This window comes from Rhinopithecus roxellana, chromosome 7, assembly GCF_007565055.1.
Source record: "Rhinopithecus roxellana isolate Shanxi Qingling chromosome 7, ASM756505v1, whole genome shotgun sequence".
Taxonomy (NCBI): Eukaryota; Metazoa; Chordata; class Mammalia; order Primates; family Cercopithecidae; genus Rhinopithecus; species Rhinopithecus roxellana.
Genome location: NC_044555.1, coordinates 63,433,882 through 63,565,498, shown reverse-complemented (window position 1 = coordinate 63,565,498; position 131,617 = coordinate 63,433,882). Strand labels below are relative to the sequence as shown.

At 38.1% G+C, this 131,617-nt stretch overlaps 1 protein-coding gene and 1 pseudogene across 3 annotated transcripts; both read right to left on the bottom strand.

The window, feature by feature from the left end:
* Positions 1-5,223: 5,223 nt before the first annotated feature.
* LOC104676877 lies at positions 5,224-5,738 on the bottom strand (annotated as a pseudogene). The gene has a single exon (XR_749983.2). The product of XR_749983.2 is annotated as a 60S ribosomal protein L32 pseudogene (transcript).
* Positions 5,739-17,188: 11,450 nt separating this feature from the next.
* On the bottom strand, positions 17,189-123,298 carry SYTL5 (synaptotagmin like 5). 2 transcript variants are annotated; one of them, XM_030934092.1, is made up of 17 exons: positions 123,180-123,298; positions 96,488-96,697; positions 79,625-79,740; positions 78,090-78,198; positions 75,097-75,231; positions 62,377-62,518; positions 57,572-57,701; positions 48,319-48,419; positions 42,121-42,213; positions 41,460-41,525; positions 37,764-37,942; positions 35,849-35,948; positions 34,100-34,261; positions 23,511-23,619; positions 21,766-21,901; positions 18,415-18,623; positions 17,189-17,331 (listed from the first exon to the last, which is right to left on the bottom strand). In XM_030934092.1, the coding sequence occupies exons 1-17, from the start codon at positions 123,296-123,298 to the stop codon at positions 17,189-17,191; spliced, it is 2,259 nt and encodes a 752-aa protein (XP_030789952.1). The 2 variants fall into 2 exon arrangements, with proteins under 2 accessions (XP_030789952.1, XP_030789953.1); XM_030934093.1 differs by lacking the exon at positions 41,460-41,525.
* Positions 123,299-131,617: the final 8,319 nt, after the last annotated feature.

Below are 131,617 nucleotides of genomic sequence, written 5' to 3'. Positions count from 1 at the left end.
CTTCACCTTGGATATGCATTCAAATTACTCGGGGAGCTTTAAAAAATACTGATGATTTGGTGCCACACCCAGACATTATGATATAATTGATCTAGGTGCAGACAGGACTTGAGGGATTTTAAAGGCTTCCAAGGGGATTCTCATGTGAAGCCAAGGGTGAGAACCACTGTTTTGGGCGAGGTGAGAAAGATGCCAGGTATAACCAATGATGGGAATACACCTCCCCCTTTGGAGAAACACTTGTTATTGTTTCTCTGCCTTTAGCCAATGTTTTTAGTGTTTGCATTACAAAGTTAAACTTATGTTTAACTCATTTAAAACATGGCACTTGTTTCTCCTTAGGACAAAGCCACAAGAATGTTGCAAAGCACCTAGCTTTGTTCATCAGAATCAATTTTACTGATGAATGTGCAGTGTACGGATGCATTTCTGTTACTGTGGTGTCATTTCTGAAGATGCTCAACAGCTTAAGGATTTGTTTTTCTGTTTGCTCTATGGCTGCATTGGAGCTTGAAGAAAGTTTAATTTCTCTGCATCGTGTTTGAAATGTTGTATTGTCTCTCTCTACATCAGAAACAAGTTTCTGTGAAGGATGGTGCTGTGAGACTAACACATTGATTTCAGATGGAACTGAAATGCCATTATCTGGTCACAGATCAAATCTGAATCTTTCTCTCTTGAGTATCTTCCAGTGTGTCACTTAGTTTCATGCAATTCCATTTGACTCTTGGGCAGGCTAAGTGGGTTTCTGATGCTTTCTGAGACTAAGCATGAACTTCCAGGCTTGGAAAGAGGAGTTACTTCTCTCTCTCTTGAAAAACCAGAAATAAAAGAAATAGTTTTATTTCTCAACAAGTGGCAGCAATTTAGAAGGTGAACTTTGTGAAGGGACTGAGTTCCAAGACCCTCTAGAGCAATGCTCCTCAGAATGTGGTCCTTGTACTAGTTGCTGGTCTCTGCACCATTTATTACTTGTTCACAAGGAGATAAGGAGTTTGCCCGAGACTGGGAATCAACAATGTCAACAAATTTGTTATTTAGTTCAGTTGATGTTTTTGATTGCAAAACTTTCCATGAAGGAAGCCACACACTGATTTACATTCTGATGCAAGTTCCCTGTCTTACCATGGGCCAGCACCTTGAGTAGCATTTCCCTAGAGGAGGGCCAGAGGTGAGACACTTGTTCCTTTGTCTCTATAGAGACCAATTAGTAAATTAGAAATTAGGAAAGAAAATGCAATGGACTTTTTCAAAGCCACAGTATCTTTTATTCCAGACTGAGTAGTCTCAGTCATTACTAGTTGAGAGCCCATGCGGTTCTGATCAGCAGTTTTGCTAAAGGATTGGTGAGTTGTAGACAGTGAGCCTAGACTAAATAATATCTTAGAAATAAAAGTGATAAGGAAAACCGATGTCTATTAATATTCTATCTTGGCCAGAATATATGGTGGTTGTCCCTAGGGCAGGGAATGTGAATAAACTGCAACGCCAGAGGAATCTGATGTGTTCCCAAATTGGTGCATCATTCTCTTCTTGCAGAAAGCTCTGAAATCGGTTTGTGGAGGGTCAAAAACAACAGTAACCTGTTCTGCTTTGCAGAAAACAGGATTGTACCCATGTTGCTAGCATTTGCTTTGGAATTATCTCATTTCATAAGAATGGAATGCCTAAATAGCATTTTAATGTTTTGACCCTAGTGTAACAACTAGGAGTTCCGGGCAAGGCCATGGCTTTCTTGTTAGTCACCAGAATCAAGCCTGAGAAAGAGCATCTAGGTACTTAGGAAGAAGAAATATTGATGCTGATTTCTGAAAAATGCATAATCTATCACACCACTACACTACGTTGGTCTTTGAGATGAACTGTCCTGTGAATGCTGATCACTCGTTCATTCATTCCCCAGGAGTATATTGCCAGTTAGCATAGCTCATCGATCCTAAGGTGCACATTTTCCTGTTCACATTTTAACATCTCTGAAATGGGCAGTGTCTTACAATTAACGACATCCTTCTCAGTTAAGGTCCTGGTGGGAAACGTGACAGACTCAAATGGGAATTGAGGAGGACAGATTGAAAGGATTGTCTATAATGGTGTGGGCATGGTAAAAGGAACTCAATAAGTGGTGTTGAAGGACTTCAAAGTTACCAGCATTAGGGGACATTTTCTACCATAGGCCTGAAGGGCAAGGGGAGGGAGTGAATACTAGAACCTAGAGTGAACTGTAGGTATAATTTTAGGAGAGGCCACAGGAGAGGAGCTGTGGCAGAGGAACATAGCTATCTTATGTTAAGGTAATTGATGGTAACTAAAGCTTTATGTCTCATGTGGGAATATAATGGAACTAATATTACCTGGCAATAATACAGCAGTCACAGATCGAAAATTTTCTTAAAGGGTTAGATAATAAATAGTTCAGGCTTTATGGGCCATGTGGTCTTTGTCACAACCACTCATCTCTGCCACTGTACCACAAAAGCAGCCATAAACAATATGTAAAAGATTATGTATGGCTATATTCCAATTAAATTTTTACTTGCAAAAACAGATGACCAGCCTGTGGGCTGTAGTTTGCTGACTTCTGAAGTAGATAATAGGAAAATTCTGTGTCCCATCTCAGTTCATCCCTTTTACTCTCAGCATCTACTCTTTTCTTTTGTTTGAATAAAAATCTCATGCTCTCAGGACAAGGGACATCTGAACTATTTATTATGTAGTCCTTTAAGAAAATTTTCTGACCTGTGACTGCTGTATTAATGCCAGATAATACTAGTTCTGTCATACTCCCACATGAAACCTAAAACTTTAGCTGCCATCAGTTCCCTTCACATAAGAGAGCTGGGGAAGATAGAGGTTGGAAGAAACAGTTAATCAACATAAAGATGTTTCAGTCCCTCTTTGGTGACTGGTCATGGTATCTGAGTTGATAATCATTTTAAATTATCCTTTATTCTCTGCCAGCACTTCAACTAGTTGGATTTCTTTATCTGGGGGATTGTCCCAAATCTTCATTCCTGTAGAATATGATTCCTTAATGTTTCTGTTTTTATTGATTGCTGTAGTTTCCCATTGGCCAGGATTATTGATCAAAGGAGTAGTAGGAGATAACTCAGTAAATCCCCTGACCTCTAGACATAGTTCTTGTAACCATTGTGCATGAATAAACCAATTATTTACCCAGCAGCGAATGCAAATAACTCTTTCTCTACCTATAGATTCAGTGGCATGGAGAGCCTGAAATGGTTAAGAGGCATTCTCAGATTCCAATGAAATAGAGTCATGTCAGTTTCCTATGTAAGCATTCCTTCCTTAGACAGTAGAACACTTAGACTCGTGGAACCCAAGTTTATGAAGATAGGTAGGAAAAATGCCTTAAATAGCCTGTTAATATAATCATAATGGGGCCAATTCAAGCTCTAGATCTTAGTTTCTGAACCAATGCCTTTTGGCTACCAGAGAGACAACACCATATGTTGGCTGCTGGTTTAAAGCATATACTATACCATGTAAGTTAACACCCCAGCCTCACTAAATATTGTCTGTCAGCTAATTCGATAACTGAACTTTGATCAAGTCATTCCATTTTTCCATGAAACCAGCTAATTTGGGGTCATAAGGCATGTGGTAAGACTAATAAATTCCATAGCATGAGCCCACAGATGGGCTTTCTTTAGTGCAAAATGAATTTCTTGGTCAGAGGTAACATTGTGTAAGGATATTCTTTGAGTTTAAGTATAGTGGTGGAGTCACATAATAAGTAGAACAGTATATCTTTATTATCTAAAGGCTACATCATCTATCTTAATCTCTATTATAATGTACTCTAGAGAGACCCTGATTGCCATTATATACAAAGTAGCATTCTGATCCATTATAGTGATGACATTTTGCAGTTCCAGATGTGGTATCTTTACTAGAGCAAAACGGTAAAGTCGCTAGTACCTGGTATCCAGCTATTGACTGGGGAAATGCTTTCTTTTTAATTACCATCAACAAACATAATCAGAAGCAGGGCATCTGCTGTAGAGAGCACAGAAAATCTTTTCAAGGGAACATGTATCTTTAAATGACCGTCTTTATTTGTTTTGTTTTTCTTGTTTTTGTTTATTTATTTATTTTTGTTTTTTGTCTTGCTAAATGACCATCTTTACACATTCTAGGAAACCTACAAGAGAATCCATCTTGATTTTTGGCTACTTTATATTTCTTCCAGTGAACAGAGGCGCAACGATTGGAAGACGTTATTTTGGTTTGTTTTTTATTCAAAGACATTGACATGTACTATGCACATATTAATGTACCAAGTGCTGGGAATGCTTCTCAAATATGTGAGCAATACAATCTTGAAATTCTATTTTGAGAGCCTGCTTCCTAAAGAACAGGCCTAATGTCAATTACTGTGTCAATTAGGGTCTCAGCAGGAAACAAATGGAACACTGAAACTGTGGCTGCAACACTGAGGAAAGATTAGTAGAGGGATTATTTATAAAGGTGCAGTCAGGGTCAAGGGAAAACAACAAGGGATGGTTATACTAACAACAACTAGGAGCCTTTACCACTAGTAGGCCTAAAGGATTGGAGGGCAGGAGTGGCTCTGTAGCTCTAGCTGCAGAAGAAGGTAACCTAAAAGAACGATAGCCCTGAGTAGAGGAATGTAGTCACTATCACTTGGTGACCCAGCAGGAGGGAGCCAGGCTGTTAACTATACCAGTCTCACTTTCCTCACACCATTCAATCTCCTACTTCTGGCTTTCTTTGTCCAAACCCAACCAAAATCCAGAAGTTAAGAGAGTCACATTGAAGTAAATCATTAAGGTTCACCTCTTAGGGCATAAAACAGTGTGAAAACAGCAAAGAGAAAATATGCAGGAACAGATGTAGAATCTTAAAACATTATGATTGACAACATTTGTTTCTTCCTTTGTGGTATGTAAAGTAAGGCTGCCTCTTGCAATCAATGATGTCAAAGAGTAAATTAATTCTAGCACATGTAAGTTGTCATAGGACTTTAGAGCTTGAGCAGACTTTGAATATCACGTAGTTCAAGTCTCCCATTTTACAGATGAGAAACTGAGGTTCAGTGAGAGAACCTGTCTTGCTTAAAAGCCACAGCAAGTAGCATAGCCTGGAGAAAGAGCTAGGTTTCTTTCTTTCTTTCTTTCTTTCTTTCTTTCTTTCTTTCTTTCTTTCTTTCTTTCTTTCTTTCTTTCTTTCTTTCTTTCTTTCTTTTTTTTTTTTTTTGGCAGTTTTTACATTTATTTAAACAGAAAACGTGCACACGAGCTGTCTACTCATTTTCTTCACTGCGCAGCCTGGCATTGGGGTTGGTGACTCTGATGGCCAGCTGGGCAGCTCTTTCCACGATGGCTTTGCGGTTCTTGGAGGAAACATTGTGAGCAATCTCGGCACAGTAAGATTTGTTGCACATCAGCAGCACTTCCAGCTCCTTGACGTTGTGGACCAGGAACTTCTGGAATCCACTGGGCAGCATGTGCTTTTTTTTTTGTTGCTCCCATAACCAATGTTGGGCATCAAGGTCTGGCCCTTGAATCTTCTACGAACCCTGTTGTCAATGCCTCTGGGTTTCCGCCAGTTACGCTTAATTTTGACATATCGGTCTGACCGGTGCCGGATAAACTTCTTGGTTCTTTTTTTGACGATCTTGGGCTTCACAAGGGGTCTGAGGGCGGCCATGATGCCGAGGAGGAGATGGCTGCCACCTCCGTAGGCAGCGCCGAGGAAGAGAGAAGGAGAGCTAGGTTTCTTAACTATCAACTCAGTGTTCTTTATAACACATCATCCTCTTTCAAGTTTGGGTTAAACAAAATGTACTTTTGAGTTAAACTTCACATTTATCACTGACTTAAGCCAACTTGGTATCCAAATGCTTTTCTCTACAGTTTATCATCAGCAGCAACACAAATATTGAGTCTTGATTGAAAATAGAAGATATCAGCTAGAAGATGTTTGATTAGTACTATGGAATAAAGCTTTCAGGGACCATCTCCTCAGGTTTAGGGGAGATTGTATCCAAAGTCAGTTGGTCCTCATTCTATTTAGCAGGTTATCAGAATCATCTAGAATAAAAAATATTTAGGTCTTTCATTTCAAGGACTCTGAAATAAAGTCAGATTGCCTGGCTGAGAAATGTCTTCAGGATAGCGACAGTAGAACACACACACACACACACACACACACACACACACACACACACACACACACAGGATGTTAGTAATCAAGCATGTGTGTATGCCAAGAAATAAAAATCAAGGAATAAAAGGGGCTCAAAGAAAAGACTGGTGAATGGGAGTATCTTAGGACAATGTCGGCATCAACTACAACTAACAGGCCATAGTCTCAAGTGTCAATATCAATTCTGCCATTTTCTCTACACCAATGCATTCCACAGTTCATTGTTCTTGCAAATCAACTAAGGATCTTAATAATGAGCATTGTGATTCAGTGGGTATGGGCTGGGGCCCCACATTCTGCATTGACAACAAGCTCCCAGATTCTGGTAATGCTGTTGGTTCATGAATCCCACTTTAAGAGGCACGTCTCCAGCTCACGACAAACACAAGGTTTCTATTTGGGTTGCAGTTTAGTGTAGTGCAAAGAAATTGGGCTTTGGGATCTGAACTGGGAAGTTCCATGTTGGGTGAGGCTGTATTACATACTATCTTTCAACTTGGGCAAGTTACTTAACCTCTATGAGCCTCTTAGTTCTTTTTTAAAAACAGCCTTAAATTAGATAACAATTTGTAAAGTACTTGACACATAGTAGATGCTCGATGAATGTCATTTCTGATCCCTTCCCTTGATTTATTGAGGGGAGGGCAAAGGGAGTAATTGTGTCAGAGTTTAGACGTACAGGAAGATAAATGAGCCAAAACCGAAATGGGAAGGCAGATTCAATAGCTGAGCACCAAGAAGGGTTGTTCAACATCATTCTATTTTAAAAACAGCAACCAGACACCAATCCAATCTGTGTGTCAATTCAGCAAATGTGCTTTCCTCCAAAGACAAATAAGTATAAAGACACGAGGAACAGGTGACGTATAACCCATCTTCAAGAACTCAGGAATAAGAAAACCAAATACTGTATGTTCTCACTTATAAATGAGAGCTAAACATTGAGTGCACATGGACACAAAGAAAGGAACAACAGACACCAGGCCCTACTCGAGGGTGGAGGGTGGGAGAAGAGAGAGGATCGAAAACTGCCTATCAAATGCTATGCTTATTACTGGGATGACAAAATAATCTGTACACCAACCCTGTGGCATGCAATTTACGTATATAACAAACCTTCACACGTACCCCTGAATGTAAAATAAAAGTTAAAAAAAGAACTCAGAAATAACTCAGAACATGTTAGAGATATTAGGAAAGTGAATTTAATGAAAAAAATCACAATTTGCAGCAAGTTCAGGGTGGCACAAAGCTTTTGTCTGGGATGCATGTTATACACAGAAGCTTAGAAGTAGGCATGTTAGGTATTTAAGTATTGCTACTAATTTTGCAATTAGTAGCATGGTAAGACGAGCAATTAGTAAACGTGGCAAGACAAGCACACAGGAACAGTTATTTGTGGCCAATAATAACAAAAAAATCTAGTAGGATAAATAAATAAATAAATAAATAAAAACAGAAAAATTAACAATTAAAAAATTGTTACTGTTTCCTCAGAGTTCTTCTGTCCTTTTCTCTATTTAAAAACAAATAAAAATACTATATTTTACACGTAAAATTTAAGAGGGTAGATTTCACGTTAAGTCTTCTTACCACAATAAAAAGAAATGAACTATAAAGTCACAACAAGAGATGGAGGAACTTTAAATGCCATATTGAAAAGTAAAAGAAGCAAATCCCAAAAGGCTATACATTGCATAATTCTAACTATATGATATTCTGAAAAAAGGCAAAACTATGGAGACAGTTAAAAGACTAGTGGTTGCCATGGTTTAAATCACAGGAGATGTTTTGGGCAGTGAAACTATTCTGTGTTACACTCTAATTGTGTATACATGATATTATAAATTTGTCAAAACTAATAGAACTAAAATACAAAGAGTGAATCCTAATGTAAAGTATGGTCTTTAGTTAATAATAATGCATCAATATGGCTCATCAGTTGCAACAAATGTACCACATCAATGCAATATGTTAATAATAGGAGAAACTCAGGGGGAAGGCAGTATGTGGAAACTCTTGTACTTTCTGCTCAGCATTTCTCTAAACCTAAACTGCTCTGAGAAATAAAGTCTACTAACTAAAAGCAAACAAACAAAAGAGACCAACTTCCTATTAGAACAAGAGTGTAGGAGAGTACATTGGCAGCGGAAGCAAGTGAATGCCATGACAAAGCAGAAATGAACATACTCACGTGTAGGTGACCCACTCTATGGCAGAGTTTGGAAAAGTATCCCTTATTCCTTTCAAAGAAGAGCCCCCATTCCAATGTTTCAGCGACCCAGTGATTTTAGATGTTCTTAGATATTGAAAATGTGTCTTCCTTCTCCAGCCCACTAAACCCCTGAACTTATCTTCAGGTCCCAGAGAGAAACTCTCCTCATGACTACTATGTTCAATCCAGGAATGGAGACCTAGTGCATTCAAAGAGCTGGGCCAATACTTGGGCTGATTATGTGGTGCAGTTCTCAGATGCTCTTTAAGAATTTGTGCGACACATATTTTCAGGTGGACCTGCCTGGTGGAAGGGATTTGAAAGAAGTCCCCAGTGAAGGCAAATGTTCCTTTTCCCAATGTCCTTCGCAATTCCTGTGCCGCCCAAGGTTGCATGCCCCATTCAGCAAAACAAAAGCCCCACATCTAAACAGATCTGTCTTAGGAGGCAATTTATCAGCCATAAATTGCTCTTCATGCATGAGCTCCTCACCCCATCTATCTATTCAAGCAGACATTATTTCTTCCTGCTAATACTATATTCTTCCTGAGAGGAGCTCTCCACCTCATTACATTTTCAGGGATGTTTAGCACCCTTTATAATTTGGCACCCTGGGAAGCTCCCCAGAAGCCCCCTCCTCAGCCTGGCTCTGTGCATTCAGATGCCTTGCAAGCAAGTGACTCTAACAGAGCTGGGCTCTGAGGTGACAGGAAAGAGCTGAAAATGAAGAATAATATTTCCATAAGCCCATGTGGAAAAAAACATGAAGGGCATCTCTTAAGACTCTGGTGTGCACGCCATCAGCCAGAGGGACAATGTAAGAAAATATTTAGGTATTAGGGAAGACAAATTAATGGAGGTGGCGGGGAAGCTCAAAAGTCAAGACTAAGGAAAAGTCCAGATATTTCTTTCTTCAAATCAACTGAAAGCCAATGATCTCTCTTTAAAAATGTCCATTTATGAATAATAAATACTAAGAAAGGATGGAAACACATATACATACCCAATCCCCAATCATTTCAACTACGGGCTCAATCTTGAATGATTGCCATGACTGCTTTGTGATGGAATGGCTTCCTTCCTTGTTTCCAAAGGAGAAAGGTTTAAAAATAAGTCTACTTATTGGGACTTACCGATTCCTGTGGATTTGCACACATGAGCTTCAAGTTTCTACAGACAAAATGAACTATTGACTAAGTAGAAAAAATGTTTGGAAGGAGAAATCGGAATCCTTCCCCAAAGTAAATGTATCTCACAATAAAGAGGAAAAATAAAATATTTAGATTTAAATATCTAGTTCTCTGCCCACCTATAAGAAGACATTTTTTAGAAAATTCTAATTATTTAAACGTTTGCTTTAATTACTATAATGAAATATTTGATTTATGTGCTGTATTAATTTCTGTCTCCTTCAGAGAAAAAGGAAATCAGAGACACATCTTTATTTGTGCTGAAATACTTGAGAGAAAAGTATGATCTACTACCCCATATGAGTGTTTTGGCATTTATAGGCAATACTAACCATATACTCGACTTTAGTTTTCCAAGTATAAAAGAAACCTCCCCCAGAAAATTTTGATAAATTCTGGTGAACTAAATGAGGAACAATTGTTAATCTTTGAAACACTATGCATTACTCATAGCGACAATAGCAGTTTATGTTTCTATGGAAATTGTTTTGACAGCATGGTAAATTTCCTTCTGTAGATAAAGAACATGACTCTACACAACATTATTGTGAAGCTGGCAGGTTTTATGATATCCTGACATGGGGTATAGGGAATGAGACATAGAAAGAGATGGTCATTACACTGGAAGAGAGTGTTGAAGAAAGGGGAGGAAAGATGGTTTGCTTGCAGGTTCCATAATCTGTGGACCAAGAAACTGACCAATTTTTCTTCCCATGAAATTAAATATTTTTTGTAATATTTATTATCTAATCCAATGAAGTATGAAATTTCAGCCTAAAACAAATATATTACCCACAAAGGGTAACCTAGCACAAAATACAGATTTTTTTTTTTATGTTTGCTGCACCTAAACACTGGAGATCACTTAATTGTACATAGAATGCTTAAGACCTAACCCAGCATCTAGGAAAAGAGGGACATAAGAAATTATGAACCACAGAGTAATAGAACTACCTCACCAATAATGACCTTTTTAAAACAATGGATTAGAATCTGCAAAGTATATTTACATATATTACCTTATTTGATATCTTTAGTTACTCCAAAGTAACCTATTTATTTGAATTTTACAGGCAGATAGACATGGCCTATACTGAATAATTAACTTGATTGAAGTCGCATGATTGGTAAGCACTCAATTCAAGACTTGAACTAGTATTCTCTGAGTTGAAGATTAGACTCTTTCCATCCCTTCATGGTTGCCTTGCAATTAATGATCTCTGGGTATGCAAAAGATAGACTACTTCAAGATCAAATTCAAGCAGCCATCATGATGTGGAGTTGGTTTGAAGAATAGAGTTGATATAATTTGTCCTCAAATGCAGTGTTTCTCAAACTGTGATCCATTTGTATTAGATTCACCCAAGAAGCTTGATTTAAATGATTGGGATTGCTGGAGATTTTGTTTAGTAGGCTTGGAGCAATGCTCTGGAATAAATGTATTCAGTTCATACTCCAGATGATTCAGATAGTCCTTTGGAATCCTTGATGTAGTACAATTTTCCTGGCTATTGTTCAGACCTTTCCAGATCTAATTTTTGTTGTACTTTTGCCTGCATGAACATTCCCCTCCTATTTTTCTTCAATTTCAGAGGTCATACATGACACTATTGTAAGAGCAAAACCCTTCTGGCAACTTCTAGAGACAATGTTCACTTTAATGTGAAATGGATACATGGGAGAAAAACAAACATTGATCACAGCCCAAAATGCTACTAGTTCTCACTTTCAGATGCTTCTAGGACTTGATATTTCATTACACTTTACTTCTTTTTTTTTTTTTTTTTTTTTTTTTTGAGACGGAGTCTTGCTCTGCCGCCCAGGCTGGAGTGCAGTGGCCGGATCTCAGCTCACTGCAAGCTCCGCCTCCCGGGTTCACGCCATTCTCCTGCCTCAGCCTCCGAGTAGCTGGGACTACAGGCGCCCGCCACATCGCCCGGCTAGTTTTTTTGTATTTTTTAGTAGAGACAGGGTTTCACCGTGTTAGCCAGGATGGTCTCGATCTCCTGACCTCGTGATCCGCCCGCCTTGGCCTCCCAAAGTGCTGGGATTACAGGCTTGAGCCACCGCGCCCGGCTACACTTTACTTCTAAAGGTGGGGTTTACTCTAATTACTTCCACGGTTTTCTCCTCCTTCACCAAAGGCAAACCTTGGAGCAGTAGGTAACGATGAGACTAATATGACTGTGAATCAGGTGGGCTCAATTCATTCATTAATTACCTAAGTACTTAATGATTATTAGCTATACATTTGTGAACATTTCTTAAGGAAAAAGAGGCCAAGAGTATGAGGCTACTTCAAAATACATTTCTTTATGGTGTTTTCATGGCCTGGAAAATCTACATCCTGATGAGTCCAGCGACAATAACAACATAAATGAAAGGAGAGCTGATTAACAGAATGAATCTACCACATCCTGTACGTGTTATTTATGTGTGCATGGATAAAATCAGGGTTTTAGACTTGTCCATGTCCCTTTTCAACTTGATTTATCTGAGGGAAAAATGACAGTTGAGATCTTCAAAGAAGGAGTAGGACGCCCCATGCAAGGCTGTGGTCTCTTCTTCTGATAAGCTGACATGCGGGGCTGGAAGCATACTTTGTGCTTTGATCTATGCTGAGACAAGCTGGGCCCAACAGTCTAGGGTTGTAACTACAGTACTTGTTGGAAGGTTGCTTTTATAAAAATTAATTTTATTTTTACTTGATAAATAATAATTGTATATATTTGTGGAGTACAATGTGGTGTTTTGATACACATATACACTGTGGAATGAGTAAACCAAGCTAATTGGTATATCCATCACCTCAAATATTTATCATTTCTTTGTGGTGAGAACATTTGAAATCCTCTCTTTTAGCTGTTTTGAAATATACATTATTTTTAAGTATAGTCATTATGCTGTGTCATTGCACAGCATGGCAACTATAGTAAGGTGGCTTTTAAAAGACCAATCAGTAAACGAAATCAGAGATTTTTCTTGATCTAATTGGGCCCCAGTTTCCTTGTCTGTTAATTGGGAGTTAGAAGTGGTGGTTTCTAAAGATGCCTACGTCTAATATTCTATGGTGTTACATTAGTTTGTTTTCACTTATTCCACAAATATATTTTGATTACCTACTGTGAGCTAAGGACCAGGATATAGCTGTAAAAAATATAAATACTGTCTCCGCCCTTCCGAATCTTACATTGTAGGGATGTGGCAGGGAGGAAACAGACACAGATATTAAAGGACTCATTACATTCATAATTTATTATAATTGTGATGTGTGCACTGGAGGGGAAATAGAGGCAGGCCGCTGTGACCTGGTTCAGTAGAGAGTCATCAGGGAAGGTTTCCCTGAGGAGGTAACATTATAGACCTGGATGACTAATGGGAATCAGGCTGACGAAAAGATGGACCAAGAAGATTCCTGGCAAAGGCCATGAGGTGGGATAGAGCCTGGCACAACTGAGAAGAAGAAAAATGAATTCTGTGACTGAAGAGAAGGGGAGGGGCGGCATGGCCTGGGAGAAACTGGCAGTGACCATCTTATGCAGGGCTATGAGCAGGAATTTATATTTTATTCTCAAGACAATGGGAAGCCATGGAGGGTTTTACAGATCACTCTGGGGATGGACAGATAGATCAATAATGGTAAGCAAGTATAGTCAAATGCGAATGGCAGAGCTGAATTTGGGTGGTGGATGTAAGAGTGTTCACTATAAAGTTCTTTCAACTTTTCTGTATATTTGAACATTTTAAAATAACATGCTGAGACAAATCACTCTGGTCACAGTAAGAGGAATAGATTAAGGGAGGACAAAATTGGTGTTATAGTTGGCAGTTAGGAGACTGCTGCAATAATCTTGGAGACGGGTGATGGTGGCTTGGACTAGGGTGGTGCCATGCAGACAGTGAGAATTGGACAGGCTCTAGAGATATTTAGGAGGCAGAATCAATATGATATCCTGATTGATTTTTACCTCAGGATAAGAGAGAGGCAGAAACCAAAGATCAATACCAGGTGTTTGGTTACTGTTACTGGGTGGATGATGGTACCAGGTACTGAGACAGGGCAGGCTGGTGCAGGAATACGTGATGGGAGGCACATGGTGGAATGAAGAGTACAGTTTTTAATCTGTTGAAAACATGAAGTATCCTGGTGGAGATATCATATGGGCGGTTAGATCTGGGTCTGAGGCTGACAGGAAGGATCTGGGTTAGAGATGTGAGTTGGAAGTGAAAAGCGTATGAAACCTTGAGAGTACAGTACACAATAATGCCTGGAAGGCTCTATAAAGTGAGGAGAAAAGAACTGAGCACTGAAGAATCCAATTTTTAATAGCTTTGTAGAGAATGAGTAAAGACAAAGATGAAGCAGTGATTTGTGAAGCAGAAAATAAGGGTCATGTGATATTATACAAGGCCTCTATTGATGGGCTTTTGGGTTGTTTCCCATCTCTTTCAATAAATATCCTTGTATGTACTCTTTTCTCATATATGCATCTATCTCTGTAAGAAAAATACTCAGAAGTGGAATGGTTGGGTAAGATCTATAACTCATTTTGAATTTCAAAGTGTTTATTTTTTGAAGGAAAAGATTGCTTAGAAAAGCCATTAAATATAGATAACTTGGCTAACCATATTTAACGTGGTAGTGGGTAGGACTGGTTAAATAAATTTGATACATCCCTATAATTTAATACCTTGTAGCCATAAAGAAGAATGAGACTGTAGTATTTTCTGATATGGAAGAGGAGAGAAGAAGACTTAACTTTTCACAATTTTGAACTATTTGAATTCTGTGCCATTCACATGCATTACCTATATTTAAACATACTATTTGTAGTTCTAGACCATACTTTTGCCTTTTATTTCCAAGAGCAACACCAATAGGTTTCTGATAGATTTTTGCATACTTGAGTTTTGCATTATGGGAATACCTAGTTAGATGTTGGATTTTATGAAATCACGATACAGAGAGTTGCTTTATGTGTGGCAAAGATCTGAACACATAAAGTTCATGCTCTTCTTGAGTTCAAGTTATAAATTTTAAAATTTATTATTTTTCATATTTATTATTAATGAATAAATCCACTTTGTTGTATCTATTCCAGATATGCTTCCAGATTTCACCATCACCACCCTCTTACCTCCCCTAAAAATGTAATTGAAGACAGAATGAGTCACATCAAGTCTGAAGACATTTTATTTTTCCTATGTGGGAAGCAATGATGATCTTACACTTTTTGTTTTCTGTTTTTAAGAAGGGCAGCACAGGGATATGCGCAGTTTTTCTTTTAAGTACCTTGCTAAGCGACACTAGACTAATAACCATTTTCTAGAATTAGGTGACCTATTTCTGAATAAAATTGAAATTGGATTGCTTATTCCCTTACTAATAATAATACTAAATATATTCTTCAATCAGTTTTCAAAATTCAAGAGGAAATCTAGAAATATGGAACAACTAGCAGGAATAAGCCTGAAGATGATTCTAGCTCTGTTACTACTAAAACTCAGTTTTTAAACTTTTGAGGATTTTATATGAATTCATATGAAAAAATGAGCTCAGAGGCTAGAATATGACTCCAGAACATACCTTGGTCAGGTATGTTCATGCTCAAGTAATCAGACTCTGCTCCAAATTTCTTGACATATGCCCTCTTATCCACCTTAATAAGCATAGCATTATGCCAAGGACTGCAGTGATAAAAGACCACTGGCCTAAGATCGATAGCCTGGATTTAAGTCCAGATTTAGTCACAGCCTCTATATGGCCTTGGGCAAGATATCTCAGCCCTCTGAAATTCACGTTTGGAATCTGCAAAATGAGGAACTGGGCCTGAGGTTCCTTCTAGCTTTAACTTTCTTTGCATCTAAGTTTCGTGGCTCAAGCATCTGGAATTCCAAATGAGAGAAGATATGGTAGATTGAACTGTTGGCCCCAATTCTTCATCCCTTCCTGCATCCTCACTCTTGTCATGGCTTCATTGTGGGCAGTGCATATTTCCCTGCCTCTTCATCTTGGCCATCTGACTTCCTTTGACCAATGAGATATCAGTAGACATGACACAACCAGGGGCTGAAAATGTGCCCGAGCAGTAGGGCTCATCCTATTGCACTTCTGCCATCCAGATGCTCTGGCTATCCCTTGGGCTCAAAGAGGATGAGGCATAAGAAGCCAACCTAGAACCTCAGGCCTGTAGCAGGAAGCAGAAGTGCCATAGCCAGTCTTCAGAACTGTGAGAAAAAGGATTGTCATTTTAAGCCACTGACATTTGGTGTGTTTTTTTTCATTCAGTATTATTGTGACAATAGTTAACCACTGCAAAAGGAGATAAGAAAAACTCAGTGAAGGAGAAAACAAGGGGGCAGAGAGCAGATGGAGTCTTTGATTCTCTCCCATAACAGGGCAGAAGAGAAACAGAAGTAAAATAGCAGGTAGAGTACCTCCTTTTTCATTAAACTAGTCTCATCAATGAACACAATGTGAAAAGGTACATCAATTGACCATTATTTCTCATTTCCTTTTAGTTAATGGCTTAGAACATTTTATAAAATAAATGTTTACAACAGAGCTAACTCTTAGGTCGTCAGTAGGGTGACCCTACATCCCAATTTTCCCAGGTCAATTCTAATCGACATCAATCGTTCTGATGTAGTTATTTAGCTCTCTTTGTTCTCAAAAATAAACTGATTTAGATGATAAATTCTATAGTAATCATAGAAAGCCCTGTCAGTCCATCTTGAAATACTACTTGGTTAATCCACAAGTTTGCTGCAATAACAGGACAACCCCCTTGCTCAAGCAACCATCCCCACAATGCCTTCTTGAGAGCATGTGGATTCCTAGGGTGAGTAAAAAGTGGCCAGGGCCGGGAGCGGTGGCTCACGCCTGTAATCCCAGCACTTTGGGAGGCCGAGGCGGGCGGATCACAAGGTCAGGCGATCGAGACCACAGTGAAACCCTGTCTCTACTAAAAATACAAAAAATTAGCCGGGCGCGGTGGCGGGCGCCTGTAGTCCCAGCTACTGGGGAGGCTGAGGCAGGAGAATGGCGTGAACCCGGGAGGCGGAGCTTGCAGTGAGCCAAGATCGCGCCACTGCACTCCAGCCTGGGCAACAGAGCGAGACTCCGTCTCAAAAAAAAAAAAAAAAAAAAAGTGGCCAGTATCATTTCTTCTAACTTTTCAAGTGATCTACCTTCTCAGTGGTCCCCTTTCTCTTCAAAGGATTTGAGGAAATCTAAAGTAACTTATAATTAGCAAATGGACTACCCCAATCTCAGTTGTAGTTTCAAATGAGCTTGTGCCACTTCTTTTATGGTATAAACCCTTTAAACCTTTGCACAATTTGCTCGTTGACAGGACAGAGTAGTACACTTTCTATCATCCAATCAGGAAGGCCTTGATTGGACGAAAATATATGTTTTTTAGGCACTCAACAAGACCCTAAATGTTCATACTACTGACATCTTTCCCTTCATGTCCCAATACTGTCAGATGAGAAATGGCAGGGAAGCAGAATCCCAGGTCTCAGTTTGCTACTGGTAGGAAAAGACAGCCAGATAGGCCCTGGTGGCCTCATTCTTGGAGAACTGGTCCCTTTAGAGTCTACACTTTCCCATGCTGGAACGAAGCATGAGTACACCCTCAAAAGGAGTTCCAGGGTTGTTGGCCATCCTCTGCCAGAGGCGCTGCTCTTCCCCCTGAGAGTCCATCCAATCCACGTTCTTCCCATGGCTCACACCTGAAGAAACGGAATGGGAACATTATATGTCACACATGAAGTGTTTTTCTCTCCTGCAAGGCATCTATCAACTTCTGAGGGGGCCTTTTGACCAGAGTACCTTTTACTGGCTTGTTCTCACTTAGTATATATATATAGTGAGTGGTATTAGAATTGAATCAATCATTTGCAGCCTGCACTATTCTCTAATGCCTAGGCCATGTGAGGCAAATCAGGGTGGCCCTGGTGACTCACTTGCTCCCTACTTTAGCAGAGAGCTGGTTCATCTGGACTGTGCTAACATGACAGAAGAACGGGATGAATTTGGCTCTCTTTTTCTAACAAGGACACTTTTCTGACCTGGGGAGTTTTCCTTTTAGTGGTATAGATATTCTTGGTGCCCCTTAATCTATAAATAAGTAATTATCACAGTGATAGGACCTTCCTCAACAGAAATATTTACCATGGTGTATGCAGATGGTCTCATCTATGTCTGGCTTAGGCTATGGGATAATGAGAGTTAGGGGGACTGCATGTGCTCTACTACTGTAATCCCTCTTCCAATTCACCCTGTTACAGTTGTGTCTTGTGGCACCAGTGGTGGATTTCCTTGATCTGTTTTTAACAACATTGGTGTTATTTTTATGAAAAAATGATTTCTTTTCAATTCAACCAGTATGAATAATAGCTGCAAGTGCTGGACAGAATTGAGAAGATGATGAAGTAATGTTGGTCTTGAAAGTCGCTCTCCTCCTATCAGAAGGCTGTGCTGTCTTGGTAGTCATCTTCTGAGTAAAATCTGAAGCAAGGTCCAAGAAAGTACTTAAAATTCACTTAGACTAAAGTGTAAATGTTAGTCTACGAAAGGACTGAATATAAACATTATATCTTCCAATCATCTAGCCTAAAGATACAAAGGTACTGTAGTTATATTTGTATTTTAACAATGAATAGATCCTTAGCTAAAGGAATGAAGCATTTGTGGTAATTTCAGGATTTAGCTGAAACTACATATGTATATCCACTGCACATCACACCTGCAAGAATAGTGCCCCCAAATGGGCCCAGTCACAGACCATCCCTGTGGGTCCCCAAATCCCTCACCACTTCCAGAATTCAAACGAACTCCTCCCAGAAAAATGTTGCTGGAAAAGGCCTCCTTGTCCCAGATGGTAAGTTCTAGGCAAACATTCTTTATATCCTGGGGATGGATGCCACTGAACATGAATGTATGATTCCACTGAGGGTTAACACTCTTTTTTATTACTAGAGTTTTGTGCTTGGTGGCTTTGCTATCATCAGGGAGCAGGTAGCTGCAGGAGGAAAAACAATCAAACCATCAGTAAGACAGCAGACAGAAAATGTCAATGTGCACGCAAGTGTGAGGTGTCTATCTGATTTTCCTTTCCAGGCTTCTATATGCTTAAATCTGGATTTATATAGTGGAATGACTTATTATTTTTTGCAAGTGGGACAATAGTAAAATGCCCTCACTCTCCTTTCTAATCCTATTTTCATCCTTCCTTCCATCTTGAAAAGAAAATACCTCCTGCAATAGACACTATTGTATGCCCTGTTTCACATCTTTTTGGCCCTCCTTGGAGCTGACTTGCAGCCAGGATGGGAAGTTCCTGATATGCTTTTAGCTTCCTACCTCAAGTGCCTGTGTCTTTTGACACAAGGAATAAATTCCTCTAATTAAGGAATTTATCTGATGTTGTGTTAGCTGGCTCAGCTTATGTGCAGGAAACTCTGGGATTACTTGGAATTTAATGCCCCTGGGGCAACCTTTAACTGATGAGTTTGAGAAATTGGTGGATAATTCCCCAGCTTCCCTGTGTCTCGAAGTGACAATCCTAAGGTATATTCCACAGAGTTCCTCACTGCTTCCCCAATGGAATCAAGCTCCAGTTGCCCACAGTGGTAACCTGCCCATTAACATATGTTTTAATCAGCTTCTCTTTCTTCCTTGTCTCATTTTCTCCACTTCCTCACTGGTGTTTCCTGAAATCTCTTCAAATAAAACACCTGTATCCTAGGTTTTCTCGACTATGGTCAAAACACTGTATGAGGCTCTAGGTATGTGATAAAAATGGTTGTTTTCCCCCTTCAGGGAGCATACTTTAGAAAAGAAGACATACGTACATATGGAATTAGTACATGGAACAAACATGTAAAGTGCTACAAGCAAATGACTTTACAATAAAGAAGATGTATTAAGTCACTTAAGATTTCATTTCATGTACCAAACAGAGACTGAGTATCTCCTAATATCCATTCTCTCCTTATATTCCTCTAAAAAACTCTGTGTTTTTATTTGAGCACAGTGTTGCCCAGAATGAAGATTACATTTCCCAGCCTTCCTTGCAGCTAGAATAGCCATGTGACTGAGTTCTGGCCAATGGGATATAAGAAGTAGTGCTTATGAAACTACTTCTTACATCTGGAAAGTGTCCTGTCAGCTGGAATTTGTATGGGATAGCTGAAACATGAGCAGCTATCCTAACCCATTAGGTGGATACCATAATGAGATGGAAAAATCCTGGGTCCCTGATAATCATGATGCTTCCATACCTGCCCTGGAGACCTTACCTTCAGTCTTTGTTTACATGTAAGAGAGAAAAAAAACTTGTCTTGTTTAAGCCACTGTTCTTTTGGCTCACAGCCAGACGTATTGTTAATGGATATATTTTATATTATTAAACTTTACAGAGGGTCTATTCTTGATCCCTCACTGTCTTTAAAAAAAATCTCATGTCTTTTTAGAATCAGCCTAGTGTTTAAGTATTATCATAGACAGAATTTACCAGAAAGTTACCGGCTTTTGATTTTCTTTCTAGAACAAAAATAGTCTTTTATTATTTCTGCTTTATAAATTTTCCACAAGATAAAGTGAATACTGCTCCAGAAGATGTCAAGTAGTGCCGCAAGGTCACAATGTGGCCACGGGTTGGGAGCCATCTCCTCATTCCACCAGACAGTGAGCAGCACAGGCTTAAACTGGACGGTAGGGCTAATGACACAAATTGTAACTGCAGTATCCAAAGAAAGCATTTCTTCTATGCTCAAATCTACTGCAAGAAAGAGTGAAGGGCAGATGTGCCAGGATTCAGGCACACACACTCACCAATGGGGAGGCCCCAGAACTGCTTCTCCCCACTACTGGCTTTACCAAAGTTAGAACACGTGGCCAGGCATGGTGGCTCAGGCCTGTAATCCCAGCACTTTGGGAGGCTGAGGCAGGCAGATTACTTGAGGTCGGGAGTTTGAGACCAGCCTGGCCAATGTAGTGAAACCCCACCTCTACTAAAAATACAAAAAAAAAAAAAAATAGCTGGGCATGGTGGCACGCACCTGTAATCCCAGCTACTCAGGAGGCTGAGACATAAGAATCACTTGGACCTGGGAAGCGGAGGTTGCAGTGAGCTGAGATGGTGCCACTGCACTCCAGCCTGGGTGACAGAGCAAAACTCTGTCTCAAAACAAAAATAAAAACAAAAACAAAAACACAACATAACAAAAAACAACAAAAAGGCAAAGTTAGAACATGTGAGAGTGAACCCAAACCATTTCCTTGTAGGAAAAAATACACTTTTCTAATACAGCATGAGAAGAGGAACAATATTGCCATCTGACTCAAAGAATGAACCTCATGGTCTGGCATCATGGGAGTTTGTTTTACCTTATGTGCTTTATGGAGTTCCATGAAGGCAGGGATAATATGTTATTTATTTTTGAAAGCATAGCACCTGGTGCTTAGCACATGTGCATTTTTGTGTGTGTTCGAATGAATGAAAAATAACCTTGCAGTCTTAGTTCCTCAATTTCCAAGATAAAAATATCCAATAGTCAGAAATCAAAAGCGATTTGATGTTTGAGTTGCCTAGAGTTGGGTAAGAATATCTATTTTAAGGGCTGCATTCCCTCAAGAAGCTGCCCTTTGCTCCACAACTTGGGCACAAATGTCAAGCAGGTGGTCTTGGAGCCTCTCCAAAGCACTCGACGGTGGATAAGTCCAGCAAGGATGCTCTGACATCTCTACCTTTTACAATTTCCCCCAAGAGAGAAAAATATCAAGGATTTGGTATTTTGGTTATCGTTGCACATTGCCAGTACAAAATGATAATAATGAAAAATAAAAATACATTACACCTAAAAAATCATATTTTTTTCACTTTTTCAACAAATGAATCTTACAGAAAAAAGTTGACTGTCTTGAGAGTAAGAGTGATGGGAATTCCTGAAATATGTTGGAAACAGAGTGACCGCTAGAATCAGCAGTTCCCTCAACATTTGTGTTGTTTTAGATGTAAGAGCCAGCATTCAAGGGTAGTTCTCACCCATACACTTCTAGTAAACAGAACACGGAAGGCTCACAGCCACCACTGGCTTGTGGATCACAGATCCTTTCATCTCTTATTAAGTATCATCCAGAAAGAGCTAAAACAAAGTTACCCCTTCACAAAGCTATCAGATGTGCCTCCTGACTTCACTGCTGTCAAATTCTTTGCCTCTTTGATGAACACTTCTAGTATTCCTCCAGAGATTACAGGTGACTCCTTCTTCTTTCCCTTTTTAAAAGTCTTATTTCCTGTGTCAGCCACCAAAATGGGGGAATGGTGGGGAGAGAGAACAAAAAATAGATAAATCATGGGTTCCATTTCAAAATTTACAAAGATCATACACAAAGATATATTTCATTTGCTGACTGAATTGGGCCTTTATATTATTGTATATTTTTATTCATTTAAACATTTTTGCCCCCATTGGATTCCTTCCAGATAGGTCTTTCATTTGTGTTTGTTGAAACAAATGAACAAATAAGTTTGAAACTTTAAACACTCCCTTACAAAGTGTATCTTTTCACAGTGTATAAAGGCATGGAATGCCTAAGAGTTTTCCGGAGCACCATTCCTGCTCGTAGTGAGAAATAACTATGATGAAAGCAATATACACACACCACAACTCCGAAAGAGAAAATTCCATAACTCCCTTTGATAGTTTAGTCTTACAAATAGTCAGTTTTAGTCAGAGTCAGCTCTAGAGGCTACAGCCCAAGCAGTTACATTTTAGGGTGAGAGAAATCTCTTTTCCACCTCACTTTTCTATTCTATGAAATACATTCAACATGAATGATATACACCAGTACCACAACCAGCACGTTTATTTAGTACTGTTTTAAGCACTTTACGTATATGAACCTATTTATTCTTCACAACAACCCTTTGAAGTGAGGAAATTGAAGTCAGGAGATAGTGAGTTACTTGCACAAGCTCACACTGAAAAGAGTTATAGTGAATGGGAGGACAGAGGAGGCTGCCTGCAAGAGTTGATGGTAAAAGAAGGGCAAGATAGTTTGGATGCGTATCCTCACCCAAATCTCATGTTGAAATGTAATCTCCACTATCGGAAGTGGGGCCTCGTGGGAGGTGATTGGATCATGGAGTGGATTTCTCATGAGTTGTTTTGCACCGTCCCCTTGGTGCTGTCCTCACGATAGTGAGTGAATTCCTGTAAGATCTGGTTGTTTAAAAGTATGTGGCACCTTCTCTCTCTTGCTCCTGCTCCTGTCATGTGAGACCCCTGCTCTACCTTCACCTTCTGCCATAATTGTAAGTTTCCTGAGGCCTCCTCAGATGCATATGCCTGTTTTATGCTTCCTACATAGTCTGCAGAACCATGAGCAAATTAAACTTCTTTTATTTATACATTACCTGGTCTTGAGTATTTCTTATAGCAATGCAATAACAGCTTAATACAAAGGGGAAGAGAGATTTATAAATTGACTCCATCTGATTTTTTCCTTTAAATCCTGTGTTCTAGAACAACTTCTTCATCAAGACTCCCTGAATAGTTGTGAATGTCATAAATTCATGGAGCAGTTTCCTATGCTTGCCTCCCAGCAGCCTGCCTTCCCCCAACCCTGGGGGAAGATCCTATATCTTTGGGACTAACAGAAAACAAATCTGACCACCAAGGCTGGTTTCTAAGTATGAATTTTGTCCTTTCCTTGTAAGAATCCTGCATTCCTCCATATACGGTATACACATCTCAACTCTCCCCAAAAGACAGTGACACCTAACCCTTTATGTTTTGTTTGTGTAATATGAAAGACATAGAATGCAACCAATCCCTGATTCCCACTACCACACTTCTAGAAACAGAATGCCATTGATCAAAGTCACTGATTTTTACTCTACCTTGGAGTTGTTCTGGTGGAAGCATCAGATTCTCTTCCGGGGGAATGTAACGTAAAACAACTGTCAGCTCTCCTTTGTATTGAAGGCCAATATCAGGAGCAAACTCCACCTGGCCAAGGAGAAACAAGTAAATTGAAAGAGTATGAATGATTTGCTTAGCATTGTAGTCCACATTTGAATGTGCAATATTTACTTGGTGGCGTAAATGTGACAATCCATTCCCATTTCAACTCTGTTGGCTCTCATTGGTTTAAGAGATGCCTTAGGTAAGAGAAAAGAGAAAAGAAAGGCTGGAAAACTCTATGAAGGCATTTGCATATAACCTTTAACATTTAAGTAAAAGGAATTTTAAAGAAGACATATAACTTATATTTGGCCAGTCAATAGATATTGAGCACCTGTGATGCATTGATGACTGGACCTATCACTGAGTTTACATATATAGTTTGGGATGTGAAGAAGCAGGAATAAAAATGCCACTGAAAGTACCTCCAGAAATTACTTCTCCGTGTCATCTTTGATGTCTTTTAAGGCTTTCCCAAGTGATCAAGTGATCAAGAAGGGAAAAGTAGGCAATAATGCTTGATTCACGTGGGGCTGCCAGTCATCAACTGTTAAAAGCAATATTGGTAATTCATATAATCAAAATTCAACATGGAGAAAGTGGTTCACTCAAACATTGTTGGTGGGAATGTAAAATGGTGGAGTCACTCTGGAAAACAGTTTGGCAGCTGCTCGAAAGACTAAACATGCAACTACCATCTAACCAGAAATTGCACTCTTGGTCATTTATCCCAGAGAAATGAAAAAATTATATCCACACAAAACTTGTATACTAGTATTTGTATCTGCTTTATTTGTGATAGTAAAAAACTGGAAACCACATGGATTTCCTTCAACAGGTGAATGGTCAAACAAACTGTGGTACATCCATACCGTGGAATACTATTCATTAACAAAAATAGAATACACTATTGATAAATGCAACACGTTGAATCTCTAGAGAATTATATACTGAGTGAAAAAACGCCCGTCTTAAAATGACATATACTTTATGATTTCATTTATGTAAGTAACATTCTTGAAATGACAAAATTATAGAGATGGAGAACAGATTAGTGGTTGCTAGAAGTTAGGGATGTGAGTAGTGGGAGGGAGTTAGATGTGGTTATAAAAGGTCAACCTGAGGGACACATGTGGTATTAAAGCTGTTCTGTACCTTGACTGTGGTAGTAGATACACAAACCTATAAAGGTGATAAAATTGCATAGAACTAAATATACACACACGTGTGCGCGCGCACACACACACACAAATGAGTACAAAACTGGGAATTCTGAATAAATTTGGTGGATCATATCAATGTCAATATCTTGGTTGTGGCTGGGTGTAGTGGCTCATGCCTGTAATCCCAGCACTTTGGGAGGCCTAGATGGGAGGATCGCTTGAGCCCAGGAGTTTGAGACCAGCCTGGGCAACACAGTGAGACCCCAAGTAGCTGGGCATGGTGGCATGGACCTGTAGTCCCAGCTACTTGGGAGGCTGAGGTGGGAGGATAGCTTGAGCCCAGAAATTTGAGATTATAATGAGCTATGATTTTGACACTGTACTCCAGCCTGGATGCCAGAGTGAGGCCCTGCCTTTAAAAAATTAAGCAAAACCTGGTTTGATATTACAGTACAGCTTTGCTATAGGTTACCATTGGGGAAAATCAAGTAATGAGTACATGGGATCTCTCTGTATTATTTCTTATAACTGCATGTAGATTTACAATCATCTCAAAATATGAAGTTCAAATTAAAGAAAATCAATGTGCACATGCACCCAGAACCTCTGCTCTATAGGTCTCCCACTTGCCACTGAGTCAACTGAACTTTGAGTTCTTTCACAGGTAGAGCAGGAAAGGAAACTTTTGTCCAGGTTTTCCTTTAGAGATCTGACTTCTGAGTCAAGAGCAGAGAACTGCTCTCTCAGAGAGGGCAGAATGAGAGTTCAGAAACCTAGCCCACTCATAGCTAAGCCAGAGACTGTTCAAGACTTGGCATAAATAAACAAATAAATAGTAAGAGAAAATTAAAAATTACTGAGACTATTAAAAAGAAAAGGAATCCTTGCCTGCCTCTCCCTTTTCTTTCCTGCTGGTGATAGTAAAACTTACTAGTAAGGGTGGGAAAAATGCTTGAAATATTTTATTCAACCTTCTTACCCGGGGCAAAAATGAGAATATATGGTAAAATAGACTATCCATCTAATATTTATCTGATTATTTTAGACCAAGTTCCTTGTAAATGGACTCTTCTTTTTGTTTTGACAATCTCAGTAAATTTTAGTTTAGGTGAATATCATAAGTAGAAAATAATAATGGATGTTATGACAGATTAAAGATGGTTACCACTTTTTTGGTACTGTCATCAATGAGAGATGGGGAATTTGTGACCTCTCCTTGGGTCTGGGTCTGAGTGGGCTCTGTGATTGCTTTGACTAGTATTGACTAGTATTATAGAATATGGCAAAAGTGACAATGTGCCAGTTTTGGGGTCCAGGTCTTAAGATTGACAGCTTCTACTTTCTTTCTTGGAATGGGTATTTCTGAATGCTTCCTCTGGGAACCCATGCTAAGAGAGTCCCAAGCCACAGAGACAAGCCGCATGTAGGTGCTCCAGCTGGCAGGCCTAGCTGAGTTTCCAGCCAGCAGCCAACATCATGTGTAAGACATGGAAGTGAGCCAATTCGAACAATCAATACAGTTGAGATTTTCGATGACATCGGCCTCAGTCAACCATCTGGCTGCAGTGGCATGAAAAACCCTAAGTGAGAACTACCTAGATAGCCTAGTTAACCCACATAATCATGAGAGAGAATAAATTCTTGCTGTAAGCCATGAAGGTTTAAGGTAGTTCGGTATACAGAAATAGTCAACCAGAGCAGGCTGTGTTTGCTTTTTGAGTGAGATCTTCGGGTAGGAAAAAGTGATATGTGTAGGAATCACATACTAATATACAGTGTGCTACTAGAGATCAAAAACATGCATTATTGGGATTTACCAACGTTCCATTGGTTTTTAGCTTAAAATATACTGTTGACCCTGTATAAGTATAGACCTCAAGTCTTATGAAAGGAGAACACAATAATGATGAAGCTTGTAGCATTATAATCACATATAAAAAATTAAAGTGGAGAGTCATATTGCAGCCTGCACATGTCTAATGTCTTAGGGTATTTTTGATACTTATACTTTGCCAGGAAATTCCTAAGCAACACCCTCTCCTGGCATAACACCATTGTAATTATCCAACCAACTATTACTCAGAAAAAGTTAGCAGAATCCAATCATATTCAATTCAAGTCTACCAACACATATGGAATGCTTACATTTTTATAAGGCACTTTGCTAAGTGCTGTGGGGACACATGAGACAGACCCTGCTTTCAATGAGTTTTCAGTCTATCTAGTAGACATATTTGCAGTAGCAGGATCTATTAATTCACACTTAGTTAACTGACTCATCAGTTTAATTAGTGTTCTTCATCCCTAGTGAATAGCAGAATCTTTCCTGCAAAGAACATGCATCTGCTCCCATCAGTTGAATTGTATGCACACTGAGAGTCAGCTGCGTTAGTTAGTCCCCCAAACTCTTTAGGCCAGGCATATTTGTGATTGTAATTATATAGTTTAATGTCACATAAATTTATGAGTGCAAAAGACAGCTGCTACTATAACAATTCTGTTGAATACTTTAGAACTAAAGATTTGAAAACAAAGTTGCTATTGGATTATATGTGGGCTTGAATCTATGAAAGGTTAGAAAAAATCATAAATTTTTGAGAAGAATTTGCATTTGATTTACTTTGAAAGTATTCTTATGTTCTTGTTTCATTCGAGAAAAACTCAAATTAGAATCTGCTGATGATGATGCATTAGGAGGATAATTTATGCAAGGAATATATGGCAGAATTTTACTTACTGAACGAAATTCAAACAAAATTAATTGTCTCTGTATCAGAAGACTTGCAAATGAATGTACATTTATTTGGTTTAAGTTAAAAATAAATGTTTAAGAAATGCATTGGGAAGCTATGGTAATCAAAACAGCATGGTACTGGCAAAAGAACAGATACATAACACCAATGGAACAGAATAGAGAGTCCAGAAATAAATTTATGGCCAATTGATTATCAACAAAAGTGCCAAAAATCCACAATGGGGAAAGGACAGTCTCTTTAGTAAACAGTGTTGGGACAACTGAACATCCACATGCAGAAGATTGAAATTGGACCCTTATCTCACACCATATAAAAAATCAACTCAAAGTGGATTAAAGACTTAAGCATGAAACCTGAAACTGTAAAACCACTAGGAAAAACATAGGGGAAAAGCTCCATAACATAGGTCTGGGAAATTTTTTTTATATGACCCTTAAAGCACAAGAAACAAAAGCAAAAATAGGCAAATAGGACTGCCTCAAACTGAACTTCTGCACAGCAAAGAAAACAATCGACAGAGTGAAGAGACAATCTGCAGAATGAGAGAAAATAGTTGCAAATCATACATCTGATATAGTTTAAGTTAAATAATTTAATATCCAAAATACATAAAGAACTCAAGCAATTCAATAGTAAGAAAACAAATATTCCAATTAAATAATGGGCAAAGGATCTTAATAGATATCTCTCAAAAGAAGACATACAAATTGCCAACAGGTGTATGACAAAATGCTCAACATTGCTAATCACCAGGGAAATGCAAATTAAAATCGCAATGAGCTATTACCTTATACCTGTTAGAATGGCTGCTATCAAAAAGACTAAATACAGTGAGTGTTATAGAACCACCGTATATATGATCTAGCAATCCCACTACAGGGTATATAGCCAAATAAAATGAAATCAGTATCTTAAAGAGATCTCTGCACTTTCCTGCTCATTGCAACATGATTCACAATAGCCAACATATAGAAACAACCTAATTGTCTATCAATGGATGAAGTGATAAAGAAAATATGATATATATACACAATGAAATACTATTCAGCCTTAAAAAATAAAATCTTGTCAGTTGCATTTGCAACAACGTGGATAAATCTGGAGGACATTATGTTAATTAAAATAAGCCAGGCACAGAAAGATGAACACTGCACGATCTCACTTATATCTAAAATAGATATAAATCTAAAATAGTGGAATCTAAAATAGTTGAATTAATAGAAGCAGAGAGTAGAGTGGTGGTTATCAGGGGCTGGGGGTGGGGAGAACTGGGGGAGATGTTGGCCAAACAAAATAAAATGTCAGCTAGATAGGAGAAATAAATTTGAGGAATCTCTTTTACAACATGGTGACCATAGTTATTAATAATAACAATGCTTTGTATTCTTGAAAATTGCTAAGAGAGTAAATTTTATGTGTTCTGACCACAAAAAAGTATGCTATGTGAAGTAATGTATATGTTAACTAGATTGATGTAGCCATTCCATAATATATGCATAATTAAAAACCACATTTTACATGATAACTATATACAATTTTTATGTGTTAATTCAAAATAATTAAAAATAAAAGAAAGGCATTGAGTATGTGTGTTTGTATGTGGGTGATTTCTGTGATGTTGTCTATTAACTGACCTACTATTGGTGGTAATTTCTAGGGGAAAAGGGTTTCTACTATACAGAAAGTTCAATGTAAGATAAATGGTGACAGTTATTCCAACACAAGTAAAAATAAAGTATTATGGGAAGGGAGAGATTAATCCAGATTGGGAAAAACAGGTAGCTCTTGCCTGGTCCTTGAAGGATGGGAGACATGATGACAGATAAAGATGGATTGGGAAGGTTAGTCCACGTTGAGAAAGCAGTATGAGCAAAATATGATGGGGTTTGTGTAGAATATGTTTAGGGACTGACAGAAAGTCACATGTGATCAGGGGAGTGTGTACAGGGAGGTAGTAGCAAGGAGGATGGAAATAAGGTGTCAACTCAGGGTTTCCCAGAAGATGCTAAGGCACTAATTTAAGTTACAGTATTTTATTAGGAAGGGTACTGGGGAAGGGGGACTGAAAGTGAAGGAGGTTTAAGGATGTGATTTCAGGCAAAGTTCCATGGAGAGTAACTTTTGTTAAGTCCCATAGGGGTACTCTGGAGATGTGACAGATCACGCTTCAGAGCTGTTCTAATCAGATGCAAGAACGTGGGAGTATTGATGCTCCTTAATCCACCAGTCATTGATCAAGACTCTGCTCACCCCCAGGAGACTTAAATACCCAGGCTATGTTGGCTTTTCTGGCCTGCAAACCAAGCCCTCTCTAGCAGCCTGAGGGCTCTCCTCCTACAATGATTGGCAGCGGTTGGTTGGTGGGAGTGAAAGCAATGGGGAGCCCTGTTTGCAAGAAAATGGGTATGGGTAGAGAACTAACATCTTTTGCTGCTACAGTAGGCTGGGCCATTCAACAGAACACTGAGTGCCGGGGTGAGGGTTAGTATTTATTCAAGCCATATCCAAAAGCAGTAGGGAACCACTGAGACTATCTGAGCAGGGATGTGAAATAAGCAGATGACACCCACCACCTTCTGCTTTCTGAAAAAAAGAGAGGTCCACTTTCCGTCGGAGTAAGGAAGAGACTCCCAGTGCATTTACAGGTGTAACATGGAGTAAGGAATTACAGACAAAAGTCTGCCAAAAAAGAGAGGGTGCCTTTAATCTAGGTATAATTCCGAAGGAACATACATTTACTCTCTGCCTGAAGGCAGAATAAGAGAATGTTTCCTTGGAAAACCACTTAAGCTTGCTGTTGATTTTCAGAGGTCCTTGGTTTATAATAGCACACTCTGGGAAGGCTTGAAAGGCAATTCATACTGATAAAACCTTCTTGTCTAACTACCTGACATGCCTTTCAGAAAGATAATGATTTATAGCTAATAAATAATCCCATGCCATGAAGTAAAATGGAAGTTATACTGTGAAACTACAGTATGTTTGGCATCTTGAGTTCTTTCTCTGCACCAGCCTCCTCACTGGCTTAGCACTGTAGGACCTAGCCCATACAAAGATAGATATTGAGGAAACTTCACTAACAGGGTCAATAAGCAATAAGGCACCATGCCTTTCTGGCACTCCTAGTGCAGAAGTATGTCAGTACTTCTGAATTATTAAGGACTATTAATTCTGATCCCCTATTACTAGGGAAATCAGTCCCTGTAACTCACATTTCACCTTCTCGACTGCATAATCTACAAGAAACGTCAAGTCTCCAAGGCTGCTCATACTACATCTGCAGCTGCTGGAGTGACAATTGCATTGAAATGACCGAGGCAGGAAACTGAAACTGAAGTGCCACTTTACATAGCTGGCTGATAACCAACCACACAGAGCCCAGCTCAGCCTGAGGATGAGCCACTAATGAAGCACAAGGCAGCATATAGAGCATGCCTTTGTGCCTGTCCTCCGCGTTTTCAGAAGACATGATATCTAAGCACGTCTGAGTCTTCAGCTTTTTTTCTATACAGAACAGAGGAAGCTGGGCAGAGGAAGATGGCAGAGGTTAGAGACACTAACTTCTGTTGGATTCTTCAGAAATAGACTCGAAGGTGAAGATTTGTATGCAAGTGAATTATTAAGGAAGTTCTCTTAGAGAGACCAGTAAAGCGGTATGGGAAGCAGAACAGGGACGAGTCTAACCTTGGGCAAAATTCCATGGAAGGTAGCTTCTATGTGAGGTGGTACTATACGTAACACTTTGGAGATTTTCCCACTTTCAGTAAGGGAAGTGGGCCTTCATATTCCCCCACCTATCAGTTATTGATGAAGGGTTGTCATGTGGCAGCGGGTACAAAAATTCCCAGGACTTCTGGCTTTCTGCCTATATAGGCTAAAAGCTACAGTAGCCCGAGGGAAGTCTTCTAAAGAGAGTCTCAGGTGGAGGCTGTTGCGGCGAACCTCCTAACAGACATGGTTAGGAACCTAAGAGGATCTGGCAGAGGGCCCATGGTATTCCACAGTGAATGCAATCTGAACTTTTTTACCTTCAGTAGGCTCAGAAACACTCAGAGATGCTTCCCTCTTATGATAGGCTGTGAACCACTCATTGACAATGTGGAAGTGATTACTGTGGAAAATGCTGATTTCTAAGCACAAAGGATGCCTGGGAGAGGTCTAGGAGAGCTTACATATCCTTCCAGCAAAGTCCTTCAACTATTTCCAGGAAATTGACTGGAAGGATGCTATTGTTCCCTCCTTTAGAACCAGGGTATATTCCGATTGTCTTAAGCCACCTAATGCATCTTACCTCCCTGGCCACAGTCATTAGCTTAGAATAGACAAATGATAGAATTACAATTAGGAGAACCAGACCCAATGCATTGATTTGGCTGTTGGAGGAGGAGGAACTCTCTCCTCTTCTGAATAGTGTGGTGCAAAGATGAAAGGCTTTCAGCCACTGTAGTCATTAGAGAGGCATGCTTGGAGCTAGTCAGGGAGGACAACACTGCATGGAACCTGAAAATGAAGCCAATGAAGTTAAGAAGAGAGACCAAGAAATTCCAAGACCTTGATAAGATTTGAACATCTGGATCAAGCCATGCCTAATCACTGCTGGCCAATAATCTCCCTTTATTTTTTGAGCAGTATGAGCTGGAGTTTCTGTCAGTTGCAATACAAGGACTCCCAAGTCATATGTATACCATTTAACATTTACTGAGAGCTTACAATGTTCCAGATAAAATGCTGACAGCCATGTATACAATGTTTATTCAAGCCTCACCACAGACCTATAAGCTACATCCAATGATTATATTACAACTGAGGACACTAAGGCATAAAAAGTTAAATAATTTGCCCAAGGTCACATGGGCAGTCATGAAGCCAGGATTGAACCAAGTAAGTTTGATTTGAATCCACTGTCTTCATCATAATGTGTTTTTGCCTTTCTGTATATAAAGAATAATCTTTTTTTTTTTTTTTTTTTTTTTTTTTTTTTTTTTTTTTTTTTTTTTTTAATTATACTTTAAGTTCTAGGGTACATGTGCATAACGTGCAGGTTTGTTACATATGTATACTTATGCCATGTTGGTGTGCTGCACCCATCAACTCGTCAGCACCCATCAATTCATCATTTATATCATGTATAACTCCCCAATGCAATCCCTCCCTCCTCCCCCCTCCCCATGATAGACCCCAGTGTGTGATGTTCCCCTTCCCGAGTCCAAGTGATCTCATTGTTCAGTTCCCACCTATGAGTGAGAACATGCGGTGTTTGGTTTTCTCTTCTTGTGATAGTTTGCTAAGAATGATGGTTTCCAGCTGCATCCATGTCCCTACAAAGGACGCAAACTCATCCTTTTTTATGGCTGCATAGTATTCCATGGTGTATATGTGCCATATTTTCTTACTAAAGAGCTTTTGCACAGCAAAAGAAACTACCATCAGAGTGAACAGGCAACCTACAGAATGGGAGAAAATTTTTGCAACCTACTCATCTGACAAAGGGCTAATATCCAGAATCTACAAAGAACTCAAACAAATATACGAGAAAAAAACAAACAACCCCATCAAAAAGTGGGGAAAGGATATGAACAGACATTTCTCAAAAGAAGATATTCATACAGCCAACAGACACATGAAAAAATGCTCATCATCACTGGCCATCAGAGAAATGCAAATCAAAACCACAATGAGATACCATCTCACACCAGTTAGAATGGCAATCATTAAGAAGTCAGGAAACAACAGGTGTTGGAGAGGATGTGGAGAAATAGGAACACTTTTACACTGTTGGTGGGATTGTAAACTAGTTCAACCATTATGGAAAACAGTATGGCAATTCCTCAAGGATCTAGAACTAGATGTACCATATGACCCAGCCATCCCACTACTGGGTATATACCCAAAGGATTATAAATTAGTCTACTACAAAGAATAATCTTTGATTGCATAAATGTGACCTTTACTCACCTCCATTTTGGCTTAAAAAGTACTGTAAATGCATAGAGACTTCAGTCACTTAAAGTGAATCCAAGGCACTGTTGGTCTAGATTAGAACATGCTATACAATATTGGCATTTAATTATCAGCTCTAAGATTTTTTTTTCTGAATGTAACTCAAGGCCTGGGTTGTGAATCCCAAAAGTAGGAACATAAGAAAATCAGATACTTTAGCTACTGGTTATTCCCTCGTATAAGCAAAGGCAAGATCACTCCTGCTTATGGTCTGAATTGTGGAGAATGAGAAATAAAGGTAATGTTTTGAGATTGTTCATGCTGTATGAATTTGGTTTTGCCTATGTGAAAATGAAGACTCTCTAATAAGATCATATAATGTGTTGCTTTCGGTTATCCAATGAGACTGTCAAATAATACAAATTTTTAGCAAAAAATATATATGGTTATGTGGCTTTCATTATACAGAAGACCTATATTGACAAAGAATTTCCAAAGCAGTGGATTTACAACATTTTTATAATATTATTCCAAAATTTGCTGTACAAATTTTTTGCAGATTATCACTTGAAATTTGAAAGTCTTTGAGTTCTTTAGGCCTATGACATCAATTTCATTCATAACTTGTATCATTGCATAACTGACTAATCTAAGAGCATTTCCTACCTTGGGTTGAAGCACAAACCACTCATCAGTTGGATTTTCAAAGTTCCATGAGTCAAAAGGAATCTCTACTTCCCCAAGGAAGCTATTACGTCCAAATCGATCATAGTGCCAGACTGACAGCTGCAGAGTTCTTGTTTCCAGCTGGGTATGGCTGATGGTGTACTGCAAACATTTACAACATTACATTCCACAAGGAGAGCTCTATCCAATTCCACGACAGGTTGAAATTTACTTCCAACATCTTTCAGATCATATACATCAGTAATATGAACAAAACAAACCCAAAGAAAACTCTTTGTTTTCCTTTGTTTCTGCTACAATTGAAGTTCTATGCCATAAACTCATTTTGTACCAGACTTAACATTGAAAGATATTTGAGGTAGTATTTGAGGTAGAGGTAAACTCCAGATACTGTATACAAAGTGTTAGGTGATTGGTTTTTCATTTTCCTTAATTATTTTTCCACACCTACTTTGTAAACTCAAGGTTTAGTATATAAATTCTCCAACTTCTTTCTTATTTTATTCATATGAGAATCCCCAAATCCAGAAAAGAATTGACAATGAGAAACTCACAAACACCAAATTTTATAAAGTCCAGCCTAAGTGCAGAGGTGAAAAGGTGTACATGTGTATTAAACAGAAAGAAGATGTTGCTGGGCTAGCATTTTTTTTTTTGGTAACAACACTATCCAGGGCCACATGCTCACACACCCTCCAACCTTCTGCTTGTTCTATGCAACCACCATCTGGGACACACTTCAGACTGACTGGCTCCTGATCTTGGATTAGTATCTATTCTTGTTCTTGCTGTTATTGTCATAATTAACCTTGGCTCCCTACTTCCTAAATTTACCCTCTCCCTGTATTTGGGCTGATCTTTTCAATCCTGTTATGGCCATTGAATATACCCTCTGCCTGTACTTATTCATTTTTCAGTTTGTTTTGTCTTAATATTAGCTCCTGCTTCCACACATGCTCCCACTGACACATGCAGGCTCATGGCTTTCTGCCCTTACCAATTTCCTCCTAAAATGGACTCTGACTCCATCATTCTTGGGCACAAGCCCATAAATTTCCATAGAATTGGCAATAACTTCTTCATTCCATTCTCCCTGGATGTTTCTTACCAGGCCAGATTGGTCCATAGCAAGAGAAGGGGTTAATTATGTGAAAGCTCATTGGAAAGAGATTCCTATTTTCTGGATCATTGAGTTGGATTGGGCTATATTTTATCTAGGCCACTTTTGTTGAGATTTCTCAAATCTGGCTCTTCATTTCAACTATTCATTAACCACATACTTATATTTAGTCAAATTCTGAAATCCTATCAACAAACAGTATAGATCTATGCTATGTTAGCAGAACAATGAATGTGTGCAAAATGACTGTGAAGTAGTGTCAAAACTGTGACAAACTTCTTTCAAGGAAGTCAGAAAAAGCACTGTTTGCCCAAGGGTAAAACCGATTTTTCTGGCAAGATGCATCAGCACAGATGCAGTTTGACTGGATCATCTCTATTCAAGGTTCAAATTCAGCAGCAGCAGAGACATAAACAGAATAAGAGTGTTTTCGTTTCCTCAAAAGATGTTAGAAAAGTCAAGGGTATTATGTTAATTTATTCAAATTCTAATTTTCTAAAACATATACAAGCCTTGACATGCAAATAAAATGTTCTCTGTAGTTACTTCTAAACCATTGAAGTTGTGAACAGTATCACATGAGTTACTATGAGACCATATTTAATTACCTTTAGTGTTTCATTGAATTCTGGATTGGTGCCTGTTCTGATTTTGGTCTTACGCTTATTGTTCCGGGACTTGTCAGGAAGAAGGTATGACTTGACATAACTATAGGTAAGAAAATATAAATGTAATTATTGTGAAACATCTATTTGCAAGAAATGTTCAAAGACTTCACTGTGAATAAAAGGGGTAAAGGGCCAGTGTGCATGAGAGGAAATACCAAAGAGAATTTTGTCTATGTAAGAGGATACCTTAAAATGAGAACCCTGGGCCTTCCATAAGAGAGAAGTGGTAAAACATAATGATAAAAGAGTGTGGGTTCTGGAGTCAAGCCACCTGGTTTTGAATCACTCCATGCCTCAGAGGTTTTGGTGACCTCAAGAATTTACTAAATAACCACTCTGTGCCTCAGTTTCTTCATCTGTAAAACTGGGAAAATAACAGTGTCTAACTGATGGCCTTGTGAGGATTAAATTAGTTGACACATCCAAGGAGCTACCATATTGTACTACTCAATAAATGTAGTACATTATTAATGTTAACGGTCTCACAAACTTTTCTGGGATTAGATGCTTCTCTATTCCTAGTCTTGCCTTCTGATGTCAGAAAGTGGGGTCAATGGTAATGGGTGAGTGAAAGAAAATAGTGAAAAAGACAAAATAAACAACGACAACCTGAAGTAGTGATAGCAATTCTACCCAACACTTTAGCTTGAGCTATCTCAAGAACCTCTTGAAGCAGGGTATCACAGTAGACTCAGAAATGTACAAGATGTGTACGAGGTTGAAATGTATAAGATGCTACCAGAGTTCTACAGAATATCTGTTGAGTTTTAGAACACCCCTTTCCAAGCTAGTCAAAATAATTACATGGGTCCTGTAGCCTTCTGAAATTTAGTTGAGGAGGCAGGTGGACCAATTTGTAGTCAGAATCCACTCATTTGTCTATCTCAGGGTATTTGGAACCAGGTTCACTGAGTCATTTATTGGACCTAGGTCATCTACTGTGCAGAAAAGGGTTAACATAGTGGGCCTGAGACTATCATTCTTCTAAATGCCTGCTTGCAAATTTGGCCCTTGGGTGGCACCTGGCAACTTGGATTTCAGGAGGATTCCCACCATTCCCAGAGCGGATAAAAGTAGCTTGTTGTTCCTAAATTGTTTGTACAAAGAAAATGGCTTATGCTGAACAGGTTCTTTCCTTCTGAGAGACTGGAAATTGGTATGTGACCAGCTAAATTTCTAACAAGCTTCCTTGGTAGACAACATTTCACAAGTGTTGTCAGAACTCATCGCCAGAGGAATTAAATGCATCCTATGTGACTCCACTGGGAAAGGACCCTTGCAAAGCTTGAGCCTGATCTCCCCTGGACTTTGCCCCATGTGCCTCTTTGCTGATTATAACTGCGTGCAAAGTCCTGCGTCCTCCTAATGAATCATTGAACCTGGCAGTGGTCTTGAGGACCCCTTAGCTTCTCTCCAATGTGCTGTGGTCCATACCTGCCCTCCCGGGCTGATTTCTAGAATCCTGAGAGCCTCATAATTGCCTTTTTGAGTTGTTTAATTGGGTAACAGCTTGGTAATTTTCTCTGGAGGATTTCCCAGAACAAAAATTGACAAGATGCTTTTGTATATCCTGGGTGTGCCAACATGTCAGCATTCTACTTCAAAGAGCTGCCTCTGTGTAAATTTCAAATATGTCAATCCGGAATTATGTTTTAAAAATCAGTTAATCAAGGACACAACCAGCATACATGTGCTTCAGAGAATATTTAGAAGTGTGGTATAGGAGGAACGTGACAATCATCTCTCTGAGAAGACTGAATCAAGAAGAATGCTAAGACTCTTTTGAAAAGGAAACACACATACAGACAAAAAAGGCAGTGATTGAAATAGTCTGAGGAACAAGCTATGTGCTTACGCATCTGTCCTCTGTTTCTTTTCATCTCCTATGGCCAGATTTCTGCAATTCTTGATGAAAATGTAGAGCCCACCAGTTTTGTAGCAGTAGCTGATATGGAGAAGGATTTCACCACTGACTTTCACGTTGCCATAGTCTCCAGTTTCACTGTAAACACTCATCGTGCTGTTAAGACTGGTCTGAAATAAATAAGATGGAAGAAGGCATCTAGTGTCATTCTAATGATCTCTTCACAGAATCAACCGACTTCATTCAATTATAGTTCTTGTTCTTTATAATGATCATGGAAATCTAGGGTGAGGAAAGAAAACAAGAGTCACTTGTTTGGCTGGTATTATATAAAATCCCAGCTGGAGAAAAGACAACAGAGCTAGTACCGTCAGGAGAAAAGGCAGAAAACTTGCTTAGAGGGGAAGCATTTCCTTCTTGGGTTAGAGAATACCCTTTGCTTACTCACTTCTACTAATGAATACATTAGTAGAAGTAATGGTACTTGAGGCATTTCAAATCTCACTTCTCTTCCATCCCTGCAGCTTTCTCCATTTTCACTGGTAGACTCAAGTTCAATCTACTACAAGGTGTAGAATACATTGACTGGGACAAAGAATAGCTTATCTCATATTCTGTGCTACCAGGAGCCACATACTGCTTTCTTTGACACCTACAGGGAGCATCCCATCAGTCTCTGGGGAGCCATAACTGCAGCTTTAACAAGGACATGCCAGAAGAACATCACATACGCACAGCTTCCATGATTTCCCTCAACTGAGTAGCTAGCTGTGTGGCTACATGAGTACTATAAGACCATGGCTTTGTAAATCTGTATAAAGTAGCAACCCACAAAATATACCACTACACAATAAAATCACACACCAACCAATCAGGAAAAAAGTTTTTAAAAAAAGTCCAAATCTACCAGAATCAATGAGGCTTTCGACCAGACACTAATGACATGAGACAGCTTTTAATTTATAGTAGTCCCCCTTACCCACAGTTTCACTTTCCGTAGTTTCAGCTACCCATGGTCAACTGCGGTTCAAAAATATTAAATGGAAAACTCCAGAAACAAACAATTCATAAATTTTAAATTGTATGCTGTTTTGAATATGTGAAAGGAAAATATCCTGGGCACCCAAAATCACCAAGCTAAAGGAAAAAGTCAAGCTGGGAATTGCTGAGAGCAAACCTGCCTCCCATACTATTCAAAGTCACCCCTCTGCTCACTGAGATAAATGCATATCTAAGTGCCTCCTTTGGAAAGGCTAATAAGAAACTCAAAATAATGTAACCATTTGTCTCTTATCTACCTGTGACCTGGAAGTCCCCTCCCCACTTGGAGTTGTCACGCCTTTCCGGACCCAACCAGTATTCATCTTACATATGTTGATTGATGTCTTATGTCTCCCTAAAATGTATAAAACCAAACTGTGCTCTGAGCACCTTGGGCACATGTTGTCAGGACCTCCTGAGGCTGTGTCGGGGTGCTGGTCTTCAACCTAGGCAAAATAAACTTTCTAAATTAACTGAGACCTGCCTCAGATTTTCAGGGTTCACAAGCAGCATGATGAACTCTCACATCATACTGCTGCATCCCACCCTGGGTGTGAAGCCTCTCTCTGTCCAGTTGGAGCCACACTGTAGATGATACTTGCCCATTAGTCACTTAGCTGTCTCAGTTATCAGATTGACTGTCCCGCTATCACAGAGCTTGTGTTCAACTCATTCTTATTTTACTTAATAATGACTCCAAAGTGTAAGAGTAATGATGGTAGTAATTTATATACGTCAAAGAGAAGCCAAAAGTGCTTTCTTTAAGTGAAGATGTGACCTTGGTGCTTCTTGGCTAGGGTTTGGTACTATGCGAGGTTTCAGGCATCCACTGGGGTGGGTGGAATGTATCATCTGTGGATAAAGGTGACTACTGTAAATGTAATAAAATTATGCTTTGGCACTAGAAGTGAAAACTGTGTATCTTAGTAACTGTCACAAAAGACCACCTGGAGGTATTTCATAGCCGACCCAATAGTTTCAAAACCACTTTTCTGTGAACCACTGGGAAGTCAAGACTACAGTAAGTACACAGGGACCTTAGACTGTCCTCTTTTTCATACTTTGCTTTTGGTAAAAGCCATTATGTTCCACCAATTTCTGGGAGTAGAGACTGACCAAAGAACAGGATGTGGGTGATGTGGTCACATGTCTTCTAAGCTTCTTCCCGGGCAAGAGCAGAACAATAATTCCATAATTATTTGGAAATTACAGCTTAAAGAAAGTCAGTGAGTGACCTAATCTGTCTTTCTTATTCCTAAAACAAAGCAACAGAATTTTCATGTTTAGCAGGTGGCTTTGAGCAGTGCTTTTCAAACTTTAATTGCATAGAAATCACCCAGATACCTTTTTAAACTGAAAATGCTTATCTCTTCAGTCTGCGGTGAGGTCTGAGATTTGGCTGTTCTGACAAACTCCTAGGCCTGCAGTTCCCAAACTGTGTATCGAGGTACCACAGAGCACCACAGCAAACTCACAGGGGAATCACAGAAAGATTTTAAATTCTCAAGGGAAACACAAAAACACCTATCAGACACCATGTAAGCTACTAACTAGTAATTCACAGTGTCAACATTAAAACACACTTTATTCTTTTCAATGAACTCCTAGTTGTTTGAAGCTGAGTTTTTGGCAGTTGCTGCAACAAAAAGCAAGTATTGCATAAAAACGAATATGAAATGGGAAATGGAAGTAGTGATGTCCAATCAGATTCCAAGATTTGGTAACTGTGTAGTGCTCAATAGGCACACATATCCTATTAGTGGTAAGTAATAGGTACTATTTAAGGATGAAATAAAAATACTATTTTTCTTTCCATTTACTTGTAGCATTTTTTTCAAATGGCTAGTTAGTTGTTAGGATACAGTGCTTATTAAATGGTTTGGGTCTAACTACTTAATAAATGAACTAGTCAGGTGCTACTTTTAGTGTAGGAGTGCCAGGAAAGAATTACTGAGACACTAGGGGCTTTTTGAACTGAGAAAGTTTTGGGGTATCTGTTCCAAGTGATGCAATGTGCTGGTCCATGGAGATTTGAGTAGCAAAGGTTTCAAGAATAAGCCCCAACCTCCTCGTTACAAATGAGAAAATTGTGGCTCACAAAAATTGTTGGTAGGGCCAAGAAATAAAGCAAGATCTCCAGGTTTCTAGTCTGAGGACTACCCCACCATACCTGATTACCTCCCTATATCACTGATTTGTGTCTATACCACATCTCTGTAGCCACATTTTCAAAGAAAATCCTCTGTAAGCAGAGGGCCCCTATGGATAGAAGGAAATTTAGGAACCCACAAATACGGAGGCTTGTGAGAAATTAAGACAGCTATGGCAATTTTACTACTAACTAAACTATATGCTCTTAACCAAGCTAAGGCTCTGATTTAAAATAGATGTTTACTTCAGAGGTTTTGTTGACAATACATCATTTTAGACCATGTGTCTTTGAGTGGTGTTCGGATTCCAATGTTTAATGAATTGGAATACTTGGGTTCTGATAACCTCATCAATCTTTTAAAAGATAACCTCTGGTTAATTGTATATAAGTCCGAAAAAGATAAATATGGGACAAATTGCTTAATCATAGTTCCCAGGCCATGAAATTTGTGAAGTATGGTTGGAAAGAACAAAAAGGAAAGGTTGAAAACTCACAGTGTCTGAGTCAGCATCAGGCACATTTAGGTAGGTCCACTTCCTGTCAGAACCTGCTTGAGAATTCTTTAGAGAAGTCATCCAAAGATCAAAAGAAAAAAAAGCGTCAGAGCAACAGAAATCAGAGAAGCCAAGAAAAAGACTTACAGACACACAGTTAGATACAAGGACACAGGGCCTTCCTCTCAGAAAAGGCCTTGAACACTAACGTAAGAAAGGACTTTATTTTGTAGGCAGTGGGAAGCTATTGACGGGTTTTGAGTAGCGGACAGACCTGATTGGGCATGTGTTTTAGGAAAATGACTGGCAACAGTCTGGAGGACAGTTGGGGAGTTTAGAGAATGGTGTCAGGGAAATGTGTCAGCAGATAACTGAAAAATAATTTATAGGCTTGAGCTGACTGAGCCTGAACTAGGGAGTGAGGAGATTTTAAAACTTGGGTGAGGACTGTGGAAGAAGGAAGAAATCAGGAGCCTGAGAAAAAACTCATACCAAATTAGACTGAAAGGTACTCTGTGGGCAAAGGGCAAGCAGGATCTTACAATGACTTTTAACTCATTATCACATATTGTTCTAAGAACATTTATATCTCCTTTGGAAATGCACAGAAAATCAAAAAGAGAGAAGAGAAACTTTCCGCACGTCCTAGTGAACTGCTTACAGTTGATAGGCCACTTGCCAGACTGTGGGTGTTTGTAGATAACTGCGAGGACACAAAGGCATCAATGCTTTCTTCAGTCTCTTCCAAGGAGTCCTAAAAAAGAAGGGGAAAAAATCAGTGGGTTGGTTTATTTGTTTTTCTAGAATGTCTTTTCACTTGAAAAACCACTTTCTTTCATAAATGTTTGAGAATCAGATAAAAATATCTAGAAATCCCTCTGTTCCTAGGTTTTTCTCTTTTTCTCTCCAGTCAATCTGAATTATACCATCAGAGAAGAGGGCAGGGATAGTGGGTGGAGAGTGGGGTCTCCTTTCTAATGGTGCTTACTTTATGGAAAGAACATGAAATTTGGAATCATACAGACCTGGGTTCAATTCCTGCCTCTAAGGTGATTCATGTTGGGCAATGTACTTACGTTACTTTAAAATTAAAAAAAAAGAAATTTGTGTGCACGTGCACACACACACACACTGCCAAGGTGGTAGTAAAGTATATCTCAAAAATCTCTCCACTAGGATGAACTAGATATCGGACTCTCATCTCAAATCCCAGATTCTACTTTTCCTTTCCCGTTTCTTTTTCTCCTTCATGATAAAGTGGCTTTTTTTTTTTTTTGCCTAGTTATTTAAGTGATATATTTTCCTAGTAAAAACATTTCAAGCAATATAAATAAATGGAAATTAAAAACTTAGGTCTCTCATTAACATATTAATGATCAAATTCCAATATTTTTGATTATATGATCACATATATATACACAATACACATATACACATAGATAGATTATATCATGCATACTGCTTTTTATTATGGGCACTTTTTTTTTTTGCTTCTCCTCTCCTCCTTCCCCTCCTTTCACACCAGGCAAAATTAATATTTGGCATCCTGCTGCACATATTACATTCCACGTCTTTCTCCTTGTTTACATGAAAAATCATATTAAAACATACACACACAAATCTAAGTATACATTCATGGGAATTTTTTTAACTGTTGTTTTACAAATCAGGATTATGATGTACACTTCTGGGCTTGCTTTAAAAAAGTGTTTATGATAAGATACAGCATATTAAAAAGTACATAAAATGTAGACGTATAGTATAATAACAACATCAAATGATCAAGCAGAAGCTCCCTGTGTATCCTGTCCATATCACAAGCCCCTTCTCCCCCAGGGAATAATTAGTATTTTAACTCTTATGGTTAACCACATCCTTGCTTTTATTTATAGTTTAACTGCATAAGCATATACTCTGAAACAAAAAGATTTTGTTTTGCCTGTTTTTGAACTTCGTGTAAATGCAATTAAATGCTACATATTCCTTTGCATTTTGCTTTTTTTGCTTAATACTGCCTTAAAATTCATCAAAATTGTGGCATATTTTTGTAGCCCATTCATTTTCATTGTCATTTAATATTCCATTGTATGATATCCAAAACTTTATCCATTCTCTTGTTGCTGAATATTTGGGTTATTTTCAGATTTTTTTCTATTGTGACCAACACTGATATGTATATTCTGTGAATATGTATCCTGGTGCATATACACACACCACAGTATACACACAACACAGTATATATATTCACACACTTGAATATATACCAGTGAGAGGAATTGTCAAGTCATGGGGTGAGCATATCTCCACATGCTTATCTACATCATTTTAAAGATAATGTCAAATTTTCAGAAGTAGTTATATCAATTTACAGTCTAATCAGTAGTGTATGAGAGTTCCTGTTGCTCCACATCCTTGCCTGCAAACAGATGGTATTGTTAGATTTTTTTTTCATTTTTGCCAATGCAGTAGATGTTTACAGTCTTCATGATTTTAATTTCCATTTCTCTTTTACTAAGTTGAATACTATTTTGTGATAGTCGGCCAACTGGATTTCCTGTTTTGTGAAATACTTGTTCAAAAATTGCTTTTTTTTATATTGATTTATGGTAAGTTGTCACTTAACGTCATCCATAGGTTCTTGAAAACTGCAACTTTAAGTGAGAGGATGTGCAGCAGGTCCTCAAATAATGTCATTTCATTAAAACATTGATGAGGGAAAAAAGGTTTTGTTATACATCATTTTGCTGAAAGTGGAAGTTTCCAAGAATCTGTTGATGACGTTAAATGAGAACTTATTGTAGTTGCCTTTTTCTCACTGATGATCCCACAAGATGAGTTGGAATACCTTGTAAAATAGCATCTTGTAAGAAAGGGCTGGCTTCATGGATGAATTCTTCTGAACATTTGAGGAAGAATTAATGCCAATTCCTGTCAAATTCTTCCAAAAATTGAAGAGGAGGGAACACTTCCAAACCAATTTTATGAAACCAGCACTACCCTGATAGCAAAGTCAGACAAGGATACTACAAAAAAAAAAAAAAAAAAAAAAAAAAAAAAAAGGGACAATTGCAGGCCAATATCCCTGATAAACCATAGATGCAAAAGTCCTCATCAAAATGCTAGCAAACTGAATTCAGCAGCACATGAAGAAGCTCATTCAACCTGACTAATAAGTGGGATTTATCCTTGGAATGCAATGATGGCTTAACATAAACAAATCAATAGTTGTGATAAACTGCATTAACAGAATGAAGGATAAAACCCATATGATCATCTCAATAGATGCAGAAAAGGCACTTGACAAAATCAACATCTCTCCGTACTAAAAACTCAACAAATTAGATAAAGAAAAAATTTACCTCAACATAAAATCATACAGGGCAAGCTGTTAGCTAGCATTATACCCAACATTGAAAAGCTAAAAACATTTCCTCTGAGATCAGAAAAAATGCAGTATGCCCACTCTTACCAACTCTACTCCATATAGTGCTGGATGTCCTAGCTAGAGCAATCAAACAGGGAAAAGAAATAAAAGGCATCTAAACTGGAAAGGAAGAAGTAAAATTGTGTTTGCAGATGACATGATTTTATATATAGAACACCCTAAAAACTTCAGCAAAAAGGTGCCAAAACTAATAAGCTCTTTAATTCTGAAAAAATGCATCCCTATTCTTTTTTCAAATTGTCCCTTTTCTATATTTTTATGTTTTGCTCTTTCTCGGTATACAATTACCCAGTGATCATCACATAAAGTACCAGTCTTCGTATTTCTTTACTTTCTTTTTAAAAGTGGATATTAAAAAATTCAGACATTCACAAAATAGAATGAATAGCATAATGAACCCTTATAACTGATTACCCAGTTTTAGCAATGATCACTTTTCCAGCTATTTTCCTTGCTGCTTATTTTTTCTCCCACAACTTTATTGAGGTATGACTTACATACCATAACATTTACCTATTGTATATATGCAATTCAGTGATTTTTAGCAAATTTAGAGTTGAGCAAACATCAACATAATCCAGTTTTAGTATATCATCAATCCAGTAAGTTACCCCATGCCTGTTTGCAGTCAGTCCCTACTTCTTCAGTCCCTGGCAACCATTAAACTGCTTTAATCTCCCTATCAATTTTCCTTTCATTGACATTTCATATAAATATAATTATATGATATATAGTTTCACCTGGTTTCTTTCACTTAGCATAATATTTTCAAGGTTCATCCATGTTGTAGTATGTGTCAGTACTTCATTTCTTTTTACTTCTGAATAATATATCATTGTATTCCATCTATTCACCAGACATTATTATTTTCACTTTTTGGTTATTACGAATAATGCTGCTATAACCACTCATGTGTAAGTCTTTATGTGGACATATGTTTTCATTTCTCTTGGGTAGATACCTAGGATCAGAATTGCTATGTCATGTAGTAAATTTATGTTTAACTTTTAAAGAAATTGTGAAACTCTTTTACAGAATGGCTGTAGGTAGCATTTTACATTACCACTAGCAACGTAGGGGGGTTCCAATTTCTCTGCATCCTCATTGACACTTATTATTATGTCTTTTTAATCACACCCATTCAAGGGCGTGTGAAGTGGTATCTCATTGTGATTTTAATTTTTGTTTCTCTGATAACTAATGATGTTGAACATATTTTAATGCGGCTATTAGGCATCTGAAAATTTTCTTTGATTAAATGTCTGTACAAATCTTTTCCCCATTATCTAATATGATTATTTGTCTTTTTGATATTGAATGTAAGGGTTTTAAGAAATACATTCTAGATACAAGTCCTTTAACAAATATATAATTTGAAAATATTTTTCCAGTCTGTGGCTTGACTTTTCATGTCTGTAATGGTGTCTTTTGAAGTGTAAACATTTTTCATTTTGATGAAATTCAATTTATCGGGTTTTTTTTTCTTGAACACATGCATCATGCTTTTGGTGCCATATCTAAGAATTATTTGCCTAACTCAAAGTCATGGAGATTTTCTCCTAGGTTTTCTTTTAGAATTTTATGGTTTCACTTCTTACATATAGGTTTATAATCCATTTTGCATTACTTAGTTTCTGTATGGTATATGTTAAGAGTCAAAGTTATTTTATGTTTTGTGGTATTTGGATATCCAGTTGTCCCAGTATGATTTGTTGAAAAGGTTATTCTTTCCCCCACTGAAGTACCAAAAATCAATTGGCCATAAAGTTTTTTTTTTTTCCTGAAATCTCAATTCTATTCCATTGATTGCCAATGCTTATGTCAATACTGTGTTGTACTAATAACTATAACTGTAGGGTAAGTTTTTAAATCTAGTAGTATAAATCTTCCAACTTTGCTCTTTAAAATTGATTTAGTTATTCTGGGTCCCATATATTTTCATATAAATGGTAGAATCATATTTTCTATTTCTACAAAATTATCCTGCTTGTATTTTGATGGGTTTGCATTGTCTATAAATTTATTTGGAGAGAATTTCCATCTTAAAAATATTGAATCTTCTAATCCATTAACATAGAATATGTTTCTACTAATTTAGGTCTCCTTTAATTCAGAAATATTTTTGTTAATTTCAATGCACATGTCTTAACTTTTAAAAATGAATTTATTTCTTACTTTTGAAAATTATTTTTCATGCTATTATGAATGGACTTATATTCTTAATTTCATTTTCCAATTGATTATTGCTAGTATATATAAATACAGTTGATTTTTGTGTATTAATCTTATCTCCTGCAACCTTGCTGAACTTATCAGTTCTAGTCATATTTTTGTAGATCCTTTAATATCTTCTACATACAGAATCATGTCATTTTCTTCTTTAGTATATTGATATAAATTATGCTGATAAATATATAGATTCATTCTTCCACCCATACTTAGCATAAAACTTACTTATTGCTATTTTTATTCACTGCTAGATTTTAATTGACATTATATTTAAAGTTTTGCATATATATTCATAAACTAGTTTGACTTGTAGTTTTATTTTTTAAACTATTTTAAAAATCAAGTCTGAGTGTCAAGATTATACTGGCTGCATATAATGAATGTAAAGATTTTAAAGGTTTTCTAAGATCAGGAATAGTTTAATAGTTTAATAATGTTGGAATTAGTAATTCTTTAAAGGTTGAACATGAGTAAGCTTTGAAATAATTTGATCTCACTGCCTACCTCTCTTTTGGAGGTAGATTTTAAAGTATTTTCCCAGTTTTTTGTACTACAGAAAATGTTATTTCATTTTATAACTCTAAATTTCCTAGTTTGCTTTGGAAAAACTATCAATACCATTTTACATTTGTGTTCTATTTCTTCCAAGGAGTCCAAATTTTATTATAGTAATTACAGAAATCTAAATATCAGAATATTAGACTGGGAAATAACCTTTACAATAATCTAATTTAACCTTCTCATTCTAGAAATGAGTTCACTGAAACATTAATTTTCACATAATTTTGTCTTAGTTTAGAAGTGAATTTATTGGTGGTAACTTGAGATATAGCAATGTTCATGTAAATATGTAATCAGATATGTCTAATAATATTTGGCTTAGGAAAATGCTAGGATCCCTTATTTCCCAGGTTTAGATTAAGTGATAAGCCTTTAGCCAGAAACTGAAATCCCCAACACGTGTTTTCTTAGACATAACCTTCACTCATTAACATGATTGACCATTATGTTTCCTAAGTTATTCTTTCTGTGTTTATGTGTTGACTGTGAAGACTAACAGGAAGAGATGATTGTATATCCTCTCTTTACTCTCAACTCATCATCACCTAAAAGTGTAACCACTTGCAGCAAGATTATGCCCTTATTTCCTCCTCATCATTATATTTTCTTCCACATCCAACTTACCTTGTCTAAAGCCCCAGGGACAGACTTGCTTCTTATGCTTACAGTATCCTCTAAGTCTTCTGTAAATGACTCACTCAAATCTAACTCAGATCGACTCCGATCTGGAAGGTGGAAAGGAAAAAGAAAGACGTGAGTCATCCTATTTTGTGAGAAGATTTCATTTTTTATTGCGAGTGTTTCACCTTTATTTCAGTTCTTTTTAGGCACAGATCATAAATAGTGCCATGAAAGCAACAGTCGGAGTCAGTAACTTCATACTGTTTATGACAACATACTTCCATTTTTAATAATATTTTGGTAATTGCCTTGGACCAAATTACACTTACGTGTTCATGTTTCCTTCTATCACAGGAGGTTAAATGTTTTACTGTAAAATGCTATGTTTTAAGCTGTTTAAGGCAACTGCTTTGCTCCTAGACTTTAAAAACCTCTCTCAGAATAGGCCCTTAAATTTAGAAAAAAAGAAAACCTTAACAATTCTTGCTTGCAATATTTAGAGAATTCACTGTGTTTTCAGATTTGACACAAAATTCAATGCAACTGATTCTAAACTGCCACTTTGAAGTGATATAATAAGTTCCTTTCACACAAAAAGGAGAGGCTATAGATGCAACGAGAGGAAGTTCTATTTCTTAAGGGACCAAAACATTCTTTCATCAGAAGAACATCTTGTTTTCAGTTTTGAAAATATAAGTTACAGAGTAATACACCTCTTAGTAATGCTGTAGACAGCTTACCAAGTCAGCACAGCTTATTTCCACAAAATAGTTCTATACCAAAGCACTACTGAGATGGATATAGTTACTTATAAATGAGTAAGATTGGAGAGAGTAATCAAGTACTTAAGTTTGAATTGATGAAAAAAATAATGCAGAAGTGCTTAGCATAGGCCTGACACAGAGTATGTACTCAATTAACAGGAGTTGTTGAGTCGAAGTAGTAATGGAGGTAGACCCTATGATGTTGGTTTCTAAATTAGTTTAAAAATTTAATTAACAGGTGAACAGCTTTTTACTCCTGAGCAAAATGTAGCAATAACCACACACATTTAGAAAACCCTTTGGGAGCTGGCTGGCTAGAACAGACACCTCAATTCAGCATACCGAATCCTGCCTTAGGCTTTATGCATATATCATCATTAGGTAACAGGTAGCTTTTTAATGTTGAAGACTTCATCATGATTTTTATTCCATGCATGGGACACAAGCTTCATAATTATGACAAATTTCTCTATTTTCTTAGTCATAGGTATTAACATTTCAAAATGATTAATAGCTGCTTCAGAGGACTGTTGTGATAATGAAGTAAAATGACATATTTGAGTGTATCATGCAAATGAAAGGGGTAATTATTAATATCTTAGTGCTGCTTGCAAATAACTTCTTATTTAAACCACAGAATGATTTTCTTTTTTTTTTTTAATTTTTTTTTATTATACTTTAAATTCTAGGGTACATGTGCATAACGTGCAGGTTTGTTACATATGTATATTTGTGCCATGTTGGTGTGCTGCACCCATCAACTCGTCAGCACCCATCAATTCATCATTTATATCATGTATAACTCCCCAATGCAATCCCTCACCCCTCCCCCCTCCCCATGATAGGCCCCAGTGTGTGATGTTCCCCTTCCCGAGTCCAAGTGATCTCATTGTTCAGTTCCCACCTACGAGTGAGAACATGCTGTGTTTGGTTTTCTCTTCTTGTGATAGTTTGCTAAGAATGATGGTTTCCAGCTGCATCCATGTCCCTACAAAGGACACAAACTCATCCTTTTTTATGGCTGCATAGTATTCCATGGTGTATATGTGCCACATTTTCTTAATCCAGTCTGTCACAGATGGACATTTGGGTTGATTCCAAGTCTTTGCTATTGTGAATAGTGCTGCAATAAACATACGTGTGCATGTGTCTTTGTAGTAGAATAATTTATAATCCTTTGGGTATATACCCAGTAGTGGGATGGCTGGGTCATATGGTACATTTAGTTCTAGATCCTTGAGGAATCACCATACTGTTTTCCACAATGGTTGAACTAGTTTACAATCCCACCAACAGTGTAAAAGTGTTCCTATTTCTCCACATCCCCTCCAGCACCTGTTGTTTCCTGACTTCTTAATGATTGCCATTCTAACTGGTGTGAGATGGTATCTCATTGTGGTTTTGATTTGCATTTCTCTGATGGCGAGTGATGATGAGCATTTTTTCATGTGTCTGTTGGCTGTATGAATGTCTTCTTTTGAGAAATGTCTGTTCATATCCTTTGCCCACTTTTTGATGGGGTTGTTTGTTTTTTTCTTGTATATTTGTTTGAGTTCTTTGTAGATTCTGGATATTAGCCCTTTGTCAGATGAGTAGATTGCAAAAATTTTCTCCCATTCTGTAGGTTGCCTGTTCACTCTGATGGTAGTTTCTTTTGCTGTGCAGAAGCTCTTTAGTTTAATTAGATCCCATTTGTCAATTTTGGCTTTTGCTGCCGTTGCTTTTGGTGTTTTAGACATGAAGTCCTTGCCCATGCCTATGTCCTGAATGGTACTACCTAGATTTTCTTCTAGGGTTTTTATGGTATTAGGTCTAACATTTAAGGCTCTAATCCATCTTGAATTAATCTTCGTATAAGGAGTAAGGAAAGGATCCAGTTTCAGCTTTCTACTTATGGCTAGCCAATTTTCCCAGCACCATTTATTAAATAGGGAATCCTTTCCCCATTTCTTGTTTTTATCAGGTTTGTCAAAGATCAGATGGCTGTAGATGTGTGGTATTATTTCTGAGGACTCTGTTCTGTTCCATTGGTCTATAGCTCTGTTTTGGTACCAGTACCATGCTGTTTTGGTTACTGTAGCCTTGTAGTATAGTTTGAAGTCAGGTAGCGTGACACCTCCAGCTTTGTCCTTTTGACTTAGGATTGTCTTGGCAATGCAGGCTCTTTTTTGGTTCCATATGAACTTTAAAGCAGTTTTTTCCAATTCTGTGAAGAAACTCATTGGTAGCTTGATGGGGATGGCATTGAATCTATAAATAACCTTGGGCAGTATGGCCATTTTCACAATATTGATTCTTCCTATCCATGAGCATGGTATGTTCTTCCATTTGTTTGTGTCCTCTTTGATTTCACTGAGCAGTGGTTTGTAGCTCTCCTTGACAAGGTCCTTTACATCCCTTGTAAGTTGGATTCCTAGGTATTTTATTCTCTTTGAAGCAATTGTGAATGGAAGTCCATTCCTGATTTGGCTCTCTGCTTGTCTGTTACTGGTGTATAAGAATGTTTGTGATTTTTGCACATTAATTTTGTATCCTGAGACTTTGCTGAAGTTGCTTATCAGCTTAAGGAGATTTTGGGCTGAAACGATGGGGTTTTCTAAATATACAATCATGTCATCTGCAAACAGGGACAATTTGACTTCTTCTTTTCCTTACTGAATACCCTTGATTTCTTTCTCTTGCCTGATTGCCCTAGCCAGAACTTCCAACACTATGTTGAATAGGAGTGGTGAGAGAGGGCATCCCTGTCTTGTACCAGTTTTCAAAGGGAATTTTTCCAGTTTTTGCCCATTCAGTATGATATTAGCTGTGGGTTTGTCATAAATAGCGCTTATTATTTTGAGGTACGTTCCATCAATACCGAATTTATTGAGCGTTTTTAGCATGAAGGGCTGTTGAATTTTGTCAAAAGCCTTTTCTGCATCTATTGAGGTAATCATGTGGTTCTTGTCTTTGGTTCTGTTTATATGCTGGATTATGTTTATTGATTTGCGAATGTTGAACCAGCCTTGCATCCCAGGGATGAAGCCCACTTGATCATGGTGGATAAGCTTTTTGATGTGCTGCTGAATCCGGTTTGCCAGTATTTTATTGAGGATTTTTGCATTGATGTTCATCAGGGATATTGGTCTAAAATTCTCTTTTTTTGTTGTGTCTCTGCCAGGCTTTGGTATCAGGATGATGTTGGCCTCATAAAATGAGTTAGGGAGGATTCCCTCTTTTTCTATTGATTGGAATAGTTTCAGAAGGAATGGTACCAGCTCCTCCTTGTACCTCTGGTAGAATTCAGCTGTGAATCCATCTGGTCCTGGACTTTTTTTGGTGGGTAGGCTATTAATTGTTGCCTCAATTTCAGAGCCTGCTATTGGTCTATTCAGGGATTCAACTTCTTCCTGGTTTAGTCTTGGGAGAGTGTAAGTGTCCAGGAAATTATCCATTTCTTCTATATTTTCTAGTTGATTTGCATAGAGGTGTTTATAGTATTCTCTGATGGTAGTTTGTATTTCTGTGGGTTGGTGGTGATATCCCCTTTATCATTTTTTATTGCATCTATTTGATTCCTCTCTCTTTTCTTCTTTATTAGTCTTGCTAGTGGTCTGTCAATTTTGTTGATCTTTTCAAAAAACCAACTCCTGGATTCATTGATTTTTTGGAGGGTTTTTTGTGTCTCTATCTCCTTCAGTTCTGCTCTGATCTTAGTTATTTCCTGCCTTCTGCTAGCTTTTGAATGTGTTTGCTCTTGCCTCTCTAGTTCTTTTAATTGTGATGTTAGAGTGTCAATTTTAGATCTTTCCTACTTTCTCTTGTGGGCATTTAGTGCTATAAATTTCCTTCTACACACTGCTTTAAATGTGTCCCAGAGATTCTGGTATGTTGTATCTTTGTTCTCATTGGTTTCAAAGAACATCTTTATTTCTGCCTTCATTTCATTATGTACCCAGTAGTCATTCAGGAGCAGGTTGTTCAGTTTCCATGTAGTTGAGCGGTTTTGATTGAGTTTCTTAGTCCTGAGTTCTAGTTTCATTGCACTGTGGTCTGAGAGACAGTTTGTTATAATTTCTGTTCTTTTACATTTGCTGAGGAGTGCTTTACTTCCAATTATGTGGTCAATTTTGGAATAAGTGCGATGTGGTGCTGAGAAGAATGTATATTCTGTTGATTTGGGGTGGAGAGTTCTATAGATGTCTATTAGGTCCGCTTGGTGCAGAGATGAGTTCAATTCCTGGATATCCTTGTTAACTTTCTGTCTCGTTGATCTGTCTAATGTTGACAGTGGAGTGTTGAAGTCTCCCATTATTATTGTATGGGAGTCTAAGTCTCTTTGTAAGTCTCTAAGGACTTGCTTTATGAATCTGGGTGCTCCTGTATTGGGTGCATATATATTTAGGATAGTTAGCTCTTCCTGTTGAATTGATCCCTTTACCATTATGTAATGGCCTTCTTTGTCTCTTTTGATCTTTGATGGTTTAAAGTCTGTTTTCTCAGAGACAAGGATTGCAACCCCTGCTTTTTTTTGTTCTCCATTTGCTTGGTAGATCTTCCTCCATCCCTTTATTTTGAGCCTATGTATGTCTCTGCATGTGAGATGGGTCTCCTGAATACAGCAGACTGATGGGTCTTGACTCTTTATCCAGTTTGCCAGTCTGTGTCTTTTAATTGGAGCATTTAGTCCATTTACATTTAAGGTTAATATTGTTATGTGTGAACTTGATCCTGCCATTATGATATTAACTGGTTATTTTGCTCGTTAGTTGATGCAGTTTCTTCCTAGCCTCGATGGTCTTTACATTTTGGCATGTTTTTGCAATGGCTGATACCGGTTGTTCCTTTCCATGTTTAGGGCTTCCTTCAGGGTCTCTTGTAAGGCAGGCCTGGTGGTGACAAAATCTCTAAGCATTTGCTTATCTGTAAAGTATTTTATTTCTCCCTCACTTATGAAACTTAGTTTGGCTGGATATGAAATTCTGGGTTTAAAATTCTTTTCTTTAAGAACGTTGAATATTGGCCCCCACTCTCTTCTGGCTTGTAGAGTTTCTGCCGAGAGATCTGCTGTTAGTCTGATGGGCTTCCCTTTGTGGGTAACCCGACCTTTCTCTCTGGCTGCCCTTAAGATTTTTTCCTTCATTTCAACTTTGGTGAATCTGGCAATTATGTGTCTTGGAGTTGCTCTTCTCGAGGAGTGTCTTTGTGGTGTTCTCTGTATTTCCTGAATTTGAATGTTGGCCTGCCTTACTAGGTTGGGGAAGTTCTCCTGGATGATATCCTGAAGAGTGTTTTCCAACTTGGTTCCATTTTCCCCCTCACTTTCAGGCACCCCAATCAGACGTAGATTTGGTCTTTTTACATAATCCCATACTTCTTGTAGGCTTTGTTCATTTCTTTTTCTTCTTTTTTCTTTTGGTTTCTCTTCTCGCTTCATTTCATTCATTTGATCCTCAATCGCTGATACTCTTTCTTCCAGTTGATCGAGTCGGTTACTGAAGCTTGTGCATTTGTCACGTATTTCTCGTGTCATGGTTTTCATCTCTGTCATTTTGTTTATGACCTTCTCTGCATTAATTAGTCTATCTGTCAATTCTTCCACTCTTTTTTCAAGATTTTTAGTTTCTTTGCGCTGGGTACATAATTCCTCCTTTAGCTCTGAGAAGTTTGATGGACTGAAGCCTTCTTCTCTCATCTCATCAAAGTCATTCTCTCACCAGCTTCGATCCGTTGCTGGTGATGGGCTGCGCTCCTTTGCAGGGGGAGATGCGCTCTTATTTTTTGAATTTCCAGCTTTTCTGCCCTGCTTTTTCCCCATCTTTGTGGTTTTATCTGTCTCTGGTCTTTGATGATGGTGACGTACTGATGGGGTTTTGGTATAGGTGTCCTTCCTGTTTGATAGTTTTCCTTCTGACAGTCAGGACCCTCAGCTATAGGTCTGTTGGAGATTGCTTGAGGTCCACTCCAGACCCTGTTTGCCTGGGTACCGGCAGCAGAGGTTGCAGAAGATAGAATATTGCTGAACAGCGAGTGTACCTGTCTGATTCTTCCTTTGGAAGCTTCCTCTCAGGGGTGTACTCCACCCTGTGAGGTGTGGGGTGTCAGACTGCCCCTAGTGGGGGATGTCTCCCAGTTAGACTACTCAGGGGTCAGGGACCCACCTGAGCAGGCAGTCTGTCCGTTCTCAGATCTCAACCTCCCCGTTGGGAGATCCATTGCTCTCTTCAAAGCTGTCAGACAAAGTCGTTCGCGTCTGCTCAGGCCTCTGCTGTTTCCCCTGTTGTTTTTTTAGCTGAGCCCTGCCCCCAGAGGTGGAGTCTATAGAGACAGGCAGGTTTCCTTGAGCTGCTGTGAGCTCCACCCAGTTCGAGCTTCCCAGCGGCTTTGTTTACCTACTTAAGCCTCAGCAATGGCGGGCGCCCCTCCCCCAGCCTCGCTGCTGCCTTGGGGTTAGATCGCCGCAGACTGCTATGTTAACAATGAGGGAGGCTCCGTGGGCGTGGGACCCTCCCGGCCAGGTGAGGGATATATTCTTCTGGTGTGCCCGTTGCTTAAAGCGTGGTATTGGGGTGGGAGTTACCCGATTTTCCAGGTGTTGTGTGTCTCAGTTCCCCTGGCTAGGAAAAGGGATTCCCTTCCCCCTTGCACTTCCCAGGTGAGGCGATGCCTCGCCCTGCTTCAGCTCTCGCTGGTCAGGCTGCAGCAGCTGACCAGCACTGATTGTCCGGCACTCCCTAGTGAGATGACCCCAGTACCTCAGTTGAAAATGCAGAAATCTGTAGATGCCATCTGGAAGCATCAATAAATTGATAAGTATATGGTGAATTAAAATTACTTTTATAATGTTTTGCTTTCATTAATGTTTGTTATGGCAAAAATGTAAGATTTCCTACAATTTTGTCTTCAAATCCCAATCGAGCCCTTCAAACTTTTATTCAGGTTCTCCAGATTATTTGGAGTTTTTGTTATCAAAGCACAAGGAAAGCTGGCATTCATTATCAGACTTTGCTGCTTTACAATGATTTCAAATCATTTCATGATACAAATAAAGTGCCTCTGACTGGTAGTCAGACCTGGGTAATGGTGCCAACTCTGCCACCAGCTAGCAAATCAAATGACCCTGCTTTGTAAAACAAAAGGAGCACCCTAGGGTCAAAAAAGTAGACAACTTCGGAGCTCTTAGATTAAGATCTCAGAAATCCTACCGTGAGAATCCAGGGAGATAAAGCAATGCCAAAGTACACTGTGAGTAGCAAAACAGTATACAAAGGGGTGTTTTTATGTTTTCACCTTGTTTCATTCCACTCATTTTCATTGTGAGGAGCCCTGAATCCGAAAAGGGTAGTGACTACTAGTCCAGTGCTCCTTCCACTGTATCATGCGGTTCTAAAGGACATCTTTTTCTGTTTACATAAATTTATCCACTTAAAATGTGATAATGTGGAGACAAAGCGAGGTTTGATGACATAAACTTTTCTCTGCATTGGTCTTTTCACTATCTTATTTGCTAAATTTCTTGATTTTCTTCAACCTCCCCACCCTCCATTTTTTGGATATTAAACAGGGAAAGCTTGCTACATTATAAAGGTTGTTGGCACCATTTATTTTACACAAAGGCTAAAGGTTAACTTTTGGAAATGATGAGCTACTTTTATATATGTGTTTACTCGTGCTTTGTGATATTTCTGGATCATTCCAGTCATAAAGACTTATTACATGTACTATTTCTTGCTACCTGTGGAAAGGTATATTTTAAAGAATGTATAACCAACAGTCCATTTACTTTTTATTAGTATGTAGAGGATTTGTATCTAATTCATGAATGTAGTTTTACAATAGTTTGTCATTATAAATGGAGCAAAGTACATTATCTTTATTCCAAAATGTACATTATGTAAGAATTGTAAATATACTTGATTAAGTACTTTGTATGCCAAAAAATTACAATAAGTCAATAAAAATCTCACCTCTGGCTTAAAAAAAAAAAAAAAAAAAAAAAAAAAGAAAATGCAGAAATCACTGGTCTTCTGTGTCGCTGGTGCTGGGAGTTGGAGACTGGAGCTGTTCCTATTCGGCCATCTTGCTCCGCCCCTTCCACAGAATGATTTTCTTTTGTCTTTATGTAGGAAACTTCTGACCACTATATCAATTGAACTACCATTTCCTTGAACTCTGAGCTAGCATTCTTATCTGTCATATCAAATGTATCCTGGAACCGTTTATATTCCCTACATTCAAATATTGATATTCTGATGTAGCACTGAAACTCGGTGATGATGCCTGGCAGGAGTATATACTAAATCAATGGAATTTTCACAAATGTAAGGTGCCCAAAGCATTACCTGGGTCTATCTTCAAGCAGTTCTTATGGAGTGGCCTACCACCATAGGTCAAAGAAGGGATGCTTACTTTTTAAAGCGTGAGACATCCATTTAATGCCATACATAGCAGTCAATTCCATTTGTTTTAGTCATTTTAGACAACAGAGTAGGCATGTTGTAAATACCCACCTGAGGAGAGAGAGGTTCCAGACACTGCTATGGAAGGTGTGCCAGAAGTGTTTCTGCAGTGACTCTTTGTGAACTCCTGAGAGGTACCTTCAATAGCAGCCAAATCTGTGCAATTTTCAAAACCATACTCCTTCCCACAAAGCAAAAATGAGAAAAACAAATTATACTGACTGTAATTTACTACAAAATTCATCTATATAAAATATACTCCAAAACACCTTTATATGTATTACTATTTAGGAGGACCTAATTGACATTTGAAGGACCCTCACCAGGAGTCTATGTAACTCCAAAATTTACCATCAATAATTGCTATCCAAAATCTATTCCAAGATGTTTGTTAATTAGTGCAAAAGGTATCTGGACAATTTCTCATTCCCCAAATCAATGAGTGTTCTAATATACGATTAATAAGAAAGATTATACAGGTACCCTCAATCTTATATGAACTATGTATAATAATCTGGCAAGATTCAGGCTTAAAACTCTGTTTGGTCCTATTTTGTTCCCTCTTTCAACATACCCTCTCTTCAACCATCCCTTACCTCTTCCACTCCCATTTAACAGAACTCCATGTACCTTTTCCATCTAGAAGGCTGGCTGGTCAGAATATGGATGGTTACATCTATTTTGGAATGACTTTCATGCATGGTACTTATCAATGTTCATAAAATGATAAAGAGAGAAAAATTCCCAAGCTCACAGGAATAGTATTCTTTTGTGTGGTGTCTGCTTGTAAATAAATGCTTGTACATGTGGCAGAATTCAGTCTGGGACTTGCTTTCATTGTAACATATGTTAAAGAAAATTCTGTCCAAACTTTGCCATGACCATAGACCCAACTTTGTCTGTGACCTTTGCCCTGCTGTAGACCAAGGCAGGGCTTGACTGCTGCCTCATCTGAAGCTTGCTTGAGTGTTAAAACAACAGCTACAACAAATTTTGGACCTTTCCAGAACTGGGCTGAGGTTAAGTGTCCATTCAAATTACATCATGGTATGATAATGATCAAATCTAAAACAGATTTTTCACTTCTCCCTTCTATAAACAATCAAAAAGTGTCTTTTGAAACCCTAGAGGAAGAATTTCCTCCCTGTTTCCCATACCTTAGACATTCAGGAACACTTTGATGAACTCACTACAGTGAAATGTGGCTTTCACTTGCTTAGCATGCTAATTGATTCAGTTTCAATTTAGACTGTTTTTAGTATCTTATTATTCTCCAACACATAATACCTGTAGCAGGAGGTATATAGCTCCTAACTTCCTCTAATTGCCATAGACAAGCAAAGTTTATCAAGAGTGTGACAGAGGTCAATTTGATAAATTAGTTTAGGTCAATTTTCAACACCTCTTCAAAAAGTCATTCACACATGGAGTCCTCTAATGAAGCAAGACCAAGTTCCTTGGAGGCAACTACATTAATGGCAAGTTTTCCCACAGGTGATCTGTGAGTATCATTAGTATTGTGCAATAATAGGCCAATTAATATTGCAGTGTCATTAACAAGCAATACATACCCCAAAGGTTCAGGATGTCAAGCCTAAAATTAATAGGTTACATCATAGTAGAGGACAGGTTAGAGACTTTCATGCTCTAAAAGTTTTCTGTGATGGTTAATATTAGGTATCTACTTGATTGGATTGAGGGATGCCTAGATGGCTGATAAAGTATTATTCTGGGTGCGTCTGTGAGGTTGTTGCCAGAGGAGACTGACATTGGAGTCAGTGGACTGAGAGAGGAAGACCTACTCCCAGTGTGGAGTGGGCACCATCCAATCAGCTGCCAGTGTGGCTAGAACAAAGCACATGAAATAACAGGGATAAGCAGCTTGTTTGCTGAATCTGCTCGCTCTTTCTCTTCCCAAGCTGCACCAGACACTTGGCTTCCTCTCCTCCTGTCCTTGGACATCAGACTCCAGGTTCTTCAGCCTTTAGACTCTGGGACTTACACGAGCAGCCTCCCAGGGGCTCTTGGGCTTTCAGCTTCAGACTAGGGTTACGTTGTCAGCATCCCTGGTTTTGAGGCATTTGGACTTGGATTGAGCCATCCTACTGTCTTCTCTCTTTCCACAACTTGCAGACAGCCTATCGTGGGACGTTGTCTTGTAATTGTGTGAACAAATTCTCCCTAATAAACTCACTTATATATGTCTGCATATATCTTATCAGTTCTATCCCTGTGGAGATCCCTGACTAATATATTTTCTTTCATGCTAAAGCAGAAAAGAACATTGAAACAAAGAGAGGCTAAGAAATGGGAGAAATTGAGAAGTTGTTACCTTGCTCATCATCTAATGCTATGTACTTCCCATCTAAGGCTATAAACTTCCCTTTATAATGAAAGAGCAAATGTACTTTATAAACTACTGTGCTGTCTTATTTTTATTCAATAGAAAGTACTTCTCTTTGTTTCTCTTTTTTTCTCTTAGAAAAGACCAACTTAGACCACATAGATTGCAAGAATGAGCTCAACATAGGCACTGTCTGCTATGTATATGTACATATAGTCTACTAAATTGCAGGGAATTTCTGTTGGGGAAATCTGGGCGCTGTTAAACAAAGAAATACACAAGTAGGGGCTGTGAGTTTTGAGGGTATTGGCACATGAAAAGGGTGATTTCCCCCCAATAATCTCAAATTGTACGTAGGAAGATAAACTTTGTTGTGAGAATAAACTTGATTAACTTATTGCTACCCACTGGGACAACTGTACTAGATGTTAAATTTTTAAAAATATTTCTGTGTCAGTTGATAAACAGCACTACTCCCAGTCCACCCCCCACTTCCCTGTGCTCATCCTCATCCATAAGCCCAGGTCTCCCCATAATTCAGATCTAGTGCATGACATGGAAGGGTCCCCAGGATACTGCCCCAGCCTTGTGCCAGTGTCTGTTGTGATTTCTCAACGTCCCTGCCAGACTGGTCACTAAGTAGTTTGAATATCATTCCTCTTTAGATTCCAAGAGTTGAGTGTATTTGTCAACTATCCATGCACCTTTCTAGCTATTGAACAGAAATGACTTGCTGACCTTAGCATAAATATTTATGAAATTTTAAATATTCCTTTTACCTTAGCAACTACAAGTTAGACTATAAATGTTTAAATAAATCTATTATTGTTATTCAGTCTGTCTGAATGCCTTAACGGAATTTGACTACTCGCCACCTCCACTATCTCTTTGTTTCAAAACCCAGTCTGTCACATGGGGTATGATAATGGCTTACTGATTGCTTTTCTGGCTTTCACTCTTGTTCTCCTACAGCTGGTTCTCAGCACAACCCCCAAATCCTGCTTAAAGAGAAGGCAGATTATGTTACTCTTCTGCTCTAAAACCTCCATCTTAATCAGTGTGAATGTTGACTGCACACATTACTCTTCAAGGCTCTCTCCAGCCCTATGACCTCTTTGGATTCATTTCCTAGTTCACTTTGCCTCATTCACTCACCACAGCTGCATTGGCCTCCTTCCTCTTCCTTGAACATACCAGGTGTGCTCCCACCTCAGGGGCTCCACACTGGCTGTTCTTCTAGAGGCATTAAAAATATTTTAGAAACTGGCTGAGCAAGGGCACTGACCAATCAAGATGGAGGCCAGCTACAAGGAAGTGGAGCAGCCTTCCCTGCATGTACCTGCTGAATATCAGTGCTGTCTCTGGCTGGTGGAACACCGTGCCCCAGAAAACTACATTGCTAATTCTTTCACTTCCTTCAAGTCTTTGCTTGACTAGAGTCTGTTATATAGTAGGTTCTCATTAAATGTTGGTTGAGTCAAAAATTGTTTGTATTGTATGAACTCACTGCTCATATAAAGATTTATCAAATATAGATGCCAGCAATGTGGATGGAGCTTCCTGCTAAATAAAAAAATCTAGTATATGCTAATTCATTCCAAATACAACTTCCAACGGAATATTTAATAAAAGAGAACATTTTTCCCAAAATAGTTTTTTCATATTCTCTTTTAAAAGAGAACACCAATAGAAAATATAATTGATCACATATATATATATATATATAAAATGCAATTTAAGCCTTCATTATGTGTTGACCCCCTATTTTAACAGAGGTATAGAAAAGAAAACTATAAAAATTTCTATTTTAAAAATTAGATAAAAGTTCTACTTTTCCAGATTTAAAACAGTTTGGAAAAATTTGTGCACTCAACCTATGAATATTTTCTCTAAAGAGTAACAGAGAGGATCAAAATCAGAGCCTTCTAAAATGTTTTATATTTATTTAAACCATATAGCAATTTAAACCTCCATCATACAAGTGTTACCTTTGAACCTGCTCTTTCCCTTCCCTTTTCCACTTTGGCTTTCCTTCCAGGAGCTAAGATGCAGGAGGTTCAGTCCTGATGAAGCTTCTACCTTTAAAGAGCATAAAGAACATCCTCTGATATATAGAGTTTAAACCTAGCCACGATGCAGTGGTGAGGTTGAATTTCAGAGATTCCGTGTCTGATATGGTTTGGCTCTGTGTCCCTACCCAAATGTCATCTCAAACTGTAATCCCCACAATCTCCACCTATCGAGGGAGGGACCTGGTGGTAGATGATTGAGTCATCGGGGAGGCTTCCCCTGTGCTGTTCTGGTGATAGTGAGTTCTCACGAGATTTGATAGTTTTACAAGTGTTTGACAGACTCCTTCTGCCATGATTGTAAGTTTCCTGAGGTCTCTGCAGCCATGCGGAACTGTGAGTCCATTAAACCTCTTTTGTTTATAAATTACCCGATCTCTGGCGGTTCTTTATAGCAGTGTGAGAACGAACTAATACAGTGTTCATCAGGTTTGTATACTTACTCTACTGATGACTGAGGTCACACTTCGTGTGCCTGGGGCTGGAGACCTCTGAGTGACTGGGGTCACACCATTGCTCCGACTGCTCTTTGGGGTCCTCGAACCAGCTTCCTGGTCATTGAGATCTGATGAGCCAGTGCTTCCCCTAAATGAGAAAGCATATTCTGACTTTAACATGGAAGCAGAGCAGCAACCAAATACACAGGCAGAGTAAAGCTGACGAGGAAACTGATAAGAACATGTGAACCACACTGAGTTCACAAGAGTCACACTGGAACTGCTCAGAAACTATCATGTCACCTTCCTCCTCAAAGACCCTGAGGGTATCACCAGGTTTGTCCCCATTTGCCTGACTCCAGGGTCACTGTAATTAAACTTCACCCCATCTTTCAGATTTTGTTTCCTTCTGCTTACCAGCATTCTCTCAGCCAGTTTGGGTTCCTTACCATTTTCTCAACTCGCCATCTTGACTTCCACCTCCTGAGACCTTTGCTTACCTTCTCTCCACCTGTTATGCCCTCTTAACCACTCTCCGTCTATGCAAATCTTTCTCAGTCTTCAAGGGCAAATGAAGTCCAGCCTTCCCCATTAGGCCTTTCCTGTCAAGCAGAAGCCTTGTCAACCTCTGTTCCACTCAGTTCCTACTGACTTATGGTCTTTGCCTGACTACTGTATTTAGTACTTGACTGCACAATGTCTTGTTTGGCTCCCTAGTGGATCCACATATGAGAGCTTGGGTGTTTCATTAAACTATGAACTTCTTGGGAACAGAGTCTATGCCATAATTATCATGTATCTCCAGCAGCTTTGTAGTGCCTTAGTACAAAGAAGCCACTCAACACATATTTAATCAAAGATTAGAAGTTATATTTCATTTCTCTGTGTTGTTTTAGTGTCTAATTCATGGTGGACATTTAATAAATATGGTACAAAAATAATGACATTTGGTAAATGAGCTTGAATCACTTTCATGTGTGCTAAAACAATTCAATTCAATCCAATAACAATAAATGAAAAAGCAGTTCCTGCCCTTGAGGTGTTCACAATTTTCTTATTAAATGAGCTTCATAACTAAACATAAATTTTGACAAATTGGAGTTTAAGAGAAGTGTTTGTTCCCATTTTATTCTTTTTCCTCAGTGGGCACAAAATACACTAAGTGGTAAAACAGAAGTCCTTATGAGTTTTACTCTCTCAGTTACTGTCTCAATAAGTTACAAATGCACATATAATAGTACACATCTTATTGGTAAAGCATACCAGCAGTGGTTAATAGTGATGAGGACTTACAGTTGATCCAATAAGAGGAAAGACTAAATAGAATAAAGGAATATTTTTTAAAAGAATGTTTAAATGTTTAAATGTGCACATATCATTACTAGAAGACAAACCAGGCAGAAGAATAGGCAATGACCATTGGATAGAACTGTCAACCACAACTCCTAAGTGCTTTCAAAGCTGTGCACCAGAGAAGTCACCAAAACCAAATTTGTCCTGGACCACATTACCAGCTACCAGCACCTTCAATAATCATGAATAGCAGTGGCATTTACTTAGTATCTTCTAGGCGTTAGCCATTTTCCATCCCCCAATATTCCTGTAAAATATGTTTTAGAATATTATTTAATATTTTTTAAATGAAGAAATTGAGTCTTGGAGAGGTTAAATAATTATTCAATACATGTATGCATGTACACACACACATGCGTACACACACCGATAAACCACCATGCTATCAGCATAAAAACAGTATTGTCAGTCTACCCAAAGCCTGTGACCATTCTAGTTTCTCATACTGCTTACTCATCATTTCACTAAGAACAAGTCATTACAGCCAGGCAGGTTTTGCATTTATAGAATGAACTATCAAACAGAAGATAATCAAAGGAACAAGGAGCTAGGAGTTAGTTTCTTGGGACTTGATTATGAGAATTCTGAAAATTTTCTATGTTACTAAAGAGTGGTTACTAAAGGGTAGCATTTCTTTTTTACTAAAGAGTCTCTGCAGAAAGGATCTCTGGCTTCCTCTTTGTAGAGATGGCACTATAAGTAAATTACAGTACTATGAACTCAGCTGAGAAGATGTCTAAGACTGTGTCTGTTGATTCTGACAAGAGAGTAAAATTTTGTGATTAAGTAAATTGATACACTTTGGAATTCTAATTTCTTTGGTGATTTTCCTGAACCCTTCTACCTGGAGCATGTCATTTCTACATTTGACAACAGTTAGCCACATTTGTACCCTTCCAAGTATTTCCACTCATCTCAGAGGTCCTACTTAGGAGAGGCATAGAGACTCTCCCGTTGATGCTGTACTGTGACCATAGGTTCTCTAGAACAATGTTAACACAAAAATATGTCTCCCTACTGTTTCAGGTAAAATCTTCTTTAAAAAGAAAGAGCAGGGGTGAATCTTGCAGAAATGAGCCAAGAAGTTATGAACCAAAGGGACTCATGTGGGTATTTCTGCCTGTGTGTGTGTGGAAGGTCCTCCCAGAGCCAGGTGGTTTTAAGAAAGGCCTCATCATGGATTAGCCTTGCTGAAACCAAAAGTGCTACTTATGTAGAAGCTCTGGCAGAAGTTGATTAATTGTGGTGGTGACACATTCAAGAGGTTATCCTATAACAAAGAAAAAATTCTTGTGATTGTAAGTCAGCTACTGCAAATTATCATTGCCAGCAGCATTATCTCAAAAATGACATAGACTTTCACATTTGTCCCTGACATTTACTGTGAGCTTCTCAAAAAATTTTTTTCCAGTTGATTAAACTCGGAAAAGGTTTAGTCTAATAAGGCATATTGTCATAAATATTTGGGTGCCAACTCATTTAGAAGTTATGTAAAATATGACATAAAATACATGAATCTTTGCCACTTAAATTGGAAAAGGATAAAAGCTATGTCAAGTCAAAATTAAAGTTGTGAAGTTTAAAGGTCAACTAAGAAAAAGCAATTTTTTGATTCAGCTATCATGTTACTTAGATTTAAATAAAAAGTATGATAAATCAGTGCCAACAAACCTTCAAGCTAAAATGTGGTTAAGTAAAAACCGGCAAGAAAAAGATACATTTATCTCATTCTAAAAGGCCCAAATGTGGGGATATGTCACTGTCTGGGAGTTTGGATATTCTGAGTTGCTGAAAGACACATTTTCCAGATTAGGAAAGAGTTTCACTTACTTTACCTTATGAAATATACTTTAAAAGCCTTCTGTTTTGTTCTCTCTAATTCCATGGGTAGGGTAAACACATCCAACAGCAATAATTTCAGTATATTCTTATAATGACCCTGTATGGCAGATGCATATGAATGTTTGTTCCAAGCTAGGGAACTCAGGAGTGGCCAGCCCTGAGATTTGTTTCTTACCTATGAAAAACATCTGAGCCCCTGGCCCTTCTCATGGAACACAGACCATACCAGGGACTGAGGCCCCGAGTTTTGGGTTAAATGAAGGTTTCCAGGTGGACGTTGTTTAGGGGGAAGGTTTTAAGTGAAAATGCTATATAAACTACGTTGTTATTTGCAAGCGGTTGTGGTTTTCCTGCCCAGCCCACCACCGCTGGACTTTCCCCTGTGTGTAAGATGCTAATAAAATCATATGTCTCGTTTGCTGGCTCTGAGTTTTTTGAACCTGGCAGCTTCCCTATTGAAGTTAATAGGGGTTCAGCACGGCACCATGTTGCTCAAAAATCTTGATAACAGCTTCCCAGATATATCCATTTCTAGACAGAGGATCCAAGGGTAGGGGGCAGAGATTATAATTTAATGAGTTGCCTTTCTGCTTTACATGAAGGTCTCCTAGGAGTTGTAGCCAGGAAATAATTTCCCAGGATCCAACCTTCCCAGGGTGACTGACAGTGTTGAGCCTGTTCCCATATGGTTAAATGTGTGCTCTCCTAAGGCAGCACGAACCTGAGAGATCCTAAAACTCACTGGGACGATGAGACTAATGTGCAACACAACACAGAGACAATGCACAATATTCTTTCTGAGGTTTATGAGCTTTCCTAACTTCCTAACTTCTTATAGTTATTTTGGATCTACAGTGAATATGCGGGAAAGACGGCCAATGGAGACTGCAATTAGAAAGTGAGATGAACCTGCTAACTGGGAAAGAGATAACTAAAAATGAATGTGGCTCAATCTTCTAGTCTTTGGTGATCCCCAAGTGCTGTGTCTTTATTAATAGTCTTATGTGAGATGAGTGGCCCTCATCCTCAGATGCACATTAGAGGAGCTATTAAAACTCCCATGTCCAGGATGAGGGGAGGCCCTCATCCTCAGATGCACCTGGGGAGCTATTAAAACTCCCATGTCCAGACTATACTGAGGCTAGTCACATGGGACTCTCTGGGTATGGGATCTAGGTGCTAGCATGTTTTAAAACTCCCCAGGTGATTCCAATATGTAGCCAAGGCTGAAAACCACTGTGCTAAGCTGTGGATAAAAGTTCATTGATCTCAGACATCTCTCCACCTGCATTGTTCCCTCCCCTTCTACCACTATTTTTTTTTTTTTTAATTCAGCAGTACTGACATGAAAAGAGCTAAGTTGTCCTTGTGGTTCAGACTGTGATACATGGAAGGACACTTTGTCTTAGTGAGTGAATGTGTTGCACTAGGAATCAGCAAACTATGGCCTGTGGACATATTTGGGCCCACCAAATGTTTCTATATAGTCATGTGCTTAGAGTAGTTTTTACATTTTTAAATAGTTGAAAAAAATCAAAAGAAGAATAATATTTTGTGACACATGAACATTATATGAAATTCAAATTTCAGAGGGCATAAATAAAATTTGATTGCAATTCAGGCAGCCCATTCATTCATGTATTGTCTATACTTCTTCCATGTTCTGACAGTAAAGTTGAGTAGTTGAGACAGAGATCATATGGCCCACAAAGTCAAAAATATTATCTGTACCTTTACAGAAAAGGTTTGTTGATCTCTGCGTGTATGCCAGTTTGGGGGAAAAACTCTAAGCATGTTTTTCCTCTGCTCTCACAGTACTACAACAATGATCAATCATCACAGCAGACTTCTGTGAACAAAGGTGTGGGGTTTTTCCCCACACACCAAGCAGCAGACACCAGCTGTGTGTCCTCTAATTAAATTCCGACACTATCTATTAAAAGAGAGTGTCAGATCCCACAGGGTGAGGACTCAGTCCCTAAGACTGTCCTCCCCCAGACACCAGTCACAAGTCTGGGCTTTTAGAACTTCTGACCAACTGTCTTCAATTTGGGGTTCCCATGACCCCCTCTTTGTGTTTGATTAGCTGGAGTGGCTCACAGAACTCAGGGAAACACTTACATCGACCAGTTTATTATAAAGGATATTACAAAAGATACAGATAAAGAGGTGCGTAGGGTGAGGTATGGGGATAGGACTACAGAGCTTCCACTCCCTCCCTGTGCGTACCACCCTTCTGGCACCTGCACATTTGTGGCTATCCAGAAGTTCTCTGAACTCTGTCCTCTTGGATTTTTTTACACTTTTTAATTTTTTTTTTAATTATACTTTATGGTCTGGTCTAGGGTACTTGTATGGAGGCTTCATTACATAGGCATGATTGACAACTGTGTAAAAATGTGATTGGACAGAAAGTGCATGATCTAAACCCAGCAAGGCCTGTCTGTTCAGGCTTTTCTTGGTTTCTCTGTGTAGCATTCCTTCCTCTAGGTTATGAGGCAGGCTTCTCCGGAATGAGGGTCTTTTGAACCACAATCAGGTTAGAGTCCTGCTTTGGCAGGTGAAAGAAGGACAGTAGAAGGTCCGAGAGATTATGTTTTCTGAGGCCCAAAGTGGCCCAACAGTATAACAAGGACTATGGAAGTTAGGAGGCAGGAACTATAGATGAGAATATATATATATATATTAACACCACAGTGCCTATGCACACAGGCGCGCACACACACACACACACACACACACACACACACACAGATGAGTCTATTTAAAAACAAAACTCTTTGGAGAAGCCAATACACCTAAAAGAAGTAAATTTCAGGTATTGGGTGTTTGTGTGTTAAACTTAGGCCCAAGTGAGCCATCATAGGATCCCTTGAAAACAGAATTAGGGAAGCAGAGAGATGAGAAAGACATGGAAATTCTTCACGCAGCTCCTATAGCTGCAATGTCCCCTGAAGCCACTGGCCTTATATGGCTTACTCACACATATCTTCCTTTTCTTTTTAGGAAAGAGGACAAGAGTAGTATAATGTAGTAGGCACTCAATGATATTGTGCCAGATGAATCCTAGTGTTAATTATATAAATAGCTTTATAATTCAACTTAATAAAACAAAAGCTGCTTTGTTTGGTGGTTTTAAAACGTTTAGTGTTTCCTTAATGGATTGGTTTCCTTTAGGAAAACTCCCTCTAAAACGGAGGAGACAGTTACCATGAGGAAGGGACTCCAGCTGGGTATGAAGAAATAGATCTTAAGAACAGGTGGTACTCTCCATGTGATAATATTTTTGTTTTTTAGCATCCCATTAAAATCCTGATCTAATTTCTTATTTCTAAATAATGACCAGAAGCCGTTTTGAGGAGAGAGGCCAGCAGCCATGAAAAGCCTTGGGTCAATTAGAAGTCGGGGGCAAGAAGAAAGCCCCCGTGTGTCTTTCCCCATAGACACACAAAAAAGGAAGTGCTTAACAGAACTTCACTTTTCAGCAACTAAATGGAACAAATACTTACTCCATACATAGTAGTTCAGAATTGCCAATCGCTTATTCTCAGTAGGATGTTATATTGCATATAAGAAGATAGGTATTAAGGCATCCGAAGACATCTACATCCTGGTCCAAATTACCTCTCCATCTCCTCATCTCTCGTACACCATACTTCAATTTTTATACTCTAGAAACTCTGAACAGTTTCTTTTCAGCACACGCAGTCTGCTTTATGTCTATTTTCCTTTGTACTTTTTATTTCCTCTGCATAGAATGCTCTTCCTATCTTTCTTTACCTGGCCGAGTCCTCCTCATTTCTTAAAAGCTGCTTAGGGATCATCTCAATGAAGCTTACCTGAATCCTTTGGAAGGATAAATGCTTATCTTTAGTTTTTCCCATAACACGTAGAACATATTTTTAAAATTGTATTACTATATTGTATTTAAATTATTTATTTAGTTATTCCAGCCTTCCTGCTAAATTGGAAGCTCATAAAAGGGTGGAACAGTATTACTAAGAACTTCCACATTTACCATCTGGCATATATAGTACTACGTCAATAATGTTGGCAGAGCTGTGTGTTGAATTCATTTGTATGAATAGAATGCATAGATGACCAAGTCATATATCTCTGCTCCTCAATGATTTGTAGAAGAAAGGCCATCTATTGTATCTTAGCTACTCTGAGAAAGGTAACATGTCACATAATACATATTTAGATAGCAGTGAGTAAAAGGGCAATTTACTAATTTGGAGGAGGGGAATGTGTTAGATTTAGTTCACAGAAATAGAGCATGCCAAGACAGTGCATCCATGGGAAACAATTGGAGAAACAGAAAAAACAGCAAGGAGGAGGCTTCAGGCTTACAATCATTTGATCACAGTAATTAAGCATAGGTGTGGCTGAATTACTGAGCCTCCATACCTTCTCACATTATTCACATTATAGTGAGGAAAGTCACACGTAATATAAAGCAAACAGAAATCAGGGGCTGAACAATGGTCTGACAAACTGCATCTTTGAAGGAGGTCTGAGAGGAGTTTGGGAGGGAGGTTGTAGCAGACTCTGTCAGTGTCCCTGTCTGTCCATTTGCCCCCAGCACTCACCTCTACCCACAGAATCTTGGTTATTGGGAATACCCAGAACTCCCTGCCTGAGTAGTTTTTTGAATCATGGGAGCATGGAGTCCCTGTGAACAGGGCAAATCGGAAGTGCCAGAGAGTTAGTGCCCTAGAAGCAGCCCTCAATAAATTTTGAACAGCTGCTGTAAAAATACTCCAGATTCCCTACCTCTTGATTGGATAACTCTGATGTATGTTCAGCACTGTTTTCTAGAATTGGCCAGTGAGATGGAGCTCTAGTTGCCCACAATAACAACTGGCTTAATTAATGATACATCCTTTTTGCCTTCTTCCCTTCCCTGGCTTATTTCCCCACTCTCCTATCTCTGTTTCCCTGGACCACATCCTGAACATATTACTTACTCTTGAATCCTTATTTCAGGATTTTCTTCCAAAGGAACCCAAATCAAGTGTATATTGGTGCATATGGTGGGCAAAGGATGAGTTTAGAAAAGGATGGCTTTGAGTTCTAAATAGAAGTTTCTAGCTAAAGTTCTTTTTTTTTTTTTGCAACTTCAGACTGTGTATCTCCCACTGGTATGGTCACAGTATAACAAAATACTCTGGTGAATTCATGTTTCCCCTCCTGTTTTATCATGTGTCAGTTGCTCCCTGGAATTAAAATTCACTTTTCTCGGGCCACCATGGTTTTGCAAATTGCTTTTGGCTGTTAGCATTTGCTACAGCTTGTGGGTTTGATTGTCTACCCCTCGCTACCCCTAAGGAGGGCTGAGCTTACCCAAAGGAGATTAAAATGGAAAAAAAGGAATTAGCAGTGACAAAGGAGGGAAAGGCACAGGAAAGAGGTGAAAGTAATTTTCCTTTGGAGGACAATGCTCACAGCCTTTATCCTGTTGAGTCACCAAATGATCATTATAGAATAAAATGTACATACTTTCAGAGATATGCTGTACATTTGAACATTTTTTAAGCCTGGTAAGGAATGGAGTTTGCTATTAGCATTAGCAACTAGGTATGTAGTGTTTTATCTAATACACAAAACAGACCATTGCTGACTTTGTGGATGTGGTCCTGACTCAGAGTTAAACACTCCCACCTTGCTATATTCAAATTTCTAGTAAGAGGTTGCCACCTAATTGGCACCTTAATTGCAAAGATGTCAATGAAAATTACATTCAGAACAGGAGAATAATTTTATTTCTGATGAAAAAGAAGGTATCATTTAGTGATAGAATGGGTTTAATAAACTCACTTTACCAAAATAATAGATACGAGGAATGGATGATTCTTCAAATTTATGATAATACCAGAAGTGCCATATTTCCTGGACAGAGAGAGAAAGAGAGAGGGGCCGTGCTTGAAATGAAGACGAGAACTAGTTAAGGGCTGGTTTGAATGGTGTGGTCTCTGCTTTTGGTGGATCAAAGCCAAAGCAAAGCAGCTTATGAAGCTTCACAGAGACTGACCATCAGTCCCAGACTCCCTGGAGACCAAATGGGAATAACTGGATGAAACTGGTGTGCGTGGGGCAAAGGAGTGGGAGGGCAGAAAGATGAGAACCTAGTTGGCTACGAGACCGAACAAGGTCCCACCATCTGTTCACAGTCCATGTAAATATTGCCATATTCTCCAGTGACATGATAGAAAGGCTACTGAGAAACAACATCATTCTTCCTCCATTTTTACTGAACAAAATACATTTTACGCTCAAAGTTCTACTTTTCCTTTGTTTTTTTAAGATAGCATTGTTGGTATCTCCCTCAGATTCCTTTTATCAGCTATGCATGCTCCTCCCTAGTTCCTGAGTTCTTTTCTACTAATGGATGTCACTTGCCACCTTCAGAGACATTCCCTTTAGCACTGGAGCTGGACGCCAACAAATGCCCTGGAGTTTGTCTCCCCCTCACCCCTACAGAAGAGTAGTCAGATAAAATACAGAACTCGCAGTTAAACTTGAATTTCAGATAAAAAATAATTTTTAAGTACAAGGATGTCCCAAATATTGCATGAAACATACTTATACTAAAAAACAGTTGTTAGTCTCAACTATATATACCTGGGCATCCTGTATCTTCATTTGCTAAGTCTAGAGACTCTATTCAAGGGAGGCATGGTCAGTGACTGACTGGTATAGGAGTGCAATGGTCCAGCTCCTCAATGTGGAAAAAGCTCAGGGATATAGTTTATGCTCTAGAGTCTCCTACAGGATCAGGCTGAGTCCTCAGACCTCACTGGAGCTAGCACTACTGTTTAGCTTCTTCCTCTTCTCTATTCTGTCTCTCCTACTCCCTTCCTGGTTTCTTTTGGAATCACTCGATTAATAATAAATCACTTGCTTATAAATTCTTGCCTAGGCATCTGTTTCTGGGAGAGCATGACTTAAGTTAGAGATCTTGTAAATCATACCACAGTGACAGCTCATCACAACTTTGTAGGGATTAAAAATCACTACCTTGAATAATATTCTGTTTATCAACTAGAGCTTACATTTATTTTCCTAAAAATATTCTTTGTCTCATGTGTCAAGTCCCTAGCAACTGGTGAACATCCATTTGACAAGCTCTTCTGAGAGGCTGCTAGGGCTTCTTTAATCTATTCATACTTTCCCCTGCTTTGAAACTACTGAAAAGAAATAAAGCCAACTGGACATCTGATAAAACATCATTTACACTGTTATATGATGTGAGCTTTAAAAAGGAATGCCGAAGCCCAGCTGCTCCAGGAAAAGATCAATGATCCATGAAAAAATATGCATTGTAAAGGAGAAAGGGGAATTATTAGCAAGCTGGGTCAGGCAATAGACCAAAGAGACTGGGATCTTACAGTCTCTTTAGATGATGGGAGTTAAGAAAAGATGGGCTACCTCTTGCCTCAATTTTCTAAGGACTCATTTTGAAATAATGGAACTCATCTCACTGTGGCAGTTCATTAATGAGTCATCATTGTGATAAATGCACGTTCAAGGGAAAGGACATTTTGCTATTGATCTCCCGAGCATCTTTAATCACTTTCTTAATGGGAAAACATTGTTCTTAACATGCTTAAGCCAAAGCACTCCTGACTACAATGTTCTGACTATGTGTAAGCCATTTCAGGTATTTACAATTTAAGATAAATTCTACTTAGGGAATTCCTTTCAGTTTACAACAAGAACAAGATGCTCCTGGGTCAATATACCAGTATTTGGTGATGCATGTCCATATGGCTTTATAGTTTTGGTTATTTGTACCTACCAGTAGGTAAGACACAAAAAGTAAACCCAGGCAGACAAATTCCATTACGGTATAAGCACTGATACTGGAGAGCATGCCCCTTATTATTCTTGTTGAGTAACTGTAAGACATATAACTTAAAATAGCACGATCTAATTTTGTTAGGGTGGCAGCCTTTTTTTTCTTTAACAAGGAACGTTGTCTTTCGTCTTTTCGTATATATTGTTTTCCTTAAATGCTAGCCTCAAGTGTTAGCCAAGCTGGCTCATCCATGGAGTCCCAGGAGGCTGAGCAAAAAGAACACCAAATTAGTTGCTTACTGTCTCTAAATAATTTTGACCACTACTATCTCAGAGTCAGGAGTCCAACTATGAAAAACAAAAATGAGATTTATTTATTATTATTTTTTAGAGACAAGATCTTGCTCAGTCACCCATGCTGGAGTGCAGTGGCATTATCATAGCTCACTGTAACCTCAAACTCCTAGGCTCAAGCAATCTTCCTGCCTTAGCCTTCTAAAGCATTGGGATTATAGATGTAAGCCACTGTGCCCAGCCAAAATGAGATTTTTATAGAAAGTTTTTGTGGGACACAACATGAAGCTACTCCAAGGGAAGACAAATGAAACTATTTCAAGGATAAAGGCAACCATAGCTTAACAGTTTGTAATCATAAAAGGGAATATATCAGCATTCTTGAAAGTTTGGGAAATACTGAATACAGTACCAATATTTTGATAATGGGTGACAAATGACTTTATGCTTCCTTGTAATTTTTTTTCTGTATAGTTTTACATAAAGTAACGCTTGCTTAAAGGACTGTTACAGGGACAAAAGAAACAACTATGGAGAGTCACCAAGAAAAAATAACCCAATAGTCAAAATAGTGTCCCCTCTAAGGAAATTTTTTGGTTTGCATTCTAAAATGGATTACAGGGAAGAATGCAATTCTGCTTGGATTCTTCCTAACCTAAGGAGAAAAGAAAAATCTGCCAGTTGTATCATCTGGCTTAGCAGAATTACCCCAGATCCAAGCAAATGAAAGGGAGTTAACAGTTGGACAAACCAGTGAAATATGAGGGTGGATATTTTTTTCTCATTGTTAGTTTTGATAATATACTAATCATGAAAATAGGTCTTGACTATGCTCCAATAGGACACAGAAAATCATGCTTGATATAAAATGACTATGCTCTTGGCTATCCTTTGTGTTTCTCATTATTTTTCTTGACAAGTGATAGATCTGTGGATAAGATGTTCTCACTTGGCTCCACTGACAACCTCCTCCAGTCAGAAGAGGTGGAACTAGAAAGGAAGTGAAATTTATGAAAAAGTCTCTGATGCAACTCAAATGTAAAATTATTAATAATTTTTTAAAAGCTGCAAGGAATGTGTTTGACACTCAGAGATTTCTTTTTTTCAGAAGCTTAAATAGAAAAAGCTCAAGAATTCAATGAAAAATATTTACTTGCCCTGTACATTTCCATTTGAACTGCAGCCCCAAGCGCCAGAACATAAAGTTTCATCCCTGCAGGTGACGTAAGCAATTCCAACAGCTGTAATTCTAGAAGTAGAGCGCGTGCTTTCCATATCAACTAAAACATATCTTCCTGAATTTTCATATTATGTGTTAGGAGTTCTCCAAGTGGTAACATTTCACAGACACCTAAAATCCCCCTATGAATGGGAGTATATCAACCTTATCTTCAGGTTGCTCAATCTGCTTCATTGCTCAATCTGTATGACTCTTACCTGTCTGAACCAGGAGCTGACTTTAAACTCCTAAAATGTTGACCGTCTAAGTCCAAGCTATAGCTCCGCCCACTTTCAGTTTTGGGAGTTATGATTTCTCCTCTGGTTGCTGATCTGAACTTGCTAAGAAGAAATCTGAAATTATATATATGTATTTAAAATTAGATAAGAAAGAAAGCATTTAAAAATATCATTTCAAGAATACAATTTCTGGTACTTTTAATAATAAAGGATTCTTCAATAAAGCAGCCTTAGGGCTGAGAGGATCGGGAGAGTTCCCAGTGCCTCTGCAATATAGTATCAAGGGTGATAATGGAGAAGGTTACACCATTCTCTCAAGACCATACCACTTGTTGGTCGGTCACTACTAAGCAAAAGACTGCCTACTCTGAGAACTCAGCACTGTCACCTGAGAAAGGAGATGCATTCCTTGAGCTGGGTCTGTTTGTAGGAACAGTGAGAATAGAGAGCTTGAACTCGCTTTGCTTAGAGAGGGGAACCAGGATGATCCTCTTGGACAAACTGATGTAACTACTTATTAGACTGCAGCTCCATGAGAGCAGTGACTCTGCCTTTCTTGTTCCTTGACAGATTTCCTGAGTCTAGAATGATGCCTGGTACATACTAGAATCCAACCAACTCTTGTGGAAAGAGTGACTAAACTCATGTGGTGGAAACCACCTTTATTATCTTCCATGACATTTATTCTTGTGCCTCATGTTGGATAAAATCCGATTAGATTCCCATTTCACTAAATTATTTGGGATTTAAGCAAAAACAGGCTTTTAGGAACTTAAAGTCCTGATCCAGGATACTGTGTGCCCAAAACATGGGTGTTTCCAAATGTACTTTAATAACAAAATCAAAGCTGTATTCCTTTTTGTAATCGCATTGGGAGATACACTTCATTTACATTCTACAGTTTTCTAGAGAAAAAACTGGATTCCAAAGGCACTGGCACAATCTTAATAGAATCTGCCATGTTGTCTCTGTTTCAAAGACTCCTGGAATAGTGTCATTGTCAAAGCATCTGAAGCTTCAACCTACTGGAAAATTACATTTTTCTTTGGTGAGAATAGCACTTAATATAATGTCAAGGTATGCTGCTCTGAGAACCACCTCATGCATGTCCTCTACTTAAGGTATCTCCTCTGCCTGGAGTCACTCTTCCTCCGTTTTGCGATCCTGAACCCCATTTATCTCCTCCTCAAGTCTCATGTACAATTTGATGTGTTTCTGGATGGCTCCTATACTCAGCTGGCATTTGTTACCTACCCATTTATTTATATGTACTCAGTAATTTATTACCTTAGAATATCTCTGTGGTGAACACCCTCCTCTGCTTTAGAAAGGCTTTTAGGAAGCTCACATTGCCATCTTAAATTTTCCTGCAATTCTTTTATACTTAGTAACTTTCCAGGGGTGTGTACTTTTTCTCCCCAACTAGCTGTTATATTCCTTGATGACTGAGAACAATCAGAACCTAAGGCTCAACCCAGTGCTATAATGGTTTGAATGATTCAGAATTTGCATAATTGATTGTGCTGGTGAGTTAGTTACTGTCTCCCATCTCCAAGTCCACTATTCTGTGACCTACTCTATGATGCCTGAGCTGGGGTCTGCAACTGACAACTCCTAGAGGCATTTGTGAGCTGTGAGTTACTTATTCCATCAAGCCATTGATTGTTTTTGATGAGTCAGGTGCCATGCTAGATACTGCAACACAGAAGCAAAGAAACCACTGGTCTACCACTAAAGGAGCTTACAATTAAGTGTGTGTATGTGTGTGTGTGTGTTGAGGGGGTGTCAGAGTGCAATATGATTGGTGGTGCAAAGGCACAAAGCATTGTGGGTGAACCAAAGAGTGATAAATGAGCTCAAGATGGTAGGAAGGGTCAATACATAGGATAGAATACATAGGATACTCTAGGCTATCTTTCCAACTCATCTCTGCTCATCAATGAAAACATGGTTTGTCATGAGTGCTTGAGTTAGATGAAATTTAGATTGTATTCCCACTGACAGTCCAAGATTCTAAAAGAACCCTAGACATTTTGTACAGCCAGATAAAGCTTCTAACACTAGCACCGTCTCACTTTGTATTCTGAAACAATGCTGTCTGGAAAGGACCATAAAGTTAGCCAGGCATGGTGGCACATGGCTTGTAGTACCAGCTACTTGGGAGGCCAAGGCAAGAGGATTGCTTGAGCCCAGGAGTTCAAGGCCAGCTCAGGCAACATAATAAGACCCCAACTCAGTAATAATAAAAAAATCAGAAAGGACCATACAATGACTTGGTGCATATTAGAACTCTCACTACTTCAGTCACAAAAACTGGCCAATAGCTGCCTGAGAAACAAAAACTGAAAAATGCAGTTTCCTTTTGGTCCTTATAGCCTATATTTTGGGATCCCCTTTTCTACCTTGAAAGAACCTTCTTGCTCCCTTATGTACCTCCCATTCCTATTCTCAGTACTTGACATCTATATTCTGTATTCATTTACTGAACTAAGTTACTGTGATGGCCAAATGTGACTTTTTTTCTTAAGGAAGCCTGAATTTTAAATAGGGAATATGATGCTTTAAGCTCAGTTAATAAATCTTTATTTTGGATAAAATTATATATCAGCACACAGGTTGGAGGGGACAAGTATTGGCATTGTACAATAGAAACTGTTGTCACCTCTTTATAGACTGGCCCTGGCATGAAACTTTCTACCTATAAGTAATGTGAACCATATAGTGCAAGACCGGATATGTCAAATGAAAGGAAAACTCTTCTGTGCTTAGGTCAGACAGGACTTATATTTACTTGTTGAAAAGTATTTAAACTGCATTTCCTGAGGAGAATGATAAGAAAGTGTTACTTTGTTTGAGTCTCTGACCTCCTCTGGGTCACTGAAGTGACATCAAACTTGAAAAATTAAGGAGTCTTCATTTCAGAGGCGTCTGGAATAAAGATCAAAAATTCCCTCAGAAAGACCATGTCTTACCCCTTTCTCTTGGGTCCATCATGGCTGGCCTTCTTCCCAGCAACAGGTGAAGTGTCTGACTTTTCTGCATCCTGGCAGGTTTGCTCTTGGCTCTGTACTTCTTCAGCTCCTCATTAACAATCAGAAGAGAAATTTACATACAAAATAGCCAGAAATGAGAGCAAATTTATATTCTGCTTTCACTTTCCCAGATTAGCTCAAGGCAAGGAAGTCTATAATAATTGGCAATGCCATTCCCATCCCAAGTTTTTCTGTCACACAGTTATTTCTAATTTGTTGAGTGTTCTAGAGTTAACTGAAGACAAAGATCCTGGACTCATCTGTGGGAGGTTTACTGAGATAACCTTTCTAGGGATGACTGCATCAGGCTTCTGCTGATACTTTTAGAGCAGGGGAACATGGTCTCCTAAGATCTCCAGATCCCTGGAGACTGAGTTCTAGCATGAGGTTATAGAAATGATGTCCTAATTTCTGGGCATATAAGCCACACTTCCTGGGAGGGTGGGCATCTGTGCAATACATTGTGACTTTAGGAACTGCCTACATTCTGGAAGGTACTGAAGTTTGAGTGGAAGAAGAGGCCATGGCTGACTGCCTAATTCTAACTGTACTCCACACTATCTCTCTGTAACAGTATCTTCTCTGTGTGACCCATGTGCAAAAGCCTTTCCTTGCTAGTGCCACACCCAGAAGTAACACTGGAATCAGTTCCAAGCCTCCTTGCCATATGTGCCAGACTTAAATACAAGGGCACTTGTCTCCTCTGTGTGAAAGATGAGATAAGCCTAGAAACAGTCCAAAAGATGTTTGTTCTGCTTTTACTACACCACATATGAGAAACACGCTCCCAATCACAAGGTTTACTCCATCTTTAACTGAATTGTAGTTTGAATGCACTAAAAAGCACTGTCAAGGTAGAGTGTCATTTTCATTTGAAGCCAGTATTCATTCAGTAAGACTATGCATTTCAAGCCATTTAGCATCTCTGGCTCCTTCCCACCAAATGCCATTGACTCACCAGTCATTGTGACAACCAGAAATGTCCCCCTTGCCTTTCCAAATGCTCCCATTTTGAGGGAGGGAGACAAGGTACACATTATCAATCCTTGGTTGAGAACCACTGGATTTAAAAAGTAACATTTAAAAGAAATCGGAAATAAATATTGTTGAAAAATCAAGGATTATTTTCACAATGTGAATCACTTAATTCATCTGTTTTATGTTACTTTCTTAAGTGTTCAGTAAAACATTGGATGTGCATTCAGAAAGAGAACTGTCTATGATGGAGACAAATGGTTTCTTTGAAAATCTTGGTGGGTGAGATATATGGAAAATCACTGTGAATTTTGTTTTCTACTGACTTCCTCTTGTCTTATATGAATTACGTGTTTAGATTTCATGCTACCAAGTTGTGAAATGACCTAAGGGATTCAGGAAACTCATTTGCGCTGATTAACTGCATAACATAGAGAAGTTATTTAGTTAGCCAAATGAAGATGAAAATAGTTGTGAAACCACATATTTGCTTTAATTACCTGGACTTCTTCTTAAAATGGACTGTCGGACAACATCAGTGCCGAGAACATTGACTTGCTTGAAACGTTTTGCCTTTTCTTCAAAAAACCACTCACCAGTTATAATCTTTAGCTGCCTACTCAAGGGAAAAGGGAAGAGCATTGAAATTCAATTATTTAGCCATATAATTAACTCTCAAAAATCCCTAATAAACGGAAAACAGCTAATTATTTACAAAGTTTATCTCAATCTCTGGAGTATTTTATGGTGATAATAATAGCCAGTATTAATTGAATATTTACTATCTGCTAGGTACTTGCTAATTGCAGTTCATACTTCATATATTTTTATCCACATAGCAACCTTATGTATACACTATTGTCCTAATTTTATAGATGAGGAAATGGGGACTTAGAGCAATAAAATAACGTGCCTCATATCACACAGTTGGTAAGTAGTAGAGCCAGGATCCCATCCCAGTAAGTCTGACCTGGGGCTCAAGTTCTTAACCACTGCGTTAGTGGATAAATTATCTTCAATGCAAACAATAGAGATCAAGGTTCTGAATGAAAAAGAGGTCATGATCAGATTCTGTTTTGGAAAGATTCTTTGATATAACATGTACAGTGGGTTGGACTGATGAGAGAGTAGGATAAAGAGACAGATTGGCCATTGTAATAGTCCAGGGGACAGATGATGGCACCCATGCTAGGGCAATGGTAAGACTAAGAGAGGAGTAATAAGTTCAAATTGTAAGTGATGGAATTGCTTGCCTGGATTTGGTAATAAATTCAGTGTTAAAGATGGGAAAGAAGGATCCTTGAAGAGCCACACCCATCTTTTAAGCCCTACCTGCAATGGCTACATGAAATCACCCCCATCTTCCCTCCTGAAATGCTTATAATCCTCTTCTTTGTCTGTACTTCTCCCACTACTTATAGCATCCTTCAGTATTATTTCTATCCTCTCATGTCTACTGGGTTGTAAATGCTCTGAGAACTGATTTCTGTCTGCTTCATCTTTTTTTTCCATAGTACCTACAAGAAAGTATTTCACAGACTATAATCTCAATTAATGTTTTTCAAATGAATGGCTGACTATTCTCCCATAATTTTAACACATTACCCTTCTTTTCATATCCTCATAGTTCTCATTATTATCAGTGAAATGAGGGCAGGGACCTTGGCTGTGTTGTTCACCACTTCTAGGAGCGGTAGGTAACTAGCACTCAGGAAATACTTGTGGAATGAATTAGAATACCTGGAATTCAACCTATAGTAGTTATGCTGCTATAAAAGTCATTTTCAGGCATATCACAATGATTTTAACAGCTGTAGAAGTCATTCGGTAGACTAAACATATTTCTAATTAAAAATTAAGAAACGGCTTTAGCTGATTAGGTGAGCATTACTGTCCCAAAACCTCTATGGGGCATGTTCTGAAAATAGTAAATAGGACTATATAACTAGGGTAAAGGACTTGTGGAGAATTCTATTGAAAAGTGGAGTTAAAAGGTAGGATTTGGGGCCAAATCTTTGAATGCTGAGGTAAAGAACTGGAGTGCCATTCTAGCAGTTTTTCTAAAGTTCAGATTGAATCACATAATCTCTGGATAAATATATGAAGAGAGAAACCAGAGGTAGGCAGGCAAATTAGAAAGTTAAACAATTAAGAGGATAGAAAATGATGAAGATGCAAATCAGGGTATCATGGAGGTGAGGAGTAAAGGGAAAGACACAGACATTTGGACCACTGAGAATGAGAATCAGCAAGAATTGGTGACATGTCTGATATGGTGGCTGAGGAAAAGCAACTGAGAGTCAAATAGACATTTCAAGTCCCAGAGTATTATACCCATTTGATTCAGCAACTTATTGGACTTGAAAATCAATAGCTGGATCCCAAATAGAAAAGTCACTTCAGAAAAATATGTCAACCTTGTTCCCCACAGCAATTATCCTGAAATCTGCTTCGGAATCTATGAGGCAAAGGTAAATTCTATATGAAACACCATTCCACTACTGGGAAAAGTGAAAATGTTAACCTTGGAGAAAGGTATTCATTGAAAGGTCAGACCATAGTTTGTCTATCATAGATTTACTCCCAAGTGGCTATATTACCTATTGAGAAGCCCAGACTATTGGATAAGCTCCATAACAGTAACTATATAAAATATGCTTATGGAATATGTTCAAATCTAAGATATAACCTACCAAAACCAAAAGCTTGAATAGGTTAAGTTATTTCTGGATACATTTCAAATGATCTATATTCTTATGTATCACAATGTTGGAAATCCAGGTGACAATTGTGGTATTCTAAATTCGAAAGATGTCTCCTGTTTCTTGGCTATTCAGTCAAACACTAATCCAGGTGCTGATATGATCAGACATTACAGATGGAATTAGGTTACTAATTAGCTGACCTTAAATCGTGAGATTATCCTAGATTATCCATATGTTATGTGAGTATATTGTGTGAGGCTGAGGGTTGGGGTATGAACGATCCCGTCACCTGGGTACTGAACATAGCATCCAATGGGTAGTTTTTCAACCCTTGCCCCCACCACCAGGAGTCTGCAGTGTCTATTGTTGCCATCTTTATCTCCATATGTACCCAGTGGTTAGCTCCTACTTATAAGTGAGGACATGCAGTATTTGGTTTTCTATTAATTAATTTCTCTGCATTAATTCGCTTAGGATAATGGCCTCCTTTCATTATGTTTTATGGCTGCATAGTATTCCATGTTGTATATGTATCACAATTTCTTGAGCCAATCTGCTGGTGATGGGCACCTAGGTTAAGTCTATGTCTTTGCTTTTGTGAATAGTGTAGCTGTGAATATATAAGTACATGTGTTTTTTTTTGTAGAATGACTTTTTTTCTCCTGTGGGTATATACCCAGTAATGGGATTGCTGGCTTGAATGGTGTAATAGTTTTGTTTTAGTTCTTTGAGAAATCTCCAAACTGTTTTCCACAGTGGCTGAACAAATTTACATTCCCACCAGCAATGTATAAGCATTTTCTTTTCTCCACAATCTCACCAGCATCCGTAATTTTTTGACTTTTTAATAATAACCATCTGACTCGTGTGAGATGGTATTTCACTGTGCTTTTGATTTACATTTCTCTGATGATTAGTGATGAACTTTTTTTTCATATGCTTGTTGGCTCCTTGTATATCTTTTTTTGAGATGGGTCTGTTCATGTCCTTTGCCTACTTTTTAATAGCATTATTTGCTTTTTGCTTGTTAACTTTATTACAGATTATGGATATTAAACATTTGTTGGATGCATAGCTTCCAAATAGTTTCTCCCATTCTGTGGGTTATCTGTTTGCTCTGTTAGTTTCTTTTGTGGTGTAAAAGCTTTTTAGATTAATTAGGTCTCATTTATCAATTTTTGTTTTTATTGTAATTACTTTTGAGGAATTAGTAATAAATTATTTGCCAAGGCCAATATTCAAAATGGTATTTCCTAGGTTTTCTTCTAGGATTTGTATAGTTTGAGGCCTTACACTTAAATATTTAATCCATCTTGAGTTAATTTTTGTATATAGTGAAAAATAGTGGCCTAGTTTCATTCTTCTTCATGTGGCTAGCCAGTTATTCCAGCACCATTTGTTAAATAAGGAGTCTTGTATTCATTGATCATATAAATAAAGTTTTATTGAAAGATATCCATGCTCAATTGTTTATATGCTGTCTTTGGCTGCTTTTGTGCTACAACTGCAAAGCTGAGTAGTTGCAGCGGTAGCCCACATAGCTCTCAAAGCCTAAGCTATTTACTCTCTGGTGTTTTATTTAAAAAAAAGAAGAGTTTTTAACTTCTGCAGGAGGCAAAGAGTACACAAAAAGAAATAAGAACAAGGGGAATACTATAGTTCAGTGACTAAAAATCGCTAAATAGTGGCATGCCAAGGCCTTAGATCTTTTTTTTTTTTTTTTTTGATAGTTCTTTGGATGTGAGATGGAGTAGATAGCATACTGACAGCAGTTTCTTGTGTGACAGAAGAAAGTGGACACATCCAGTCTATACTCTCCAGGAAATAGGCCTCCATATCACTTTTACCACGTATGCTTAGAGCTGCCAACACCTAACACAAATAAGATCTTCCCAGAATTGTTAGTCATTACCTCTTGCTACCCTTGGAGAATACTAACTGTAAATCTTGTATTTGTTCAACTCAGATAATGTACTTGAGTCATTTGTCATTTCAGAGAAAATATCAGAACAGATTGTTGGGATTATGCCTTTGTCACACTCTCAGGTGTCAGGTCTTGTCAGGAGGCAGACAGAAGTCTTGGTAGAACAAAAAACTAATAGTGAGTGCATATCAGTCACCAAGTAATAGGCTAGTCACTTTATATATGGTATCTCTAATTCTCACCATAAGCCATGAAGTATCTATTACTATCACCAATTTACAGACAAGGAAACTAAAGCTCACATAGTTATAAAGGTATTATGTCTGAGACAGGATTTGTATTGAAATCCCATATGCTTTACATTTGGGAAAATTGTCTGAAGAGAACTCACACTTGTCAGCTATAACAAGGCTTTGAGGAAGGGTGAAAACCTATAGAGTCCAAGAATAACAAACATAGCATTTCATATGATTGGTTGTGATTGTGGGGGAGGGGTGTGTGTGTGCATGCATGTTTGTGTGTTGAGGGTAGAGTGGTAAGAATACAGAAGGGGTAAAAGACAAAAGAAAATAAAAATGCCAACTACTATAAAATTTATATCCCTGTCTGTCACATCAATCTAGTATTCGAAAAACACAAGACTTGTCATAGACTTTATGCACTCTAAGTCATACTCTGAAGAATGAGCTTGATTAAAATTATGGTGGGCTATACTTATTTGTGAATAATGATTACTGACAGTTCAGGATTTGCTAGGTCCCGGTTTTCTTTAACATTAAACCTCTGGGACTTTTCAAACCTTCACTTGGAAGCTTACATGAATGTAAAGTCAAATTAAATTATTTATAGTTTTACAGGGGAAAATAGGTAATCTTATCTTAAAAAAGAATAGTGACCAGAAGATTCATTTTGCTCCTTTATTTTCTATTAACTACTGGAGACATCTGCAATAAGATATGCTTATTAGACATGCTGAGATAAGATACTAGTTCCCTTCTCTTATTCATAAGGAAACTAATTCAAATTATTTATACATTTATTAATTACACAGCGACTTTTTTTTTGAGACAGAGTCTCACTCTGTCACCCAGGCTGGAGTGCAGTGGCATACTCGCAGCTCACTGCAACCTCTACCTCCCAGGTTCAAGAGATTCTCCTGCCTCAGCCTCCCGAGTAGCTAGGACTACAGGCATGCACCATCACACCCGGCTTAATTTTTTGCATTTTTAATAGAGATGGGGTTTCGCCATGTTGGCCAGGCTGGTCTCAAACTCCTGACCTCAAGTGATCCACCCACCTCGGCCTCCCAAAGTGTTAGGATAACAGGCGTGAGCCACTGCGCCCGGCCTACACAGCAAATATTTATTTCATTTCTACTATGTGTCAGGCCCTGGGCTAAGGCTAAGAATATGGAGGTGAAGAAGACAAACAAGGACCTTGGCCATACAAAGATGCTGGTGTACATTTATTCCTTTCTTCCTTTCCAATCAGGAAAAGTGAAAAGAAATCCCTAGACACATTATGGTGAAACTATAGAGCACTACTGACAAAGGGAACATCTTAAAAGTAGCTAGGAAGGCAAAAGGAAACCTACAAAAGAATCACAATTAGCATGACAGTTGATTTTTAATAGCAATGATAAAATCCAGAAACCAATGATATATCTTCAAAGTGCTGGGAGAAAATACTATCAATCTAGAATTGCATATCCACAGAAATCACTGTTCACGAATGAGGATGAAATAAAGAAATTTTCAACAAAATGAAAACAGACAATTTATCACCAATAGATTCTCACTAAAGGAACTTTTAACTATATTTCAGGAGGAGGTAAAATAGATCTGAGGTATAAAAAGAAATGGTGAACAATGAAATTGATAAAATATATAAAAATCTAAACAAACATTGATTTATAAAGAAAAATGAGATTACATAAATTGTTGGATTATACAATGAGAGATGTCTAAAACAAAGGACAAAAATCATGTATCAGCCAGGAAGATGGTATTTAGAGTTTAAGAACACTAAGCTTCTTTCAGCTATTGATTTGCAAAGTTAAATATAAATGTTATAATTTCCAGGGTAACCACTGAAAATGAAAAAAGCATATAATACGAATACCAGTAGAAAGAATAACATGGAATGAGAAAAATACACTTTAATGAATCTACAGATAAAATAAATAAATGCAAATATTTTAGGAATCACAATGATAATAGAAATAAAAGTAAATATTGCAGTGATCAGTGAGTACAGACTAAACTCTATAATTTAAGAAACAATATTATGAGATTAAATGTTAAAAATTACATATAGTATATATATCATGCATATGTATATATAGCACATATATAATGTATATAGCATACAAATATAGCAAATATTAAAATACATATAACATATACTATACTTTAAAATAACATATATGCCACATAAAAAAGACTCACCTTAAACATATGGATACAGAAAGGTTTAAAGTCAAATGTTGGAAAATCATGTATGCAGCTATTAACCAAAAGAAATTTGATGTAGTTGTATTAATAACAGAAAAAATAGACTTCAAAGCAAAAACATATTTAGAGATGAAGGGAAGCATAAAGGATAACTCCAAATTAATAAGGAAAAGACCAGCACCTAAAATAAAGTTGTGCAATACACATAAATACTCATATCACAGAAAAAGAACCACAAAAAGCTAATAAATATATGAAAAGATGCTCAACCTCATACTTAAGCAGTAAAATGCAAATTAAAACTACAGGGAGATATTCCTTTATATCTATCGGTTTGAAAACAATAAAAAATTTTCATGAAGCCAAGTGTTGGTAAGATCAGGAAGTAAAGGAAACACTTATACAATGCTAGTGGGGTTTTAACTGGTACAACCACTATAAAAAATAATTTAACATCATCTTGTCAAGCTGAAAATGCTGACACTGTTTGGTGTGCAATTTCATTCCTAGATGCACACCCTGCAATCTTCTCAAGCACTTTTGGCACAGGTCGCAGTAAGAGATACATTTTATGTCACAATTCAGAAAATAAATACACACACGTATAAGTATATATACACACACACATACGTATGTATATATATACTGACGTTTTCTACTCCACTTTCTTTTAATGCTAGTTACTACCCACCAATGGGTCATGATCCACAGATTTAAAAATCCCACCACTTGTTTTTAATGCTGGTTACTACCTACCAATAGGTCATGATCCACAGACTTAAAAATCCCACCACTGAGTGTACATACTCATACATGTTTGTCAGGCCATATGTATAAGAATGTCATGGCAGCATTTTTTGGTAAAATTACAAACTGAAACAATCTAAATGTCTATTCACCAGAAAATAGATGCATTAGGGGAATGTAACAACAGTATAGATGAACATAATGTTATTCACACGAATATGGATGAATTTTACAAAAATGTTGCCGAGATAAAAACATCACAAAAGAATACAGGTAGTATGATTTCCATTTCCATAACACTCAAAAATGCAAAACTGGAAAATATATTACTTAGAGACACATCTAAATGCAGTAAAACCATAAAATAAAGCAAGGGAATGAAAAATGCAAAGCAAGATGTTCTAATTCTTAGACTGGGTAACGAATACACAGGGGCTATTTTTATTATTGTTTAAACCATAGGTATTATAGAGTATCTTGGATATGTACTGTATTTTTAGATTTAAAAATCTTTCTAGTTTATATAGATATTAAGGTACCATACTCATAGTGAACACCTCATTCTATACAAGCATGGAGGCACTTGTATATAATTGATAGGTGATGCAAAATAGCATGTCAAGGGACTCAAAATAGCTTCTTACCATTCAAAAAATCTTTGGGTAAATGTGGGACTACTCCAATATGAATCTTTCCCTTATAGCTGCACTATGAAAATTTGCTAAATTAGAGGTGATTTTGAAATGACCTATGTGGCAATTACCAATACTCACTCATCAGGCCAAAGATGACCAGATGTTTGGCCCACCTATGGACAAACAAGTTGAGACTTTTGCCCATAGTAATGAAAAATAAATGAATAAATAAACCCCACATACCATGAGGAATCATGGAGAGTCTCAGTAAGAGGGCACTTGAAAGGATTTACTATAGGATTTGGGTTTATGTTAGTAATTTTCAGGAGAGTTCGATGGAGCAGGGATTTTCTCTGGATTAAGAGATGTCAGAGAGTGGGGACAATTCTATCATTAGTATCTCAATAAATTTTATTTAGAAGGATGGCAGACTAATGCTAGGTTAAAGCTCTAATTGGTAAGAAAGTAGGTTATTCACATTAGTCAAGAAATGGGAATGTTTGGTAATTTGCGTTTTCAACAGTCACCTTGTTTTCATCTATGCTTAGATAAGATTATAAAGTGTTCTTGTTTTGTTTACTTTATTATGGTTGTAGAATGATCTTGTGGGATTCTGGTACCCTGAGACTGCTTGATGTCCAACAGGATAACAGTATGGCCTACTTGTAAGTGCAAGACCAGCTCTTAACATCAAGGGACTAGGTTTGTCAGTGTGAGCCCAGTTTCCAGATGTCAGGGGCTGTATTTCTCTTTCTTATAACAAAGGTGTATACATTCTCTTCTGCACTCTGTGTATGTTCCACCCATCAGTACTATCTTTTTTGAAATTTATTTTACTGATAAACACTCAATATTTTTCTTCTATTTCAGTTATGTTTTATCCATTGCAGTAATCATTACCAATTAATCAAAAATAAAAATATCAGGATCTTCCTAATTTAAAAGGACAAAGATTCTCACAAGGACATATAGCAGTGTAATATGTTGCAATATAGCATGAACATAAGATCAGCCCATCAATGTCATATTAGAAGTATTTCATGTTTTGGCCAGACACAGTGGCTCATGCCTGTAATACCAGCACTTTGGAAGACTGAGGCGGGTGGATCACTTGAGGTCAGGAATTTGAGACCAGCCTGGCCAACTCAGTGAAACCCCATCTCTACTAAAAATACAACAAAATTAGCCGGGTGTGGTGGCGCATGCCTGTAGTCCCAGCCACTTGGGAGGCTGAGGCAGGAGAATCACTTGAACCCGGGAGGCAGAGGCTGTAGTGAGTCGAGATCACACCACTGCACTCCAGCTTGGGTGACAGAGCAAGACTTCATCTCGAAAAAAAAAAAAGAGAAAGGAAAAAATATTTCATGTTTTGTTCCAACTCATGTTGCTTTTACCTTTTGGGCCGTTCTGAATTCAATTGGGTACTAATTAGAAAATACGATCATTATGACTGTCTTTGTGTTGGACAGCAACTGCCTCAGCTAACAAAACAATGTGGAATTTTGTAGGTTTTATTAAGATAGAAAAATGAATTAACTGGCTGTGTCAAAGTCCCTTTTATCATGTTTTTATAGAGTTTAAAAACTAGGCTTACAGTAGCCAACTTGTTAGAATCAGAAGGGATTGGAGAAAATGTCAGGGGCTGCTCAGCCCATTATAACAGGTAACCTTCCTCTGTCAGTCCTTGCTGTAATCGTTTCAGTGCTAAAGCAATGAAAGCTCTTTACTTTTACCCAATCCAAAGTAAATGACAATAAAGGTCATTTACTTCCAACTGATTAGAGAATGAGTCACCTTCTGATTCATCTCATCTCTTAGAGGTCAGAGTGGGAATTTCAATTTTATGGTCTATTAAACATAGAGACAGCCCAGTGGGGCTGCAGTATTCTCTCACAACAAACAAAGAGTGTTTGCTGCCAATAAAATATCATTTATGCTTCCTTTTTGAAAACCACTCCTTGAATAGCAAACAGGATACTTCCAATACTGAGAGATAGTTTAAGTCTCTAATATCACACAGACTAACAGTTGGAATACTGGAGAAGTAACATACTCTGATTTTCAGCTTTAAAAGTGAGAAGTAATTTTGATATGTCAAATTAAATACTCATCATGTAAATTTCTAGCTGTCACAGAAGGATATAACTATAAGACAGGCTGTTGTCATAGAAGGGTTAGAATCACACATTGAAAGAGCTGTTTCTTCCTTAGGACATTTTAAGGCATCAAGACAGAAATTTATGAATGAAATAATAAACTCATCTTCCTCCTTATACTGTGTAACCATTGAGGATAGTCCATTTTTTATTCAACTTTGTATCCTTAGTCCCTAGTATACTTAACAGGTTATCAATAAATGTGTGGGAAAGATAGATGGATGGGTGAATGAATGGATTAATTATATAGGTGGATATTTGGGTCTATTAAATTATTGTTTCACCAATAAGATTAGTGCAATTGATTCAGAAGCTCTGTATCAATGCACTAACATGTCCCAAGGAAGACACAGAAGTTTTGATTTGTTATTATTTATTCTTATACCCTCTGACAACCACTTATGTTATATCTTTATGTGACAGTTAGGAATTTACTTTGTCCAGAGGGCAAATGTATTTGGCATGGCTCATTTCTTTTCAATCCCATGCTCCTGACAGAAGAAAACCACAATTGTTCTACATTTATTCCACTTGCTTAAGCCTGAGACGCTTTAAGTAGAGGCCAACCATTTATTCATCCATTCAGTTGTTCATTTGTTTGTTTATCCTTTCATCTATCCATTCATTTAACAAATATTCATTGAGTATCTACTATAGGCATTATTTTAAGCACTCGAACTACATCAATGAACAGTACAGATAAAAACTCCTGCCCTTACATTCTAGTGGAGAAAGAAAAATAATAAGATAAATAAGTAAAATATAGAGCATGTAAGTATTAAGGGAAAAACCACAGGAAAGGGTTGTATTAATTTGGGTAAGCTAGCTTCTAAAACAATCTCTGAATCCCACTGACTTATTTTAGAAGTTAATTTCTCATTAAAGGAACCTAAAGTTAATCTGATAAAATGTAGGAGAGAGGTATGAGTGACTTAGGCCTCTAGTTACCATCCATACTAAATAGCAGATTAGTTGATGGCAAAATGTGTGAATACACGATATCCTTGGATCTTTTATTGAAAAGTATATTTCAGTAATTACAAGTGATATTTAGAAGTTAAAGATAAAATTCTTCTCCCCATACAGAAGCTTGAGATGATTTATAATTGATTGAAGAGCTTTTGAGTCACAGTCCCTGGTTACTGTTGTCTAAGTGAGTGAGGGCCTCAGGTGTAAAGAACAGGGTGAACAAACATGAGATATAAATGAAAAAAATAAATACTAAGGATCAAATAGTATTATATAAATTTAGAGAAATAGTTATTGAGAAATTCCCCCATAAATCCTCAGACTCCATAGTTGAGGACTAGCAAATCAGTGATTTGTTAAAATTCCATTTTCTTCTTCATTGCTCTAAAATGGAAAATCTCATCCTGGCAGAATCTGATGGGAAAAGAGCTGTGTGAAAAAATAAGCAAGCAAGCAAACAAACAAAAACCCCCAAAACTTTTAAACTCATCCCAACTTTACTAACACACATCTGACTCTTAGCGTTCTTGTTTACACTATCCACAAAATATAAAACCAATTGCCTCTCTTATCCAATAGGCATGTTATGAGTCTCTGAAGGAGTATCCCCTATGAGTTTATGTGATCCAGAAACAGATCAGCCCTCATGGGGACCAAGGTCCCAATTTTGAAATTAGTTCAATCCTTGACTTGATTAAGGTAATCTTAAATATGCAAGAGCCTTATCCTAGTTCCCTTCCAGAAGAAAAACGTACATTCTCAATAGAGGCATATTATACAGAGTCTCATTAAACCCTACCATTTTTTCATATATTTTGATCATCAATAAAGAAACCACTAAGTTTATGGGAAGAAAGACATGATCAAAACCACAAGAAACAATAAACAATAGAAATAGTCCCATAGGGGACTCAGATAACAGAGCTATAATTTATACATGTTAACATAACTCCAAATCATTATTTCAAAAAATTACAAGAAAAAAATGAGTAGGTCAGCAGACAGTTAGAAAACGTAACAGAAGCAAAATGAAAATTCTAAAACTGAAAAACATAGTAACTGAAGTTAAGAATTAAATGGATGTGTTTAATAGCAAATTAGACACAAAGGCAAGATTCATGAACTGAAATATAGGTCAGACAAAATATACAAACTGAGTTTAGAGATATAAATGGATAACAAATACAGAGAAGAACATACAGATATCTAAAAGATGTTGAATATTACTAAGATGTATATCTTGACTACCTGGCATAGAGGAGACAAATAATGGGGGAAAAGAAATATCTAAAGAGATATTCCCTGAGAAATTTTCAAATATGACAAAAGATATTAATGTACAGGTTCAAGATGTTCTAGGAACATCAAGATAGATAAATACAAAGAAAATCAGACATAGGTTTGTTATAGTAACTGTTGAAAACACAACAGAAAGAGGGAAAATACTAAAAACGTTTTAAAAATATTACCTTCAAAGGAACAATAATATACTGATAGCTGATTGCCTAATAGAAACACTGGAAATCAGAAGCCAATAGAATCTTCAAATTACTGAAAGTTAATAACATCCAACCTAGGATTCAATAAGCAGTGAAAACATATTTGAAAATTAAGAGTGAAATAAAGCCATGCTAAGAAAAAAATTGAGAGTACTCACCACCAGCAAAGCCACACTAAAGGAAATACTAAAGGGTACCCTTTAGGAAGAAGAAAAATTATTCTAATGGAAGCATAGAGATATAGTAAAGAATAAAGAGCAGTGGGAAGGGTAACTACGTAGTAAATCTAATATATAAGCAAATATAATCAGAACTAAAAGGATAAATAGAAAATCCACAATTATTATTGAGAGAATTTAGCATACCTTTCTCGATAGCTGACTGGATATGCAGATTAAAAATCACTAAGTATATGGAAGACTTAGACAATCCAATTAACAAACATGACTGGATAGAGTTATCTAGGATACTCAAATCAGCCACTGCATAATTCCCATATTAAAATATAAAAATCAGTTTTTAATTCACAGCATGCACAAAAAATAAGTTTCAGGTGGATTATAAGTTTAAAGAAAAAAGGTAAGACAGTAACAACCACAAAACATCACACAGGAGAATATTTTCGTGATTTTGGTGTTAGGGAAAATTTTCTTCAACAGGATTCAGAAAAAAAATCCCTCTAGTAATCCAGGAAAAAATTCACAAATGGAACTACTAAAAAGTAGAGATTTCTGTTCATAAAATGATACCATTAAGACAGTGGAAAGCCAAGTCAGGAGGTGAGAGAGGATATCTGCAATATGGGTAACCAATGGAGCTTATACATAGAATATAGAAAGAGCTCCTTCAAATCAGTAAAATATTACGTTGAAATCCATATATTGTTTATTTCATCAGTGTTCATCCTCCCAGATCTGTAGAAGGAAGTTTGCTGATGACAGAAAGGACTAAGAAAACTTTATTTATGTGAGATAAAGAATTGAGAATAATTGCTGACATAAATCAAAATAACGTATCCAAAGTAAGCAATAAAAGAACTTAAATGATTCATTTCTTTAAAACTGTTTATCTAAAGCAATCTACAGATTCAATGCATTCTCTATTAAGATACCAATTACATTTTTCACAGAACTGCAAAAAAAAATTAAAATTTACATGGAACCACAAAAGACCCAGAATAGCCAAAGCTGTCTTGGGCAAAAAGAAAACTAGAGGAATCACATTACCTGACTTCAAATTATACCACAGAACTATAATTTCTATGTTTTTATGCTGTAGAACATATGCAAATCAGCAATGTACTGGTATAAGAACAGATTCAAAGACCAATGGAACCAAATAGAAAACCAAGAAACATATCCATACATCTACAGTGAGCTCATTTTCGACAAAGGTGCCAGAATCATACATTGGGGAAAGGACAGTCTCTTCAATAAATGGTGCTGGGAAAACTGGATATCCACATGCAGAAGAATTAAACTAGACCCATATCTCTCACCATATACAAAAATCAAATTGGAGTGGATTAAATGCTTAAATCTAAGATCTCAAACTATGCAACTACTATAAGAAAACTTTGCAGAAAAATCTCTAGGTTATTGGTCTGGGCAAACACTTTTTGAGAAATACCCCACAAGCACAGGCAATCAAAGCAAACATGAGCAGATAGGATCATATCAAGTTAAAAAGCCTCTGCACAGCAAAGGACGCAGTCAACAAAGTGAAGAGACAACTTGCAGAATGGGAGGAAATATTTGCGAAGTACCCATCTGACAAGGAATTAATAATCAGAATATATAAGGAGCTTGAACAACTCTACAAAAAAAAATATAATAATCTGACTAGGAAAAAATCTAATAATCTGATTAAAATGGGCAAAAGACCTGAACAGACATTTCTCAAAAGAAGACATACAAATAGCAAACATGCATATGAAAAGGTGTTCAACAACATTGATCATCAGATAAACGCATGACAAAACTACAATGAGCTACTATCTCACTCCAGTTAGAATGGCTTTTATCCAAAAGACAGGCAATAACAAATGCTGGTGAGAATGTAAAGGAAAAGGAACTCTCATACACTGTTGGTGAAAATGTAAATTAGTACAACAACTAGGAGAACAGTTTGGAGGTTCCTCAAACTACTAAAAATAGAGCTACCACACGATCTAACAATCCCATTCCTAGGTATATACCAAAAAGAAAGGAAATCAGTATATTGAAGAGATATCTGCACTCCCATGTTTACTGCAGCACTATTCACAATAGCCAAGATTTGGAAGTAACCTAAGTGACCATCAACAGATGAACGGATGAAGAAAATGTGGTACATATACACAATGGAGTACTATTCAGCTATAAAAAGGAATGAAATCCAGTCATTTGCAACAACATGGATGAAAATAGAGGCCATTATATTAAGTGAAATAAGCTAGGCACAGAAAGACAAACTTTACATGTTCTCACTTATTTGTGGGAGCTAAAAATTAAAACGATTTAACTCATGGACATAGAGAGTGGAAGGATGGTTACCAGAGGCTGGGAAGCGTAGTGGGGGTTGAGGGAAGTGGAGATGGCTAACAGGTATAAAAATAGTTAGACAGAATGAATAAGATCTAGTACTCGACCGTATAACTGGGTGACTATAGTCAATAATAATTTAATTTTACATTTAAAAATAACTAAAAGAGTATAGTTGGATTGTTTGTAGCACAAAGGATAAATGCTTGAGGTAATAGATACTCCATTTACCCTGATATAAGTATTACATATTGCAAGCCTGTATCAAAACATCTCATGTACCCCATAAATATATATACCTGCTATGTACTCACAAAAATTAAAAACTAAAGAAAAGAGAAAGTAACCCTACTTATCTCAATCCAGTATTAAAACATAGTTTGAATTGCTCTATTCAGGATCACTTTTGTGAAACAGTACAGGGAACATAACATTGGCTAAAAATGTAAGCACTGAATATAGGCATCTTCAACAGAACAGTAGTCCTCATTTAGAGAAGTTGAAAATGAAAGATCACTTCTACTACCTCACTATTTACTTTTCCTCCCAAGACAACCCCTAAACTATTATAACAGGATGAGTTAATTAGGTGAAAAGCAAAACAAAAACCAATGGATTGGAGTGATGCCAGCATCCTCTACTTCATTCACAGGAAAGGTAGATCAACACTCAGCTGCCTTGAGATGAGATTATGAGGCACCTCCCAGAGCAGAGGAGACAGACACTGGGCGGGAGAAAACATACCAGTAGATTCAGGGGAAATTTCTCGAAAGAGTGAGAGTAGTAGAGACTGAATCAGACTAAGACTGGTTTAATTGAACTGAGAAAACAAGGACTCTTGGCTTTCACCCACGTTGGCAAAGTGAAATTTGTGCTCACTGCACTCCCACAGGAAAATGGGAAGATTCCCTCTCTTCGTTCTTTCTCAAGGAAAGGTAGGTTTGGAGGAAATTCGGGAACTACTCCAGCTTTGCTTGTCTGCTAATGTGCAGAGCAGGCTGAACATGTGAGAATCATATTGCCAGTCACCTCAAATGTCTAAGAATGTCTCAGGGGAATTATCTGTGCCTTCTGAGGAGCCACGTGAAGCCAAGAGGGGTCCTGAGACAAGGATGCTCAGGGGCAGTTTTTAAATACAGAAAGAGTGGCTGGGTGCAGTGGCTCATGCCTGTAATCCTAGCACTTTGGGAGGCCAGGGCTGGAGGATCTCTTGAGTCCAGGAGTGCAAGACCAGCCTGGACAACACAGCAAGACTCTGCCTCTTCAATTAGCCGCGTGTAGTGGTGCACGCCTGTAGTCTCAGCTATTCTGGAGGCTGAGGTGAGAGGATCACTTGAGCCCAAGAGGTTGAGGCTTCAATGAGCCATGATAACAGCCGTTGCACTCCAGCCAGGGTGACAGAGTGAGACCCTGTCCCTAAAATAATAGCATTAATGATGATTGAAAAGAAAGATATATGGTTCAGTGAGGCTTCCAGTTTTACAATGCTTTGCAGTTTTTAAAAAAATATTCTTTCTGTATCTGCCTCTCTCTCTCTCTCTCTCTCACACACACACACACACACACACACACACACAGACACACACGCACACCCCAGAGCTCTGCCAAGGCATTGCTAAGCCTGTGATTGGGCTGTAATTTCACTTGCACTCTCTATCCTTAAACTTAAAATACTCTTTTTCTCTCTTGCTTTCCCCACTCCAATTCCTTCAGTCATCAATCTCCACTTTCCATGAAAAGGCAGGAAACTCACGCGATTTTGTCACAGACAGTGCACTTCCAGCTGCCATCAGGGCCTGCAACTCGACACTCCCTGCATACCCTCAGTGAGCAAGCCTGACAAGGGTCTCCCCGGTCAAAGATTAGGCCCAGGTTTCTCCGACAGTGAACACAAACTCTGCTGGCCTCTTGTTGAGTTTTCCCACTTCTACGTTTTGCTTCTAAGAGTTCATTTTTCAGCTTCCTGAAAGGAGAGGGAAAAAAATCACTTAAAACAAACAAACAAACAGGAGCAGAGATGTCTACAATGTCTAAAACAATGTCTAAAGTAGATAGAATATTTGCCTCAAACAAGACTGCTTTAAACTGGGGGCCACCATGCAATCTCACTTAGAATTTTGAAAAGGTGCCTATTTGGTGTCGCTACTTTCAATTCCCATCTCTTTATTTAAGAGATATTTTCATTTGGAAGAACATTTGAATCAAGGAGTTAGAGCCAAATATTTTCAGGAAATACAATTTCTCCCTCCAGAAGAAACAATCCTTTGATATCAGTAACCGAAAAATAAAATGTTTGTGTTTTACTTTTGAATGTTGACATTCTCTACTAGCACTATTATACTATTAGTATTTATTCACATTCTACTGTAATTTCTCTAGGATATCTTTGATACCATAACACTAGAAAGCATGGCCCCAGGTTACAGGTATACATAGTACCTGGTTCTTTACCTGCCTATATATACTACTTGAGGCAAGAGTGTGAGATCAAACTCAGCATCATTGTAGGCACAATCTTCATGCACTTAAGAAAAGTAACAAAGTCCCCCGGAGCAAGATGGCCGAATAGGAACAGCTCCAGTCTCCAGCTCCCAGCGCAAGTGACACAGAAGACGGGTGATTTCTGCATTTTCAACTGAGGTACCGGGTTCATCTCACTGGGGAGTGCCAGACAATCAGTGCTGGTCAGCTGCTGCAGCCTGACCAGCGAGAGCTGAAGCAGGGCAAGGCATCACCTCAGCTGGGAAGCGCAAGGGGGAAAGGAATCCCTTTTCCTAGCCAGGGGAACTGAGACACACAATACCTGGAAAACTGGGTAACTCCCACCCCAATACTGCGCTTTACCAAGGGTCTTAGCAAACGGCACACCAGCAGATTATATCCCACACCTGGCTAGGAGGGTCCCACACCCACGGAGCCTCCCTCATTGCTAGCACAGCAGTCTGCATTCTAACTGCAAGGCAGCAGTGAGGCTGGGGGAGGGGTGCCCGCCATTGCTGAGGCTTAAGTAGGTAAACAAAGCTACCGGGAAGCTCGAACTGGGTGGAGCCCACAGCAGCTCAAGGAGGCCTGCCTGTCTCTGTAGACTCCACCTCTGGAGACAGCGCACAGCTAAACAAAAAGTAGCAGAAAGCTCTGCAGATGCAAATGACCCTGTCTGACAGCTTTGAAGAGAGCAGTGGATCTCCCAACACGGAGGTTGAGATCTGAGAATGGACAGACTGCCTGCTCAAGTGGGTCCCTGATACAATAAAAAATGATAAAGGGGATATCACCACCGACCCCACAGAAATACAAACTACCATCAGAGAATACTATAAACACCTCTACACAAATAAACTAGAAAATCTAAAAGAAATGGATAATTTCCTGGACACTTACACTCTGCCAAGACTAAACCAGGAAGAAGTTGAATCCCTGAATAGACCAATAGCAGGCTCTGAAATTGAGGCAATAATTAATAGCCTACCAACCAAAAAAAGTCCAGGACCAGATGGATTCACAGCTGAATTCTACCAGAGGTACAAGGAGGAGCTGGTACCATTTCTTCTGAAACTATTCCAATCAATAGAAAAAGAGGGAATCCTCCCTAACTCATTTTATGAGGCCAACATCATCCTGATACCAAAGCCTGGCAGAGACACAACAAAAAAAGAGAATTTTAGACCAATATCCCTGATGAACATCGATGCAAAAATTCTCAATAAAATACTGGCAAACCAAATCCAGCAGCACATCAAAAAGCTTATCCACCACGATCAAGTGGGCTTCATCCCTGGGATGCAAGGCTGGTTCAACATACGCAAATAAATAAATGTAATCCAGCATATAAACAGAACCAAAGACAAAAACTACATGATTATCTCAATAGATGCAGAAAAGGCTTTTGACAAAATTCAACAGCCCTTCACGCTAAAAACTCTCAATAAATTCGGTATTCATGGAATGTATCTCAAAATAATAAGAGCTATTTATGACAAAGCCACAGCCAATATCATACTGAATGGGCAAAAACTGGAAGCATTCCCTTTGAAAACTGGCACAAGACAGGGATGACCTCTCTCACCACTCCTGTTCAACATAGTGTTGGAAGTTCTGGCTAGGGCAATCAGGCAAGAGAAAGAAGTGAAGGGTATTCAGTTAGGAAAAGAAGAAGTCAAATTGTCCCTGTTTGCAGATGACATGATTGTATATTTAGAAAACCCCATCGTCTCAGCCCAAAATCTCCTTAAACTGATAAGCAACTTCAGCAAAGTCTCAGGATACAAAATTAATGTGCAAAAATCACAAGCATTCTTATACACCAGTGACAGACAAACAGAGAGCCAAATCATGAATGAACTTCCATTCACAATTGCTTCAAAGAGAATAAAATACCTAGGAATCCAACTTACAAGGGATGTAAAGGACCTCTTCAAGGAGAACTACAAACCACTGCTCAGTGAAATCAAAGAGGACACAAACAAATAGAAGAACATACCATACTCATGGATAGGAAGAATCAATATTGTGAAAATGGCCATACTGCCCAAGGCAATTTATAGATTCAATGCCATCCCCATCAAGCTACCAATGACTTTCTTCACAGAATTGGAAAAAACTGTTTTAAAGTTCATATGGAACCAAAAAAGAGCCTGCATTGCCAAGACAATCCTAAGTCAAAAGAACAAAGCTGGAGGGATCACGCTACCTGACTTCAAACTATACTACAAGGCTACAGTAACCAAAACAGTATGGTACTGGTACCAAAACAGAGATATAGACCAATGGAACAGAACAGAGTCCTCAGAAACAATACCACACATCTACAGCCATCTGATCTTTGACAAACCTGAGAGAAACAAGAAATGGGGAAAGGATTCCCTATTTAATAAATGGTGCTGGGAAAATTGGCTAGCCATAAGTAGAAAGCTGAAACTGGATCTTTTCCTTACTCCTTAGATGAAAATTAATTCAAGATGGATTGGAGACATAAATGTTAAACCTAATACCATAAAAACCCTAGAAGAAAACCTAGGTAATACCATTCAGGACATAGGCATGGGTAAGGACTTCATGTCTAAAACACCAAAAGCAATGGCAGCAAAAGCCAAAATTGACAAATGGGATCTAATTAAACTAAAGAGCTTCTGCACAGCCAAAGAAACTACCATCAGAGTGAACAGGCAACCTACAGAATGGGAGAAAATTTTTGCAATCTACTCATCTGACAAAGGGCTAATATCCAGAATCTACAAAGAACTCAAACAAATTTACAAGAAAAAAACAAACAACCCCATCAAAAAGTGGGCAAAGGATATGAACAGACATTTCTCAAAAGAAGACATGCATACAGCCAACAGACATATGAAAAAATGCTCGTCATCACTGGCCATCAGAGAAATGCAAATCAAAACCACAATGAGATACCATCTCACACCAGTTAGAATGGCAATCATTAAAAAGTCAGGAAACAACAGGTGCTGGAGCGGATGTGGAGAAATAGGAACACTTTTACACTGTTGGTGGGATTGTAAACTAGTTCAACCATTGTGGAAAACAGTATGGCAATTCCTCAAGGATCTAGAACTTGAAATACCATTTGACCCAGCCATCCCATTACTGGGGATATACCCAAAGAATTATAAATCATGCTGCTATAAAGACACATGCACACATATGTTTATTGTGGCATTATTCACAATAGCAAAGACTTGGAATCAACCCAAATGTCCATCTGTGACAGACTGGATTAAGAAAATGTGGCACATATACACCGTGGAATACTATGCAGTCATAAAAAAGGATTAGTTCGTGTCCTTTGTAGGGACATGGATGCAGCTGGAAACCATCATTCTCAGCAAACTATCACAAGAACATAAAACAAACACCACATGTTCTCACTCATAGGTGGGAATTGAACAATGAGATCACTTGGACTCGGGAAGGGGAACATCACACACTGGGGCCTATTATGGGGAGGGGGGAGCGGGGAGGGATGGCATTGGGAGTTGTACCTGATATAAATGATGAGTTGATGGGTGCTGACGAGTTGATGGGTGCAACACACCAACATGGCACAAGTATACATATGTAACAAACCTGCACATTGCGCACATGTACCCTAGAACTTAAAGTATAATAAAAAAAAAAAAAAAAAGGAAAGTAACAAAGACATTGCCTATCATTTCAGATGAGATCAGGTGGATTCAGGGTGGTATGGCTGTAGACTGCCTACCATTTCACACTGAAAAGCTTCCGCTTACCATTTGAAAGTTTCCAATAATTTCTATTAGCCTATGGGCTTTGCTGTTAGACATGCCTATGTTTCAATCCGGATTCCATAATGAATAAGCTGTCCAGCCTCAGGCAATGATTTACCCACTCAACCCCAGTCTCTTCATTTCTAAAATGAGAGTAATAATATTCCTTCATGATTGTTTTAAAGATTAAATGAGATGATAAATCTAAAGTTCCCAGCATGCTGCTTGGCACATTGATTCTAAAGAAATGTTAGTTCCATGTCCCTTCTTTTACTACCTGACATGAAATTTATCTATCCTTTAGAAAATTGCTATTCCAAGTGTGGTCCTTGTTCCAGCAGCATCAGCATCACCTGGGAACATTTTAGGAATGCAGAATCTCAGGCACTGCCTTAGACCCTATTGGATCAGAACCTACATTTTAACAAAATTTTCAGGTAATTAGAGTTTGAGAAGCATAGCTTTGGCAGATTCAGTCTCAAATTCGGCTATATATTGGAATCACTTTGGAAAGATTTTAAAAATACCGATTTGCAAATCTCACTTCCACAGATTCTAACGTAATTAACTTTGAATGTGGCCTAGGTAATGGTATTTTTAAAAGCTTCACTGTTTATTCCAATATATTGCCAAATTTGGAAAACACTGCTCCAGAAGATAGGTTCCTTCTCACTTAAATGCTTCACAGGTATGTCATTGCTTTGTGCTACTGAGTCTATCCCTTCTTCAACATAGAATGTCTATGTTCCAGGAAAACAAATTGAGAATCATCCCACACGTTTTATACCATATCCTTTTATATTTGTGGTGTTAAACTTTGTCATGCCCATCTTGACTAGCATCTTCCCAAAGGCAGGAACAAAGGCCTTAGTTTTTTGTATATACTACTCAGGATCCAATTCCATGCTAGGTTATAAAGCAGTTGAATATTTAAAGCTATTTATTATTTCTTTTGAACTTTCAAACTAGCTTCTGAGGTATTATAAGACTCATGTTAAAAATAATAAGTAGTACAGATGGAATCAGAAACCAGGTCATTTATTTCCCAGCCTGATGAGAGATTCATAAAAAGAGAATTTTCAAACTGTAGAGCAGAGTTTTTAAAATCTTTGACTTAATGTCTCATTCATTCATCCAATAAGCACTTATAGTATGCCTACACTGTGCTAGGCATTCTGGTATTGAGAAAAAAATGAGTCTAAACAAAACATCTACTAAGAATTACCATTACCCTTTATGTTAGTTAAGGAGACAAATGACACACGATAACTCATGTGTTGCAACAGGCAGCCATACTAAGCACTTTTATGTCCCCACCAAGTTTGTGGTAATTTGTTACAGCAGCCACAGGAAATGGATATACCCTCTATTTGGCCTCATTTCCTACTGAGTACAACATTCCTGGGCATAACACACCCAGCTCCCTGGGCTTTCAGTTCTTTGACCTGGTCATTTTCTTTACCTTCCTGTCCATGTGCACCATTCACTCTCATGAAGAAACCCTGGAACTTGTTATCTCTAGAAATTATGTTATCCAAAATCATGAATTTAAACACCGTTGAAGCCATTATTCAGTTCTAATGAGTACATCACTTTCTCATTATCCATCAGTTCTCCTCTCAGCCTCACTTCCCCTTGGAGCCAGAACAGAAGGAACCCTGCTTGGGATTGTGCGTCTCCTACCCTACAAACATCCTGGAGGCAGAAGATCAGCTCTTTGAACATTCATGTGGATTAAACAGAGTGAGAAGATATCAACAGCCTTCTGTTATCAGTTTCATATGGAGAAATGGTAATGACAACAGAAAGGAGACCTCTTTGTCCCATCACCAAATATTTCAAGCAATGATGCATAGCTTTTCTCTTTCCTTTCCTTCAACATAAGCAGGCACAGATCCTTAGTAGGAGAAGAGAAAACGAAGTCAAAGAAGAGTAAAAGAAAACCTTTATTCCTTCCCTGTGGCTCACTGCAGTGGCTTGAAGTGCTGTATGAATTTGAGGCATATGAGATGGAGATTGAAATGGATAATAATGAATAACTTAAAAAATGTATAAAATAGATAGAATATTTGCCTCAAATAAGACTACATTAAACTGAGACCACCATGCAATCTCATTTAGAATTCTGAAAAGGTGCCTATTAGGTGTCTCTACTTTCAATTCCCTTCCAATCTACTCTCCATGGAATAATCAATGTCATTAGTCAATACTCTTTTAAAATATTTCTTATGTCATGTGGTTCCTCTGCTTAAAACCAACCAGTAGTTTTCCTTTATATTTTTAATAAAATTTATACCTCTTTCCCATAACCTGTAAAGATCTGCCTAATCTCTTCCCTCTGGTCATCTCCTATCTACAGATAGGAGATAGGATTCAGCAACATAATTCAACTTAAAGTTTCATAAATATGCCAAGTTCTTTCCCACTTGAGGGCCTTTGAACATGCTATTTCCTCAGCTGGGAATGCCTTCCCTCCACACTCCATCACCGAACACAGTAGTCATTTGTCTGTTCACTAAATACTTCCCATTCTCCTTACTTTTGAAAGCAAGTTGGGATTGCACATTTCTGCCCTCTTGGCATTAGATGTCATCATGTGACTCACACTGTCCAATGAAATGTGGTAAGTAATCCCAGGTAAAAGCTTTAAAATCAAGGGCAGGGTTCACCACACACCCTTTTCTTTGCATAGAGAATGACAATGTTCCAAATCGTGTCTGCTCTGCAAGTCTGGACCCTGGTCTGAGGATGCCATGAAGTAGAGTCCCCAGACATCCTGTTATGAACATGTGGCATGAGTGAGAAATCTTTGTTGTTTTAAGCCACTAAGAGTTTGGAGCTGTTACTGCAGCATCACTTAACCTATCTTGACTGATAAACACACAACTTAATTCTTAATCTGGCTGGCTCTCGCTTATTTTTTTTTTTATTTTAGTTTTACTGCTGCTGCCCACCACATCTCTGACCACTACATCTACAGCATTCTTTAATTTTCCTTGTTGCTGTGTAGATGCATTTATATTAACATATAAATTGGTGACCTATATGTAGTTGAAATTGTAAAGACTGAAAAGATTAACTATCTTGATGGTTGTTGAAAGAATCTTTTCATTTCTGTATTCTAGTGATATATTGAATGTTTTTTTCCATCTCATCATCAAAAATGTTCCATGTTTTAAAAAGACTTTTTGCTTTATCATCACATAGAGACATATTTCTTTCAAATCAGGAATTGCTTTCATTAAAATTCTTTTCACATTTGTGTGGCGTTATTTTTCTTGTGTTATCTTCTCTGGACCAAAATGTACTGAACACCATTTTACACCAAATAAGATAGGAATTTTAGAATGGAAGCAATTAGCTGCCTTGAAGAGGAAGCCATGAATAAACAGTTTATAAAGTATCTTTAATTCCTTGATGCTTTTAAACAATCTCAGCTAGTAGAGCACATCAAGGCCTAAGGGAGATAATGAGCAAGCAAGGATTACACAGTGGCCCAGAGCACAGGGTTCTAAAGTCAGAGTGCCTGGGTTTAAGTTCCGGCTATGCCACTTATTTCCTCTGAGACCTTAAGACAATTACTTAATGTCTGTCTGTCTCAAGACTTAAGGAGACTTAACCTGTTTGTGTCTCAAAATACTTCTTCTGTAAAAGCTTCACAGCGTTGTTGTGAGCATTAAGTAAGACAATGTTTGTAAGTGTTTAGCACAGCTTGACACGTAATAATTATGGAATAGACAATTCTGGTGTGTGTTTCCCAATATCTGTTCTCTCTTTCTTCTTTATTAGTGGAACATCTAGCTATACTCGTGGCCACTCAGAATAAAAACTAAATTTCTCAGTATTTCTTGCAGTTAGGTTTTGTTATGATACTAAATGCTGGCCAGGGGAGTGTAATCAGAAACGATATACCTCTAGGTCATGCCTTTAACAGAATAGGGAGGATCCCTTTCCCTTGACCCCTTCTCCTTTCCCAGAAGCTGGGATGAGAACGTAGGAATGAACCATCCTGGATCAAGTGCTAAACTCTCAACATGGTGGAGCAACAAAAGACAGGGAGTCCAGACCCCTACTTTAATGTAGCCCCCATAACAATACCACAAAAGCCACCAATCAACCCAGACTTTTACATTAGACAGGAATATGTTCCCATCTTAAGTCATTATTATAATGTGTCTCTGTCACCAGCAGCCAAACCTATTTCCCCAAAAATACAATAAGAACTCAGGAAATATTAACTTGTATTCTTGCTTCCACTTGCAGAGATGTTGCTGTCAGGTTTTGCTTCAGCCTCTGATGTAATGCCTGCAAGCTAAGTACTTCTCTAGAACTAGTGTTTCATATTCCGTTAAGAGAGCAAGGCCATAGTAACTGACAAAGTCTATTGTCAACAATGAGACAAAAATCACTAAAATAATATATGCGGGCAGAATAATGTCACAGCAGCCTGATTCTGATGCCTGCACAGCTCCTTGCACTCCCATCTTTTGTAAGATTCAGAGACAATGCCATCAACACTGTACTATTTCATATTTGCCTGGGGAAAATCTGGGGCTGACCAGACCTTCCTTCTGTACTCTGAATATAAAAAAATTACACTTTCATTTTGACTGTAGCTTCCACATGCAGCACCTATCATTAAAACCTAAATTTCACAACACTTAGCCACATAATAACAGGCACTTTACATGTTGATATGGTTTGGCTATGTCCCCACCCAAATCTCATCTTGAATTGTAGCTCCCATAATTCCCAGGTGTTGTGGGACAGACCCGGTAGGAGATAATCATTTGGTGGGTCTTTCCTGTGCCATTCTCGTGATAGTGAGATCGCATGAAATCTGATGGTTTTACGAAGGGGAATTTCTCTGCACAATTTCTCTTCTGTTCTCTGCCACCATGTGACATGTGCCTTTCACCTTCCACCATGATTGTGAGGCCTCCCCAGAAAAGTGGAACTGTGAGTCCATTAAACCTCTTTCTTTTGTAAATTGCCCAGTCTCAGATATGTCTTTATCAGCTGCATGAAAACAGACTAATACAGTAAAGTGGTACCAGTAGAATGGGACACTGCTGAAAAGATACCCAAAAATATGGAAGCAATTTTGGAACTGGGAAACAAGGAGAGGTTGGAACAGTTTGGAGGGCTCAGAAGAAGACAGGAAAATGTGGGAAAGTTTGGAACTCCCTAGAGACCTGTTGAATGACTTTGACTAAAATGATGATAATGATATGAACAATGAAATCCAAGCTGAGGTGGCCTCAGATGGAGATGAGGAACTTGTTGGGAGCTGGAGCAAAAGTGACTCTTGTTATGTTTTAGCAAAGAGACTGGTGGCATTTTCCCCCTGCCCTAGAGATGTGTGGAATTTTGAACTTGAGAGAGATGATTTACAGTATCTGGGGGAAGAAATTTCTAAGCAGCAAAGCATTCAAGAGGTGACTTGGGTGCTGTTAAAAGCATTCAGTTTTAAAAGGGAAACAAAGCATAAAAGCCTGATGATGTGATAGAAAAGAAAATCCCATTTTCTGAGGAGAAATTCATGCCGGCTGCATAAATCTGCATAAGTAACAAGGAGTCAAATGTAATCACCAAGACAATGGAGGAAATGTCTCCAAGGCATGTCAGAGACCTTTGTGACAACCCCTCTCATCACAGACCCGGAAGAAAAAATGGTTTCATGGGCAGGGCCCAGGGTCTCCATGCTGTGTGCAACCTAGGGACTTGGTGCTCTGTATCTCAGCTGCTCCAGCTGTGGCTGAAAGGGGGCAATGTAGCGCTCAGACCATGGTTTCAGAGGGTGCAAGCCCCAAGCCTTGGCAACTTCTATGTGGTATTGAGCCTGCAAGTGCACAGAAGTCAGGAATTGGGGTTTGGGAATCTTTGCATAGATTTCAGAGGATGTATTGAAATGCCTGGATGCCTAGGCAAAAGTTTGCTGGAAGGGCAGGGCCCACATGGAGAACCTCGACTAGGGCAGTGTGAAAGGGAAATGTGGGGTTGGAGCCCCACACAGAGCCCCTACTGGGGCACCACCTAGTGAAGCTGTGAGAAGAGGGTCATTGTCCTCCATATCCCAGAACAGGAGATACACTGACAGCTTGCGCTGTGTGCCTAGGAACACAGACACTCAACACCAGCCCGTGAAAGCAGCCAGGAGGGAGGCTGTACCCTGCAAAACCATAAGGGCGGAGCTGCCCAAGACCATGGGAACCCACCTCTTGCATCAGTGTGACCTGGATGTAAGACATGGAGTCAAAGGAGATCATTTTGGAGCTTTAAGATTTGACTGCCCCCCTGGATTTCAGACTTGCATGGGGCCTGTCGCCCCTTCATTTTGGCCAATCTCTCCCATTTGGAATGGCTGTGTTTACCCAATGCCTGTACCCCATTGTATCTAGGAAGTAACTAACTTGCTTTTGATTTTACAGGCTCATAGGTGGGAGGGACTTGCCTTGTCTCAGATGAGACTTTGGACTGCGGACTTTTGAGTTAAGGCCGAAATGAGTTAAGACTTTGGGAGACTGTTGGGAAGGCATGATTGGTTTTGAAATGTGAGGACATGAGATTTGGGAGGGGCCAGAGGCTGAATGATACGGTTTGGCTGTGTCCCCACCCAAATTTCATCTTGAATTGTAGTTCCCATAATTCCCATGTGTTGTGGGAGGGACCTGGTGGGAAATAATTGAATCATTTGGGTAGGTCTTTCCCATGCTTTTCTCATGATACTGAAAAAGTCTCATGAGATCTGATGCTTTTATAAAGGGGATTTTCCCTGCACAAGTTCTCTTCTCCTGTCTGCCACCATGTGAGACGTGCCTCTCATCTTCTGCCTTGATGGTGAGGCCTCCCCAGCCATGTGGAACTGTGAGTCCATTAAACCTCTTTCTTTTGTAAATTGCCCAGTCTTGGGTATGTCTTTATCAGCAGCATGAAAATGAATTAATACACATGTCATACCATTGCTTTGACAACAACCCATGAAAAATACGTTATGATTCCCATTTTATAGATAAGAAAGTGGAATCTCAGAGAGGTAACTTGTGGGTCACAGGGCTACTGAATAAGGAGATCAGGATTCAGACCCTGAATTTTATATTCCAAAATCTGCACTCTTCCCACACATCAGTATCCTCTCACTGGCTATCAATATATTAAAATATTTTTGCTCAGAAAGGACCCCATATTTATTAATGACTGCTGTTTCTTTCCTAGCTGTGCAAAGCTATGCTGAGCACACTCAAAGTTAAGCCTCAGTAAACATAGAGGGTTTCTTCTGCCTGTCCGGCTTCTTTCAACTTATGGCATCTGCCCAAATTGGATCTTATCACAAAGTTTCTCATGACAAATATTCCCCAACAGAGCCATTCTTCAACAAGCATGACTCTATCTTAATACATTTTGTACAACTTTTGATTAGTTTTCAAATCAAAGGCTATTAAAAAGAATCAAGACTCTCTGAGAACTGGGAAAAAATTTTGCCTGGATAAAAAGCTGCTTAAGAGAAAGTAACATGGAGGAGGAGTAAAAGAACACTTGTTCAGATAAAGAAGTCTCGTGAATTGTGCCAATTTCATGTTTACAAATAGTCTCAACAAATAGTCTCAAGGAAAGAGGGCATTGTGAAATCTTCATATCTGCAGAAGACACTTCCTGGTATTAAAAAGCTTGGCTCATAGGAATACACCGGAAAATCTCACAAAACCATGTCAACTGACAGGCAATTGACCGAAAAAAAACCCAAAAAACCCAAATTCCAAAAAAACTGGAAAAAAAAAAAGGAGCGATAATGCTGAAAAGCAACAGTTTTAGGGAAAATAATTAAAGCCATAGAAATACAAGGAAGAACTTAACCAATCCCTTTATAACCCAAGAGAATCAATGACTTATTACAGATTTTCCAGAAACATTAAATGTGCTCATATATGCAAAGGGACAATGACTCAAGTATTCATTCTGAATTCTTTTTAAAAAGGACGATGGAGACAAAACAGCAAACGTTATCTGTCCCTGTAAAGTCATGCTGATGGTGACCTCTGCCAAACTTTGTCTGACATCTCACCCTTGCTTACATTCTTCTCCTTCCCTGTATTGCTTTCCCTACTAGTAGTTTATTAAATAATTATTAATTATAGTTAATAAATAATTCAATTAATTATATTAATCAATTAATTATAAATTAATATATTAGTAATATAATTATAGATATAATCAATTAATGAAAATATAATTAATTAATAGTTAATATTAAATATTAAACTACTCTTTAATAAATCACTTGCACACAAATCATGAGCTCAAGGTCTACCTCTGGGGAATCCAGCCTAAGACAGGGATCTTATAAATTATATGACAAAAACAGCTCGTTACAACTCTAAAGGAGTTAGGAATCACTGCAATTTGATACCTTGCTGTTTATTCACTATAGTCTTAAAATCATAGCAGAAATTTATCTCATATGTAATTAGCAAACCAATCTCCCACATGGAACTATCTTAATATAATTATTACCTCAATTTCCTGGCCCATCAAGGAACAAGAATGTGTTTTGCTAATCTGAAACCTAAAGAATACCTTGCTTAAGTATTAAAAACATCAGAAAGTCTTGTTATCAATATGATGAATTACTCAGAAAAAAACGGAGATGGAGATAGAATCAGTACAGCAAGAAGTAGGAAAGCTGCAGTTCTTTAAAAAACAACCAAGAGACAATGCTGGGCTTCTTTTTTTTTTTTTTTTTTTTTTTTTTTTTTTTTTTTTTTTTGAGATGGAGTCTCGCTCTGTCGCCAGGCTGGAGTGCAGTGGTGCAGTCTCCGCTCACCGCAACCTCCGCCTCCCGGGTTCACGCCATTCTCCTGCTCAGCCTCCCGAGTAGCTGGGACTACAGGCGCCCGCCACCACGCCCGGCTGATTTTTTTGTATTTTTAGTAGAGCTGGGGTTTCACCGTATTGACCAGGATGGTCTCGATGTCCTGACCTCGTGATCCGCCCACCTCGGCCTCCCAAAGTGCTGGGATTACAGGCGTGAGCCACTGCGCCCGGCCACAAATGCTGGGCTTCTTAAAATATTTGGTATCACAATGCAATGATAGAATTGACTTGATGGAAGAAAACTAGGCATTCATACAAAAAACTGATACTTTAAAGAGAACATGTTGCTCATGAAAAACGCTTTAAAACCAATTCTGCTGTTGAATATGGACACATACTAGAGGGTTTCCATTTTCGTTTTTGTAGATATATAACTGAAGTTTATTTCTAGAATGACTCTAAATTGAATTTGTGCAAACTAAATTAGTTTAAATGTGGTGGAGAAGGGGTTATATGTTCATCAAAGGCAGTTATCAGTACTTAATTTTTCTCATTTTACCTTTTTAGGTGATACTTATGGAGATTCACGTTTTCATAGACAAAGGTTATTGCCAAACATATTTCGAGCAGTTTTCCTGGTTGTCAGTATCAGTACATGATACAAGAAATGTTGCCATCATTTCTTTGAAATTTGTTGAATATGCATATAAATGTTTCCTTTATGTGTTACCCTTTCCTTATATGCTGCACCGAAAGCCATCACTGGCAATTAATTACAAACTTTCAGATTCTACGAAAGGAAGGTGAGATTTCTGATAAGCACTAAACAATCTGATTCACAAGATGCATGGTCTTAATTGAATCGATTTTCTCAGAGTGCCAGTTTTTAAAATTAAGGAAATATTAATCAAGATATGAGTCACAATATAAGAGGATTTATGAATGAGAATGTTCATGGAAATAAGAATAAATAGTTAAGAAACACCTGGCACATTCATGTTATATGGAAAATCTTATGTTATGAAATCTTACCCAGCTAATAAAAATGTTTACAAATAATTTTTAATGACATGAAAAATGTTCATGAAATAATGTAAAGCAAAAATAAAGTAAAATTTACATAGGTAGTATGTATATGTAAATTTCATGCAATTTCCAACTATATGAAAATATACACACACATAAAAGTGACAGGAAGGAAATTCAACACAAATGGAAACTACCTCTGGGAAGTGGAATTCTATGTGAGACTTTAATGTTCATATTATATGGTTATCTAATTTTCTATAACAAGTCCATTGATTCTATAATGAAAATATATATCAGAAGATATTAAATGTTTGAGTGGATGGATGTTTATGATATTTTATACAGTATGTATATGTAAATTTCATGCAATTTCCAACTATATGAAAATTGCATATATATATGTATATATATGTGTGTGTGTGTGTGTGACAGGAAGGAAAGTCAACACAAATGGAGACTATTCACCTCTGGAAAGTGGAATTCTGTGTGAGACTTTAATGTTCATATTATATGGTTATCTAATTTTCTATAATAGGCCCATTGATCCTATAATGAAAATATGTATCAGAAGATATTAAATGTTTAAGCAGATTGAGGTTTATGATATTTTAAAAGTTGCACACATTGATGCCCTTTGTAGATCCTAGTACAATACTGAGATTAAAAACTTTAAAAAATTGTTTGCTGTGTAAGAATTTTATTAATTTAACTATTTGCATTAAATATTTGCATTGTGCTTAATTACTCTGCAATAAAAGAATAATTACAAAAATTATGAAATGCATGTTAGCCTAATCTCATTATAAATTTAAATTGGTTAAACCATAACTCCTATTAACATAGGAACATTCTTATAGGACTACTGTTGATATAAAATTGTCACCTGCCTGAAATCTGAAACGTTAGTGGTGACATTTTTATTAGTGAAGTTTTCACTTATATCATTTTCTTAGGAATAAAATACCTATTTCTCCAAGGATATAGTTGATATTAGATATTCCCTTATGAACTGACTTACCTTTGAGGGGATGGGTCTTCTTTAATCCCCCTTCCAGCCCCAACATTCAGCCATGTTCTCGGTTACATGGGCTTTATTGTTCTGTTTCTGCAATTTGCATTGAAAGGGAAGGGTAGTTTCTTGGGATGTGAGTGCCAATTAACCCCTGCTGTCTAGAGGCATGACCTCTATACCAATTCTGGCTAGAGACAATACACCAGGAAAGGAAAGGAAAGGGTAGTAAAATGGGAATATGGGGAAGAGTAAAAAATATACAGAGGATCCTTGAACAACATGGGTTTGAACTGTCCAGGTTCATCTATACGTGGATTTTGAGGTCTTCCTGGTAGAACCAAGGGAGATTACACCATCTAAATCCCGGTGCAGTTAACAGCCTGGCCTATAGTCCTGGGACATATATCTTCTTCTCTGCCTTAAATCTGATACAAGAGGTCAATGATTATTTGAAAATAAAGCTAAAATAAATGTCTATAATGAAACTTGAAAAAAAATAAAATAAATAAATAAATAAATAAAAATAAAAAATAAACAAAGTTGGATCTCGTAACCTTGAGTTCTGCATTTGCAACCAAAGATTGAAAACACAGTATTTGTGGAATATGAAACCCGCATTTACAGTGGGCCAACTCTCCCTATACACAGATTCCACAAGGCCAACTGTAGCCTTGAGTATATGTGGCTTTTGGTATACACCAGGGCCCTGAAACCATTCCCCAGCCTAAACTGAGTCTCTCTTTATATAGACTCTCTCCAAGTATAGATATATATGTAGAGAGAAAACCTATCTCTCTATATATTTCTATATATAGTCTAGGTATTTGAAATAACATATATCTTATAATAATATGAATATAATATAGACACATTAATAATTTGAAATAATATAGATCTCTATATAGAGACATATATAGATACAGATAATAGATATAGTCTCAGGTGACAATCTTACTTATGACTATGGTGACCTATTATTTCAAACCCCCAAGAAAATGGTCTGGAATAGCTAGAAGAGAATAATTCGAATGTTTCTAGCATAAAGAAAAGATAAATACTTAAGGTGATAGATATCACAATTACACTGATTTGATCTTTACAAATTATATAAATGTATGAAATTATAACATGTACCCTGAAAATATGTACATCTACTAAGTATCAATAAAATAAAATGTAAAAAAATATTTCAAATGGTTTGGCAAATTTATTTATTTGGACAATCCAATGTTTAAACATGTCTCTGAATATCAGGTATTTGTGGCCCTGTGCCTATGGTGAGCCTTACAAGTAAAACTTCCTTGGAGAAAAAAGCTGTAGAATCAAAATTTAAGTTAATTTCCCTAAATGTAATTATATATTGAAATTGGTAAGGTCTTTGCTAGGAAAATGTCCAAGGTTTAAGGCAGATCTGGATATTTTTGTTCATTTCTCTGTGACTCATTAAGCATTTGAGTTCCATTAGGGAGCCAATATGTTCATGCTGGGAGTTTCTGTTAATCCATTAAGAAGCTTTGTGGCAATTCTATTAGGATTAAACCAAAGTGTTTACCAAACTAGAAGTCCAGTCCAGGAGTTCTCCTGGTGTTTTATGGGAACGATGAGTCTTTAGGCTTTTGAGAAGGTCAAACTAATTTTGTTCTTAGTGGTAGAGTGATAAGATTTGGAAAAACAAACAAATGATCAAACATTTGTAGTGTATTAAAAGGGTATTATTGCTTGGCGCTTAGACTCCCTGACTTCCAGGCTGAATGTATAATTCTTGAAATCACTTCAAAGTCCATTTGAACCAAATATTTAACTTATCTGCAGGATTCCAAATAAGCAATTTGAATACACGTTCCCCTCCTGTTTCTTTTTCCTTCTCTTCTCCTAGCACTGAAATGACGAAATCAGTCACATTAAGAGAAAACTATAAGGTGAATGGCAGTTACTAGGCTGGGGTCTGTGGTCTCTTGAAGATACTAAGTTCTGGCTTATTTACTGGCCCATTTCAGCTGAGCCAGCTTTACAGAAGAAATCATAATACATTTGCACTCTGGTTTTCAGTCAGCATAAGGAGTAGAATAATTTAAGGAATTCTCATCAGGTTTCAGTGTGCAAGAGCAATGGTTCAATAAAAGTCATAGTAACTTGGATAATGCCACACGACTTAGAGGTCAACACTGTCAGTAAATACCAGGCTAAGGAAATGATTTCTGTTTTATTCCATTTCTCTGATAGCTATTAGTAAGGTTGTGGGTAGACTTTCAATAGGGTCCAAATAGGTGCAGTCCTAGCATAAGCATCACAACGAAGAGGAAAGGGTAGCAGTATGGAATGAGAGAACCTCAGCTCTGTTGTTTCCCAGCTGGAAAAATTTTTAATCCCTCTACAGTTCAGGTACCATATCTGTAGTACATTATAGCACTACTCACTTCAGAGATGACATGGGGATTAAGTGAGGAAATATTTGTGAATTGGATAATACATTATCTGGTGTGAGGTAGGCATTGTATAGTTTACTATTTATTTTTTGGGGGGGCCCCCTGCAAGGTCAGATAAATTTTTCAGAGGTTAAAAGTGGCCTAAGAGTTGAGTGCAGGCTCTGGAGTCGGGCTGCAGGGCTGGAAATCACAGTTCTGCCACTTATCAGCTGTGCAAACACAGACACGTTATTTAACTTTGAACTTTGGGTTCCTCATCTGTAAATGGGATACTAATAGTTCCTACCTCATTGGTAAAATGAATGTATATCCTGTCCTTTACAAAGTTGTAGAATCTTCTATTTCTTGGTATTTTCTATACCTCCGAATTTACTTTGCTGTTATTCTACTAGAGGCAACAAAACACATTTAAATTGTTTCAGGACATGAGCACTACAGATTGCGTGGGGCATAATCTGAAGGTGGTGAGACCCTGTGAAATCATTTAACCTCCCAGACAGGTGCCCATGCTCCATCTCTGACAGCTATCTCTATCCCAACTCTATATAATTTCTTGGACTACAGATATTCTGTTTCTTCCTGAGATGGCTATCAGGGCTTTCGGGTATAATGTAGCTATTTCCAAGGCTAGAACCTACCAAGGTATTGTCTTAAACACCAAAGATCAGTAAACTATGGCCCCTGGATCAAATCCAGCCCCCTGCTTATTTTGGTAAATTAAGTTTTACTGGAACAAAACCACTCCCCTCTCTTTAAAAAAAACATATTGTCTATTGCTGTTTTTATACTGCAATGGCAAAGTAGTCGTAACAGAGAGCATATATCCCATAGAGCCTAAAATATTTACTATCTGGTCATTTACAGAAAACATTTGCTAACCCCTAGTCTATATCATGGATAAAGCCCAGTCCACAATTGCTAACTCCTTACATTGCATCTCTGCTCATCTCCATTATTCCAACAATAAAAATAACACTTGAACCATAGAAGGAGCTCAACAAACATTGATTAATTCTGACTTTTGAGGATCGTAGGGTGCTTTTGGCTATATATAACAGAAAATCCAATTCAAATTGCTATAAGTAATATGAAAACATATTTTATTGCTTAAATAACAATCTCAGAGGTGTGGCAGGTTCTAGTATATCAGTATACTAACAATAATTTTTTGCCATTCTTTTGGCTCAGCTTTGTTGACATGCTAGTTTTTGTCCTTAATGGCAACTGGGATAATATGTTTCATTGAATACATCCAGTGGGAAAGAGGACCTTTGATAAAATCTGGACCATATGTCTGAGTGGGTCATGTTTGGTCTCATGTCCACCTCCAGACCAATGATATTTTCCAGAGGAATACCAGTAGTGGTATGGTTAATTATTTAAAAATTCACTGCTATCCACACACCTACAGTGAATTCATTTTTGACAAAGGTGCCAAGAACATACACTGGGGAAAAGTCAGTCTCTTCAATAAATAGTGCTGGGAAAACTGGATATCCATATGCAGAAGAACGAAACTAGACCCCTATCTCTCACCATATAAAAAATCAAATCAGAGTGGATTAAATACTTAAATCTAAGACCTCAAATTATGAAACTACTACAAGAAAACATTGCAGAAAATTTCTAGGACATTGGTCTGGGCAAATATTTCTTGAGAAATGCCCCACAAGCACAGGCAACCAACACAAACATGAACAAGTAGTATCATATCAAATTAAAAAGCTTCTGCACGGCAAAGGATACAGTCAACAAAGTGAAGTGATAACTCAAAGAATAAGAGAAAATATCTACAAACTACCCTTCAGACAAGAGATTAAGAACCAGAAGATACAAGGAGCTTGAACAACTCTACAGGAAAAAAAATCTAATAATCTGATCAAAAAATGGGCAAAATAATTAAATAGACATTTCTCAAGAGAAGACATACAAATGGTAAACAGACATATGAAAAGGTGCTCAACAACATTGATCATCAGATAAATGCATGAAAAAACTACAAGGAGATATCATTTCACCCGAGTTAAAAAGGCTTTTCTCCAAGACAGGTAATAAAAAATGCTGGCGAGGATGTAGAGGAAAAGGAACTCTCATACACTGTTGGTGAAAATGTAAATTAGTGCAAACACTATAGAGAACAGTTTGGAGGTTCCTCAAGAACCTACAAATTGATCTACCATATGATCCATCAATCCCACTCCTAGGTATATACCCAAAAGAAAGGAAGCCAGTATATTGAAGAGATATCTGCACTCCTATGCTTGTTGCAGCACTGTTCACAATAGCCAAGATTTGGAAGCAGCCATCGACAGATGAATGGATGAAGAAAGCATGGTACATATACACGGTGGAGTACTATTCAGCCATAAAAAAGAAGGTAATCCAGTCATTTGCAACAACATGGATGGAACTGGAGATCACTATGTTAAGTGAAATAAGCCCAGTACAGAAAGACAAACTTTGCATGTTCTCACTTATTTGTGGGATTTAAAAATCAAATCAATTGAACTCCTGGACATAGATAGTAGAAGGATGGTTATCAGAGGCTGGAAAGGGTAGTGTGGGGCTGGGGTGAGGGGAAGGTGGGAGGATGGTTAATGGGTTAAAAAAATAGAAAGTATGAATAAGACCTACTATTTGATAGCACAGTATGGTGACTATAGTCAATAATAATATATTTCAAAGTAAAGAATTTATTTGGATTATTTGTAACTCATGGGATAGACACTTGAGGAGATGGATATCCCATTCTCCATGATGTGTTTGTTTCACATTGCATGCCTGTATCAAAACATCTCATGTACCCCATAAATATATACACCTACTATGTACCCACAATATTTAAAAAAAATTTTTTTTTTGAGACAGAGTCTCGCTCTGTCGCCCAGGTTGAAGTGCCGTGGCACGATCTCGGCTCACTGCAACATCCACCTCCCAGGTTCAAGTAATTCTCCTGCTGCAGCCTCCCAGTAGGCCCTACAGGATCATGCCACCGCGCCAGGCTAATTTTTTGTATTTTTAGTAGAGACGGGGTTTTACCGTGTTAGCCAGGATGGTCTCGATCTCCTGACTTTGTGATCTGCCCTCCTCGGTCTCCCAAAGTGCTGGGATTACAGGCATGAGCCACCATGCCTGACCTAAAACATTTTTTTAAAAATAATAAAAAAAATTGAGAAAAAATTTTTAAAAATTCACTGCTAGAGCTGAATAAAACTTAGATTTGGATAGAAAGGAAGAAATGAGAAATGTATGCTGTAGGGCAACCAATAGAGTTTACCACTGAGGCAAGCCCAAGATTAGGTGCCAAAGAAAATATGTGCAGATATGTTTTCATGCATGGTGGTCAAATGGAAATGATGTACCCTGAGTGAGAATAAAGCTCACAATATGCTGCTGAAATGAATATTCACTAATAAGTTGAGGATTTTAAATACAAGTCAATACCACAAAGTAGATATTTAACAGTATTTGTTTTTAGGTATGGGAGATCAAGTAGAGTAAGAATTTGTTAATGAGATTTTTTTGGAGTAGATATTATGACCCATGTACATGTTAGTCTGAGTTCTTTCGAAGTAAGTGAAAAGCAATCTAAGGTACAAAATCAAAATAATCAACAACGATTTCCATTTTGTGCTTCCGACCTGTCAGTATTTTTATCCATTTGCGATAATTGTTGATAACTCAATTTTATTTGCAACATTTCTGCTTTTTCTTCATTGCAGTAAAACTGTCAATAAATTTGAGTGACTTGTTCTCCATAGAGAACGTTAAAAATACTCTTACCCTCTAATAGTGAAAACCTGTGTCTAGCTATCTCCTACAACTCCTTCCTGCTTAGTTTGAAGGAGAAGAATGTATATAAATATATTTGAGCCTCTTGAATGAACTTAAAATGCAATGGTAGTCGGCAGATGCCTATTCCCCAGCTGATGATTTATGCCTGGAGGTAATTATCAGGCTTGCCATGTGCCTTCTGGGTATGGAGCACCTTTACGAGTCCCCAAAGACCAGTCCCACCTTAATCAATGTCACACTTTAGTGAGTATGTGGACTGTGAAACACATTTGGGTGTCAGGCCTAAAATATTGATTCGGTACAGTTTTTACACTTTTTCCCTCTTCTATTTTTTTATCTCAAAGGACAACCTATTCAAACAAATAAACAGACAAACAAACAATAAATCCACTGCCTCCCAAACTCCACTTTATTAACTTTTCAGATAGGGTTATTCTTTGTAATCTTTTTCAGTCTAAAAAAATATTTGGTTTCCATTTCCTTCTGAAACTGATTAGTACAGTCTGAAGGTGGCTTTGGGGCTCATGGTAAACAGCCAAAACATAGTTGACCTATATTTGCCAATGTGAAAAGTCCTTTTCACATTTCAAAGGCAAGCACAAATGTTCACCTTTTCTGTGAAACCATTGTTTCAATTTCTATCTTACTCATAATTAATTACTTCTTCCTTTAGACTCCCCCCAAAATATCAATTTGTACCTCTATAGCATGATGAAAACTATTGTAATAGCTAGCACCAAAGCTTACTGTTGTAATAAAATCTGTTACCCACCTAAATTTCTTGTGTTGATGGTTTTGGAGGATATCAAGGAAAAAGGACTAAGTTCTCTGGCCTGGCAAAGAAAAGAGTAAGGAATGGCCATAAGAGGTGAGATTCAAGGAGAGAGGAGAGTTCAACAGAAGCAGGGATACAGAGCCGGGATGAGCTATACAATTCACAAAAGTGTGGGAACGGGGGCTATAGCCAGGTTTATATAAATTCCTGAGACAGTTAAATATTTGTGTCAACTTAACTGGATGACTAGGAGCCCAGATGTTTTGTTAAACATTATTTCTGGATGTTTCTGTGAGGGTGTTTCTGTATGAGATTAATATTTGAATCAGTAGACTGAGTAAAGCAGGTTGCCCTCCCCAATACGGATGGGCCTCGTCTAATCTGCTGAAGGTCTGAATAGAGTAAAAAGTTGAGCTGAGTGAGAATGAATTTTCTCTCTCTGTCTTCAGGTTGGGACATCAGTTTTCCCTTGCTACTGACTGCCAGACATGGATTGGAACTTATTGCATCAGCTCTCCCAGTTATCAGGCCTTTGGACTCAGACTCAAATTATACCATCAGCTCTCCTAGGTCTGAACTTCTCAGCCTCCGTAATCATATAAGCCAATTCCTTATAATAAATAATTTTAACTGTCTATCTATCTATCTATCTATCTATCTATCTATCTATCTATCTATCTATCTACCTATCTATCTATCTCTATCTATCTATCTATCTATCTATCTATCTATCTATCTATCTATCATCTATCTATTAAAAAATGCTTGCAGAATTTAATTGCCATGCAAACCTACTGGGCTAGAGTTAAGGTACCCTGAACTGATTTAGGTTGTACTTAAATTCATAATAAAAGGAGGGCTATTCTGAGGAGATAAAAGGAGAAAAGCCAACAGGAAGTTATACTATCTGACCAAGATGCTTAATCTTGGGTTTCTTTCTTTAGCTTGGACTGTTTTCTTTACCAGTATATAAATCACAATGACTGTGATAAAAATTGTTGGGAAGATCATAGCTTGTAAATCAAATGAACCAAAATCCTTTACTTTAATGCTCACCTTGCAGACTTATTATATTTCCCCTGAAACGAACTTTATTAAATAGCAATAGCTTTGGTAATACAAACTTCATAGTGTCTCAGACTGGGTTTTCCAGAAGCGAATTCTGCTATGTAGATTTGTGTGCAAGTGGCTTATGGAGTGCTCTCAGGAGAAATCTGTAAGGGAGTAAGGGAGGCAGGAGAAGGTAGGGAGAGGGGCTAGGCAAGGATATGATTTTTAGGTGAAGTCCAGCCTCAGCATCATCCCACAGGAAGCTCTGGAGCTTAAGTTGCATTGCAGAGTCTGTCCTGCCTTGAGGCAAAGGATTTCTGTACCCGTCAACCATTGGCTTTGGGCTACCCAGTTTACACTCAAGTTTACCTGGCACTTGTATCTCTTTAATCCTATGGGAAACTCCAGTCACCTGAAGGTAATTTTGAACTTCAAGTCCTTAGAAGTAAAGCACATGAAAACTAGGAGGTGAGAGGGACTCCAGGGGATCTGAGTAGAGCACTGATAGTGTCCACTGCAACTAGCAAATCAAGGGCACCACAAACCAACTATAGGGCTAATGATTATAACCAACAGATTTTGAGTGCTTACTGTATGCTGGCATTGCTCTAAACTGTTTATAATATTAGCTTATTTAATCCTTAGAACAATCTTATGAGGTCATTAATATTATTTCTATTGTCAAATGGGGAAACTAGATTTATCCATGGAAGCATCTTGTCTAAAATGACACAAATATTTCATGCCAAAAGTAAGATTTGAACTGTGGCTGTGTGATTCAACAGCATACACCCTCAACATCATGCCACCCACTTTGGAATGACTTTTCAATACACCAAGCTGTTAAGAGTGGTGGAGCCTGAGTCATATTACAGGAACTCAGAACAAAATGAGACAACACATCTGATGCAATTAATGCAGATCGAACAAGGAGACAAGACATAGCTTTAGAAAATCTGTTTTCTGTAAAAGCATCTCTTGGATTTATAAACAGCCTTTCTTATGCTATTCTCAAAAAAGTTTGAAGAGCCAGGAAACCAATGACTTTATTCTTGATACTCTGTTGTATATTGCACAATTTAACTGAATTTACTTATAGGAAATAAGGAAAGAAAACTAGGGAAGAAAAATGGAATGAGAAAAAGGAAGATAGGGTATAATAATAATAATAATAATAATAGTTATTATTATTATTTTTTGAGATGGAGTCTGGTTCTGTCACCCAGGCTGGAGTGCAATGGCACGATCTTGGCTCACTGCAACCTCCACCTCCTGGGTTCAAGCGATTCTCCTGCCTCAGTCTCCTGAGTAGCTGGGATTACAGGTGCACACCACTGCACCTGGCTAATTTTTGTATTTTTAGTAGAGACGGGGTTTCACCATGTTGGCCAGGCTGGTCTCAAACTCCTGACCTCGGGTGGTCCACCCTCCTCAGCCTCACAAAGCACTGAGATTACAGATGTAAACCACCATGCCCGGCCAAAAATTATTAATACAAGTTATTGATAATGACAGAAACAAATATTCTGAACAAAGTCCTATTCATTGTACTTTATTGTTTCTGGGTATCTGATTATTAAATTGAACTTCATTGTTTCTGGGCATCTGGTTATTAAATTATTTATTCCTATAGAAATAATTTTTTTTGGAGACAGAGTCTCACTCTGTCACCAGGCTGGAGTGCAGTGGCGTGATCTTGGCTCACTGCAATTTCCACCTCCTGGGTTCAAGTGATTCTCCTGCCTCAGCCTCCCGAGTAGCTGGAACTACAGGTGTGTGTCACCATGCCCTGCTAATTTTTGTATTTTTAGTAGAGACGGGGTTTCACCATGTTGGCTAGGATGGTCTCGATCTCCCGACCTCGTGATCTGCCCACCTTGGCCTCCCAAAGTGCTGGGATTACAGGTGTGAGCCACCGCGCCCAGCCAGAAATGATTTTTAATTCCCCTTAGAATGTCATCAATTCCTAGTTAATATGTCACCCCTATAAACAACAATTCTTTTTGGCAGTGCATTACACAAATTAGTTACTTTTCATGACTACTAATGTCAGAAATATTATTCATGATTTCTTTAAAATCATTAACTACATTTTGTTGCCAACTGAATTCTACGCATAGAAAAAGTGCAATAATTTTCATCAAAACTTTTGTTTCTTCAAGATTAGTTGAATATCTTGGAAAAGTGGAAATGAAGCTTCTGGGCTCTTAACTGTGAAATAAACATGAATCAAGAGTATTTAAATGTATTTCCATTTCTAAAGATCCTAGTGGCTTTAGGCACATTAAAGATTTTTTCAACATGTGAAGATAATCATATGACAAGTTTTCTCCTCAGGTAAAATAAACATAAGCTTCTGATTGCAACTTGGGGAGCCATACAAGACACAAAACCTACACATTGTATAGTTGGCAGTGACTGAGGAGGGAACTCTATTTCTGCTCCTTTTTTTTCTGGGGTGAGGTGTAATGACCAAATATATTTTAAAACAAAGACAGTACAGGCAGCAGCCAATCACAGTGGATCTTGCACATGATCAGAACAATGATGTGACCAATTAGAGCAGACAACGCAACCAATCAGAATTGATGCTGGCTGAAATATTAGGTGAAGTCATACCCAGCAAACCAGCTAAATATGAGCTCTGCCTACAGTGGATATGAAACTCAGCTGTGCCCATATTATTCAACTTTCTTCACAAGAAACTTGTTTTTAAAAATTCAGTGGTTTCTGGGGTATGATGGGAACTTTTTACTCTCCAGGTCCCTTTCTTCTCCCAGCTGTGATGGAGGCAAATCCCCAGTAAGACTGATCTGACAAAGGCGTTACAAATAAATAATAGCTAACATTTATTGAACACTTAGGTGACAGGCACTACATATGTACAAACTTCCTTAGTCTTTACAACAACCCTATGAGGTGGGTACTATTATTATCTTTGTTTTACCGATGAGGAAACCAAGGCATAGGGAAGTTGAGTAGCTTGCTCAAAGTCACACAACTAATACTTGCCAGGGCTGGTACTCAAACTTGGGTAGTCCTTCCTTTTAACTAAAAATTATGACTTTATTAGCAAATTAAGTTGTTCTCATCAACACCATTTTATTAGCTAAATTCCATTTTCATGTCTGGCTAAATGGTGAAACGCCAAAGTTTTCTGATATTTGGGCTACTGCTGAGAACTCATGAAGTTCCTAACTGATGTCTGTCTCCAGTGTGGTTGCACTTGGCCCATTTCTGATCCAAATTGCTTCAAACAAACAGAAAGCAGTCAAGGAGGACTGAAAAAATAAAAAGAATACTACCTTATTCTCTTGTCCTCCACTTTTTTCAAATATTCATCTCTCTTTAGGACGCCCAGGATCATTTCCTTCTCATGATCTAATAAAAATGACAGATTGATGAACTCTGAGTTCTTAGACATGGTATTTCAGCAGCAGCTCTCTGAGTAGCAGTGGTTGAATCTTCAAGAAGGTAAATTGATATCTACAACTAAGGTTCCCCCAACCAACTCAGAATCACTCAGTTGTTTGGTGTAAAGTGTGTTTTTTACAAGGTCTCTGCAGAATTGCTGATGGTAGTTAAGTATTCTTTCAGGCTATATGTAGAACAGCCTCCACTGGGATTACACTCCAAGAAAGTCATTATAGTTTTAACTGTAAAATGTCTCCAAAGCCTTTGCTGTGGTGTACAGTCAGGCAGCAGCTGAATTTAACTAACGATGCTGAACTTCAATTCTTCAGAACAGGAATCAGATCCGCTGCGACAGAATGCAGAAAACACTAAGAAGGTGGAGAAAAAAAAGAGGAGAGAAAAGTTTAATTAGGCTATTTTTCCCATAGCACTTGTAAAACTGCCTAATTTTGAAATTTTGTTGTATCTAACTCAAAAAACTATTTTTTAAAACAGTAAACATGCATTTATTAAATCCTTATTTAGTGTTTTTTTGACCAGGAAATGTTATTTGTATTTAGTTGATTCCTGGTTCTCTATGCAAATTCAGTTTTCTCCATTATAATTAGCTTCCTCCGCCAGCTGCATCGCATCGCCACTCTTGCAGCTGACTGATGGGTGAATTGGGTCACACTTTGGGACACTAAGTGCACAATCTGGACTGCCTATAACAGGTCAGGGCCTTTAAGTGGCTCCCTCCTTTCTTCCTTCCTTTTCAAAACTAGGCCCACAGCATAGAAAGCCCTGCTGTTGAAACAAATATGAACCTCTGCTACATGCATCAACCTAAATAGATCTCACAAACACAGCTGAATAAAAAAATTAAGTTACAGGCTGGGTGTGGTGGCTCACGTCTGCAATCCCAACACTTTGGAAGGCCAAGGTGGGAGGATCTCTTGAGGCCAGGAGTTTGAGATCAGCCTGGGCAACATAGTGAGACCCATGTCTCTACAAAATATTTAAAAATTAGCTGGACATGGTGGCAGACACCTGTAGTTCCAGGTACTTGCAAGGCTAAGGCAGGAGGATCACTTGAGCCCAGGACTGTAGTGAGCTTGAGATTGCGCCATTGCGCTATAGCCTGGGCAAAAGAGTGAGACCCTGTCTCTTAAAAACAAAAAAATTACGTTATGGAAGAATTCATGAAAAAATGATAGCATACACACACACACACACACACACGCACACATGAAGTGTATAACTTGCAAATATATACATATATATAAAATTTAGAAACACATACATTCATAGTATAAATATAGGCAAATAAGGAAATTCAAGATCATGATTACCTCTGGGGGACACAGGTATTCAATTACAGAGGAGAACACAGGAGCTTCAATGCATTGGGTAATGTTTTACTCCCAAAATGAGTGCTTATATCTCCTGATGTACATGGTTGTTTGTGAATTATTCTAGGTACATATTTTATATTGGAAAATAGATGTTTTACAACTACCCCTTGTCAACATAAGAAATTCACCAGGCCCTGACTCTCATCCTAACTCTTGAGCACATTCTTTCATGGGTTTGTAACCTGGATTCTCTCTCTAAAGCTGCTTAAGAATGATGACTTCTTGTGTAATCTACCTGATTTTTGTGATTGGGTATCATCCCATGATACTGTCCCTTAGCTTCCCCCCAGAGCTATGAACTACAGTCTACCTGCAAGTTACACTTGGTTTGCTTGCCTCTAGTAAGGCTTCCAGGAATAACTAGATACATACTCAAAGGGTACTTTGGGGCTTCCCAGTAACCATAAGGTCAGGCTGACCCCCAAATCTCAGGAGTTCTGAAAGGAGAGGATTTTGTCTAGATCCTCCTCAACTTCCACAAACCCCCATGTGTTTGTTCTATACAGTGTACACCAAACCAGAACTTTGCTGAAATGACTCAGAACTGAACTGCTTCCTACAGACCTAGAGCCAACCCCCTCTTAAGAAGCTGCTCAGGTCAGTGCGTATTCTTTGAATTTGCTCTAGGTCTTCCCTCCATCTTGAAAGCTCTAGAGGCAACAGGGCCCAGAGTGCTCCAAGGTTGAAAAGAACAGGAAGCAATTAGGTTAGGACCAACCGGGCTTTTCAGAAAGGTTAATTGTTTGTTTTTTTGCATCACTGTCAACTGCAGTCTCCGCAGAGAAAGAACACAGTTGTTTTTTTTTCACCCCTTGTGTATCTCATTTGGTTTTGTGATGAAATGGAAAAAAAAAATGAAAACTCAGTGAATGACTATGTTATCATTACAGCCAGCATTCATTGAAGACATATTTTGTGTTTAAAATGTCAGACTTAGACTGTACTCTGTGAATATTTTATAGAATCGTATTCAGAAATTATTCAAGGGGTTAGTAGCTATAAAAATGCTTGACCTGAAGCTTATAGGTATCCCTGCCTTGGGCTATAAATACAAATCTTCTCTCTAAAAATCCAAGAGTCTGGCCTGTAAGGAGAATGAAGGGAGGGAAGTAACACCATGGGTAGCATATGAAGGTGACAGAGAAGATGAGAGATCGAGTTAAGAATATAAGAGAAATGAAATTGCCCTGTGAGAGTTTAATTCACAAAATTAGTCCTAAATGAATTTTTATTCTTCTGTACCTGGACCAACAGACGAATTTTATCTGAACTGGTGTGTAAGTGGGTGGCTAAGGAGATCAGAAGTAGCCAAAACTCTATGAAGTTTTGATTAATCAGAAAAAGGAATTGTGAGGCTAGTCTTAAGCTGTAGTAAAATCTGTACTTTGTGCTATAAATTTGTCTTTCTGTGTTGTTCTATAATGGAGAAGGGTACCTTAGGGTAGAACACAGGCTTAGGACTCCTGTAAGCACGCTGTTCAAGCCAGCGCAGCAAACTGGTCAGTTAAAACTTTGTTGCAGGTCCCTAAAAAAAGCAAAAACAAAAACAAAAAACTGGATAACGTTTCCCTCTCATCTTGTTTTATTTCCTTGGGAGCTTGACTTTTTAACTATGTAGCAGTACTTTCTCTTGGTCTCCACCTTCCAGAGAACAGAAACTTTGGAATTCATGTCATGGTTAGCACTAAAAATTATCTTGAGAAGTTAAAAGCCTTTGCAAGCTCAAAATTGGCTGCTCTAGGCTCCTTCTGGGAAGGGCAATGGAAACTGCCCAATGCTGTAGCTCAGCGTCAGAGGCTTCACTATTTTACAATGGTGGCCCAGGTTCAATTCCAGGATTAGGGAATGAGTCTTTTCCAGTTTGATATCTGTGTGACCTTTGCCATTTGTAGATTCTCTTCCCTTCCATGATGAACAACTTCCGGCTTCACTTCTTGAATTTTTCCTTTCTTTGAGCACATGGGAGGTTTCCTTTGGTAAAGCTCAGAAGACAGGAATATTGGCCATTTGGCCTGGCTAAAGTTCAGGAATACGAGATTTAAAAGGACTTTTTAAAAAGAGTGCTATGGTTAAAAGTTAGCTTATTTTTAAGTGGATATTCAAGCTCTAACAGCATGAGACTCCTTGGGAAAAACAGAGGAGGCACCACAGACTGGGTTTTGGGAAAAACCCGTTTTCCTCATGAAACCCCAGGAATTGGAAGTGAATAGATTCCTTTAAAAATCTAAGGTTCTATTCTGTTTTGCATTGCATTATCCAATGTTTTTTTACTTTTGGGGGGTCAGAAATTGCTTAGTATTATGAGATAATTTTGGTGTGTAATAACTAGGTAGGAAATATAGTTTTGGGGAAGGCTAATGGCAGTTATTGGGGAATATGTGGCTTTTTGCATGTTTAGATCAGAGAAGCATGCTGTTGGCAACCTAGAAGGTTAAAAAGAAAAGTCCCCACCCACCACTGAGAGATAAGACTCCCATGGAGATGGGCTGATTCCCTCTTTTTGGGATCCAGGATCTGGCATAAAAATGGGATCCTTAATTTTGTGTATCTGTTTTGCCTTCCAGCTGTGCCTGCAAGTTAAGCCCTAGAAACTGCATGCCTTAAAGAGAAACTTAGAAACTGGCAAATGAAAAGTCTTACAATTACTGAATCTTCTTCTGTATGTATATTTATGTGTTGTGTGTGTGTGTGTGTGTGATACGTTTAAAATATTTAATGAGTTTAAAAATAAGAGCTTAAATCAAATATTTTGTCAGAAAAGTAAAAAGTGTAATTCCTTTTAGTGCATGTGACTTAAGTAATCTTTGGAAAATAAACAGAGTTTTGAAGATTATTGATAAAATAAAGACATTTGGTCTAAATTTTACAGGTCAGATATTAAGTTTACTAAATGCTTTAAGGTCATAAATTACTTCTTTGACTTTTGAAAATTGTTCAATTTACCTACTTTAGAGCATTAGATTCTAGATAAGACCTGGGGACATGTGGTGTTAGCCATGCCCCCTACCTATGCTTAAAAAAGTCACATCGCATCTGTTGTCCTAGGCTCCACATCTAGTACATAATTAAAATCGCTTACTAACCAGGTTTTCCACCAAAAGTAAAAATTGCTAAAAGCTAACATTGTAATATGTTATTGAGACAACTGAAGAAACAGTTTTACATGCAAAGTGTGTAAAGAAACTGAAATACATTTTTGGTAAAATATTATAAGAAGTCATAGGAATATGGATTTTTTTGCCTAAGAGTTTAAAGGATTGTTTGAAATTAGACACTCAAACACTTGAAGGTTTGAGTGAGCTGTGAAAGGCTTGTGACAAATTAATCTCGTAAAAGAAATTCTGTGTGTGAACATATTGGCTAAAGTTAAAGGGGTATTATTCAGTTTTTCCATGAATTGAACATTGGGATATAAGCACAAAAGGTTTTTCTTAGAGCACTAATCTGCTTTTTAACATAAATTTGTAAAGGGTTATAAAAGGTATAAGAATCTTACCTTATGGTCAAACATTAAAGTTGGGTAGATATATCTATAAAGTTTTATTAAGGATAGGGTTTAACATTGATAGTACACTAATATAAAAATGACATTTGGCTTATTTGGTATAAAAATCATACAGGAAACATTGTCAATTTTGCCACCGAGGTAATCAAATTTCTTTGTCAATCATGTTTTTTGACTGTGGCTGCCCTGAGAAATTTTTGTCATCCACCAACAGTTGTCTTATTTTAATCCTATTTAAAAGGTGGTTTATAGTCAGCTAAAGGACTCTGACAGGTGTTCTTGAATGCAGGTTTCTGATAACGTTGGGGATCATGACATTAGAATAAATAAAAAAACTTTCAGGACTCTCATGAAAAGCTGAAATGTTAATAAATATCAGGCAGGACAGGAGTTAACTACATGGATTGAACTAATAGAAGACCAAAGTGATCTTTTTGACTTTTTGCTTAAAACATTGCTGATCCTTTGTTTTGTTTTTCAGAGTCAGGACAACTTTTCTTTTGAGCTATTTACAGCTTTTAACAGTCAAGTAAAGTATACTCTTGTGAACAAAATTTGGGGCATATTTGTTTCTCTCTACCTGACTTCTCCAGAATTGGAACCTATTTGTGAGTATTTTTAACTTATGGCAATATAGTTATTTGTATAAGCACAATAAGAATCTGTTTTCTTTTGCAACAGGACACAATTGGAGAAACTGGTTATTTTACCAAGGCTTTGACTGGAATGGTGCATTTTCCTTTAAGGATTCAAACTTGACTTGTAGAGCTAATAAAAGCCCCTTGGGAAAACTGGCCTTATACCTTCTCTACACATTCCCCGTACAGGGTTTCTGACTTGTGGTAAGTAAAGAATGTCACTTTCTAATAGGTCCAGGAGCTGCAAGTTATCTTGGGACCTCAAGAGGAGAAGAATTGGCTGGACACAGTGGCTCACGCCTGTAATCCCAGCATTTTGGGAGGCTGAGGTGGGCAGATCACGAGGTCAGGAGTTCGAGATCAGCCTGGTGAACATAGTGAAACCCCTATCTCTACTAAAAATACAAAAAATTAGCAAGGCATGGTGGCAGGCACCTGTAGTTCCAGATACTCAGGAAGGTGAGGCAGGAGAATCTCTTGAACCCAGGAGGCGGAGGTTGCAGTGAGCCAAGATCATGCCATTGCGCTCCAGCCTGGGCAACAAAGTGAAACTCCATCTCAAAAAAAAAAAAAAAAAAAAAAAAGAAGAAGAATTTATTCATAGGTATTTGAGGATATAAACCCATGGCTGGGCTTGGCTTTTAAAAAAAGGTATTATTTGAGATTTCTCATGGAACAGAGTTCCATCAAAGCCAATTTTAAAAGCCTATGTGAAAAATAATTATTCTGGCTACACTTTACACAAACAATCAGGATAAGTATAAGACTAAGGATTATTTTGCAATCAAATCGGTCTTACCATGATTTGTCTTTAATACAAATGGAAAACTGGAGAGAGAAAAATTATGTTTCCAGAAGTATGGTACTCCTGTTATTAAACTCTAGTTCTCATCAGTTGTTTGTTGTTGTTGTTGTTGTTGTCGTCGTTTTTTTCCTGCAATTTAGACTGACCCTGCTTATTCCTGTGAACCAATTCATGATGTCTGACTGCATCTCAGAAGAAACAAAAGGCATGTGTAATGTAAAAATACAGTTCAATATTCTAATTCTGGGCACATATTGAAATTGGCTAGTGACTCCAAATCAGCTTGTTTCCAGCAGTTGCCCAGTTCATGGAAAGCCTTCTAATTTAGTTTACTTGGGATAATTTTGCTTATCTTGCTTTACTGATGTGGAATATATTTCTGTTGTACTCTTTGTGTAATAATGCAAAATAAGTTTACTGAAAATTTTCTTAAATTGAATACTTACTAATCTTCCAGATATCACATTTTGTCAGAACTCAAGAGTTATGAATGGCCCTCACCGTACTGACACTTTCTGACTGAGCTCCTCTCTACCTTGAATACAAGAGACCCTAATAGTTAGGCAGGAGTATCATCACCCCTGTTCAGCATGAATAAGTTACAGAAGATGGATCTTCATTCTTCTGCAACCCTTAGGATTAAGGATTCTCTTGTAAAAGGGAAGGGGAAAATGTAAGAGGTGTTTGAATGAGAGCAACGCCATCTTAAATAGGAGCTGGGTAAAGTGAGGCTGAAACCTCCTGGGCTGCATTCCCAGATGGTTAAGTATTCTAAGTCACAGGATGAGACGGGAGGTCAGCACAAGATACAGGTCATAAAGACCTTGTTGATAAAACTGTTTGCAGTAAGCTGCAAAACCAAGATGGTGACAAGAGTGACCTCTGGTCATCCTCACTGCTACACTCCCACCAGTGCCATGACAGTTTACAGATGCCATGGCAACATCAGGAAGTTACCCTGTATGGTCTAAAAAGGGGAGGCATGAATAATCCACCCCTTGTTTAGCATATAATCCAGAAATAAGCATTAAAATGGACAACCAACAGCCCTTGGGGCTGCTCAGCCCGTGGAGTAGCCGTTCTTTTATTCCTTTACTTTCTTAATAAACTTGCTTTCACTGTACTCTATGGACTCACCTCCAATTCTTTCTTGTGTGAGATCCAAGAACCCTCTCTTGGGATCTGGATCAGGACCCCTTTCCAGTAACAGTTGGCTAAGGAGATCAGAAGTAGGCAAAACTCTATCAAGAAAATCAGGATGTTTTCTCCAGAAGGCAGCACTGGACTATGATTATAAATTTAGTAAGATAGAATGCAGTTGATGATAACACGGTCCTTCCAGAGAAATACAGGGTGAAGAAAAGGAGACAGTGAACGAAGGCATAGACAAGGAAGATTTAAGGAGCTAGGTGATGACAGTGCCCATCCAGACTTCAACTAGAGAAAGGGAATGAAAATGAAAATAATTGTTTGTTCCCTGTAGCACATGTTCCACACTAGGTGATGAAGCCTCATTCTGGGAAATTTTCATGCCATGAATCACTCAAATCATACAGCTAATTCCCCTTGCTCAATCTCACTTCCTCCCAGACACTTTTGATTATAAGTTGGCTTCCCATAGAGCTCTCCCTTCAGGAGTGAATGTTCTGGTCCTGTTTATGGAGTTCTCCATGTTTGGTTTAGTTTGAACCCATGTCAGATCTGTTTGTTGTGTGCTAACCAAATCAAATTTTTCAGCCTTTGCACTGAAGACCAGCATCTGGGCTGCAATGACTTCACCTGAGGATATATCTTCATATGCGTATCTCTTTTCAGCTATCTCACACCTCACCTGGAGAATTCCTTACCCATTACACATTTTAATCAAGTAGAGAAAAAAATGAGTAATGGATCCTCATTCTTTTAGTTAAATGTGGCTAGTAAGCACTAGTCAGATTAGGAGAGTGAAATTCCTTTTTCTTTTATTCTTCAATTCCTAACTTAAACA

Coding starts and splice junctions, on each gene's coding strand:
- SYTL5 (XM_030934092.1), bottom strand. CDS start 123,298: ATGTCTAAGAACTCAGAGTTCATCAATCTGTCATTTTTATTAGATCAT. Junction 96,698..123,179: donor GTGGAGGACAAGAGAATAAG/GTAGTATTCTTT, acceptor CTCTCCTTTCAG/GAAGCTGAAAAATGAACTCT. Junction 48,420..57,571: donor TGGAACCTCTCTCTCCTCAG/GTGGGTATTTAC, acceptor TCCACCTTCCAG/ATCGGAGTCGATCTGAGTTA.